Source organism: Homalodisca vitripennis, chromosome 6, assembly GCF_021130785.1.
Source record: "Homalodisca vitripennis isolate AUS2020 chromosome 6, UT_GWSS_2.1, whole genome shotgun sequence".
NCBI lineage: Eukaryota > Metazoa > Arthropoda > Insecta > Hemiptera > Cicadellidae > Homalodisca > Homalodisca vitripennis.
This window is the reverse complement of record NC_060212.1, coordinates 92787236-92900607: the sequence shown is the minus strand read 5'-3', so window position 1 is coordinate 92900607 and position 113372 is coordinate 92787236. Positions and strand designations below refer to the sequence as shown.

General features: G+C 33.8%; 1 protein-coding gene and 1 long non-coding RNA gene across 3 annotated transcripts; one reads left to right on the top strand and one right to left on the bottom strand.

Annotated features, from left to right (window-relative positions):
* The first annotated feature begins 4523 nt into the window (after positions 1-4523).
* LOC124365232 lies at positions 4524-11017 on the top strand. The gene is made up of 2 exons (XR_006922719.1): positions 4524-4566; positions 10807-11017. It is a non-coding gene; the product is annotated as an uncharacterized LOC124365232 (long non-coding RNA).
* A 9574-nt stretch (positions 11018-20591) lies between these two features.
* On the bottom strand, positions 20592-88513 carry LOC124364556 (EH domain-binding protein 1-like). Of its 2 annotated transcripts, XM_046820112.1 has the most exons (23): positions 88372-88513; positions 86330-86537; positions 86057-86238; positions 75090-75181; positions 73971-74078; positions 72353-72464; positions 70353-70416; positions 67469-67650; positions 63354-63529; positions 57194-57371; positions 51827-52031; positions 47000-47091; positions 46269-46326; positions 39262-39363; positions 37896-38012; positions 36133-36226; positions 34070-34140; positions 27996-28133; positions 27347-27467; positions 25269-25368; positions 24323-24396; positions 22186-22300; positions 20592-20777 (listed from the first exon to the last, which is right to left on the bottom strand). In XM_046820112.1, the coding sequence occupies exons 1-23, from the start codon at positions 88473-88475 to the stop codon at positions 20696-20698; spliced, it is 2775 nt and encodes a 924-aa protein (XP_046676068.1). In that variant the 5' UTR covers positions 88476-88513; the 3' UTR covers positions 20592-20695. The 2 variants fall into 2 exon arrangements, with proteins under 2 accessions (XP_046676068.1, XP_046676069.1); XM_046820113.1 differs by lacking the exon at positions 37896-38012.
* Positions 88514-113372: the final 24859 nt, after the last annotated feature.

Sequence of the window (113372 nt, the reverse complement as noted above, 5' to 3'; positions counted from 1 at the left end):
GGGAAAATAGTTTTTACGTATCATGAGGACTAGATGTTCTGGCCTGGTATGTCAGACTCGGAAACCCCTATAGTGACTAAAAATTAACCTGTTTTCTTACATGCACGTAGGTGCAAGAAAGGCTTGGATGGAACTGCATTATTTCAACCCAGTCCGTGTTGCGTCCTATGGCGTTCCTTCTTTCTTAATGGTATCTTTCTTCAATATTTTCTTGTAGAAGTCACCGCGCAGTAGTGGCAAACCTCCTAACTGACCATGTGTAATATTGACCTTTATAACTGATCCGCAGGTAAATGTGTTGTTTGTGAGAATATGTGCCATAGATAGGGAGTAAATTTATTATTAAATATTGACTGGGACAGACACATCATACCTACTGTCGCTGCTGTTAGTGATATTGAAATTCAAATATTCCACGATGATATGTGTAAAGCAATATATTTATTATAAGTGGAAAGAAACATGATGTAATCTAAAAATATTATGTTACCAAATGAAATTAAATTTTGAATGATATTACTTGTAGAAGTAACGTAGTATCTTGTATTTTTGTGTTATTGTTCATGTTTACATGTTAATGTAAATTTAATTTAATTGGATATTTTCAGTGGAATGATATTTCTGAACTTGAAAAAACTTCCAAAGCTGGAGGAATAGAAATTCACTAATAATCCCTGTGCAAGATAATCTCTCTGTCGAGAGACTGTATACTACAAGGTTGTCTGCAGGGATTGGAACTCTTAAGGTAATAATTGTATTTTTGTATTAGTTTTTGTATTTCCCAGAATAAGGTAAAATATAATTAAACATTGAATAATAAAGAGTAAAAGTAATTATTAGTATAAATTTGTATAAGATTTAACTATTATTGATTTATTACACTGTTTCTATTGAAACATAATTTATAGTGTTACTGTCTGAAGGGTTGTCTCTATTTTATGTATAAACCAAAGTCTTACCAGACTTGCTACTGGCTAACTCTTAAAGTATTTCTTCTGTAATAGACTTTTCTGTAAAAGGCTAAAGCATTAATGCAAATAAGATTAAAATATAAAAGATAAAATAAACTTCACTATTAAATTCTTGACAAGAGACGTGTTTCCGAAAAGCAAGTGGATCTTAAATAAATAAACAACAAATGGTTTTTGAGTTTGATAAACATTAAACTGTTGTTTAAGTATAACCTTGTATAGCATTATATTGTATAAACTTATACACATATGTATTTTATAAAACTTGTCAGCAAGGACGTAAACCAGCAATGGGGTTCAAAGAGTCCGGACCCCCAAAATTTATAATTTGTTCAATTACTTTTTTAGTAAACGATTGTTATTTTAATAATTCAGTATTACTGACATGTACTGCTGAAAGATCGTTCTCAACTAATAAACGGATCAAGAACTTTTTAAGAAACAAAATGGGGCCTTCCTCTCTGTCCACTACGGGAATATATCAGTTATCTGGACCCTTCTCAAAATGTTTTCCAGGCTATGTTCTTGTTTTTCAGATTATGAAGGTTTTATGTACTAACATAAAATGATAGCTGTAACAATCCTGTTATCCTTTTAATCTTCATATTGCATTAAATCAATAATCTTCATAAATCATCAAAGTGCTCAATACTTATTGTGCTTGAAGGTGCTGAACCGTAAAATTGTTACCAGAGAAGAAAGGAGGAGTGCAGAACTAGAGTATTTGAAGGAATGTGGCAGAGAATGGCTTGAAGTATCAAACGATGAAGCCCTCAAGACAAAGTTTTGTCGCTACGCATCCAAGATATCCCATTATTGTTAAAAGTAAGTCTGGTTTCTATTTCCTTTACATGTTAAAACATAATCTTTAAAAAATGTGTGCTCAATGTTCTAAAAAGCGAATTTGAAAAAATCATATGGAATGTTATTTTGATAAACAGCAATATAATATGCTAAATAATATTAGCCCTCGATCTAGTGCATGTTAAACCCTTTTAGGACCAGACCAAAATTTGACATGTGCAAAGAAAGTTTTTGCGTTTTTCTGGCCATGCTCCAAGAACTGTGCATATTAAAAATGTGCGATTTTTCAAGCGTTTTGAAGAGAAAAATCATATCTTCAGAACTAATTACTGTACAGATTTGTTTTTAGGCTTAAAATGTTTATAATTTAAATTGTTCATTGTGAAAAAAATAAATTTAAGTCATTATATAGCAAAAAACAATTTGATTTTTCTGTTTATTAAATAAAAATAAGAAAAAAATTAAAAAAATTGAGTTTGATCTTCAATAACTACCAAAAATAAGAATAAATTATCTGTAAATAGTATTTAATTAGTTCTACATATAATTCTCTATAACTGTACAAAATTTGAAAGCCCTGGAATAAAATATAAAAAGTTTGTAAATGAATTAAATTTTTCTGTAACACTAGTTACAACACACTTTTCAGCATTAGCCTAACCTACAAAACCTTATAGGCTACTAAGGATATTATTCGGTACTTTGGGATTATACCGACCACACCAGTATGAAGAACACAAAAATATACATTTATTATAGAAACAAACATGATAGAACGAAAAAACAACTCTTTAATTACAAAAATTACAAACTTACAACGATTATCAATTGTTAATGGGGTCAGATTCCATTATATGCCCCCAACGCTTATACTTTTTTCAATGAACTTAGAACGTTATAAAACGATGTAGTTGAGTAACAGAACTAACATTCCATCAATCAACAAGCATTTCCAGGTATTGTGATCGGTATTGTTGTCGCTGTTATCTTATCTTTCTCGAGAATCCCGATTGCGGCAGGCCGCGCGGCATCACATGATTATTTAAGTTTTTTGCACGGTACATAAAAACAAGTTTTGTGTGTTTTTTTCAATAAAGAGTTTAGTTTTTGTTTGGTAATGTTTGTTTTTGTTGAATTTTTGTGTTTGTAGAAATGTAGGGGTAAAACACGGAAGTAACAACAAAGCGACGCACCAGCTGAACGGGCGGCGAGACTCTGCAATCACGTTATCTACTAGACACCGCTCGACTTTGACCTCTGTCTGAGGATGGGGAGGGGTTTGCAATAAGACAATTCCTGTTTTATATTGACGAAATATTGTTATACGCTAATCTAGTAATCAGTAGAAGCAAAATGTCAAATAACGATTCATATCTGGGTGTGGTCGGTATAATCCCAAAGTACCCTCACAACATTACGACAACATGGCCGTAAAATATTTTTTTTCACCAAGCTGATGATTCCAAAGACGTTTAAAATTTGATATCATAGTAAGAAACATACAGGGAATAGAAAAATAGTATATTTATTCCATAAAGAATATTAAAATATCTCTTAAAAGTATGAAAAGTCCGCCGGTGATAAATCAGACGGCTGGTCCTTTTCGCATAGTACGCCGCCGGCGATAAATCAGACGGTTGGTCCTTAAAGGGTTAAAGGTTCAACTAGGTTACCCTCTTTTCTGCACATTAACAAGTTATATATATATTTTTTTTGAAATGGATATTATACAAGTCGATACGGAATTGTAATTTGAGAACATGTTATTTATTACAGCAAGTACAAACCGCTGTTTGCAGTTTACTTTTTTGAAAGCACTCTGTAGTTATAAAAATGGCGGGACACTTTGTTTGTTTCATTAAACTTTTTTATTTAATTAAACTAATGTACTCAATTTTTTTTAGTTTTTTTTTTGCCTACGTAAAATTCTAAAGGTTATGAATGAGTTTTAAATAGAAAAACGATAACCATTCAGAAATGTGCAATATTTAAACCTCAGATCTTACGTTATTAAAAATGTAAACTATTCTACCACTACAATATGTCCTTAATGCACATTTGAAGCAGACAAAAACAGCACCGATATCACAAGATCATTGTTTCTAAAAATACAGTTGGTGAGGTCATCATGAAGTTATCAACGTCCCCATCTTACTCCCTTACCCCCTCTCCCCTGCCCTGCCTGCCGACGTGTAGTAGAAGTTGATCAAGTTTGTTCATGTGACATTCCTTGCTCTCAAAACTTGCAGTTACAAAACAATCTTGTGTTTCCTGTTGTCAGATGATTGTCCTGATTAAATGAAATTCAACAAGTTGTCAGAGTCCATCGTTTTACTCTCAGTGAGATCAGTAAACTATACATATACATATTGTATATTAAATCACCAAATTATATTCCTAACATCTTACGTAGGAAATAATAATAAAAAAAAAATTTAATATTACTTTTAGTGAAAAGTTTCAGCTCAAGCTTTACAATAAAGGTGATGTGAATACAACACAATCACAGTTACTGAGTTAAAATGATTTAATGGTCAATTATATATTTTTTTTAATTCTGATTCTCAATCTGCGGTTACAGAATATGGAGCAGCAGAAGAATCTGAGTTAAAGAAGACAAACCAGTCCGTAGCCTCTTCACTGGTGCGGGTCACATTGCAAGGGCCAGACAAAAGCGGTCACCATGTCCATTGCCCAAAACCATGCAGATCAAGAATTTGTTTGCCTTTGGTGGCGAAAATGTTTAATTACTGGGGGTGCTGTTCCAACTCTCTGTCGGAAGAGTTCAAAGGTATGCTTTATACTAACCCTACTCAGTTAATTTTCAGTTTGTAACAAAACCATTTGGTTCTTTATCTAGTAATTTCTCTTTAGCTTTAATTTTATAGTTTGTTCTAACCGCAAGTGGGTTTTGTGTATACATTTGTAAACAATTTTGTAAAATTTTCAAAAAGTTTTTTTTAGCACAAATAAGTGTTTTCAAAAAAATTTATGCTGATTTTCCTTTTATATCCTAGTAAACTATATCTATTCCTTAACCTAATTACAAAATTTCAAAAGCCTACCTTATATAGAAGTCCAGTTGTGATTTTTTCACTAAATGTGACACGAGCACAGTTTTTTGTAAGTTGCATGGACGTTGTATGTAATGTTATACTATATTCACAAATCAATATTTGTCACTATGCTAAAATAAATCTTACAGAAACACAAAACAAAATAATCTTCCCTCAGTCTTTCACTGTTAAAAATCACAAAACTATAACTAAAGGAGAATATGTTCAATATTTACATTACACGGATGGAGTCTAACATTGGTGTTTGCCAAAACAAATGGCATGAATGCCATGAATCCTGTGTCATGTAATGCCACCTAACAGTGTATTTTCACTCACTGGTGACTGCTCTCTCTTTCTCTTATTCATTTTACTAAATTTTCAGTACAAATAAATAATAAAAATGCCCTAACAACAAAAGTAATGAGAGAAATACAAACGTAAACAACGCACAGCAACACGAACGTAACCTCACTCTCGACCAAACCAGAGGTTAATTTCAGTGGGAACGCAAGGGAACGGCGTTCCCTTACCTCCCAAGAGTGCCGGAACGCAAGGGAACGCTTTTAAAAACTACGAGTACAAGTTTTAGTTAAAAAAAATTGTAGGTGGGATCAATATTATGCTATGCTTTGTTTGCGAGTGACTCGTAAGCAGATAGTAAGCGCCCGTACAAGCAGTTGTGAGCTGTGCTGTGATGAGTTTTGCACGGAATCAGGCAGGAGGAAGATGACGGGCGAGTCATCCTAGTTCGCGCATGCGCGGCTGCGCCTCTCAATAACAAAGCAATACCCACCCCACCCCCTTCCTTTCCCCCTCAATTCCTTCACCGCGCCACCGCCCCAGTGATCACAAGTGTGTTTGACTAGTTGACTTGACCTTGGTGTGTTTCGCGTTTAAGTTACAAGTTGCATCGCATCCCATCACGCTTAAGTTCGTTTTTGAGGTGCAGGTCGTTGATTGTGTTCGTGTTTTATGCTTATTAGTGCTGGTGCAGCTAAATAGTTTCCTAATTGACTATGACTACCAGAAAAATTGTTGATTTCTTTAAACCTAACCCTAAGAAACAAAAAAGGTTATGCGAATAATGAGAACTGCAGTTCGGAAGCATTGACTACAACTTCAATTGTTGATCAAGATAAAAAAAGAAGACGCAATCGGGATCAATGAGGATAATTGCGATTACCATTCCCCTTCGACTTCCTCGTCGGTCAAAATAGTATCCAGGTTGGTGGGTTTGGGATCTGATGCAGACGAAGCTAAGGTAAGTAATGAAAATAATGATTTTGTTAATAGGGGTGAACAGCCAGTTTGTTGGTCTGAAGAACAAATTGTTGAATTTAAAGCTAAAAATCCATGGCTAATTGTGAACAGAGAACTAGGTTGCAACGTTTGCCGTAGTGTGAGTACTCTAGGTGCAGAGAAAACGAAGGGCCTAAAGATTAGCGAAGAGTGGGTTTTAGGAACTGTTAACTACCGCTTATGGAAACAATAAAAAAGACCAGCAATCCTCTCTTAGGAAAAAGATATTTTTACACCGTGGGTCTCGAGCTCATTCTTTAGCTGAAAAAATACTCATTGAAGCTAAGAAAGATACAATGAAAAAAGCTGTTGCTTCTATGCATAAAGAGCAGCAGATTGTAACTGAGCGCATTTTCCGCACGGCTTATAAGCAAGCTAAACTAAATAGGCCATTTTTTGAGTTTGAAACTGAAATTGATCTTCAAATAATGAATGGCTTAGATATGGGGCGAATCCTACATTCAAATGTTGCTTGCTCCAATATAATTCATCATATTTCTGATGAAATGAAATCAGACTTGATAAATGGCCTAATCAAGTCAGACTCTAAATTTTCCCTGCTTTTGGATGAAGCCACTTCAGTTTCAAACAAAAATGCTTTGGTGGTTTATATCAGAACTGTTCTAAAGGGAATGCAAAACCCTATGACAGTGTTCTTAACACTTTTTGAGCTAAATAGCACAACATCAGCTGGTATATTACAAGAACTTTTAAATCAGTTACAAGCATTAGGTCTAAGCTTTGAATTCATGAAAGACCATATGATTGCTCTAACTTGTGATGGTGCTTCAGTGCTACTAGGCAAGAAATCTGGCCTTGCTATACAGCTTACTGAAACGTTCCCCAACTTGTTCATTTGGCATTGTTTGAACCATCGTTTAGAGCTTGCCGTGCACGATTCCATAGAAGAAGTAGCTGGAATCAATCATTTTAAGATATTCATGGATAAAATTAGAAACATGTTTAGTTGTTCACCCGAAAAAAACAGCAGGGAGTTGGCAGAAGTTGCTAAAGGACTAGAGGAGCAAATGTTGAAAATCGGCCGTGTTTTAGATACTCGTTGGGTAGCCTCCAGCTTAATGGCGGTGAAAGCAGTTTGGACAGATTTTAAAGCTTTGTACAATCATTTCATTGAAGCATCTGAAGACAAACAAAGGGACTCGAAGCAACGTTCAACTTACAAAGGGCTTTGTAGTACATTATCTTCTACAACTTTTGTACACAAACCTGGCATTGATGTTCGATGCTCTAGAAGAGTTATCGGATTTGTCCTTACAGCTTCAAAAATCAAGCCTCAACCTTATCCAAGCCCACAGTGATGTAACACTGTTAATCAAAGTGTTTGAAAACCGAGTTGAAAACATGGGTAGACGTTCAGTGGAAGCTAAAATTGCTATTGACGATTTGATGTTTCAAGATGTTAAACTTTGTGTAAGATCCAAGATACCCAGTATTCCAGAAAAACAGTTCTATCGGAGCCTCGCTAACAACTTGACTCCAAGGTTGCTATCATCATCTTCGAATGCGGCTGAACACTACACCAAAATCATGAATGACATCAAAGTGATCCACCCCATGTATTGGCCAAAAGACTTATCCATCACCTACGGAGAATGTGAGATCCAGCGAATCTGCGATAGATTTAAGATTAGCAGCTCTCAGGATATAATTAGAGACTTCAGACACTTCAAGCAGGGACTGAAGCCTATGTTAAGTGGAGAGAGAAACCTACTATTCTAGAGCAAACCGCCGTCGTTTAAGAAACTGATTTCCATAAATAGTATTGCAGTGTCTAGTGCTGAATGTGAACGTGGGTTTTCTGCAATGAATCTAATTATGTCTCCTCTTAGATCTTCACTCTACATTAGCACTGTTTGCGATTTATTGCGGATCAGGCTCCTAGGACCTCCTGTGGCTAGATACAATCCCGAGCGACACGTCAAAACCTGGCTGGCGAAGGGACACCATTCTGCACTTGACACCAAGTCAAAACAACGAGGGCAGAAAAACTTACCATGAAGACAGCATTGCATTGTGGGAACTTTTTTCCTAAATCTGTTTTTTAAATATCTTTTAGAATTTCAGAACATTAAGTTTTCATTAAAATAACTAGCCTATGCCTAACTTATAGTTGTGTTCTGAACTCAAGTTTCTGAGTTCTTTTTTGTACTTACAGTAGTTAGTTTTGTGTATTGTTGTTTTGTTTCTTTTGTAGTTTTCACTTTAAAATATTAACAAAACAACTAAAACTAAGTTTACCAACAGTCTTGGCATTGCCTTACAATATTATACTACAAATCCGTACATATTTGTTATAATAACTAATAAGCAAATAAAATAATCAACCTTAACTTTTTAAAACTACACTAAATTTAAAAAAATGAAACTGTGTTACTCCACTCTGTGTGTCATTTATTTTGTGTGTAATTAAACGCTTCCTTTTCCTTTCCAAGAAGTTGGTTTATTTTTAATGTATTAATATTGTTTTGTACCCATAAGGTATGCAATTTTTTTTGTAAAATATGCAAAACTTGTAAAAAAGCTGTTATATTAACAAACGTCCATTTACATATTAATATGTATTATTATTACTACTGTAATGTGTATAAATAACACTGTGAATAAGGCTCAATTTGTTTTTATTTTACCATTCATTAAAAAATTAATATTGGCGAGCTTCATTGATTCAAACAAAATGGTCAATGACATCAAACCAAATATTTCTGGGAAATTTAAAGTAGGCAACAAGGTGTTAATGGAGTAGAGTAGAGTAGAGAGTAAACTCAATAATTTAAATTCATGTTTTTATTTTCTTACATCCTAATCAAGCACCTTAAAGAAAATAAACAGCATTAAAAATATCACTTGGTATTTTATAAAAATGAATGTATTATTATGTCTGGGTGGCCTAAAAACAAAGGTTTACAGTTATAATTTTCAAAAGTTTTCCTGGGTGAGGGCCCCCTCCTTCCTGGGGTGTATTCCATACCCACCAGTCTGAGCTTCCCCGCTTTAAGAGTTCCCACACCTAAAATTTTAGAAATTAAGCACTGGACCAAACAATCCAACAGCTGCGAAGCTCAAATACGACCAAACAAACAGTCCATAGAGGAATAAACTACTTTGTGGTTTCAAAGCAACTAATCGACTATCGGTTAGTCAAAATTTCACTGCAATCAGATGAACTATAAGAAAATTACAGGCGAAAAAAGTGACGTAACCTATATTACGGCCATTGGCGATTTTCAGTTGAGTAGCCGACAGCCGTAATATAGGTACGTTGGCGTGCAAAGGGTTAACTCTCTACCCTCTCTGAAAATGAGGGGAAAATATTTGTATCCTTCAAAAAGTCCAAAAAAGTATTTTAATATATATGGTGAAGATTGTACATCGATACCTTAATCCGTTTGGAATATATCCAGGCATGTCAGAACTTAATTTACTCCCTGTATATAACAGTTGAATACATTTTAAACACCATTGAGGAATTAATTAACCTAGCCTCTTTAGGACAGAATGTTTGAATTGATTGTGGCAAAAATGCATGCGTGTACTAAAATATTAATAAAATGAGTTTGGATACAGATAAATTAGTAAATTTTTCAGGACGTTTTAGTCTATTTGGTTGTTCAACAATAGTGTTTGTTGCTTCTCCAAATAATTTTTTATTTAGTTTTTTTAGTATATATTAAAAAAAAAATTTTAAGTAAGAAAAACAAAAAAATCAAAAGCAACGGTCAATATTCTATTACTTTTTTGTTTATCTGTTTTAATATTTTTTATTCAAAACAGCGCAATGTTTTTTACGTGTAAAACAAGTTTTTATTTGATTACTTAATTATGAAGCATACTAACAAAACAATCAAAATTCACTTACATTTTTCATGTTTTTTATGATAAGCTCCTAAATTGGTTGTCAGGGAGATGAGATAAAACTGTTACATTCTTTGTTATTATCAAAATGATAATTAAAATCAACTATTTACATTACATACAATAACGATTCATTTACTTTTTATAATTCACTTTTGTGTCAGTCTTTGAGTATCTTTGATATCTCAATATCACTGTCCAAGTATCTGTCTACTTCTGAAGTGCGCAAATTGTCTTGTTCCATGAGGTAGCGGAAGAACTAAAAACTCCTTCAAAAACTATAAACAGTAAAAACACTAAACATTGAGAACACAATACATAGAATGTAATTTTTACATGATTGAGTAAAACACACACACACAGAGCCACCATTATATTTTTGTATAACACTATAGATATCATTTTGATAAGATTATATAATAAAAAAATAATTATTTATAACTGAATTTGTCTTAAATTTAAAATTGTAATTAGTTAACTCACCACCTTTGGTTGTTTGATTCATATAACACAGTCACTATTAAAAATAGTAACAGTTCCGATTTAATCGTCATACTTTCCCCCCTAACATCCTGATCTATAGTAATTTATACTCTTAGCTAGAGTTAACTAAGTTTCCATGTATTAAAGCATGGCGGTTTTACATAATAACAGTCACAATATTTATAACTATAATTAGAAAAAATTATACTTCCCTATTTATTACCAATTACATAATGCACAAATTAGCAACCAAATGTGTTAATTTTCGAGTTAAAGCAACTAAAAATAACAAATTTATTTTTTATGGACTGTTTCAGAACGCCAAAATTATTGTAGAGATGACAAGCCCGCTGAAGACACTGGATTACTACTCTGTCGAGGACGGTGATGAGATTTCAGTACGGTGGTAATGCTACGTTTCTTTGTTACATTTAACGAGGTTTTTATAGTTTATTTTGTTGTATTTTTTAATAACAGTTTAATATTAATTTTCCCTGTAACATAAATAAAGTATTACCGCATGTAAAAGAGGTTTTATTTTCCTATACGGTCATTCTATGTCTAATTATCCAGATGAAGTATTATTTATTACTCACGATCTCAGACTAAGATGAAACTTAATTTCTCATTTGTATTTTTTTCATTCATATGAATGCATACCAAGTTTTATCTCTCATTCTTAACTGGTTTTTATTTTATAGCTACTTGTTAAGTGTGCAAAATAGTATTTTCATTTTTTATGGTGCTTCAAAATGAACTTATACTCTCACAATGGAAATGATTAAATGTGTTTCTATGGATATTACTTTGAACCATAACAATGAAGCAAATCACATAAAAAGTCATGTAACACAAGAGCTTGAAATGCCAAATGGACTAATTTAAACAGCTAAGGAGCTATAGCTTTCAGCTGGAAACTGTTAAAAAAAGAGACAAACTATTATAATGTTGTAGAAAAAAATATAATTTGCTAATTAGTAAAACCAATGAGCCTAACAGACTTGTATTCTTGAGATGTAATATGGGGGTATGCAACACAGCGTCCCTCTCGCATACCCCACACCAGTTTGTACTCATGGGACAAAAAATAGCAGAGCTCTGAAAATTTAAATGTTATTAAAAAAACATAAAATTTTAAAAAATCAAAAAGCTACATTCATATACAGTGTGTTCCAAATTTTATGCACACTGAAAGGATCTTGGAAAACTATAAGAGACACAGCAAAGATTAAATAGACCAAGTTGTGTGTAATAACAACCAACAAATTAATGTGGTCACATAGATTATTGGTTGCATCATTCACTCGCTGCGCTCAAAAAACTTTTTCTTCAAAATTTTCAAATTGTCAGAGCTCTCTTATTAGTAACTATATTAAAAACTTTTTTTACATTAATTCTTCTAGTTTTTAAATATTATAATGAAAAATTGTTCAAGGCAAGCAGGCAGAAGGTATTGAGTTTTTTTAATACGACCCATTTTTTAATTAATCAAAAGAAAGTAGATTTTTTTACTGATTTTAATAATACCATATGCGTTATAATTTTCTTGTGCTTTTCATCAAATAATTCATAAAACACGTTTTTGTACGATTGTATGAAGGGAATTTTTATTGTACTATTCGTATAGTTGGTAAACTTGACTGATATTTCACTGTACACAGTGTTGGAATCAGCTGTTTAGTAAAACATAGAAATTATCAGACAAGGTCAGTCCAAAAATGACTGTTACTGACATTTTCGTAATTGATTATCCAAATAGTATGTTAGTTTAGAATTGTATCATAATTTATAATTACAAACAACAATTTGGTAAAACTTTCAGTAAAAAAGCTCTTAAAATAAGTTTGGGAAATGTTTTCTAGTAAAAGCTAGCATTTGGCACTAAAACCACAAGAGCATTGCAGCTGTCCAGTAGTAAAGGCGCCAATGAGTTAATTAATATGTACATGATTGAGGAATCAGAAAATAATAACTGAAGTAATCCAGGAAAAATGTATTATTTCCATATATGAAAAATGAGGCAGACTTAACAGGTCAAGGTTTTGTGCTGAAACATAGGAAGAAAGGATAAGACAAGCTCTCAAGATGCTAATATTGATAGGCACAAAATAATGAGATACATTACAACCTAGTTAAATTGTATTTGTATAATTACCTAATTCCATATAAAATCTACAAAGGAAAAATAACAGATTTTAAATTTTTATAGAAATTTATTTGTACAAGTTATAGCAACAAATTACATAAAATTTGCTTTAAACACTAGAACTGCCTTTTCCTTCACGTTTCTTTGAAGATCTCGATGGAAAATGTGCAATGACATTTCTCTGTCTATAACTTATTATAACAATCATGTTTATATATTAAATGCCACTATACCTAATTGACTAACACACAATTATGTGATGGCAAGCTTTGTTGTGGCATTTGTTAAGATTTCATAGCATTTTTTTATAACTTAGAAAATAAATGTTAGACAAAAGGTATTATTTTTAATTAAAATATAAACTATCGATATATGAGAACAACCAACATATGACTCATTAAGATATACTATACAAACACTATTAAAAAATTGGGTTGGGGAAAATAGCTGAGGTCTTTTGTATAGACAACCTGACCATGCAGTAATCCTAGAAGGGTAATAGAAGATAGGATTAAAGTCGAAAAGTTTTTTTGTATAGTCCTATATATTTAAATAAGAGTTATAATTAACTAAAACAGTATATTTGATATTTTCCAACGTTCAGTGATACTGCAGAAAAAAGACGGTGGCAAATAAACGGGAATAGGCCTTTATTATTATTGGTTCATTCTGGATGAACTTCTCAAAACCTGACATGATGATTTTCTATTGGCTTCTGGTCAGTTCTCTGAGGTTGGTTGTTGGAGACCTATTATGACCAGTATTCTTTAGTTAAGTTTTAATAATTATTGTTTTGTGTTTTTATAAATTGCATGGTTTTATAGTCAGTGTGCATTGAATTGACATATACAACATGGTTGTTGTAATTCCTGACTTATACATGTCACAACACTGTTACGAGTTATTTATTTTAACCTAAATTGTAGTCGTGTCTTAGGTTTGTATTTATCTGAGGAAGAGGTCAAATTGCAGATCTAGTGATACTGAATTACTGTAATCACTGAATGATGGCAAATATACAGCAAATAAAATCCACAATCTCTCCATCGTCAAAACAAACTTTAAACAAAGAGTTCTAAATAAATAAATTTTATTCCAATTTGGATAGTTTTCAACATTATTAAATATTGCATTTGCAAATGTGTATAGTGTAGCCAGTAATATGTGATTTAATTGCCAATTTTATTTTAATTCAGTAACAACAGATTCTATCTCAAATGATCGTTCTGAGAACAGATCACGAGATTGCCACTAAATTAGTATAATCAGTTGATGCATAGGAATATTTCTCAGGCTTAATGCACACTCAATGCTTTATCCCTGATCCAATAAACAACATGAACTAAGCTCTCCAAATAATAAAAAGTTCAGCATTGTCTTTTTTTAAATAATGAATTTTGTAACCTGAGCCAGTCCATATTCTAAAGTCGTGTGACATTGATCTATGGACCTCAGTACACAATGTATTTTAGGTCCCCCTAACACATATTCTCCTTTAAATGGATATAAAAATCCATGGGATTTGCACTCCATAGCTCTTGCATTCTTCTCAAGAGAAAATAAGCCACCATATTAACCACAGTTTTGTCTGCAATGCTGCACTACAGAATTAAGTACTAAAAGAAAAATAGTTTATGCAGAATTTACATAAAAAATCTTTTTTTAATTTTAGAATGGTGCAATGTTATGACATGCTGCACCTATCTCTGCTCTAAATTCAAATTCAAAACAACTTTATTCTTATAATTTGTACAATTACATTTACAATTATACAAATTAAGAATGGGATCAGTCATATTTTATTTAAAATATTTATATATTTCCATAAATTCTTCAAATGAATATAAATCTTTATTGGTTAAAAATATTTTTAGGTGATTTTTGAACAATAAATTATATTCTACACTGAGTAAGTCTTTTGGAATTTTATTTATATATTTAATTCCTGCTGAGCTTTGTTTCTTATAATGAAATTCCAACGAGTGTTTATGTACTGCCAATTGGTTTCTATTTCCACCTACATTAGTATACAGTGCCGATACATATGCGTTACAATCACATATAAACTGCAAGGCCACCGAAAGATCCTGAAAATCTTCAAATATTGCAGTTTTCAAATCATCAATCTCTAATTGTCAGTATTAGCCATCAAAGAAGCAGCAGAACAAAGAAATAATCCATTTTTATCAGTTGATACATTTTTAACACAGAAATGTCGGAATTGGTGTATTGCTAAATTAAACACCTTGAAGTGTGCTGTAGAGTAGATTGGTGGAGACGGTAGAGCTAGTACAATAATGTTGCCGAACGGAGGAGTTGCCAAACAGGTGGTTAGATATAACAGTTATACTGAGTACAGAAATAAAAGAAAACCATGACAAGTTGTATTGAGATAACTTGCACGGTCCATCTTGTGGACCTTTCAATTGACGAGGAAAACGTTGTTGTCCTAAATTACGATCTGGACTTGAAAGTGTTATAATTCAACTGCTAAGGGTTTCAAATTCAGATACAATAACATGCATTCAGTCTCTTTTAGACATTAGTTTAGTTATAAAAAAAATTATTTTCAACCACTTTACAGATTTGTATATATTAAGGAGCTATAGAAAGTATTACATATAACTTCAGATGAGTATTGATGTAATGTATTACTTTTAGAGTTTTAAATTACTATAAGTTTAAAGATCACCTCGTAATGCACAGTTCTAGTGCTTAGAAATAAGCTCTTAATAAGTATACAATGACGAAACATTACACGTTGCATTTGTTCAAACACAATTCAGTTAGTAATCATAGTGTATAAGCATATTGGAACAATGAGTAAATGACTGGCATCTTTAATTGCCATACATAATTAGGAACCTGTATTTATATGGTTTTAATTGTAATTTTACATTAGCACATAGATAAAAACTTATGATTTACTAATTTGTTGTGTTTGGTAAAATATTACTTTATTACTTCAGAAATCTCCTGTTTTCATTTAATAATAACCTTTAAAGATTACACACTCGTCATGAGTTTTTCTTCTCTAGATACATTATTTCTTGTATAAATATGATTATACACAAGTATTTGAGCCACAACTTCAGCACAAGTGAAAATTCAAAGTATGAAAATGAGTACACCAAGTGCAATTATTCTCTAAATAAATAACCAAATGGAGAATATGGGCCATATTTGTATCACTTATATAATTAGTACTAGAAATAAATAAATAAAATATACATTTTGACTTATTATGTAATACTAAATCTTCAGTCAGAGGAAAAAACAAATTAAAAAAAAATTTTCAATGTTTTGGAATGAGTCCAAAGGTAGCTTACAACGATCTGAAACACAACAGTGACGTTGAAACCATTTAAATTTATAAGAATCACAGTAACAACCATCTCTGTTATTAGCGTTTGGCAAAAAAACAATGGTGATTGAGAGACTTAGACAATGTGTTTATTATGTACAATTCATGTACTTGTGCACAGTTTCTATCTAGCAACAAATGTCATAATGGAAATCAAATTTCAAATCATTTATGGGAAACAAAGAGGCTCTTGATAACAGTTTTAAAGAACAAACATAACACAGCTAAGATATATGCGGAATGCAAATAAATTACAAAATTATTTTTGAAATATTAACATGAACTGGGGCCGAAAATTAATACTTCATTCATAAAAGATAACCAATGTACAGATTCAAGTTAGGGGTGTGGATCAACTCGGGGTGACAAGCCGGAGAATCAACTGCTAACTAAGAAATACTATACAGTGTGAGGTGAGTACACTGGGAGGAAGTACAGCGCTGGTTAGTGTAAGTAGATGGCATCGGGGAGAATCTTGTTAGAAACAGATTTAAAAAAGGTAAAGTTTAACATTTTGTGCCAAAAATCTGTTTAGGTATATGTAACTAAAAATATTTTCATTCATAGAATTGATCAATAATAAGTACCACTCAAAATGTTCTTTACAAATATCTTATTTTTACAAATGTAAGACAATCTTTTGAAAACCGAAAAGTTATTTCACATAGATTTTGAAAGACTACTTTTCTTATACAATAAAAAATTACTTAAAATTTGCATTATATAGGTATGAATATTTTTGTTTAGTGACAAAATTAACAACCAAAACGTTGACTTGGAGGTTGAAATAACAGTTTATAATTGTGTCACAAAATAAAATGATCCTCTATTGCTACACTCTCACACAGACCAAGTGTGTGGACTGATCCTTAATTTAACACATGCAACTTATTACGACAAATCTTAAGGTCAACTGTAATATATAAGGTTTGCTTATAAAAATAATTAAAAAACCAGATGTTAACTCTGAGCAACTATACAGATTTGTGCTGCGCACTCTCCTCCGAGTCGACTGTACACAAGCGATATTACACTCTATATACACATATGGCTAAGAGTAACAAAAAATATTCCATATCTTAACTACAAAATTGAAGGCAATATTCTAACAATTAGACGCAAAACTATTAAAGCTTTATTTAAATAATTTACTCACTAACGTAAATTTAATCGCTAATTATCACTCAGAAGCACACAAAGTAATTGATCAGTACTTCTTACTTGTAAGGAACACGCAGGATATTTACACTAGTTGTGTCTAACCATCTATCGATGAGACCACAACAACTCCCATACAAACCACCATTACAAGTAGAGCATCTAAACATTCTATACATCAAGAATTTCATAAGTTTAAACAGTAATCTATTGCCTCAGTTGAAGTCTGCTGTTATCAAAAATTTGCAATGACACTGGTGCGAGATCATGATCTGATTTATTTTAAATGGTCAATTGCTTCAACATTTTTATCCCTTTATTCTAATGTTTTCTAAGAGAGTATGTATTTATTTCAGTAATACATATTTTTACCTGTATTGGTCAAAATTTTAATAATGAGCAATTGCGTTTAGATGACGTGTAATTATTTTTTATCTACAACACCTTATGAAGTTGCAGAACCATGTCAGATTCACGTTTCATAATTATATGTAATGTAAAAGAACTGTTAGACAGTAAAAACAACAGTTGTATGTGAAAACTTATCAGTTGTTCCAAACATACAATAGATGAAAACAAGAGCAATAATCAACCTAGCCATCCTTAACAAATAAAATTATTTGGTTAGTTTGTGCAGTCAAATAACTGGGAAAAGACAATTGAATGATATCCGGCAGAAATGTAATAAACTAAATTAAATAATATGATACAAACAGCAGTTCAATTCTATTCAAATCCGCTATTCAAATTTCAACATGTACAGAATATAAAAACATTAAGAATATATATATTTGGAAAATGTTTCAAGATAATATATGCACAAAATGTTTTTCAAAAATAATTTATGAAGACCAAAAGTACGCTAGGCCTTCATGAATCTCTTTTTTTTACAATAGTGCTTACTTAAATTGTCAACAAATAATCAATTAATAATGTAAAACAGATTGTTTAAAATTTATGAAAATTATATTGCAAACTTAAAAGGCTAATTAAAACATACATTTAAATTACGTTAATCAAAAAGTTTCTCTATTGCACACAGAAACTTTCTCAGCATCAATGATTTTAATTTACTTTTGAAAGTATTAAAATCTTGTATTGTGTTAATTTCATAAGGCAATTTATAGGTTGTTGTTCCATTACAATCAACTGTTCAACTGTCTTGAACTGTGGTTAACCTACAATGATGCCAACATTACAGTTCTTAAAAGCTTTATGTAATAGTTTTTTATGGTTCGTGTTTGGAACATTCTGCTTCAACTCGTGTCGTACCTCATTTCAATCCTGTTCGTTAAGGCAATCATAATGTGATGGTTGCGCAAACCTAAACCACTATTACACAATTAATTATGGTGTAGTTATAAGAGTTACAAGGATGTTAAACTGTATGTAAGTAATCCTTATGATTGTTGTGGTCTCATAGCTGCATGACAAAAAAAGTGCATTAATTATATTATATTACAAGAAGCTAATAACATAATGAATTAATTAAATTAAACAAAGGTACAATCATCCCAGTCATCCCCTTTCTATCGTCCAACACGACCAAACATTGCTTGATAATATTTGTGTACTTTAAATATACAATATAATGCTAGGATGGAAATGAAAATAACACTTCTTAAAATTGGAGACAACGTATAACATTTCAATTTTGTAACAACATGCATCAACAAATAATTTTTTGTGTACAAAAATCTCAGCATAATTAAACTATAAGTATGACACACAAATTGTTATCAATCAGGCAATTAATTAGAAAAACAGATTTTTACAAAAAAATTAATTTCTTAAAAGAAGCAACTTCATGAATACTTGTAACTAGCACTTACAACGTAGCACGTCTGTCTGCATGGTGAAGGAACTTTAAACAGCAAAAATTGGTCTCATTCAACAAATGTCTCTTTCCATGACTAGAAGACAAACAATTATAATGGCTAACTGTCATAGTGAGATAATTGTGTTAAACCATTGGCCTACTTCTGACTTAAACTTCCAGAGAGATATTTCACCAATTAAAATGTTCATGACGACGGCTTATTTTAGGACTTTTTAAATTGCCATCAAATTTTTATATTTTTCAAAACCGTAATCTTTTTTAACATTAAAACATCTAAGAATAATGAAAAATGTATGTAGATTTCGCAAATTAAAAAAAAAAGATTTCAATATGTTTTTACATGTACCCCAAAGAGTACCCAAAGAATTAATTTACCTTGAAACTTAAAGAATCGTGCGCCTGACAGGGTACACGATAGTGTAAGGTATTTATTTAAGTGCAGAATCAAATTTTACAAAACCCAAGACAGGCAAATAATAAAAACGCAATAAGTAAATGGATATTGCCTAACGGGCATACAACGCGCTTTCCAAAAGCCGGGTGCGTATCTGACTGCAATTGTAAACAATCGCGGGTTGAATTAATATTTTAATAATGCAATTCTTAATTATTTTAAAAATACATTTTTTTACTATTATTAAAGTAGGCCAGTGAGTTAACAAAATGTTTAAAAAAATAAAATGAACACATCTACACTATTTCACCAACAAAACGGGTATACTCTATTTTTAATATTATTTTGAACTTTAGCAAAATTGTCTCTACGACAACTGAAGATACAACGAAACACACAAAACAGTAGTTAAAAAAAATACAACTAGCAATATAGTTACTAAATCCATAATAAATTCCTTATCATTGCACTTAATTGGTACCATAATTTTATCACACAGAAGCAGTCATAGAGGACAAAACATTACTCACTGACTTTGTTTAAATATAAATTAAAATGTTAGTTTATTTTTTTAAATTAGTTTGAGTATTATGTTAAATGATGTATATTTTATATTATCTACTATTTATTATGGTATTAATTACAAGTAAACACTTTTTCTTTTAGAAGGAAAAGCTATATTATGATGTAGAACTATGATACGGTAAGCAAAGTAACTTTTTCACAACTTTTCTGTCCAATGGCAAGATGTAATCTTGGTACTTTCAACTTTTCTTGTTCTTGTTAGTTATATAACATCCTCAAACAGAAATATTATAATGTATGTATTTAATAAGCCATTGAGTTGAAAACTATTTTATTCATGGTTGGCTACAACCACTCTTCACAACTTAGTTTTGTACTACTTTTTTTCAAGTACCAAAATCATTATTTCTACACTTGTTGCCCTTATTGTGGTTAATAAATACTTACATAAGAACAATGCAAAACTGTTTGATTGATTTTCGACTAACTCAATAAACAAAACACTAAACTTATAAATGTTACCCTGTAAATCGTCAACTAATGAAACACACATAACAACAACGATAACAAAATTTACAAACTTTTGCTTCTTTTTCGCCTTAAAATAAATGTCATGTCGCGGGAAGTATAAAATTTTTGATGAGAACGGTTTGGATTAACAAAGGAGGTCCTAGATTATTGTTTTGATTATTACTAATATACTTCCAATGTGGAATACATACATCAAGACAGTAACTTTTGATTTGTTACAATTAATGGGACACAAGATGATAGCGTTCTCATTGTAGCACACAGTTGTGGTTGCGGTGTATCACCCCCACTCGGCTGAGGTCTCTCTCGATCTTGTCATCGTCCTCGATACTGTCAACAGATAGGAACTTATTTACATAGTGCAAGACAGCAGTCGAAATCACTCAGTAACATTGCCACGTCTAGGGTTAACCCTTTGGGTACCAGACCAACATTTTTATTTGTGTCTGAGAAATATTGGCAACTTTTTTACCCAGAGATTACTGAAAAATATAGGACTCTTTTTATGATGTTCAACACTATTTTTAATCTATGCCCATAACTCCCTTATTATTTGATAAAAATTAATTATTCCTTTTTTTAAATTGTATATTAACAATTCTATGTCATTAAACATAGATCTTCTTACAAAACCAATGTAATAATTAAGAGCAATAATAAAAAAAATGCACTTATAAAAAATAAACCTTACGTTGAGTGGGTAAAAAGATTCTTAACAAAAATTCCAGATTATGCAAAATTTTTTATTTCAATAAACACTACAGATAAAACTGTTGTCAATCATATGTTTTTATTGGGTTTATAATAAAAATACAATTTTTATGGCACTTTGAAAAAATTGTGTGTCTCATGTTTTATACATTTTTAAAGTTGATAATTTGTAATGTATTTACAATCACAAATTTCAATGAAAACCCATATTTTCACAGAAATATTGTATATTAGTAATAAATACAATTAATTTAATAGAAAAGTAAAGTTAGTTTTTTTCTAACTTTACAGGCACATGTGTATGTATAACACAACATTTGTATTTCTTGGGATTTCTTCATACCGAAAGGGTTTAAAAGAAAATTATAGCCTAATTTCTATAAAACAACAGAAACATTTCCATGGAAATGAATTTTTAATTGCTGTTTAATTGTTATAACACTAATAGAATAAATATTTTTACATTTTGAATTTTGATCTAATTCATTGATAGTTTTGGTTAAAGCACTCACTGGAAAATTCAACTAGAACAATGATTTAAATTCATTGTTGAATGTAATTTGAAACCATAAAAATGAGAAAAGTAAACATTTTACATTATGTTGATAAAATATACTGGAAATAGAAAGTAATAAAAAAAGGTAGGCCTACATTATAATACAACTAATACTGAACCCAATCTTTTTCACCATAAAATCTAGATTAACGTTATTAATACCTTTCCTATGTTCCCAAGCGTCAGTGCACTCAACATGTTAAGTACATTAGTGTAAAAGTGACAACTCATACCACCAAAAACACAATACATAGTTGACACCACAAATTATTAGATTATATTTTACTCTGCAGCTCTTTTTTTATCTGCATTAATCAATTTAGACCAGTATAGTTCAGTGATTTGTTATTTAATAGCTAACTCATTTTGATTATCCCTTGAATAAAGTAATACTTGAGTTACTTTGCCAAATAATAAAAAGTAAAATAACTCTTATATAAAACGATGTTTATAAAAATATCCGCAACTCACGCTTTTTCTTGGGAATCCAAATGATGCACAAGTTCGTCCCGCTTATTTACTATATTAACTAATTCAGCCAGTAGGAGATTCTCTCTGAGCTTTTGTTCTTCTGTCTTCTGCCAGTCTGGAACAATAATAATTTTTTCAAACGAGTTTCCTTTAGAAACATAATAAGAGAACACATAATTAGGAAATACCTGTAATCTGTCTCAGGACTTTGTCTAAATGTGACTGTAGTCTTTATATATTTCTTTTAACAATTGCAAACTCATTTCTCTTATCAGCACATATTTTAAAGTGATAAAAAAACTGATCCTTTCCAAACGTTCACACATATATAACAACCCAACTTGCTCACTACAAACATGCCTTTAATCCTTGAAAATCAATTTTCTCAGCATGAATTGACTTAATAGAATCTAACAATATCCCCATGGCCAAACTCCTTCAGACTTAAACAGTAAAATGTTTGTCTGTATGGACCTACGCCAACTTTTCAAGAAGCTCAGAAATCTTGGTATTGAGAGGAATCGATTAATTGGTTTAAAAGAAAGCTTGTCAGCTTGTTTTTCGATGTTTAAAAAATGACAATAAATACAAATGACCAAAATATACTCTAAATAGCCTTAAAATAAAATATGTAGTTGATTTTCCAACAAGGGTACTGTAACCAATTGTTCAAAATCAGCAATTGACAACTTTTTTTGTATAAAACATAGAACAATGTAACTTGTCAGTTAAAGGAATTATATCCTGCCTGTCAGCTCACAATGATCAACTATTGCAGTTAATAATATCACACTTTAAAGCAAAACCAAGCCAATTAAAAAAAAGAAATACGTACATTTTTTCATGAAAATATCCAATACTTCACAAAAACATTCAGAAAATGAGAGCTGGAAAGAGGTATATTTTGCCAACGTTAAAAATAAATATGATACGTTTAACAACTTATTTGCTTTTAATTTGAACAAGCATTCCCCAAAATTTTAATAACTGAAAATAAGAAAAACCACAACTGGTTGACTGAGGAAATTAAACTACAAAACAAGAAATGTATGATTTCTAAGAGTTATTTGCTTTTAATTTGAACAAGCATTCCCCAAAATTTTAATAACTGAAAATAAGAAAAACCACAACTGGTTGACTGAGGAAATTAAACTACAAAACAAGAAATCATACAACAAAAGAGTAAAGGAAAAACACCAAGCAAGATATAAATTTTAAAAAATGTTGTGAAAACCAAAAAGACAGAGTTAAGACAACAATTAAATCAAATTAAATTTGAATATTTTGATCGAAAAATAACTAAATCTTGTAACATACAAAAGGCTGTATGGAATATAACAAACTCCAAAGTAGGGGCCAAAAAGACAAAATTACTCATATATAACTTTGAATGAAGGGGTTATTAAATTTACAGATCCTAAAGTAATCTCTAATATGTTTAACAACTACTTTGTAAATATAGTTAAGGATTTAGAACCTCGAAGCACTTTATGTAATAGGCACTTTAATTTTAAAAATCATTCATTTGAGCACTGCCTGTTAAAACCATCTTTTTAACTGAAATGTGTAAATATAGAAAAGGTGGAAAAAGTAATCCATTATTTAAAAAATAAAAACTCTTGGATATGATGATATACTTATTACTGTGATTAAAAAAGGGATTAAAAAAAGCATTGGCAGAATTTCATTTCATTTGGTAAACTCATTGTTCACCACGGGTGTATTCCTTCACATCTGAAAATATCTAAAATTATACCAATCCCCAAAAATACAATGTGAAGAATGTTTCAAATTATAGACTTATAGCTTTACTTCCTTCCATATCATAAATGTATGAGAAAATTGTATGTTAACAACTAAAATCATACCTGGAACAGTTTAATTTATTAGATGATTCCAAATATGGGTGCCACTCATTGACAATCTTGTTGAAACATATTTTTAAATGTTATAAAAATTTAATCATTTGACGACATCATGAAGTTCAATTTTGAATGACTGCCACACTACAGTGGTGATTCGTGTTGTTCAAAAATAAACGACTACCAACTTCAGGGCCAAAGATATTATAAATAAAATTATTTAAAAATATTGTTTTATATAATAACTATGCATTAGTCGTACATTTACAACTCACCTTCCATTGCTAAAATACTTCTAAGTTCCCTATTGAGAAGTTCGAACCTTCTTTCTAAGTCATCTTCTTTCTCTCTGAAAATATACACAACTTTAGAAAGAAGTTAATGTTGTTGGACAGGCTCTCAAGATGAAGGTTAGCAATAGAACTGGGAAGTTTGAAATAATATGTCAATAAACGTAGCGATGCATTACATTATTTTTTCTATATTTAAAACTTTTTCCTATAACATGTAAAACCCTTTGATGCGGTTTTTTTCAGCGTGCATGGTGACCACTATTGCAGGGCTTTCATGAAAAAAGCTTGTATAAATACACAGAGGTTTAGTACAGCCTCAATATCTTACTAATTTTGGTAAAATATCCATGATCTTTCACTCAAATACTCATAATGAAACCCACAATAAATCTGGTATAATAATTTTGTTATTTTTGTATGTTAAAATAAAGTTATTCATTAATGTTAGACAGGAAAGAAACATCCTATCCTGAGCTGTAATTTGGATAACTTATCATAGCTTTCAGATAACATATTACACTATCAAACACTTTTCTAGAGAAAAAAAAAAACAATTTTACTAATGCAAATAATCCACAAATGTCAACACTTTGTTTACTCACACCACCATAACTGTTATCAGATGACTGAAACCTGTTAATATTCAACAAAATAAAACAAACTAAATAAAAAATTGTATGAACATAATATATTTCCTGTTTTGTCTACAACGTTCTCTTATACATATTTAGTTGGAAAAGTTCCAGAACTGGCCACAAGATGAAACCACATAATGAGGTTGTACGTCGGCACATTCCTATAACGTCAAATAATATCAAAGGGTTAAAAATAAATTCTCCAAAATATAATCAGAATCTAAATTCAAACCATTTTTAAGATCCTAGTAAATAATTAAAAGTCTAGTATGGTGTGACCGTCTCATACTTACAGTATATTTAACTGCATTTGTCTTCTGAGCAGGGCATTCTTTTTGTTGACTAGAGTAAACCATTTTGCCATCAGACTTTCTTCTCTGTCTTTGTCAGTACCTGGACAATACAACAAGATTATAGAACTATTAAACTCCCTCCTACATCAACTCCAACACTTCACATCATAAGTATCACGCAGGAAGACATAAAAGTAGCCCAAGCAAATAACATTTCTGAGGTGACAAAATCTGATTAAATAAACTTCTCACAAAAATCTAAATTCTCGAACTCAGCAACTGGCCAACAATAACAGTTCTTGTAACTTGCTGTGTAGATAATTTCAAATGTCCTAACACAGCACAATTGAACACAACCAGTGGGGCAAACTGAGTTGTTCTTTGTTTTAAAATTAAACACTAAATTTTGTTAACTTTAACGAGTGCTTAAATTTATGGTTAGGTTTTAACGCTTGAAGAAGAGGTCCAGATATCGGTGTTTAAGATATTTTTAAAACTTCTTCAAATCTGTTGATAAAATCTTCAACTGGCTGTGAGAAGTTGTTTCTTTGCTGTTCTATATTGAACATTAACCCTTTGCACGCCAAGTAAATACGTATATGTTTTGCCCTAGCGCCAAATTACTGAATATTTAATTTTTTGAAAACTGTAAAGCCATTTTTTAAAACGAAATATAGATATTTTTCTATTTTAAGGACCAGTAGGTATGAAATGAACGAAAACGTTATTTCGATAAAACTGTATAATTTTTACAAACGTATACAGGTACATGAAGTAGATATGATGTGTGATAAGTAAATAAATACACATTTTGGAAAACTGTTTTTCTGTTTTTTTTTACGAATAATCGTCCAAAATATGTAACCCCAAGAACGAAATCGTCAAAGTCCGGATCATCTGCGTTAGCCATAATTATGGCAATATATTCACAAGTTACGTCAAAATAATAAATAATAGTTATTACTATAGTAATAATTTTAATAGTTCACAAGCACGAAACGTAATATAAACTAATAAAACTGTAAAAACATAAACTGTCAGTGAGCAGGAACACTAGACATAGAACTTCACGAAATGGCGGCGCTTCACAATATGGCTGCGAGTATAATCGCTTTGGGCGTTTCGAGAAGTACGGGAAACAAACATGAATAGAAAGAAACAGCTGTTACTGATCGATACTCCTCAAACGTTCAGTTGGCACGTTAGTTAATGCACTAGGCAGCAAAAGTGACTTTCTCTGCCATCTAGCGGCAAATTCGACAACTATTAAACTATCTAATGTTGTAAAATGTAGTTCGCGATATAACTCGTTATGGGCGTTGTACGGACTTTTATGCATGCGAAATAACTCGCTTAGGGCATGCAAAGGGTTAAACATGTTGTATGTCTGAATTTAGGGTCACGTCATACATTTTATTTATGGTTATGTATCTAATTTTATTTGCCATAATAATGTGGAATATTTAAAATGTTGATAGTAAATAATTCATTATGACCGCCAGAAAAAAGAAAATTATTTGGTTTGGTAGTGAAATACAATTTGAAAAAGCAAAACATACATGGATGAAGTTAGAGGTAGTGACTGATATACTTCCCCTTTAGTTGAATAACTTCCCTGAACGTGGCTGCCAGAACCCAAAACCACTCTCCATTCAAAAGTTTGTATATCTACCTTATACAGCACAGTTTATAGAAATGATAAGTATACCAAAAAAGCCCAAACAAGTTGAAATTTTGGTATCTTATAAATATTTTGGCTATGCTCATTGTCCAATTCTGTTATTTATGTATCTAGAGAAAAACAAAATGTGTTCTGAAATGCTTAACCATTTCCTAAACTCATAAACAATCTTTTGTGTCTCGATTATTTTTTGAGATGTTGAAAAGGTGTATATAAAATCCCATTAGGATAAATTGATAATATATAATATGTTGCTGACACAAAATCTATCTACTTTTTCCAATTGAGCTGGAAAGACTATTTAAATCTAAACTTAATTCTGATGCTGAGTCAAACGAGAGTATCAACAGGTTTAAACTAATCAAGATCAGTGTTGTACCGTCTACGCAAACTTTACCTGTTTCCATCACTTTCCGAATTTCTTTTTCTAATATGGCAGCTTGTTTGTCAATTTGTTTCTGTTCTCGTTCTAACGCCTCTAGTTCATTTTGAATGTAGTTGATCACGTCTTTTCCAAGCTGAAATCATATATCGCAATATGATAATTTAACCCTAACAGTCCAATTTCACCTGCAAATTTAATTATTATTGTAGCAACTGGATTTACTTAAAACATTGGTTATGTCAAATATGAACAAAGGGTGATCTTTATCTAACTTGGTTACTGCCATAGTTATTCTGATCTACCATAATTATTCTATTCTAATTTGTGTTAAACTTAAAAAGATTTTTGTAAATGATATACCAGATTTAATGTTATACAGCAATTAAGTGAAATGTACAAATCAGCAGTATGCCAAGCACAAAAAGAGAAATAATCAATGATTTAATTACCAACATGGGTTGGTTTAATTGAGATAGTATGGGTTTATTGCCCAATGAATACATTTTCAATTTATGTATCCAATGCACTCTCTGGATAAGTTATTCAAATTTCATGATCAAAACTCACAGAAAAATACCAGAAAACTGGTTATACAAGATCCAGTTACTAATTTCAATGTGAAAGTTTTAACTGAATATATAACTAAACAACTTTAACTTACCCCTCGAGGCTGTCTCTCTGGTGATATTCTCTCCATTAACGAAGTGAAAGAGTGAAGAGGTGAATTTACAACGGGTTTTGTCACGTTTTCTTCCTTGTTGTTCAAGACCCAAGGGGGTGTGTTTTCTTCATTGTCACCCTAAAAATATGACACAATGAAGATTAAATTTTGTTAAAAAACGGTATTCTTTATAACACAGTGTATGTTAAAATATATGTTTTATAACCTCTTGTTAACTTACGAAGGTATTCCAGATTGAATAATTATTAAAAAACAAAACATGAGAATAATTTTAGCTGAACAAATTTTTTATTTAGCGCAGACACATACAAATATTTTGTGCTAAATCAGAGACGTGGCTGAGAAGTGATGATAATACGATTATCATAGTTTTTATTTCAAGTTATTTGGAGTTTACAGAGTTATGATACAAATTCATAAGCTAGCGTATCTTATTTATCCATATCCCCGGATTATCCAGATCAGTTTTACAGAATAGAGAGTGTCCATTTACTTGAAGAATATACTGTTTTTATTGAATTTCAGCGAAATTTATTTTTTTTTTAACCCCTTAACTGCTGCGCAATAAGGCAACCGAGCACCACCAGCGCTACTCTCATCTTAAAACTGTTTTAGACACGGGAGGTTATTGTTTATTTTTTCCTACCTACAGGCCTTAACTGCTCTCTGGTGGCTATTTTAAGTACTAGGATGAATGAAGCGCTGCTTTACAAATGTCTTAACCTAGTTTACAACTATGTTACTATGTCAAGAGCACATGTTTACATCAAAATATTAGCTCTTGTCTAACTGCAATTTATTAGCACTGTGTAAGTTTTGTTGTGTGATGATTTTTATGATTTGTTCATTTCAGCATGTGAGACGGCTAATAGTCACAATAACAAATGAAAAATAAGGCAATTTCTTGAAGAATGCAGTTCACAGTTAAACAACGAAAACATCTGGTTGTCAGAAGGTGGTGGATATTATAACAGGATTATACAGGGTGAATTTAAGTTAGTGTCGAAAAATTTTTTGCGTGATACTACTCAGTATTATAGACCAAAATATGAAAATAAAAAATCCCTATCCCATCTATCTTTTAACTACGACCAATTTCGCTATTTTGTTAAAAAATCATGTTTTGTTTCAATAAAACTCAATTTCCTCCGTTATTTTTAATGTTTTTTTAATTCTGAATCCATTTTTGAAATCTACACAAAATCTTACATGGGAATAATGGAGAAAAACTGTCTTGAAAATAAGTTTGATACAAACAAATTGCTAATAAATCAAATTCTTAAGTTTTCGGCAAAAACATTAAAAAGATATTAGACCCGAGGAATTAAATGAAATTAATTCTGAAGAGAGGCCAATACCACAAAAAACTTGCCCATTTTGTGGGCTTTAAAATGACATAATGCAGCGTTACTTTTATTTTCATCTTATACTGGTTATTAAAGAATCAGTATTGGAAAACAAGGTCTACTTAAAATATCACGGTGCCAAATAACCAGTCAATATCGTGTTTAATTCAATAATAAATCAAATATAGGATAAACACATAAAGAACAGTTACAAAAAAGAATAATCATAAAAAGTAAGTAATCTACAAATTGCTTTCAAATTGCCTGCTTCCGGATTGTCATATCTTATCAGTTTTTACTCCTGACTATCTTATCTCTCCAATCACAAGTATGAAGGAATACCCCATGTTTCAGGTTTTATTTTGTCTTTCAGCTGACTTTACCTCTATCCACTTAAAAATAGTTATTTGAGTTGTAGCTATCATGGATTCCACATCGAGAGAGTATGCAGAGATGCATTTTGTATATGGTTTTTGTGGCGGGAATGCTCTGGCTGCTCAGAGAGAATACCACGCTCGGTACCCAGATCGTAGAGTTCCTAGTGATAAAGTTTTTACGAGGCTACATCAGCGTTTGTTGGAGAGAGAGGAACAGTTCACAGGCAGCGTAATGAGGTAGGTCCTGTTCTTCGAGATGTTGGCTTAGATGAACGAGTTCTAGATTTAGTTCAAGAAAATCCTGAGGTCAGCAGCCGACAACTTGCCAGAGAAGTTGGTGTTTCTCAGAGTAAAGTGTTAGGAATCTTACACGAAAATAACTTCCACCCCTATCACTTTACAAAGGTTCAAGCGTTAGAACCAAATGACTTTGGTCCAAGAGTAGAGTTCTGTCGCTGGCTGCTCAATAGTGATATTGAACAATATCATTTTTTGAGAAACATTTTGTACACCGATGAGTCTACCTTCACTAGGGCTGGTGTTTTTAACACGCATAACATGCACCATTGGGCCGAACAAAATTCCAGGGCTTCAAGAGAAAGTTCCTTTCAAAGACGCTTTCATCTCAACGTATGGGCAGGAGTCATCGGAAACCAACTTGTGGGTCCCCACATTTTGCAAGGAACCTTAAATAGTGAAGTTTACTTGGACTTCTTACAGCATACCTTGCCCACACTTCTGGATGGACTTAATATGGACCACAATCAGAGGGACAACATAGTTTTCCAACAGGACGGTGCTCCTCCTCATTTCAGCAATGAAGTGCGTCAGTGGTTAACGGACAATTACCCGACATGGATAGGTCGCGCTGGAACTGTAGCTTAGCCGGCCAGATCTCCTGACCTATCTCCTATGGACTTCTTTGTTTGGGGGACTATGAAACAGGAAGTTTACTCGACTACTGTAAACTCTGAGGAAGACTTAAGAAACCGGATTGAGTTAGCTGCCCAAATAGAGCGTAACAAGTTATCTTTGAACGTGACGGTTAGGGCAATGAGGAAGCGTGCGAGAGCCTGCATTAGAAACGGAGGCAGGCAATTTGAAAGCAATTTGTAGATTACTTTCTTTTATGATTATTCTTTTTTGTAACTGTTCTTTATGTGTTTATCCTAGGTTTGATTTATTATTGAATCAAACACATTTTTTACTGGTTATTTGGCACCGTGATATTTTAAGTAGACCTTGTTTTCCAATACTGATTCTTTAATAACCAGTATAAGATGAATATAAAGTAACGTTGCATTATGTCATTTTAAAGCCCACAAAATGGGCAAGTTTTTTGTGGTATTGGCCTCTCTTCAGAATTAACTTCATTTAATTCCTCGGGTCTAATATCTTTTTAATGTTTTTGCCGAAAACTTAAGAATTTGATTTATTAGCAATTTGTTTGTATCAAACTTATTTTCAAGACAGTTTTTCTCCATTATTGCCATGTAAAATTTTGTGTAAATTTCAAAAATGGATTCAGAATTAAAAAAACATTAAAAATAATGGAGGAAATTGAGTTTTATTGCAACAAAAACATGATTTTTTAACAAAAATAGCGAAAATTGGTCGTAGTTAAAAGATAGATGAGATAGGGATTTTTTATTTTCATATTTTGGTCTATAATACTGAGTAGTATCACCTAAAAAATTTTTCGACACTAACTTAAATTCACCCTGTATAACCAGTTAATTTTTTATTAATATGTTGGCAAAGAAATAATTTTTTATTTTAAGTACAAGCAATTGTTGATAAGTGTACCAATATCCACCATCTATCTTTGAACCCGCGATTGTCCCAATCAGCCGCGGTAATGGCTCGGTGCTACTGTACATATCAATACGTCATGTAAATGTCACCAGGATTCGGCCTTGGAGGCGTTTAGACAATCTTACGGATGGTAACTTCGCACCGAGTCCATGAGCCAAATGTCTGAATCGGCTGTTCTTTTCTACTGAGCAGGACTACTATTACAATGACTCATCATCAGCAGGGTTTGACTAACCTGTTTAACAACGGTCAAAACTCAACTGTTTTCGACCGTATTAAACCACTATATTTTTACAGTATTAACAATGTTCTGGTAGCCCTAGCTGGCTTCAGACTGACGGCTGGATGACCTATGTAGAGACTGTACGAGCAACTTGTAGTGTTGAGAAAGTTAAGTTTAGTACTAGCTTAATCTACAGTGTGTCCGATAAGTCAATACCCAATTTTATGTCAAATTAATGAAAAATGACCCAAATTTGTTTTTGTGGTGTTGGGTGAAAGAAGAAGAGTTACAAAATCAGGTTAAACATTTTACAGAATCTCAAAAACAGAGTGCGGGAAGTGTTAACAAACATTCCAGCACAGATGCTGCAAACCTCAGTGGCAGATGTTCGACGGCGGCTGGAGAAATGCATTGCCAACACTGTAGTACATATTGAACTAAATTGATTAATTTATAGGGAATAAACCTTAAGAATTAAGCTTTCTTTTTTATGGCAGTCACAATTTCGCACCATAAAAAATAAAATATTTTATTTAATATCTAAGATGGGGATTGATTTATAAACACTCGGTAGAGACAGTTATTTATATACAACCTATATGTTCACAATTACCACAGACCACCTGTAGTATCGACGGTCTCACCGAACAAATCAATCATGTTAGGGAAAATCAAAAGGTTCACAGTTGTTCAAAGCATTTCTACATATATAGAAAAACTCTAGTGTATGAAATTAAGACTGAGAAACCTAGATATTGTAAATTTTGTGCTTGATGGGTAACCAAACTTAGGATGATGGACTCAAAACAAACAGAATGGACCAGCTTTAGAGCTGTTTCTTATTTGTTACTATGAAGAAGGTGACAAAATTCTTAATCACATAGTTATAAAAGATGGGTATTTTTTATCTCACTATCAAACGGAAAAGCCACTTAACAGAGTAGGCTCACATCTCGTTGCCACGATTGGTTACATGCATATGGGGAGAATTTTATTCAATAGGTATTGAACATCTTGTACCTAAATAAGATGAGTGCTTCTATGTAAATGTTACTATATTGAACAATTCTATGGGAGGGTTCACTTCTAACTGGTTCGTACCTTCAAGTTGAACCTACCTGGGTACAGCACAAACCAATGTGTCACTTCAATTTGGGCAACCCTATCGATAACCAGGAGTGGCACATCACTAACCATAAATGTCGAGATATTGGGTTGCAAGGTAGATCAATAGGTCTAGTCTTCTGTGGAGGATGAGTTGGAGTTGGTAGGGCCCTTAAGTGCTAAAAGCAGTTGATAGCCTAGACATAAGAGTGTGCTACCTCTGCCCACTGACTGGGGAAGGCTGTTACACAGTCAATGGTCATAGCTGCTCTCCTCTTCTTTGAGGCATATTTTTTTTGTTTTCTTAGGACAAGAAGCTTATAAATTGCAACTATCCCTATAAGAACCTTTGCGCTGCTTCCGGAGTAACAGGATATTCAGGATTGGTAAGGTTTGGGGTAGGGGCTGTCTCCTATCGAGATCCATGAGGAAGAATTTAAGGCACTAATCTCAAGTCATGTCACCTTGAAAAAAGGGGAGGCCAGTTCTGAACCAGCCTCTCCAGTCAAAGCAGGCAGGGGGTGGCACACCCTTGTTGAGATTAGCAACAACCTCTGATACTTAGGGAACGAACCCCACCAATTCCAACAGTCATCTCCCGCAGTAGACTAGACCTATCGATTTACCCTTGTACCTCAGAATTTGCAGTTAGTGATGTGCCGCTCCTGGACATCCATAAGGTACATCCATAAGGTTGGCCAGATTTAAGTGACACATCGGTTTTTGCTGTGCTTAGTGGTGGGTTCAACTGGAAGGTATAAACCAGCCAGAAGTGATTCCTGCTGGGAATGGCATGACTGATATATTATAGTCCCCTAAAATCCTTCCTCGTGGATCTATACAGGAGGCGGTCCCTTCCCCGAATCTTACCCATCCTGAATATCTTGTTACTCCAAAAGCAAACGCAAGGGTTCATTCAGGACTAAGTACAACGAGAACCCAGCGTTTCTCAGCTACTAAGAGAACAAAAAAAGTTAAAAAATAGTTTGATAGTAATTTTTTCAAAGATATATAATAAAAAAACTGTAATGTTACGAGTAAGTTTTTATTTATGAATAAAACAATTTACTTTCAGAACAATTTTCGTAAACTTTCGAAAACTTGCACAATGCACAATATTTATCACTGAGGGGTGATTTATGATCGCCAACGTTATGAGACAATTTCTATAGAATCTAGTCAACTTACTTTTGAAGGAGATTTTAAATGCAGTGGAGAACTGTGCTCACTGGATTTATCACTTGGTGTATTTTCTTTGCCTGCAACATTTTAATAAATCGATACAAATAAACAAAAGCAAAGTTACTTAACTTTAAAATGTGTGTTACTCATGCATAACAATTTTTTTTCCAGTTATGAGTAACGCCTTTTACTTTGACAAGAACTCAATTATTAATGATTTTAGTGTTTGATACAAAATCCATTATTCATTGCAACCTCTGGTAAATTGACACACATTCAGATTGTCTTGGGCTATTCAGGTGGTGTTAAATGCTGTCACTATTTGTGACAGTACTAGTACGCCAGAAGTGATTGCCAAGTCCTCAGTTGAAGTTTTATTATAAAACAGCTTTGCGTCATCATCATACATCAAATTTGTCTATGAATTACTGACATTAATAATGTAAGAATAGTAAATAATATAATCTATAGTTTTACAACCATTCTTTGTAGAGCCAAACTAGTAAAACTCATGTTGTTTTGTAAGTAGCAATTGTTTTAAAAATGTTTAATGTTAAAAAAATTTAACATTATATTACTTGCCACTTACTTTTTTAACTTAATTTAACAATTTCTGAAAATAAATAATGTAATGAAATGTGTTTAAATTATTTACAGAATCCATCTGGAAATTAATTAACTAACAATGTACCCCTAGTTAAAATACAACAAATAATAAATAAGAAACAATTATTAACTCACATGCAAAGATTATTTTGCTTTGCAAAAAATATAATTTACTATAACAATAGTTTTTGTCAATCAAATTACATACAAAAGCCTTTTGAAATGTTCATAGGAATTCATTAGCCTGCTAAAAAATAATTACTATTTTTCATACTACTAATTTCATAACTGAATTGTGAATCTTATTTATTAATAAACAATTACGTACTTTGTGTTAGTATAAGGACACTGCAAATATTTAAACTGCTATCACAGTGAAATGACCTTGTTTTGTACCCCATAAGAACAATATTAAAGTTTGAAAGTTTGAACTAAAATAATCCTGCTTACACATCCATACTCTACAACACTCTCAGCACCACGTGAAGTTTCATAGTAGGGATACATACACTCGATGTAGAGTAACATTAACACTTGGGACTGAAAGTGTTATATAGCAATATTTTACTAGCTAAAATACACAATGTTAAATACAGTACAAATATTGTTTGAATTGATATAGCTAATAGGTTTCTTAATATATTTTTACATAAACAATTATACAAGGTGATACCAGAAAGTTTCCGGACTGTACTCGCCAAACAGCCAAACAGAAGAACTGTTGGAAAAATTCTGCACCTCATTCATGATGACCGTCGTAAAACAAAAAACGACTTGTGTAGCAGTGTTGGTATTGGCAATAGAAGTTAAGAAATTTGAACCGAAAATCTAGGCATGCATCGGGTTACCGAAAAAATTATGCGTCGGCTTTTGACTGTTGAACAGTGACGTGTTGATGTGTGCAGTGAACTCAGACATCTAAAAGTGACCCCACATTCATATCCAGGATCATAGCTGGGAGTTGGTTTTATGGTTATGATTCAGTCATCAATGTGACTGCTATTTTGATGCAAGCTCATTGCTTGAATTTATCAACCATCACATAAATCGCTATGTAATGATAACACACAACAAATCACAACTTGAACACATAAACTAACCACTTACAACAAAACTAGGCACAAAACTATTGCTGCAGAGGCTACTGGTGCACTTGATTGTACAGTCGCTTAAAAGAAATAGCGAGTGCGAGTACAGTCTGGGAACTTTCTGACACCATCATAGACACAATTGTTTATGGGTACATAGTACTGACACTACCTATTAACAGAGAATAATGTTAAAACTAAATTAACACTATGAAGAAGATTAGTTATTAATTTTGAATTAAACAACCCTGTGGTACTACAGGAATGTAAATAAACATTCACATAATGTAGACAGTTAATCTGCCATACAATGACGACGAAATATCTTTTCTGTGCACTTATCAAAATGTCACTTTTGGGTGACTGACAACTCACTGGGAGAGAAAGGGGAGGTGACGACACCCAGCCTAGCCTCAGCTATCAGACGCCGCGCACGCTCCCGCAACTGCTGTTGGCGCTCCTCCTCCGCCTGTAACAATCGGCAACGTTACACTCGTACCTCTTGAGTAAATTAAAACAACACACAATGTTCACTATTTGTTGTTGTTGCTATTTATCGCATAGTAACACATATTATTCAACTGAATAAACATTCTTAGTAACTTCACCAACTACGTAAACTTCACATTTTTTCTATTATATGTTTAATTATCAAAACCAAATATTCTGTTTATCTATCTGATCATTTCAACTTTATGACTGATATCGGTGAACAAACTACAAGAAGGGGAGCCACATTCACCAATTCATCGATCAGAGATTTTAATACATCCTTTACTGTTCAGGCTTGTCGCCTTTGGAATGCTCTCCCCGATGATATAAGATATATTGTTTTTCTTTTGAATTATAAGTTATGAATTCATTTCAATATAGATTTTTACTCTAAGTTCATTTAATTTTGTATACATAAAGCTATGTTGTTATTTTATATTTAAAGTATAAGTTAATAATTTACTGCAATTGTATCAAACTCAAACTATTGTAAATTTACTATTATACGATATGAGGTTGAGTGGTAGGGCTTGATAGCCCTAACTCCACCTAGTTAATAAAGGCATTTTTCATGTAATTTCATTACTTAAAATTGGTTTATGCCCTAAATCTGTTTTAAATTGATGTTTTATTTTATTCTGACTATCAAACTCCTCCCCAAGGATTATCCTGCTTCAATTAATCTATTGATAATTCATTGATAAATCTGTTTACACGAATGGGCCTTGCTACCATTAACTTATATATATTTTTGTATTTAGTATTTTTTATGTGATAATTACTAGAGAAAACCTGTCTCCAGTTGTAGTCTACAGTTACAATCAATTTACAGCTTTATTGTAGTTAACCCTTTAGGTACAACAAGTCTGCGAAGTAGATAATGTAATTCTTTGTTCAAACTTCGTTAATGACGATGCAAGGTTTAAAACGATAATAGGGTTTTGGACATTTGCCTTTGTTATATATTACAACATGTATAAAACAATGGTTTGAGGATTGAATCTATCCTCTTTGTAAGATGAGGATATCATTAGTCAATGAAAAATAGAAAGAAAAAGGAGATGAAAAAAGTGGTAAAAAAACTGCTAGAAGTTTAGGAGAAAATAACATCATTAAGTATGTGTTTATTCTCCAGCCCTTTTTTTAATTAGAGAGTTAAATATTTTAGATGATTATCAAATTATCAAAATGTAGTGGCAATATCTGGTCGACATTCTGTTTGTATGAGAGTCCTTAGAAAATACTTTGCACGGAATATCCCAAAAATTGTCCAGAAAAATATTAGACAGCTAACTTGCACAAGGGACTCTGTACTATCAGTTCTTAGCAACATAAAAAATCAACTTAACTCTGTTCATGGTGCAACACGACAAGAACAGATGTAGAGACAAACGTACATAGCACTCGTAGTGGTGATATTAGCACATAATTTATCCTTGTAATAAGAGATAAACGTCTGTGGCACAAATACACAATATTTACAAAGGGCTGATGCAACAACCTTATTGTATCCTAGTATATCTACATGGAAACAAATTATGTAGTGTTTTTTTTTTACTATTATGAAAATGATTTGACCTCAATTAATCAACTAATTTCTCCGATGGTACACCTACAGTTACTGTTGTTCCGCAGACAGTACAGACCTGTACAGGTGAAGTAGGTTGTGAGTTCTTAGCCACGTCCCTTCTCGCCTGCTCCAACAGCTGTCTGGCGCGCTCCCTCAGCTCCTCATGACGGTTGCCTCCCCCTCCCCTCGGGCCCTGCACACGGCGTTAGTCAACACACCACACCACACCATCATGCCGTACTGCAGCTATGTTTAGTCAACACTTCTACTTCTACAACTCTACTGGCTGGAGTCCAGTCAGACCAGTGAAAGACGTTCTTCTTATTAATAATGTACACTTATTTCAGATTACCTTGCATTAATGGCATGATTAACCGTGATGATTCACTATTATATGCTGAAATTTCTGTAAAGCACTAGACTGTAGATAATTTTTTGTTTTATACGTCCTGTATCATATAAAAAAATGTAAGAAAACTGAGATTTGATCAAATCTATTAATTTAATTTAAAAACGCAAAACGGTAACAGAAGATATATAATTCAAAGAAAATAAAACCAACATGTTTGGACAATAATAACAACATTATTATTTTTGAACAACGTTATTATTTATTTTTGAGTCTTTACGCAAAATGTGACTTACAAAAGAGTCATAACTACAGCATATTACTGATGCAAGTAAGTTTAGCTTCATTTCACCTTTCACTTAGTGTATTGTCTAAAGTCTGACATTGTGCGTGCGTGCGTTGATGTTATATAATTAATCACCCAAATACAAAATGTCCAAAATTTCTAGGGAAGCAACTCGAGCCTACACACAGGCTTTTCTGCCCATGTAGGCTCATTTCCTAGGCCACTTTAAATTTATGTGTATAATATTTTTATGTAAACATTTAAATATTATAGTAATAAGATAATGGAAATAAATTTATAATAAATTAATGTCCAATTAGTTATATAATTTAATTTCATAAAATGAATAGTTACTAAATTTATAACTACTTATTGTGGATTCATTGTTACACTTTATTTAAATTTTTCTCAAGAAGTTTTATCTTATTTTAAGTACTGCATGTATGTAAATATTTTGAAAATGTACTATGATTAAATTAAATTCGAATTGGAGCTTAACTCTACATCCGCATTGCATTAAATCACCATAGCTACATTATGTATGTTTCTAAGTTAAATCAATCCTATATCGATCACCCATACTTGCGATTGGTTGTAAATAAATAAATTGACTCGAAACAAAAAATAAATTTTGACAATCTGTTCCTTTATGTATAGCCAAGAAACTGTATCCTTGAAAACGGTGATGGAATATATTGAAATATTTGTCATTCTTGGAGAGTTAATACTGTTGACACAGTAATTAGTAGGAAAAGCAATCCATTAATAAAAACAAACACAATTTGTGCTGCAAACAACTAAACTTACTTTAGGTCCCAGATCGTTGCTCAGAGAATGTGTGAGTGAGCGAGTCTCTGAGCCCTCTCTGCTGTTGTTGCGTGTTGCGTTGTTAGAGTTGATCACCCCCTCCTGTCAACATTATCAATTTAGTGTTTAATTTTTACCTATTATTCATTATTTTCTGTCCAAAAAATTAATTCTTCTTATCAACAAGTCTTGCTTGATAATATATTTTGTTATTTATATGTGTTTATATATAATTTTTTTATCTTATAACACACACAATTAAAAGCACTAGTTAGATTTGAGACCCGTCACAATATACTATAGTTTAATACAGTCGCGTAGTGAGGATTTTGGCGCCATGGAGCGACTCAGTCCCTAGCGCCCCTTCCCCAAACTTTTTTACCTATATGATCAATCAGTGAAGACAGTTCACCTCACTACCGTAAACAAAACGTTTCTTGCCCATCATTTCATCAGCAATGTAAGGCGTCTTTGACCAAACATCATTTTTTATAATAACTTACAGTCTACTATTCTTTATAAAGTTTTGTTTCCTTGTAGGAGACCTAGTTTACGTGTATAGCAATATGTATTTAAATCTCAATTCAATTCCATAGGGTTTGGAATGAAAGTACAAATTTCAATATATTTAATAAATATGTATTGAAAACCCTAGTTTAAATTTGAGTACATTATCTAAAACTTGAACATAGTAGTTAAGTAGTTACAAAACCAACTCGCATATTACTATCTTAACTAATCTTCTTTCGTGACTTCATGCTAGCAAACTGTGTTATTGTGTCGTCCAAGTTGATGTGCCTGGCTCTGCTGCGCTCTATAGATATGGTTGCTAAGGGCACTCAGACGTTCTTGGGACATGGTGCTGCGAAGAATAGTTCTTTATCAGTTTAAGTTTTGAAAATGATCTCTCTGCACTTGCAGTTGTAACAGGTAGTGTCAAAAAAAATCAAACAAACATTCACAACATCTGGAAAGCTGGAACCAATTTGATCATGCACTATTAAAGTATCTACAAGATTCCTTATACTTTTGAGTTTTTCCCAAGTGACTTAAAAAACAAGTTTTTAGCCTTACAAGCTGTGGACCTAAGTTAAGGGAGACGTCATCTTGGTAGTTTAATATCAAAAATTTTGCTTGATTTCTAAGATTTCTTCATCACTTGCTCCAACTAAAAAAGAAGCCTTCACAGACATTGTAAAACTACTAGTAATGTGAGTAACAGCCTCAAAACGCTCTGTCAGCTGTGTTGTGATTATGTCAAGGCTACGGTTGAACACCTCAACCCGGAAACGTTTCTCATTGTCTTTAATAGGGTCATCAACTTGCACTTCTTGTCACACATCCTTGTCTTCTTTTTTGTTCTTGGGTCAATGAAATGTGGTAAAACTTTCCATTGCAAACAAAGCTTGGTTGCATCTGCTTTAAAAACGGTTTTGCCCACTCATTCCTAAGTTTGTTAATTTTTGTTTTGAGATTTAAGAGCATTTTTGTTGCGTGTTCCAAGTCTTCTTCGTACTTTGAAGTTTTTTTAGAAATATGTCCATAGTTTCAAGCAACACACTTTCAATAACTATCAATATTACTGTAGGAAACTGCTCAAAATATTTCAAAAGTGATTTAGCTTGGTTTATACTTCTTCTTGATCTTTACCTTCTAACGTTAGGTAAGTCAGTACTTTCATTATGTCAAAATAACCACATCGAAGAGCGTCGACGGCTTGATTTCTTGAAGTCCACCTTGTTGGACACACTTCTTTAAGGTTTTTTGTAACATAGCCGACTTAGTCAACAGTGCCCATCTTGATATAGTTTTAAAAAATACATAAAGACTTTGAACATTATCAAAAAAGGTTCTGATTTCAGGAATGTTTGATACTGAATCGTTGATTACTAAGTTAAGGGTACACAACATGAGCACAACAGTGAATAAACTTAGCTGCAGGATTTTTTTGTTTTATATTCTTGCTTGAAGGCCTGAATATATATACCACTCATATTAGCGGGCTCCATCGTAGCCTTGCCCTCGAACTTTAGATATATCTGAATACTTTTCTATGATATTAAAAAACAACATTTGATAAGTATTCTGATTTCTGGCTTTCCACTTCCAAAAATCCCCCGAACGCTTCTTCTATGACTAGTTGTACTGGCCTGTCGCCTTCGTCAGTTTTTATCTTTATATATATAACGAAACACTGTACTCAGCTGGTCGGTTTTCGCTATATCTTGAGTTGTATCAAAGATAATAGACACATAGGGGCTTTTTTTCATTTCTTCTTCCTTGATTTCTTTTTTTATCTCTTTAGAAATCAGGTTGATCAGCTCATTTTGAATCTGAGGACTAAGGTAGTTAACACTAACGTTTTGGTAACTTAATTAAATCTGCAAGACCTGGTCATATCTTGCTAGCATATGTATTATCTCAAGGAAATTTCCTTTCGATTTAGTTGCATCTTCATCGTCATTACACAATCTGTGCTCTCTCAGTGGTAAGTCGTTTGTAGCTAACGTAATAATGACGTCACCCACTCGCCTTAAAACTTGTCTCCAGTAATCAGTGGCTTTTTTTAATCTCCTCCAGATTCTCACTATCCAAACTGTTAGGCCTAACTGCCAGCGATAGTTTATTTCACACGCAATTGCATGACTTTGCGAATCTTCTTCATGGTCTTTTATGTTTCGACCTAAATGTGCCCAATCAGACGTACCTTTCGAAAATCCCACATCAGTATAGGCCATATTGAAAAAGCCAGCATGGCTGACAATAGCAAACATTGAGGATGTTTGAATAGCATAACCAATTACGTTTTATACTCAATTGGTTTTCTTTATTCTTTTGAAAATACCATTTCTCGTCAAATCCCCTATTTTTTATTTCTCCCTTCTGATTCTTTTGGAAATGGCCCTTTTAGGCTGATGAGGGCCTAATTTTATTATTTGCCGTTTTTGTTCGGCTGTAAGAGTGTTTTCAAAATTACCCTTATCAGAAGAACTTATAACAGCTGTTACATTTTCTTTAAGGTTCAACTCGCAATCGGTACCTTCAGCTTTAACTAGGCCTACCTTAGAAAAAGGTTCCTGAAGAAGGGCGTGGTCTTCTGCATCTTCAGGTAAGCCTACAGGTGTTTGCTCCAAGTCCTCATCGCTTGTAGGTACTTTTGAGCTACAAGTGGGTTCTTGAGAAACTGCAACTACTGAATGTCCCTCGAAAAGTAGGTAGATAACTTCTTTACTTTCTTAAGTTCAAGATTTTCTGCGTGACTTTTCTCTAACCTTCGTTTTCCGATACTCAGCACCACTTAGTTTTTTTGACATTATATACCAAAGGGTAATAAATCAACACCACAACAAATCACATCACAACAAAATAGAAATAATATAATCAATACTTTGCACTAACGCTAAATCTGTAATCACAACGCAAAGGTAAAATTGAAGTAAGTCAATCACTCGTGGGTCTGTACGGACGCCTTTTGTCTCAGCCAAGGTCAATGACAGACTGACTGACACAAAGACACTGCGCGGCCGTGATGTGCGTGGAAGGGGCTGCTTCCCGCCATTTTATCGTCCGCCCGCCGCCCCCCTGTCGCCCCCCATGGAGCCCTGGATCGGGGGCTCCACTCGCTCCTCTGTCGCTACACCACTGGTTTAATATCTCAAAACTTCTCACACTGCAATATCAACTGTAACTACAACTTCTGCTATGTGCCTATTTTACAGACTGAAAGCAGTAATACGATTTACAGTTTCTAAATACAGTTTATCTACAAGTGACACTACAAGTTTATTAGTTACAAAGTAAATTTTGCTTGCTTCTAAAGTATTTCTGAACGCGTTATTTTATTTTTAACTGGTTTTAAAAGTAAAAGATTTCTTTAAAAACAGTCGTACTTAATTTCTATATTAAAAAATGCCAGAGCACCAATATAAATAAAATGTTTTGAAAATACATTATTTTCCACAAAACATTCTACAATTCTTGGAGTTACATTAGATGATACCTTGAAATGGGAAAATCACATAAATCAACTATCCTGAACTATCAACTATCCTATTAGAACATTTCACTCAGCGTGCTATGAAATTCGTTAAATTCAAGACTTAACTGGTTTAAGAACAGCAAAAACTGTTTACTTTGGTTATGAGACAACATTATTTCTTGGAGTAGTTCACCGCTTATAAAACATGATTTTGAATTTACTTAAAACAAACAGAACACTGAACTTTAAAATATATCCAATCATGTAGAACTAGTTTTTCTAGTATCTACATTTTGGCCGTAAGGAGTATATCAAACTCTCCAATGACAAATGAGCTACTACTGAGCTGACTACCTTAAATCCTTACTCTCAATAAACACCTGGGATACTACACTGTGGATACTGATACTGATTTTGCAATATTCCAAGAAGTAATGCACATTGCCCGAGACATCTCCTGTCCAATAATAAAAGTAATGAATAGAGTTGTCTGAGCACCTCATCAAGTACTTTGCTCAGATAGCAGAAATTACTCTGCAGAAGTCTCATCATTAGCAAAGAGTCAGGAAGGGCATGACTACTACAACTACAACTCTTCTCACACGACCATTCGAACTAAATCCCACAACTCAAAAAAGAGGTCAAATCTGCAATCTGAAGCCTAAAATATAAATCTAGCAGTGTGAATAAATACTCATCTAAAACCTTAAAACACTCTGCTGAAGAATTAATTCCATCCCTCACTACAATTATATATAAATAATTTTCAGGATAATTTTCCTCCTGAACTGAAAATGTCTAAAATACACCCCAAATATAAAAAGACCACCGTCAAAACCTGAAAACTACCCACCAATATCGTTGATCTCAACATTTTCCAAATTATTGATAAATAGTTTTAATAAGACAAATGGGTTTCAGAAACTGAGATCAACAACCAATGCTATCATCAGCATAGTCGAGATCATCATTGACAACATTGATGACAAAAAACACATGACAGCTTTATTCCTTGGACTATAGCAAGACTTTTGATTGTTTGGGGCACAGCTTGATCTTCAAAAAATTAGCATCCTTAGGACTTAGAGGTATTGCAAAAGATTGGTTTACGAGCTATCTGCAAGGACGATCTCAGGTTTTTGAGCTAAAATACACCACATACAGACTTTCAACCCACAATCAAATCAAATCCGCAACAAGTCACAAGAGGAGTCCCTCAGGGATCTGTGCTGGGCCCTGCACTATTTATAAGTTTATTAATGACTTTCCCTCTTTTATACAAAACCACAGCATTCACTGTATAATGTATGAAGATGACACAACCCTTCTGATAAAAAACGACTTAGCAAAAAAACTTTAATTTAACTTCTTGACATCACAGCCTTGTATTCTACCTTCACTTACAGTATAAATAATTACTTAACACTAAACCCTGAAAAAACAAAGCAAGTACACGTCAGTAAAAGAAAAGACCAAATATAAGTATCCATGATGTATCGGTGGCTAATAAGGTTAATTTCCTAGAGGTTACTCTAGACAGTAATATTTCATGGACAGAGCATGTAAACGACATCCTAAAATAGATCAGCTCTGGTATCTATGTTGTTACACAACTAAAATGGAGAAATAGATTGGAACTCGGGGAGCTGTGTAAACAGCTTATTATGCAATAGTTGAATCTCTCCTTGGCCTAGAACCTCTTCAAAGCTGTCAGCAAGCATTTCAGTCACTTAGCATACTCACTGTAACAGTCCTCTACATCCATGAAGCCATCTTACATGTCTATAGGTTCAGCCTATAAACAAATGGGTGTATCCACAACTACCACACTCGTCACACCTCCAGATACGTATTATCTCAACATTGGACTGCACTTTATGAAAAAAAAGCTTTCTTACCTTGACCAAAAACTCAAAAATTACCATACAACCTCAGGATCTTATTAGGAAATAGACTCAAGAGAGAACTTCGAGATTTTCTAGTGATAAGACCAATATACACTCTGGAGGAGTTCCTGACAATACCAAGAGTAGATAGTCAATTTAAATGTAGTTTGTTCATGTCACTACCAATGTACTAAATTTCCCTTAGCATGGAGGGAGATTCAATAATTACATACCATCAAAACATTAACTAAACAGTATCTGCTTGAAATGAAATTTACACATATACATGATTACAGTCCTGATTCACCAGAAATGGGTAACCTCTAATTTCAAACTACTAATTGTATCTATGTATCGGTTCGTTTGCAATGTAACTGTATGTACAAGTATGTTTAATTACTCTTATATAGTATATACTCTTATACTGTATTATATGTTTATATCCTCTGCTTCCTGTTTGAACCAAATAGTATTTAAGTTGGTATTTAAATTTTATTTAGTTTATAATATTTTTTTTCTTGACGAGCCTTATTAAATCATTGTAATTCTCTTTTGTGCTAATAAATAAATAAACAGCAATTTCCCAACAGCGACTCATTAAATCAAGACTGTTGGAGAAAGAAATCAAGAATAGCTTAATACAACATTGTTTCATTGAGATGACGTTTCATGGTCCAGACAGAAGTTATAAATAAAACGAATTGCTGGTAGTGTTGGAAATAAATTGATCTAAACAAGTAAATAACTGATTTCTCTATGAAAATTACAATTTTCTACACTGCCTGCAACATAAACTGTAACAAAGAGGTAAATGTTGTAACTCATTTACTCCTCAAACTGTATTTTATGGACAAACACACATATATGGGGTACATTATGGTGTTATCATTCTCAATTGTTGTTTAATTACTTTGCCTCTATTTTCATATAAAATATGCATTTTATTTTTCGTGCTCTAAGAGACAAACTTTGGACGTTGAAACGTTTTATCTGTATTCTTTCCCAAACACAAAAATTATGTTTTTTGGCTACAAACCGTTCTGTAATATCTCAACAATAAATGTTACAAATGAGCTATTCAATTATTAAATAATGGCCCTAATAAATTTCAATTTCAAAGACATAACTAATTTAAAACTCACGTTTATTTGTGAAGGTGGAGCTTTATTTCCTGGTTCGTTGTCAGCTTTTTGTTGGTTTCTGAAAATAAATTTTTTCTTGTTATTGAGCAAACACACAGAGGAAAAAACCTATATTCACTTAAGATTGTGTTTGCATTTAACCGTGGAGATGACAGTCATTTAATTTTAAGTAAAACAAGCCGTAACCATAAACATAGTCTAAAAATTGAAAGCCATGATACCGTCAAATGATTTGGTTGTTATAGTATTGGAAATTGTGTTTAGCGATGATGTTTTTGTGTTGAAGTGTTTAAGTGTTGGCAAAATTTTACGACAATACATTTACAAATACTAAATACTTTTTTTTAACCTGTGACACATGACTATAACACCAGAAGTGTCACCACAATTCTGATTCGTACCCAATGATTGATCAAATATTTTTTTACAACTTACCCTTATTGTAAAATCTACACTCTTAACAGTAATCTCCCGACAGCTTTACACAACCTGACTCAAATTCAACATTTAGGAGAAAAACATTGAACGGTTGGAATTGGTAGGCAGAGAGAATACAGAACTAATCTGATCAGATTACAGTATTATTAGTTATCAACTGTCTTCTTTTCTTTAGCTATTTCCACATGTTTCACACATATGCAGTGCTTCTATATTATCATTGTTGTCCATAAGACTTTACAACAGTGTAAATAAAAAAAAAAACCAAACTTTCACATTAAAACCTAACTTACATTTCTTCCTCCTCGTCTGATCCAAAAGGGTCCGTCAACTGTCTCCTGGTCATCAGTACAGGTCTGGATCCGGAGTTCACGGGAGACTTGCTCTGTACACAGATGACAAACATCTGTATTATTTGTTATTGTATTTGCAATCAAGTAATTTTCACCATCATTAACCCTATGCACTAGAAGGCAGTATTTATAATTTGTCCTGGGAGGTTGTTTGGCCAGCTCTACTGGCTGTCGCCACTTTGTCGGAAGCTACAAGAGCCCATTAACATTATACGTGGTAATGGTGCCAAATCAAAGTTTTTTAGACCTCTGCCAAAAGATAAAAGTAAAAACTAAAAACAAAATAGTCTCTGTGCACAGAAACACAGGGGAGAAATTTAATGACACAAGTAAAACTGACTATATTACATCAGAACATCAACTCCATGTCAAATAAAGTGAACAGACTAAACCACTTGTTAGACGAATTCCTCCCTAGTATTGTTGTGCTAAACAGAGCACGGACTAAAACATGATGCTCTTGAAAATACAAAAATTCCTAACTATGAACTGGTAGGAAGTTTCTCTAGGATGCATCATCAAAAAGGAGGTGTAGCCATATATAAACACTTAAATCTGGGGAAATAAAGTGGACAGGATTGATACAATTCCAGCACTAGAGATGATATGTGAGACCCAACTTATCAAAATCAAAGAAGGTCAAAAGAGCATCTATTTGTTAGGTGTTTATAGACCACCATCTGGGAACTTGGATGAGGCAATCGATCACTTAACAGAAATCTTGAACACAATTCCCCTTTCAAACAAAGCATTATAATTGGCGACATAAACGTGGACAACCTAGTTCAAGACAGTCCCTGTTTGAAACTTAATGACGCTCTTGCACAATATGGTGTTAGGAGATTATCACTGCCACCTACCAGAGTAACCAGCACTACATCAACATCAATTGACTGTGTCTGCTCCAACATCCCTTTACCAGAAGTCACAGTAGATGTCTTGACCACAGGGCTTTCGGATCACAACGCACAGCTGTGTTCAACGAATCTGAAGAAATCACCTGTTCCCACAACTTATTCAATTAGAAGACATCTTAATAAAAATAACCTTGACAGCCTGAGTGACTACTTAAAGGGACTTAACTGGGGATTAGTGCTTAATGCACCAGCTGTGGACACTGCTTTTAGAAATTTTAGCCAAAATACTTAACTCTGCAATGAACCTAACATGTCCTTATAAAAAAACCAAAGCAAAGCGTAATGCAAGAGCTTGTCACTTTAATGATCCAGAAGCTCAAAGACTGAAGACCGAGTTTTTAGAAGCCTTAAATAGAGAAGAAACACACAGGTTGCGTAGCTGCTAAAACCCAAACAGCAGAAAAGAAAAAAGCCTATGATATGAGACTGAAATATCTAAAAAGGCAAGCAATAGTAGACCGCATAAGCAACTCAGAAAACAGGTCAAAAGCAGTCTGGGACACAATTAATAATGAACGCCATAAGAAGAAACAGGACACTCCACTTGAATTGACAGTCAATGGCAACAAATTAAACAATCCATTCGAAATAGCTGAGCACCTAAATATTATTTTACAACTATAGCTGAGATAACACTAAAAGAAGCAGGTCAAACTTCAGATATCTCAAGGAAGCCTCAATGCACTCCACCAATGCACCTGAATTTGTTATTCATAGCACTACACAGGCAGAAGTTAAGAAAACCATCATGGCAATGAAATCAAAGCCATCAGCAGGCATAGATGATGTCTCATCTATCTTACTTAAGCACTGTGTTGATGAAATTACACTGCCTCTGACTGATATTATGAACAAGTCCTTAGCTCAGGGTATCTTTCCAGCTGACCTCAAGATTGCCAAAATAATCCCTATTAAAGAAACAACCACAAAGCACAGAAGCTGGCCACTTTAGACCAATATCTCTTGTATCAACCATCTCCAAGATATTTGAAAAAATCGTTTTAACAAGATTAATAACCCACCTCATGGACAATAATTTGCTCAGTAAACATCAGCACGGATTTTTATCCTCTAAATCTACAACCACAGCTATCATGACTTCTTTTGAGAATGTAATTGACCAAATTGAAACTGGAAAAAAAATAGTATCTGCTATTTTCTTGGATCTAAGTAAAGCTTTCGACACACTGGGACATAATTTACTTCTTACTAAGCTGGTGACTTTAGGAATCCAAGGCAATGCAATAAACTGGTTTAATAGTTATTTGAAGAACAGGACTCAACTAGTAGAGCTGAAATATACAGCTAATAACACAGTTTACCATGCTAGGTCAAAACCCCTCAATTATAACAAGAGGGGTCCCTCAAGGCTCAGTACTGGGTACTGGTCAGTATTGTATGTATTGGTAACAAATGACCTCCCAGATTACCTAAAGGAGCAAGCCCACACCACAATGTACGCTGATGACACAGCTCTTATACTTGCTGAAAAAGGCCCTAATGAGTTAGATTGTCAGGCCTTCATTGCTTTCAATATGGCAAAACAATATTGTCAAGAGAACGATCTTGCACTAAATGACAGCAAAACTAAACAAATCCTGTTTACAAGAGCTGCAAACTTAACCGAGGGGTTGCCAATGGTGGTGGAAGTTAGAGGACGAGACCAAATACCTAGGAGTGATCATTGACCAACATCTGTCCTGGACCCCTCATGTGGACATGGTGTGCAGGAAACTGAGTACTGCCCTGTATGTTGTAAAAAGAATAAGGTCTGTTGCAGATCTGTCAACGGCCAGGGTTGCTTATTTTGCCCTATTTGAGTCTGTTGTGAGGTATGGTTTGATAATATGGGGAGGGTCAAGTATAGGAAATATGACTAAAGTTCTAAAACTTCAAAAGAAAGCGGTAAGAATATTGGCAGGTCTAAATTCATCTTGACTCGTGCAGAAGTGCTTTCAAAGACCTTGGAATTCAGACAGTGGTGGCTCTTTACATACAACAAACCATTCTACATGTATTTAACACTGATTACAATAGACTGGGCGAAATTCATTCATATGGAACCCGCAATGTGACAGACTTCGTCTTACAACCTCATCGACTCACCATGACTACCAAGAAGCCATCTTATGCAGGTGCAAAATTTTATAATCTCCTACCAAGACCACCTCAAGAGTATAACAAGAGAGTCAGCGTTGAAGAGGAATCTCAGTGCATGGCTTGCTGACAGGACGTTTTACTCCATCGAGGAATTTTTAAACTGGACATGAAATTTTTTATCTTGATCCATGTTTTAAACTAGATAAAATTTTTACATACATATTGACACATATTCTGTACTCGATGTATATGAATAAAGTTCTCTTTGATTGATTGATTGAAGCACGGATTAATTTTTGCCGCAATGTTATCTCAGCTCGTACGGCCATCACCACTGGCCACTAAACATAGCAGTTATTTTATAATATTCTCTTTGTTTTATAATGAATGGTGAGTGCTGAAATCTATCGAGCAGCTGTTTTTTAAAGTAAATTTTAGGTAAAGCAGTAAACTTTAAATTGGCCTATAATTCTTTTCTAAACAATGACCGTGCAAATAAGACGAATGATGTAGTGGACCTATACACTGAATTAATTGAAGGGATAGAGACCTAGAAAGTTTTATTAAAAGACGTGTGCTAACTATTCTTGACTACAAGATATAGATGTATATTTTTTAAAGTTTTATTCCGTAGAATAATGTAAAGACTGAAAAAAATGTAAAATCGTTCATGTCTGAGTGTAACACAACTTTAAATGCCTACTTTATAATATTTTATTTACATATCTTTTTGTCTATATATATATATATATATATATAAGAATTAAATTTCTCAAATGTATGTTTTTCTTTGTATTAGAAAGATTCATTAAAAGTAAATTTTAAATTAGTTTTCATTTCTTCTTTAAACATTTTAAATAAACTATGCAAATAACGCAGAGGATATAGAAAAATAATTTCAATCTGGGGAGGCAAACAAAAAATATGGCTGCTAATAATGAAAGTAGTGCAGCTGTCTGTACTGGCCATACGAGTTGCGAGGACAAACTACGGCAATGCTAACACAAGCTGTCTGCAATCTTGGTATTGCCAGTGCTACTAGCCTTTCGAGCGCAAAGGGTTAATATTATTAAAGATAACCTCACTTAAAGGCCAAGACCCTCCTGGACTGCTTTGTAGACAATTCAGACCCGATGTACCATATTACTGACAAAAACTGATGTTACCAGTGGCTATTGTTTTTTTAGGCTGCAAATAATAGAGAGAATTTTTAACCTACCAATCGTTTAGTTTCCCTTCTGCCAAATTGTTTTGTTTCTCAAAGATTTTTGTCTTACACAAAATAAATGGCTAGGACTTCCAGTACTGTCTTAGCTGTTTCAAGAGTACCAAAATTATGTTTATTTCTTTTCTCCTTTTGGATTTCTTACTTACTATTTCTTACTTTTTCGGTCAACTTGAACACCACCAATTTACTTTGGTACTTTTATATGTTGTCTTTGAATATTAAAGACTCGTTAATTGAACTTGAACATATTTTACATATAGAACTTTAAATGCTCCCAATTTATAAAAAAAACTCTTTACTGCATTAATAAAAACTACCTTCCATCCTATACTTTTAATTTGTACTTTGTAGCTGTGAAAAATGTACTTTATTTATTTCATATATACATTTAAGTAGTATAGTTTTAAGGTTTAACAATGTACTCATTAAACTTTGAGTATGTCATGTAATAAATATAATTATCAATTATAATTAAAGTAGACTTAAGGTAAAGATTCGATCAAACAAGCTGTAATCACTTACTTTTTCTCTGTTTGTGTATTTTTCCTTAGTTGGAGAAAGCACTTTGCCCAATATACTCTTGGAACTAGCGAATATTACATCTTTGACAGATGATGGGGATTTCTCGCCGGAGTCGCTTATATCCGACACCAGGGGCAGTTTTAGCCGCAATGTGCTGCGAAGACTCTCCCGCTCTGTCTCTCCTTCTGATGAATCAATACTTCGGCTAGAAAACAAGAATACTTGTAATGGAAATATAGTTGAAGGTATTTGCTACAGTTTAAAGAAGTAACTTGTCATATTCAAATTAAGACGGTTATTCCATACATATTTCTAGAATAAATAATGTATACAGGGTGTTCACAAAAGGGTGTCACAAATTTCTACGGGTGATAGTATTCATCATTTCAAGCAAAAAATGTCATATAAACATAGGTTTAGAAATGTTTTGTTAAGCCGCTAGACTCCATTTTGTTTTTTCTTTTATAGCAAAAAATTATTATCTTTAAAACTAGTTAAGCTAAAGAAATCAAACTTGGCACATAGGTTTAAATAGATAAGAGAAACATTTTTTTTTAAATGTGCTATTTTCTTTAGTATTAACAAAATGGTATCTTTTGAAAATTTTAAAAATCAAATAACGAAAAAAACCAGTATAGTTATAAAAGTTTTACTAGATACCGACTATTTGAACATTTTCATTACAATTCCAACAGTACTTGTTTCAATGAATAAAGGTTGGGACACACATAACCGCACCGTGCCCGACACGTGAGTCGGGCCGATTTTCGGTGCGGGCTCGGCTCGGTTACCGTGAGGGCACACATGTCCGTATGCAGTCCGAGCGCAACAATCTCACTGTTTGTACTAGAACATGTTTCTTTTGAATTCTAAGTGACAGATACTTAAAAAATATTCGGAATATTAAGTATTGCTTGAGAAAATTGTTAATTTCATTGTTGTTATTTTTATTAATCGCTGTGGTGAATGAAACATTGTAATGCTACAGTAAAGCTTTGTACAATCAGCTAGTATGTAAAATTTGTAAATATCAATTATCTTGGTTATATTTTTTATCCCTATAATTCTTGTTCATTGTGTTTCATTGACAATGAATTTCGGTCAAATACACTATAAACCAGTATATTTAGTGTTTTTTGTATTAAAACCCAAAAGCTATAGTGTGATGCCAGAGAGTTTGCCATGTTGCAAGCCCTTTTTATAATAATTTGTAAAACATAGTAAATATTTGTAAAATATATACTGGAGAACTTACAAAAAACAGATTTTTACAAAATGTGTTTTCTTTTATAGCTCCGAGGACAAATAATTTATTGCCAGAATTAGTCAAAAATAGCAGAAACATAAATATATTTTCTAAAAAATTAGAGTATGGTTGATCGGTCAAAATGATATTGAGGTATTTGTTTAAGATAATACATTAGTGTATGGTTAGTCTTGACTGCTAAGTTATAATAATATTTAATTAGGACACGTTAGAGCATTATAAAATAATTATTTTATAATATATAATATTTAGTGGTACATGTGTAAAAGCCTAATATTTGAATTGTAAATCATGCATAAATCATTTTTGTTTAATACAGCACACTAGTTATACTAAATTTAAACTTTGAAACGTAAGAGTACATTATTTACTGCATAAGCTACAATAACTCATTTTTATCATTTCATTCTTGCTCGATTCCGCTATTTTTATTTTTTACCCTTTTTATATATAGTATCCCCAACACAGGCACAGCCTCTTATGGGGTACCTAAAAAAATTTCCCTTATTTTGTAAATCTATTGGCCTAATTATTAGTTTAAAAAAAGAAAGAAAAATCTAAAAGGATGTAACCTACTTTTTATATTTTATTGCTCTAAGTACATAAATTTGAAATAAAGTAAGTAGAAAACATTTTTTTATTTGTGATTTACTGCTATATGTAAATATGTTATGTCATAGTATTATTTATTATTAAGCACTGGCAATAATATTTATTTGTAATATTCAGTTTGTTATTAAGGGGAAATAAATGATTTATTATTATTATTTATTTTTAACTTGGTTTTTCTTGCTTGAAAATCTTATTGTAAATAAAATATTTTTTATTTTTACTTTATTGAAGTGAAAAGAATAAAAAATAAAAAATGTCCATGGAAACATTCTAAATATGACCCTTACAAAATACCGGAATAAATGTATCAAGTAACTTCAATAAATCAAAGAAAAATAGATTTTCGCGCAAATAATTACATGCTTGTTATTTTTTAATTAACAAAAAAATGTTTATAGATTTTTCATAATTCGAATTTAGTTGTTTTAAAATCACTTAAGGTACAACATGGTTTTCAAATTTGTTGTAATAAGAAATATGCACAATAAGAAAATATGACTAGTTTACTCTAAGGTAAGAAAATGTAATACTTTTAATAATAAATACGATTTTGTACGCGAACACAGGATGTAGAGTTAGTAGGCTATACTAAATATTTCACTAAAATAGAACGTGTAGACTACTTAAATAGTTTTAAAAAGAAGAACGCAACAGTAAACAACATATGATGCCGCTCGTAGACCGCACCGTGCCCGTCAAAATTCAAACTAAACATATCGGTGATGGTGCGGGGCACGGTGCGGCCACGACGGTCTAGTGTCGGTTGCGGACATGTGTGGGACTTGCAGGTTGAAAACTGCGCTGCAATTCTTTCACCGTATGACGGCCAGCATACGGCCGACTGACGTGTCGGGCGCGGTGCGGTTATGTGTGTCCCAACCTTAAGAAGTGAAAATAAGAAGAATGAAGTCAATGCATAAGAAGCATGACCACTTTAGAGGTACGCTTGCACAAGTCGGGAGCATTAAACATTTTGTAATTTGAAAGGCATCAGCTGTTTTACATAATTTATAAAAAAATTACTTATTTTTCAATTTTTATAACAATTTCAATGGTAGTTTTTCCAACGAAATCCGTCAACGCATAAGTGAGCATAACTGTGACATGTTTGGCAACATTTATTATGACATTCTTTGTTTGAAATGATGAACACTATCACCTACAGAAGTTTGTGACAGCCTTTTGTGAACATCCTGTATAATTATCTTTTGTAAAAATATGTTTATTTTGTTTGTTTCTTACTGATACTATTATTCACTATGCATTTTTAGAATTGATTACAATTCCTAATCTTATTTTTTAATTAACTGAATATTTTTAGTTTTGTTGCATTATTCCAATAAACATTTGTTATGTACTACTCCTACAATGTGAAGAAGAAGGCTTGAACTACGATGTCAAGTGTCATATAATTGGTTTTGCTAGTTATTTTATACTTAAATTTGTTAATAGTATCCTATCAATTTTATATTTTTATTATAAAAGCTTTAAGGACTCAATACCATGCACAGATTTTAGGTTTCATGAATAAATCCAATATCTTATATACATTATGTTGTAAACACTTTTTTATGTTGAGTAAATAGAATAAAATAGAAACATTTTTTATTTCCAAAAACATATACACATAGATATTAGATTTATTTACATTTGATAAATAGTAAATTACCCTTTTACTATACTTACTAAGTGGCGATAAAATAAAACAACTTAATTTTAAGTATAGTAGTTGGATAATTATTATTTAAATAATTTAAGTAAACTATTTATTACATATTAACATATATTCTAAAATGGAAATTAGCCTACATGGGCAAGCAGCCTGTGCGTAGGCTAGAGTCGTACTAAAAAGTGTATTTTATCTAGATGTCGAAAAAAGTGTTACTGTTACGAGTCGGTGTGTGTTTTAAGGCATAAGATGTAGAAATGTAGTTGTGTGATGAAGGAGATAAGAGATAATATTGTCGTATTAGACAAAACCATCGGTAGAATTAAGACCACATACACAAGACCGTGATATGACAAGTGCCGGGGAATGAGGAGGGGTCAAGGTCAGGTTGGTCCCCAGTCTGAGTGAATGAAAGTCTCAGATCCTTGGACTCCAATTTGTAACAACAGTTCTGTGACATGATATTTAAATTTTGCAATACTACCTGATTCAAATAAATTTAAATGCTGAAATTTGTTACATATGTTTCTAAATAGAATATGTGAAATATAGTAAGAATTGGTTTTTGAAAAGGATTTATCTAATCTAATTACTAATACCAACATGTTCTAAATATCTTGTTTGGTAATAGTGTATTACCAATACTGGTAATATTGTATTCCAATTTCTGGTAATATTGTATTAGCATTTTTGTAGATGTGAATTAGTAAATTTTTTATATATAACTGTCATAGTGAAAGTAGGGAGGATTCCTGAAAGAGAGACACAGTTGGATAACACACATTTTTCCACACACCGTCCCACGCAATGTTACCGAAGGAAAGAAGTGACTGAACGTAAGCATAATACGCTAATTTTATCTTGTTTCCGTCTAAAATTTCACTTAGTTTCCTAAATGCATAAATATACTTTTTAATTTTGTTAAGGACATAATCAACGTTCTTTGTTTGAAGGTTATTTTTGACGATGGAAGGATTGAGAAGGAAACAAGATTTTTCTGGACATTTGCCATCGTTCAGTGAAACAATAAATTTATTGTTAGTTTAGAGTAAATATGTTAGAGTAATATGTTAGTTTATTATTTTTTATTGTTTCACTGAACGATGGCAAATGTCCGGAAAAATCCTGTTTCCTTCATAATCAACGTGCTCAGACCATTTTAAGCGAGAGTCAAAAATAACTCCCAGGTATTTGTAGCGTTTTACGAGCTCTATTTCTTTGCACCCACATGTCGAATTCGAGTAACTATCGCACTGATGAATTATTAGATCTGTCAAATTATATTCTGTATTAGAATGCAGACAAATAGGCATAAATTTTGTTTTGGAAATATTCAATGAAAGAATATTTTGGTCAAACCATTTTTTAAACGTCTTTAAGTCACTCATTGCATTTAATTTAACATCTCGCCAGTTTTTACCTGAAATGAAAATCAAACTGTCATCGGCAAACAAATAAAGCTTCCCAAATAAATTAAGTCTGGAAATATTATTGATATAAATAAAAAATAAAACTGGTCCTAATGTACTGCCCTGGATTACCCCGTAATCAACAGTTTGTTCGTCACTATTATGTCCAGAGATTGAAACCACTTGACGCCTTTCTTTGAAATAACTACTAAACCAAGCCAAAGCAATGCCGCGGAAAGTATATGAGTTTGAGAATCACAGCACAGAAATAATTATTTTTGTTATAAAAACAGTATCATCTTCAAAAACACTATTACCCATATTGATATCAGATCATATTACTGTGATTGTATAATCGTTTGTGACCTGTACTATTCTAAACCAAACATAAATTAACAACAATAGACTACCTCCAACTGTTTGTAACAGATTTCTGCTCAGAGCCCTCTCTCTTGGACCGGAGATTCATGATCTCCTGACCGAACAGCTGAACCGTGACATCGGTGTCCGTGTCTGTACTGAACCGACCAATCATGTACGAGGACTCATCAGTTGTCTTGCCGATTTGCTGGACCTCCAGTTCATGTCCTGAAAAAAGAAAAATATAGATCTAGTTGAATAAACACTGGATGAATATGGCAAAACTTTCTTCCTTAACACATTGAATATGGAGCCCGAGTATAGGTCGGGCTAGCACGCACGCCGTTATACGCGTATACGCCCGACCTATACTCAGGCTTTAGTTGTTTAAGACTATTTCCTATGTTATATTGTTTATATTTATATGTCTTTTTATGACAAGTAACAGTTATGCAGCTGTAAAATTAGTATTTTCAACTATTGCACAACTGCTTAGTTATGTAACCGACTGACGACGCAGTGATGCGAGCATTGTTATTTATAAACAAAGTTTCACTGTTACTGAATAAAGTGATAAATGTTAGTTTAGTGATTATTTTGACTGGTTTCTTAGTGATACAAGTTTTATTTTTCTTGATCATTGTGTAGAATGAGTAAAGTCAAAGTCAAAGTCAAAGTCAATACTTTATTGCCATTGATCATTACAATGAAATAGGCACAGTCACATTTATACATTAAAAACAGGCTATTAAATAAGATACATAAATAAGACATTTCATGAATGAACAATTAGACAGATAAATAGGCTACTTATGCTTAAAAGATAAGGCAAACATCAGTTTGTAAAAAACTCCTCTACAGAATAAAATGGATTATTCTGTAACCAGGTGGTCAATTTGTGCTTAAAATTAGATAATGGAGTGTCATGAGCCGAAACGTGTAATTTGTTAAAAAATTTGACACAATTTACCTGATGTGAGGAGCCTGTTTTTGATAGGCGATGCTGCGGCAAGTCAAGCTTATGGCTGAATCTAGTCAAAATGGCAATGAAAATGCTGCCTAGTGAAAAATAAATGTAAGTTAGTTTTAGTGTAGATAAGGATATGGTAGATGTACAAATTGATCACTGTAAGAATTTTAGCTTGGATGAACAAAGGTCGGGCAGTGTTCAAGATACCTGGCTCCACACAGTGTTCTGACGACTTTCTTTTGTATGATGAGAATATCCGATACACCAGAAGAATGACCCCAAAGAATTAGACCATAAGATAAGTGTGATTGAAACAGTGCAAAATAGGAAGACCTCAGATGTTCTATTGATATTAAAGCTCTTAATTTCCATAGTAAATAACTGACTCTCGAGATTTTTATACCACACATTATTTACAATGCTGAGCCCAGGTCAATTTCGAATCAATAACAAAGCCTAACAACTTTACAGGATGAGGCTTTTCTTTAGATGTTAAACTCAGCAACAGATTTTGAGTTTTTTTCTGGATTGCAATGTAATTTGTTGGAGGTGAACCAGTTTAATGCTCCGGTTTTGAGCATTTTCAATCTCTGTTTGAAGAACGTCCAGATATCGGTTACTCGAGAAAAGAGACGTGTTCATCCGCATAGATAACTGAGTTTTACATTTAAGTTCACTGACAGGTCATTTAATTATTACAGTAAAAAAGAAAGGTCCTAATACAGACCCTGTGGGACTCCAATTGTTACCTCTTTCATTGAAGAATTACACCCCTTAATAGATACAAACTGCTTTCTATCCGATAGATAAGAGGTAATAATCTGACAAGCACTCTCAGAAATACCATAATATTTAAGTTTTTGAATGATTGAATCAAAGGGGACACAATCAAAAGCTTTGCTTAAATCTAAGAGAGATAGAGCCGTTGATTCCCTCCTCTCGAAGGCCACAAGGGTATGACTAACAACCTCCAACACCGCTGAAGTTGTGGACATGCCTGGCCGAAAACCAAATTGTGATTCAGACAGGAGATTGAAATATTCAAAATACAAAAAAAGCTGTTGGTGCATGATGATGGTTTCCAAAATTTTAGAGAAAATGGGGACAATAGAAACTGGACGATAACTTTGCGGCTTGTCCTTGTCACCTTTTTTGTAAATCGGAATACTTTTGACACTTTTAAAGAGAGTCAGGGAAAAAAACCCGCCTCCAGACATTTATTGAAGACATTAGCCAATGGCCTTTTGATTTCATGGATGGTTTTCTTGATTATATTGTTAGATAACCAGTAATAGTCCATACTTTTGGAATTTGAGAGTTTAGAAACCATTTTAACTAAATCATTTGGTTTAATTTCTTTACCACTGAAATGAGTTAGGAGGAACAGGAATATTACCCAATAAATCCATGAAAGGAGAATTATTCTGTGGCAGATTGTTGAGAGCTCAGTGACTGAATCAAGGAAAAAACTGGTTAGTAAGTTCAGGATCTAAGTAAATATCTTTGGAAGAAGCAGGAGATTTTTCCAAATTGATTATTTCCCAAGCAGCCTTACAACTGTTAGCTGATGTCTCTATATACTGCTCATAAGCTTGTCTTTTTGCGGTGGTCAGATTTGACCTGTAAGTTCTTTTAGAAGCTAAATACACGTTGTAGGCTACAGGTGTCTGCTCTGACCCCCTATCTCTAAGGCATTTATAAACATTAAAAAAAAATTTAACATAACATTTCTATCTTCTGCCAATTTATCATTATACCAGTTGATTTTCCTATTACTATTAATATTCTTCTTTTTACTTTTACTGATTAGTGGAGAGCTAAAGTGCCACAAGTCTACATATTTCTTAAAAAAATTATTAAAAAGTTGTTCTACCCCTAAGTTCAATAACATATTTTTCATCAATTCATTCCATTTTTCCTCCTTCAAAAACATAATAAATTTATTTATTTGTGCCGCATTTTGTTTTCTAAACTCAAATTTAATACTACCCATATTCTCTTTTGAATTCTTATTCTCCAATTGTCTTACATAAATATTAATCATGCTAGATTTATGATCGGCAAATTGATACTCCATATTGGCAATTTTTATACAAGTCCTCTGAGTAAATCGTTTAGACAAAATAACGATGCACATGATACATGATATGTCAGATTCTGAGCATGATTTGGAGGAGGATGATCATCTTTTTAATGAAAATAAAAGATCATCTGCGATTCAGTTTGAAAAAATCTTCGGTCAAATTTATGATTTTTGATCGTAGGGTGAATTTCTCAACGACAATGATCCTGATCCAGATTTTGAGGTTAGGCCTTATGATCAAGACGTGAATGGTGCTGAGTATGATTATGATAGGCCTTCCATTAGTACTAACATGAATACTTTCTTTCTTTTATGTTAATTTTATATAAAAAAAAAAACGGTTATACAACATTAGGGGGTGAAAAATAAAACGTTTATACAAAGTTACAATTTTTCAAATTTTATTTTTTTCTATAATTTTGTTTACTTTATAATTTTGTTCAAATAATTATTTTATCATAAAAAGGCACATTTTCTTAAACTGTGTGTTCTCCTCTTTAAGTTGATATATAATATGTTAGATTAAAACAGTTTTCAGAATTTAAAAAAATTTTAAATCACAAAAAACTGCCAGTATACTGAGTAAATTCGATGTTATAGGTTTAAGGTTCAATGTGTTAACACAGTATATTGTATATTTCTGTTTCTATGCTACCAGAGCTCTGGAAAGTTTAATGTGGGAAATTATTTTTGTTCAATGCAAAACGTATTGTGAAGCAGTGCAGGAACTAAAACAGGTGATACGTACAAGCGTTGAGGAAAAGCGATTTCCACACACAGCCAATATTACCAGACAGCTCTTAGATTTTTTTTGTATACGAGATGTTCTATCATTCCCCATACAACTAGACCTAACACCAAGTGACACCACCTCTGTCCAGCGATGAAGACCATGCAATACAGTGCTTCAGTTGGAATTCTTCAAAGATGGGGTCAACAAGATTTGTGTCAAACAATATGATTTAAATAGCGATTACTTTGATACATAGCCTAGGAATGTAGCTTTTAACCCTTCCCACGCCGTAGATAGATATATTATAATGGTAGACTTGACCAAAACGCCAAATACAGTTATATCCGATATTATAGATTGTCTCTTAAAAAGTTTTTTAGTTCACAAAAGGCCTTTGAAATGCCCAGTGCACGCTCCGTCCTTATCCACGGATGTATTTATTAACAACCTTCACTATGCGGCAGAGGGACGGGAGCACCCTTTGCTTAACTCCGACCACCTGCTTGCCAGTTCTGTCTCCTACAGAGCCATAACCAAACATATCCGTAGCGTGTATTACTGCTTTCTCGGTTGTCACGAGTGCACATAAACTACGTATCTCGTTATTATTCTTCATCGTGTGGTAGTGTTGTGATTAGTTTGAAATATTTATCCTGTCTTATAGAGCGACGAGGTGTATTTAATTTTAATAGCAGAATTATTTTAGAAAACAGTTTTGTAAATAGTTTATTTTTTATCAATATATACGCTAATTTTAAATAAGATGCCCTGTTTTATACTTTTTTGCTTTTACCTTTTATAATTTAGTTATAATAAAAATTTGCTTTCAACTTAAAGAAAAAGATTTTTTTTACTTTTCTTGGTGTTATAACAAAGTTAATGGACTTATTAATGGCGTGCGAAGTGTTAAACGTACATTATAGGTGTCTTTTCTTTCATGTTATTAATTTTTTATTTCAAAACCTACATACTTTCTGGACAGCCCTTGTATATTAGTATTTATGTACCTATTAATCATGTACCCCTCATCAATGCTAAATGGACCCATTAGCCCGTCGATACCTTTCTTGACTTCATGCATTTGTTTGCTTTTTTAAATTCAAGATACAGTCAGTACACATTCAATTTTATTCATCCAGGTAAGTAATTTTATTCAATCTGTAGCAGTGTTTAAGTAATAACCAGAATGCATTAAATAGTTAATATTCATTCACTGGCACTATCCAACGATTACGATCAGATAAGTCATTAATGATGTTGGTATACTAATTGATTTGTGCCTTGAAATGTTTTGGATATGAAACGTGTGGCAGTAAAATTTGTTCCAAAATTGTTGTATTAAACAAAAACAGCGGCAAATAGAAATTGCTCAGGACAATGATACAGAACTACTGAAATGTGTTATAACAGGTAATGAAACATGAGTTACAGATATGATGTAGAAACTAAGGCTCAATCATCTCTGTGGAGGCATTCTAGATCGCCTAGACCGAAAAAGGCTCAATAAGTGCAGTTGAATATGAAGATTATACTCACTGTGTTCTTCAATTTTAATGCCATAGTGTATCATGAATTCTTACCACAAGGTCAAATGGTTAATGGAAGTACTACCTGCAAGTTCAACACCATTTGGGTGAAGCAATCAGAAAAAACGCCTGGATCACACATTTCATTGCTTGTTCACGAAGTTTTGGCCAAAAACAGTACTGTAAAGATGTCCAGCCTCCATATCCTCCAGACATGACTTTGTGTGACTTTTTATTTCCAAAAATAAAGAGAACCCTAAAGGGCCGCTGTTTTACAAGCATAGATGACATTAAAATGGCATCACTGAAAAAGCCAAAGGCTACCCCAAAGATCAAATTTGAGAGGTGTTTTGAGGATTGGAAGAAGTGCTGACACAAGTGTATAATATCTAATAGGGGTATTTTGAAGGTGACAACATTAATGTACAAGAAACATTTTTTTTTAAATAATGAAAATATTTGTTATTTTTTCAACCTTGTATAACGATGGCAAATGTCCGAATTTGTATTATCCTTTCAGCACAATTTAGTTCATACTGTATACTATTAAAAGGTCTGCAACAAAATTATAATTATTAAAATAATATTAATTTGGTTAAGCGTTTACAAAATGGAATAGACATGAACAAGACTTCTGTATAATAATTAGTGACATGGCGAATCTTAGCAGATTTAGTTGTTAATCAATTCTCTAATTTTTTTTTGAAGATTCAGTGGATTATAATTATACACTCATGGACACCATTCATATGTACACTAAGAATAAGAAATGGATGTAGATGATTCGAATTTAAATTGGTTTTGATTTGATACGACTCTTTTGTGGTGGAATATCAAAAGCAAGATAGTTTTTACGAGATGGAATTTGTTCACTTGAATCTCAGTTCTCGTATTGTACCTGTGAAATGTGCTCGCAACTGATAGAGATACGTCATGACGGCTAGTTTGTCCGGGACAGTGAGCATGTCCATGTCCGCAGGTTCGATTACCCTCGGTATGCCCAGTGCCTCGCCGGCATCAAACGCTTTCTTGCAGTTCCCCTTCACATCGTGAGCGGTCAGCGAGTCAAACTCTCTATAAATATATAAAACACAAATTATTATACAGTTAAATAATTATTTATTCTGTTTTCTTAGATTACCAGTTACTACGAAAATGGTATGATGCCAAAATACGTTTTGCATGACTATTTATCATTTAATTTATTTCTTGTATTGACTGAAGTGACTGTTTGTGAAGTGGATAGATAAGTATTTAGCAGACGTAGCAGTAGTGTACTCTAGAGACTCAATGTCAATGGCATCACTCAATCCTCCAAGTGCTGACTACAGTCACCAGTAGTGCAACACGTTTTTAGGAGTTTTGCAAGCTTATGTTGAAAGTAAATAATGTGCACATAAAATTACAAGTGTATCATGTTATATAACTTTTCATTCATCAAAAGCTACAGAATAACGAAATAACATTACAATTAATTACCATTATGTTGAAAAGATATTAACTATTATTTTTTACAAAAAAATTATTTTGTTTACTTTTTTACATTTCGCACAGCATAGCATATTACCAAAGTCACTCAAATAAAAGTTCAAAATAAAGACAAATTTATTACACATAAAAAATACATACAACTTGTACATTTCATTTTAAAAAGACTGTTGTTTTGCCCACTGAACAAGCTTAAAAATCTGGCAAAGTCAAATAAATTACTTCAACAGGTGAGTTTTAAAAACACCAAAAAGAGTCTTTTTAGGTATTTTACATATTTTTGACCTTTAACAAATCTAAAAATCTTAAATAAAGCACAAAAGGAAAGTCAAAACTACTTTAGTTATCAACAACAACTACATAACTCCTGTAAGCAACGACAATTCCAGTTGACGTTATGCGTAGTTAAAATTATCTGTAGTCTAGTGACAGTATTTCGAAAGGTATGAAGATAGTATGAGGATGAATTAATATTGCCATTTTCTAGTTTATTACTATATTTTATTTTTGAGACTGGAAAAGCATTATTCTAATAAGACTTTCCACCAGAGTAACAACAATACATGCTGAAAGGTATTGTAAAATCTTATTAAAGCTTAAGCACAACCTTCAAAAGTGCCAGCAGAGGTTCTCTATTGGTGTTCTTATATAATTGCTAGGTTTCATGCTGCGGCTAAAATAAAGACACAACAGGACAACGGTCATTTGGAATTACTGAACCAGCCACCCACCACGCAGTCCTGGCAGCACATCAGATTCTTTTTAAACATAAAAGATTTCTAGGTAGATAACGATTTAAAAGTGATCACTTGTTGAAAGAAACTTTTAATATCTTTGTGAAATGTTTTGATGTTAATAACGATAATGTTGAAAATTAAAGCATGTTCATAAATGTAATTTCTAATGCAGTTTATATTTATAAATATATGTTAAAAATTTAAGATTACATTTCATTACTCTATTATAAAGTTATTTTTATTTTTTTTTAATTACACAAACAGTGTTATATAAACAAAAATATTTCAGTTTTACACTGTCACATTTGGAAAAAATACACTACTAAGACAGCATATATAGCAAAAATGTTAAGTCACTATTCAAACATATTATCCTGTGTTAACCCTTTCACCGTTGCGTTCCTGGATTCGCGGTGACAACCGTGTGCCGGGTTTAGTTACATACTAGGACCCTCCTGCACTGAGTATTTTTTCCATTTTTAGGAGTTTTTGGCGTAAAATGTTGTTAAATTTTGTTTTAAGTGAACAGTGCCATGGGCTCCGCAATACGAATTGTTTGTTGTCTACAGAAGTTAAATGGTTAAATTTAGTCGTTAACAGTTTAACAATTTCATTACATCATACAATTCTCCCGTTTTAAAAACATAAGATAAATTTTTAAAATAATTTGTTTCATAATTATGCACTTTAGTTCAAAGAGTTGGGCTGAGATACCAAAAATGGCTGTTTTTCGTATGTATAGGACAGAAGAAATTAAAATCTAAATTTTTTGGCAAGAGTATATATTGCTCCTTTTTCAGTAGAAAGATCTTGGTTCTCTTAAATACCTGTAAAATATTGTACCCCCAACTAAGTTACTGAACATAGCGTTAATAAGCTAACTGTCTTGGCTATAAATTCACAATACTTTTAACATGGAAGTTTTAACAGCATATTTATTATGTTTATTTAATAAACACAGAATGTTAATGTAATATGGTGACAAGTTTTTATTTGAATTTGTTGGTAGTTTGTCTGGTTATTATTGTCGAGACTATTTAGTGTACAATGTGTTCCTACATATATTTATGTGTTTCTGTACGTTTGGGTTGTTATTTATAATTCAGATCAAGTCAATTGCACTGTTGTACCTCACCAAACACTAATAAAGATCTTCAATTTTTAATCTCAACATAAAATCTGGAAAAATATCTTACAAAATTGATGAAAGCAGCAATACTATTGTCTAAAAGAGATAAAAAAATCTTCTTAACAAATAAACAGTATTAATTCTTTCTGAATTCTTGAAGTTTTGTACAGTTCAGACAGTAAACAACAGACAATTATGCTTTGAAAACAGACACTGATAACCACAAGCGGCTAGCATCGTTAAGATACCACGACAACTGTTATTTGCTGCACATGTAAACTTTCCTTCTTAACAAAAAAAAACAGTGTTAATGATTCAATATTTTTTCCAACTCCATATCTTTAAATTAGGTAGGTGTTTAAAATTTTGAAGTACATTAAGCAGAATAAAATAAATCAGACTGCCTATCAGACCTTCTGATATAAGTCTAGTTTATATTTGTAAAATCAATTTAATGCTTATTTTATATTTCATACTATTATAAAATAAATATACCTTTTAGAGTATTTAATTGATAATAGAGGTAAATCAAATTGCCCATCTTTATCACATCTCTTACCATTGTCTGGTCAGCATACAACCTATTTCACCATAGACCCGACACAAATCTCAGTTCATGTATAGCTCTCTCTTTTATAAACTAACTAAATTTTATTCTAGTTTTTAAAAATACTTACAACTGATCCTATTGTATGGTTTTAATTCATCCCATATCAATTGCAATGAATCAAACTGACCCAAATCTAGAACTCTAGAAATCTAAAAATCAAGACCAATCTATCTTGCATCAACATTAAGAACAAAATCAAGAAATGGTTAATCTCTTTTACTCATCATGATCTGGAGCCCATGTTTCAAATCTATCAATAGTTGCCTTTTTTTAGTTATAAAAACTACATAATTAATATATAGTGTTGTGTGTTTGTGAATGTGTGTCACTTCTTCCTTTCAAAATTTGTGTTTTATTTAGAAACTTGGTAACTACCGCCTTCGATCAAGGTACAAATATGTCCCTTAGAAGGTGTATTTGTTCTCTTTACTCATTCATGAGAGATGGTTTAAAATTCTATTTAATTAACATTCCAACACATTTTTCTTAAATAAAAATGGTTTTTTTGTTTGTTCATATTGTACTGTAAAAAGATAAATTAATATTACATATTATTATCAATATAATAATCTAGTAATATAACTTTAAGCAAGTAAATTTGTTGTTCATAGTTTGGTAGAGTATGTATATTTTGTTTTATACTTTATGTAATATTGTTTGGGTTATGATTTGTATACTTGAGTCATGTGATGAAAGATAATAAAGAAATTGTATTATATTAAATGAGTCGGGACAATGTGTAAAAAACCATTTTCTGCTAATTTTTTCATATGGCACTAATATTGCTACTTTTTTTATCAACTTTTTTTGTACGGATGATGTAAATTTTTAAATATCTTCAAAAACAGTGAATGAAATTCAAATGATCCCTTCATCCTGAAACTGCAACTCCAGGAATGATCCGTTCTTAAAATACTCAGATAGAGGATAACTCACCCTGGACTGAATCTCTATATTTTACAAATTAGGACGATTTATAAACTTTTTAAATTTATTTAACTACTGATAAATATAGTATAATTTAGGACTGAGACTGCAGCAACACTGACACGAGATCTGGACGAAAATGGTGAATGACGGCACAAAACGCCAGGCCGTTCCTCCAGGAGGTGGTGAGATTGGTGACTTTGACCCCAGGATAGTCCTTGGTCACGTCCTTGCACCACTCCAGCAGGTCCTGACCTGGCGTACTGTCCTGCAGTTTGGTAGGCTGGGGCTGGCTTTCCTCGGCCTACAACAAACAGTAGATCCTGACCGCATGTGAATGAGAACACCTCATTTTACAACCTTATTCAAAGATAACATTTATACTGGATTTCTAAAGACTTGTGGTTAAATCATTTAGCTTACCTTATAAATGTAGACAAGTTAAGTGAATTACGATGTAACTCTCTCTAACACTGATAAGTTTTATTAGTATTTTTGTAATGTACTTGAGATACAAGTCAAAATAGAATTTACAATCATTACAGATATTTGAAGAGAAACTCCTTCCATTCCCTTCATTAACAAACACTGAACATTAATCTTTCTCTGCATGACATTTTTTCTGCCTAAACCACTAAAATGAACGGTTTAAAAATACATATATACACATTTGGGAATAAATAAATAATAAGTAATAAATAATATATTTAAAAGTTCACTAATTGGCTAAGGAAACGGTTACTTTAGGTGAATCTGACTCATTGGCAGCAATTTATTACACAATTAATACAAAATGAACAATTTGTACTAAACTGTTATTTTACTTACACAACAAGTTAAGTAGTAAAATTTGTTTTACTCTGAGTACAACATAAATAATTCAGTCTTCCATGTTAACAGAACTTTAAAAACAAAAGAAACTGATGATTTAAAAAAAATTCAAAACTAAATTTTTATATCAAAATAACTGAGCAATCTACTGAAAAGTAAAATTTACATTTACTAGGATTGTATAAATATTTTTACATGAAAAGTAGCTTTGTTAGTTTTTGCAACAATGTGTGAAGAACACGCAGACAGAGTTAGTGATGTAAACAGCCTATGTAACTGAAAATTGTAATAATACAATCACAGTGAATATCAGTATGGTTCCTATCATTGCACCAGTTTAATTCCCCCAAAAATTGAAATTCAATCTTTTACGAACGGAGCCTGTTTAATTACACAAAGTGATGCTTTATGAATTAATCACTGTTTTGTCAATTATTTACCTAATGGTGTATAAATATATAAAATGTCCTACATTTTCTGTACATGTTCATTTTTAAAGTAAAAACAATTCAACAACATCAAATTTTGCAAAATCAAATCAACATGGCAAATTCAATTTTTTGTTATGTCTCGTTTCAACCAACTAAACATACATACAAGATGTGATCACAACAGGTCTATTTATTTGACAAAGATTGATAAAAACTTCACCCAAATATGAAAACGTTTTTGGTAAAACCACTTGTTTGTCTTTTGGCGGGTGACGGGGGGTATCTCAAAACAGATTTTTTTACTGAAAACAATACTCAAAAAATACTTTTTGCTGTGGAAAAATTTAAAATAAAGTAAAAGTGACTACTGGTGTTGACTCATCTTAATTATTGAGTCTAGATTTCTAAATTACACCAGAACAATGAATTGGTGTTGTATCTGTGATATAAGTTTCAATCTTTCTTTCTAACACCCAGAACCAAACTAAAATCTCTGACCTACAACAGAATTTTAAGTATAATGCTCATTACTCTATTAATTAATACATATGATTTACTTTATAATTGTGTACTTTACCATCTCACAGTCAGTGTTATAGGAAAAACCTTGGAAAAATAAATCTTGTTGTTTAAATTATGGGGGGGGGGGGGTTTAAAACCAGAATGAGTTTGACGAGACTACAATACAACTATTGCAAATAAAACGTAAATTGCTGGTGAAGCTTATTTTTAAAATACCACAGGAATCAGCAAACTACAATATGATGTGCAATATAAAACTACGTTGTTGGCACACAACGCAACCTAAAAAAAGTTTATATGATTTTTACTGAGATTATTCAAGTTTGAGAGGGGTAACTTGTATATGATAACCAGGTTTGTGTTTAGGTACATGCAAACACATTGGTTATTGATTAAGATAAATTAATAAAGTGATGCTACATACAAACAGTATCCAACTTTCACAGTACTGTATGCTTGTACATAATGAATACAATACAATGACCTTAGTTAACTTTTGAATATTTTTCAAGTCATTGACTCTGACTGACTTGTGGTCGGTTATCTCCTATGACTATATAATGAGTGAATCATCGTTACAACAAAATGATAACAAAGCTGTACTGATAACTTGGTCACTGTCCATAACAAAGGAACAGATAACAATACTGACTTGAACAATAAATGGAAAGAATATTTATTCCACTCCATAGCTCATTGCATCATTAAAAAATACGAGTCTCTTGATTTGTAATTGTATTACAACTCAAAAAATACTTCTATAAAATGATAACCACTTTTATAAATAAAGTAGAAATAATGTATTTCGTTCAATTTGGGAATAGTAATATATTAAGTAAGTATAAAGTAAGTAACAGTAAGATATAAAACTGATTTATATTTCTGCTCTTACAAATTCGGCATTAGTAAATTTTATGTGAAACTAAAGCAAAAATTTATATTTCTTTTAAAAGCAATTATATATATATGGCATTATAACAAAATCATCCTTTCCAGCATGGTTTATTTTTTGGACGAGGCATTTGGATTCGAAAGGAAAGTATTAGAATATTGGAAAATATTGTTTTACTATTAAAAAATGATTTTCCCAATTAATTGCTCGAAGAGTCTTCAAAGATTATTCTCATTAAATAAATGGTTATTTTTATAATCTTTTATTTTCAACAATTACTAGATAACCTTAAAATGTTCTTTTTCCTATGTGCACTATACATTCACTTACCTCTTTTAAATTGAGGGGTTGTAACATAAGTCGCACATTCTTCGGCTGCTGGTTGTCAATGAAACTGTACAGAGAATATTAAAACCATTTTATTAACAAATAAAGTATTGTTTTGTAAAAATAACTAAAACATTAATGTTGTATTGTGTAACTTACTATGATTGATTATTACCTCAATGTTATGTTGTAGAAGTATGAAGTAAATTTTTAATTAAAATACATCTGATAATATTTTATACTTAGCGGGCCCAATTCAAATGGTTTTTCTAAACTTTTTTGAAACAAAAATTATCCTACACGTATACACGCAAATTATTTAAAAGCTCTAATGCTTTAATATGATTTTAAAATATATAACCATAAGTTTTTAATTTTAAACACAGATGAGAACTAAAATATAGCTCATTTATGGTATAAATAGGAAAACTTTAAGATAAATTATTAAACGTGAACTCTGTTTTACAAATGGTTTAGCTTTGAAATACTTGGAAATAAAATTATGTACGATCCATAAAATACTAAAACTAAAATTAACGATTAGGTAAAATTGTGTAAACGCATTTATAATACTAATACAGTATACCTAAAAATACATAACATGCAGATATAAAAATTGGAACTACAATACAGAACCAAATTAAATACAGAAATTAGATATTAATACATAAAAATACATTTCTTACACATGGTAGTAAAGCCGTTGAAAGTTAACCCATGTGTTGTTATATATGGAACAAGTCGCAAGCCACCGTTTTGACTATTTTATAAAGTAAAAGATGTTTACTTAAGTAAGTATCGTTTTAACATTCCGCTGCTGCAGCGTTCTTGTCCGTACCCTGCGTTACAACAGTCTACATTCCTTCACCTGTTGCCATTATGGTAAAATTCAATCATGTTTTCAAATGTTTATGCCTATTTAAAATGCCTCTTGTCAATTGAGAATCTCGTCAACAGTAAAATATGCACTGTTGTTTTCTTAGCTCTATAGGTGTGAAAGCAATTCAAATTTACTGTTGCAATTGTGAAGTGTATGTACAAAACCTTATAAATGATGGAATAGCATGTGAATATGTAAGAGCCTTAAAAGATGGTCCAAAAGACGATGGTCACAGAAATGGAGTTGATAACCCTCAACGATCACTATCACTTTGGTGAGAAAGTAAATGATAAAGTGAAAATGAACAGAGATGTTTTATAATTTTTTCATTATCACATGAGTTTCCTCAAGTTTACAGAATTGTTCTCTATGAAACTTTTATCAAATGTTCAATACTATCGAAAAAAGTATTGTTTTGCTGCATTAAAACGCTTGTCCAATTCGGCAAAACAAACTAAAGACCTCTTCACAACATTTTGATGGAACAATTTTATAATCCATGTAACCCAAGTCTGACGGCACCCAGTAACTACCTTGTGTATTTACAAATGAATACCATTTTAGAGGCCAGCATTGCGATGACAACAATGTATCAACACTATTGTGTTGTCACTGTTAAATCAGATGGCAAACTTCTATACAATAGGTTGATTTTTGCATATAAGCCCTTAATATTAATGGCAATTGTGTAGAAAAGTAGATACAAGTGTGGGCTTCTTAAAAATGAAAATTGTTACAAAAAGATTGATTATTATTTTCTATCACAGAAGATACTTACTTGAAAACACAGCTTGTATATGACCTTTAAGTTACCACAACCGTCAGATTTGGTCACAAGTTATGGTATGTGTTTTGAAGGCGGATTTTGACTTGAGCCTTCAAATTGATTGATTTGACTAATTATTGAAAAAAAGTAAAAAATTCAGGATGGAAAAGAATAAAATACGTTTACCTCAAATAAATAGAAATGTTCAAACAATAACAACTTTCTTTTACAGCAACAATCAGCTCGTACTTTGCATCCAAATAAAAAATTGTTTTAATTGGAGTGAAGCCCACCAAATACAATCAATTTAGCAATCAGTGCGAAGCTCACTAATTACACAGTCAATCAACAACTCACCTGGTAGGGCAAGTGCTAGAGTCTTCAGGATGCAACACGTTCACATCACTGATCTGAGGAAAACCTTTCTCGTCTCCAGCTAAAGGAGTTAGTTCTTCTCTCAAACTTGCAACTAAATTAGAAATCAACCACCAGATTAATTCAAGTTATGTGCAAGTAGTATATCAATGTGAATGTACTTCTAATCAATCCACATTTGATTGCACAATATCTTTAGATTATTAATTTATATAACAGTGATGAATGCAAACAACTTGTTCAGAGGTTTCGATCAAGCCGACTGATACAGTACAAGGAGTTTATAGAATACTGAATTCTCTACAAGTTAGGGTAACCCTTCACTATAGTTGCAAAATGCAAAACTCAAGATTGACTTGCACTGCTTTACCATTCTTTTTTGACAAATTTTGCGCTCTAGCAGCAGTATTTTAAATGATTGCAGTTGTTTTGGTACAAGAAGATTACTTTTATACTTTTCCACTCTCTAATAATACTTTTATTGTTTTTATTTTAGTTAGTTCAGGGGAAAACATGGCTGTGCCAATTTGTAAACTTCGAAATAGTAAAATCGATTTTGAAATTTGTTACGACTGGAATAAATATGGTGGTATTTTTCTATTAATTCTGGAAAGACAATCAGAAGCTACTGGATCTGCAAACAGTGTGCAACAAAGTTCTGTAAACATCCATGCTTCTTGATGTATCAGCGAAATAGAGGAGTGGAGAAAAGAAAGACGTTTATAAAGAGTATATCAATAAAAAGTATATTTGTTTTATTGTTTAATTCAAAGTATTTACATTGTTAGGGTTGATTAATAAATCATACTAAAACAATATCAAAACCTGTGGGAGTTTCTGATACCAGGAGTAGTGTGTTCCGTGTTAATGTTACAAATTAATAGGCTCTAGTAGCACTGTAGGTGTCTAGAACTGATACGAGTACAAGAGGGTTAAATAACCATAATTGTACAATTTTGAGGTTTTATTCCTATTAATATTTTACGGACACAGCATAAAACAATCTTTTAATCATTTTATTGATATTACAACATTAAGTTGTACTACCATTGTTAATATGAAATAATAAATAAAATTAAGCACAATAAATACCAATTCCTGTATTTTGTTTGGTTATAACGAATAAATGCATAGCCATTGTGAGGTTAATTAGGCCTTTAAAAATAAAAAATACCAGCTTTTATAAGAAAAAAATCATGATTTATTATGTTTTAAATTTATTATAATAAAAGAGATGAAAATAAAAGGAAGAAACCACTTTAGGTTTACTAAGCTGATGATATTTTATTAATCTATTTTTAAATATTTGGCCTGAAATTTTACATTCTAGAGTTATTACTGTAGGTGAGTCATGAGAAGACCTTCTCTTTGCAATACCGGCAAATGCAAGGTGCTAATCACCTCTCTTCAGACTAACTGTAATCGTGTGCACTAATGTTGCAGACGTAATTACTGACATAAGTGCCTACTACAAAATAAGGTGATACCACTACAATACACAGCTGCACTGTGTACTGGTCTAGGGGTCATCTTGTGACTCGCCGGTAATGACCTCTGAGTATTGAAAGTCAGCACAAAGAATGTGAAGCAAGACACTTACCACTCATCGGAGTACTTGCGAACTCTGACCCGCTCAGGCTGTTTGTCAGCATATCCAACTGATTTGTCAGATCTGACACTTCGTGTAGGCTGTGCTTCAGAGAGCCCTCTATAGAAACAGACCAACAAACTTTATTGTCTAAGAGTGATTAAACATTTAATGAAAATTTTCCAGTAAAAGTAACACCAGATTATTTGAATCACAGGCACCATGAACCAGTAGGTGTTATGAATGTTGTCTTCAAAACGCTCTAAATGAATGTTTATAAAAGGAATGTGGAAAGGGGAAGACAATGTGTGTGTGTATGTGTGTGCGCGCATGCACGAACGTGTGAGTGTGCGTGCATGTTTGTATGGAATGTGTGTCTGTGCACACTTAAATCCGCCTTCTTAATTTGAATTTGTAATAATTAAATACAAAAGCAAATGATACTAACTTTAGAATTTTAATATAGAGAACTAGAGTATCAAACTAATTCCAAACTGATAATACTGTTTATACTCATTAACAACCCAACTTTTTTTTTATCATATTTTCTCGGAAACAATCTACTAATTAGCTTGTTTTTATCACTACAAGTACTGGAAATAATAATTAAAACAGTTTTTTCAATATTTAACCCTTTTAGGACCAAATGGTAGTAAACTACCGTTTGCATAACTGACAAAAAAGACCATGCAGCAGTGAACTGCCAATCCAATTTTTACTTCTTTACATTCAGCCTAAATTAAAAACTAAACTTTTTATATGAGAACAACACAAGATTTTAAACTCTTTAACTTCTCAAATGTTGGTATGGAAACTTGTTATTGTCGGCTGTGATGCTGAATGCAGTGCTGTGTGGGTTTTTTTTAATAAATGGGTTGTATTTCACTGATATGTCCAATATTTTCCATGAAAATTGGTAAACTTTGAAAACTTTTGATGCATACTCTCACACAGTAAAAATATTTCTAATTTTATTACTTTTTGAATCTTGGCTATAACTTCTCTGTATGACCTACAGCAACGGCTAACCGATAACGACTGGAGATTGAAATGAAAAATATCTTTATTGTATAACCAATTGGTGAGGTTTACTTCTTATTTTGGATCTTATTTAACAAAATAAATACTCACCATCATCTTCTTCGTCAAAATCATCGAGTGGAGCAATGTCGCTGTTGTTGTTGGTACTCATCAAACTGGCCATACTCTGCATATCTTCATCACTGGAAGACAATCACAAACACGACTGAGGGTTTGACTATCACTGTATCTATATTGAATATTTGTTCTTGTACCTGAATATTGACTTACTAATCTATTTATTATTAATTCTTTAATATTTAAAAAGATTGATAAAGAAGACATAACTAAAAAAATTAAACAGTATAGTATCAATCAAATGCCTCAAATGCCTTTATTACACCCTTTCAATGCATGATTGAACAAAAATTCTAGACTATGGAGGAGGGGTGGGGCTCCCTTAGTACCTTTACAATTTCAAACATAAGGGCTGCACATCCTGACCACTGCCCCCCTCCCTCTACATCCAAGATGGCATGACGAGATAATGCTTTCTCATGATGAATGTAACATAGGACCTCGACAAGAGGCGGACGCTATCCACAATCTGAATATACTGTCGCTCCAGAAACAACGTATAGGTTTTTTCAGGACTAAATGCAATAAGAGGTTTCCTCCGCTTATCGTCCAACGTGAATTAAAAATAAAATAGGATAGATATGAGCTTATAGAAATAAATATATATCTGTCCATTTGGCTTGTTACTAGCTGACACAAGATTCAGAAGGTTATCCTTGAACCGCTATGCTGACCTGACCAGACTGGCACAGCTCACCTGTATACCAACATTCAAACCTTACAATGACATCTATATTAACCCTTTGAGGTTGGCTGTCGATTATAGGTCGACCAGATATTGTCGCTGGATTTTTTTTTACTTTGGACTTCTATTTGTGTTAAATAAATACTACTTTGATCTTTATTTATGATGTAAGAGGCACTGAAAATGAAAAATAGAAAACCATTTCAGATGTCGTCTGCATTCGTGTTTTGTTTGGAAACATGGCCGACTCTACTAGAAGTTTTATCGATGATGATGAAATATAAAATAAACTAAGAATTTTGATAGCTTTTACAGTGATATTAGTATTCAAAATGAACAACAAATTATTGAGGAAAACAGGGATAGTGATGTTGAATCGAATCAGAATGACATTTTTCTGAAAACTTTGTGGTAACCGACTATCGACTGCGGTATTTCCGTGAAGCGCTCGCACATTGCATCTATATTAACCCTGTGAGGTTGGCTGTCGATTATAGGTCGACCAGATATTGTCACTGGTTTTTTTTTTTTACTTTTTTGTAACTAAAAGTAGGCCAAAACCTGGACCCGGGCCAAATATACCTAATTACGAGGGGTATTAGAAAAATAAGGTTCCCTATGCCACCAAGACAGAATGCGATATGTTGGGAGAAATCTGACAACACTGTCTTACTCATCCGCTGTCCCTCTCTCTATCTATACCACTCGCGCCTCGCTACATCCATCAGTGCCGGCCTAGCTGCCTTCAAAGATGGAGCTCCCTATCGTTACCGCCAGATGCAAAATTCATGCTGTAATACGTTTTTTAAATGCAAAACAGATTTCACCTATTGAAATTCATCGTCAGTTAATCGAAGTTTATAGGAAAAACTGAGACGCGCTTTCCAGAACCGCCGGAGAGGAAGATTGTCCAGTGGTGTGAGGCTTATCCATGACAATGCTCGACCTCATGTCTCATGTCAAACTCAAGAACTGCTGACAAATTTTGGCTGGACTATTGTGCCCCATCCCCTCTACAACTCAGGCCTAGCCCCAAGTGATTATCACTTATTCCCAAAATTAAAGGAACACTTGGGTGGCCAACGCTTCAGTACCGATGATGAAGTCAAGGAAGAGGTTACTCGATTCCTTAAAGGATTGGCGGCAGAATTCTACTACATGGGGATAGAAAAGTTGGAGCATCGTCTACAAGAGTGTTTTGACAGAAACAGTGATTAGGTGGAAAAATAGCTTAACTGTTTAGTTTTAAATTGATGTATAACACTAAGTAGAAATATAGAGCTGTCTATTTTAAAAAATCATGGGAACCTTATTTTTCTAATACCCCTCGTACAACGTAGGTTGGATCCCATGTGAGGAAAAATATCACACCAAAAAAAAAAAAACTTCAAATAACCTGTAAAGTGAGTAAAAACATATCCCTAATGGTATTCTGGTGCTATTTTACCTTTATCGACATACTTTTTGCATATGTTTATGTGTGTGAAATAAAAATTACTTTTTATTAATTTGAATTTTTTAATTTAAAAATTAATACCCATAAACAAAGTATTTTCAAAGAATATGTAGGCTCTTTTGGAATTCTTAACTTTATTTTGTAAAAACAGAAAATACAAAATATTACAGAAAAAAAGTATTTAAAACATTTGGTTTATATAATGTAAAAAAGCTGTAATAACAAAGCAGAAAATAAATATGACCTGGGAACAGTTGGTGCGATTTTTAATGAGACCACAAAGGGTTGATTGTCTTAATTTAATTTTTAATCTATAGATTTGCTTGTCATGTACGACTTTTTAAAAAAAGGACATCATAACTATATTGATTTTGAACATTTCATCATTGTTTTAATCTCTAAATGAAAAAGTCATAATCTCAATGCTAAATCTCTAATTTATCACTGATGTTCCGATTAGATTATTGGTGATTTATAAATTCATATTATGTACATATTTAACGTTACTTATTTTAAGCAAACCATAACATTTTAATTTAAATGAGTTCATATTAACAAAAGTTTCAATTCTTGCAATTAAAATTAATAAATCTATGAATAACGATGGTGAAAAAGTAAACGAAAGTACCCAGATAAACATTATTGCAATACCCAATTTATCTTTTATTGGCTGAGCACCTGCAAAGTCAATCACTCGGGGACTGGAAAAATTTCTCTTCTGTATATATGTCTACCTGCCTGTCTGCCCACACAATATTTGAGAACAAATTGACCTGGAATTGACTTGATACGTTACATTTTTTACATGGAGCTCAGTTTCTATATTCAACAACAACTTTGATGATGGTGCATATCCATCCATGTATTTGGTTGGGCGACAGTTTGTCTGATGGTTCATTTCTGGTTTTAATTAATTATATTGTCGAAGCCACAGAGTTGAACTTGCCTTGTTTCCCGATCGGGAAAATATATACATATCTAGTTATGGCCTAGAAACCAACATAAATAAAAAAACATCTACTTCCAGCCCTTGTAATCTACCTCTGGTGTAAGGGGAAGAGTGGAAAATCCTTACTAAGTTCATTTAAAAATAATTATTTATAATGGGTTTAACGTCAAATCTTGTTTTCTTATGTAATCTGAGAAAGACTGGATCATTGAAGCATGATAGTGTCCATTATTTTTTTCACTAAACCACTGTAAAAATGCCAAGAAAGCCAACCAGAATTTTATGTACAAGCATTTACAGCTTTGTTCATTAAGGTAGATTTTAAAAAAGTGTTTAAGTAGCATTTCCAATGTATTAAATTGTTTAAATTTGTCACTGGCACAATCTGCAATAAAAGTTAGATAGTGAAACCGCACATCGCCGCTCGCACACCCACAGCAGACCAACAGGGAAGCGCGTGCCCATGGTGGCGAACGGGGATGCCGGATCAAAACTAAACTAGGTAAAAAAAAAAAGAACACCGTGGTCAGTATACTCAGGTTCATTTTTACTAAGACAATAACATGGGCCTATCCAGTCAATATAAATATGTATATATATACTATAAAAAAAAAAATTAAAAAGTGACCACAGTAGTATACCTCAAACAATTCTTGTCAGGTGCACCTGCATACCAAAAATTAGAAACGCCATTAATTTGAAACAAGAAATGCCAATTCCACCCGGTATCCTTCGGCTAAGGGCGGGCTCCTAATGAAAGAAGAAATAACTAAATAATATCTAAAACTAACTTAAAATTAAATAACAAAAATATAAACTATATTAAAATGGCAACAATAACAATATCACAGGGTATCACAGATGTTGACTGGTAGGTATGTCCATCATGGTGGCCGTCCTTCAGCAGAGCGCAAAGGCGAAGGTTCTCTGCGACCACGCATGATGGAGAGATGACAGGAGAAAAACAATTCAACCCTTGGACCTCATCAGTGAGGGGCCGTAAACCTAGCCGCACATGTTAGAAGGAAACAGCTCAGCAAAATTCCAAAAACACTTAATTAAACAAAAATATTAAAACTGGAGCTACTTCTAACCAGTACACACGGCTCAGAGTCTCTCCTACCACTCTACGGAAAGGCCAAACGCCTTCAAAAGGTCAGTCGCCTCTGCAGCAATAAACCACACACACACACTATAAAAACACACATGAGCCGGGGAGATATAGGTATTGAACCGGCTCAGACTCCCCCCCCAAAAGGAGGAACTCCCCTCTGTTAAATTTCTTCAAAAGAAAAATCGAACGAAATGCCTCTCCCCCCCAACTGATTGAAGAATTATAAACCGGAAACCCTTAAGTTGCAGAAGGGGAAAAACCAAGAAATCCAGTTGGAGGCAAGAAAAACCTCCAAGTCCAAGAGTAGGTGGGTACAAAGAAGAACACAGGAACCTTGATCAGGAAGAAGGAGCAGAGGTGATCAGGCCTCTGGACCTAAAAACCCTCCCACACGACTAAAGAGAAATCACGGATGACTCCGGCAAGGCTTCAGATGGGATATGTGCGCCTTCCTGAATATCTTCCCGGGACTGAGGATCTCCAGTCATGTCACCGGAGTCAGAAACTTCAAGAACTTCAGATGCGGTGGGGACCAGTCCACCTGTAGCAAAGTTTAGCAGCTCTTTTATCCACAGCCGAAACTGAGCCTTGCAGTAAACTAGATCCCCCATCCCCACCTGGAGGGATTGGCAATACGACCTCGGTTGTACTTCCTCCTTACTAACTCCCTAGCCCGATGAGATTCCGCCTGGCTGCCTCCCAAGTGGCTTTCACATTTGGGAAGTACCAGGAGGTGGCAGAAGATCGCTAATTTTCCAAAGGTTCGCCAAAGGGTTGTTTGGCGGAAAGCCAAATAATAACTCGAAAGGTACCGCCTTGTGACTTTCATGCTGGGGCCGTATTAAAGGCAAATTGGATCCAAGGTAGTTGTTGATCCCAGGTGGTCTGATTTTCCGCATGAAAGGCAATTGAGGAGCAGATCGAAGATTGCGATTAAACCGTTCAGGCGTGAGAAGGCTGAGGATAGAAAGGGGAACGTAGTCACATGGCGGATTCCGTGCCCAAAGCACATTCTTTTAAAGATATTGGAGACAAACTGTGAAACCATATCGGAAACTAAGGTGGCGGGGATTCCTAAGTGTTGAAAGAAAGAATGGTTACGAAGTGCTTGCACCGTGAGCTGCGCGGTAGCACTCCGCAATTGGGAAAGCAAACCAAACAAACTTGGAGAAGGCATCCACACAAAACGTAGGACTTATTTCCGGACTTGCTACGCGGGAGGGGAGAGGCCAAACATAGTCAATGAAAACCTTCTCCAAAGGTTTTTCCGCCACCTCAGATGACAAAAGACCCAACTTGGTATTTTGAGCGGGTTTGCTTAGCGAGCCACAGTTCACAAGAACGTACTCGAGCTGCAATATCCCGGTCCATACCTAGAACTGATCCCTAATCTTCGCGATGGTATTATGAATCCTAGATGTCTTCGCGATGGTGGCAGAGATGAAAGATGCCCACAGGAGAAGAATGAAACCATCGGTACAAGAAAGCTTGGCAGCACTAACTTAGGTTTTCTCCGCTGCTTGTCACGGCAGCATAGAGCACCTCGGTACAGAAAATAAGGAGGGTGGGCACCCTCCGTTTTTAAGCTCATTGATGATAGCAGTCAGCTCGGGATCCTTAAGTTGGTGTGGAACAATGTCCGAAAATGCCAGAGGAAAGTCTAGGAGCACGCCACAAACATGGCGGCTCTGATAAATTCTGGTGGTCGTTGGGTAAGTGATACATGCGTGTCAGAGTGTCCGCTATGATATTTTGAGTGCCTCGCACGTGCTGCACTGTGAACTTAAGGGCAGAAATTTGGACTACCCAGCGACCAATCTTCCCGAGCTGACGGGGGTGGGCAAGGAGCCAAGAAAGTGCCTGGTTGTCGGTTTCCAACAAAAATTCTTTATGTTCTAGGTAACGCCTGAACTGAACATGTTAATCCCAAACACGACAGCCAAACATTCCAGCTCATAAACAGAACAACTTTCTTCTCACAAGGGGTTAACGTGCGTGAAGCATAAGCTATGGGCTGCCGGATACCATCTACTTCTTGCGATAAAACAGCAGCAACGGGCTAAGGAGGAAGCATCAGTTTGCCAAGACGAACTTACGACTTGAAATCAGGCATAGCCAAGACTGGAGGCTGCATCACTGCCTCTTTCAGCTGCTCAAAAGCAGTCTGTTGCGCTTCACCCCACTCAAACTTGGCACCCTTTTTCCTAAGAGAGTTCAGAGGGGGCCGCCACTTCAGCAACATTGGGGATGAAACGACGATATAAAAATTTATCATTCCCACAAAACGGGCAATCCCCTTGGCATCCTTAGGAGGAGGAAACTCCCTGATTGCCTGGGTTCTCTCTGGATTCAATACAAACACCTCGAGAAGAGACAAGATGACCCAGAAACGATATTTCAGGCTGAGCAAAACTCACCTTTTCAGGATTGACGGTAAGGCCAGACTCTCGCAGCCTAGTTAGAACTTCCTCTAGATGAGTCAAGTGCTCCTCATAACTCTCACTGTACACAAAGCAGGTCATCCAGATAGTTGAACACGAACTTAAATTTGACATCATGAAAGATAGAATCCAGGAGTCTGGTGAGTGTTTGGGCCCCCACAGCCAAGCCCATAGGCACTCGGGTGAACTGGTACAAATTCCAAGGCACACAAAAAGCAGTGAGAGGTCGAGACTCGTGTTTTAGTGGAATCTGATGGTATGCCTGGTTAAGATCAAAAATGGAGAAAATACTTGGCCTTACCAAACCAGTCGAAAGCAGAATGCAAATCGGGGAGAGGCACGGAGTCAATTTCTATCTGAGCATTGAGCTTTCGATAATCCAGGACCAATCTGGACTTCCCATTAGGTTTCGGCACTAGAAACGCTGGACTGGAAAAATTTGAGCAAGACGGCTCGATCACCCCACTCTTAAGTAAATCATCAATCATATTTCTCAGAAATCTCCATCTTGGGCGGAGCAAGCTTATATGGATGGGAACGTACAGGACGGGTGTCTGTAAGACGAATCTCGTATTCCAAGAGATTGGTCGTACCCAGTTTGTCAGTAAGGACTTCAGGAAAACTGGAACAAATCTGCCTTATGTCCTCAGCCTCTTTCGGCGTAAGATGTCCTAGTTGGTCAGGAGGAGTAAAGCTCTTATCTTCCATCTCTAAGGCAGCAGTCCCACGAGACTCGACATCAGAAAAGGGAACGAGCACCCGCCTGGCGAAAGCAAAGAAAACATGACTGGAGGCCAAATCCAAAATCATGCCAGTTTTTCCGATAAAATCTGCTCCCAAGATGAAAGGAAAAGTCAGGTCCTTAGCCACCAAAAAAGCTCCAATCCCAAGAGAAATAATTAATTTTGATGTGAATCTGGGCACTACAGATAATAGGTAAAGGTGTGCGTGAAGCAGTCCAGCAGATAAGTGAACTAGGCTCAACCTGCCGTATTAGCCCAGAGGATTTTAGATCTTCAAAAAACGACAAAGAAATCAGGCTGCGTGCTGACCCAGAATCAACCAGGGCCTTCTGCACCACATTCCCCACAAGCACATCCAGTTGTGGGCAGGTTGAGCGGGCAGCCCTTACTCCCCTGCGCAGCCAGAGCAGCAACCTCCCCTCTCGGCCAACGATGATAAACTGTCCCCAAGTCTATTTCTTTCTGTTTTCTTTCTGTTCTGTATTAAAACCAGCTACCCTTTTACCATCAAAATTAGGTACATATTTGCCCTCAAAATTACCTTTACGGCACGAGTCGGGCTTACTCGTCCGCAAGCTTACTAGTTTTTTTTTTATTAAGTGGACAAAACGGTCTAATATGTCCCACTTGCTTGCAGCCATAACAGGTAGGAGGCTGCCTACGGGAAGGAGCAGCTGCTGGCTCAGACTGCACCGGAGCATGGACCGGCCCCGGAGGCAAGTGAGGAAGATGCCTCGACATGGCCTCCCTTTGATCATCCGCATCCTGAACCCCTCTAGAGATGATGGAGAGGCGGTCCAAATCCGCAAAAGATGCGGGACGGCTACAAAAAATCAAACGGGAGCGTTCTTCAGGTTTAAATGCCCTCCAAAATAAGGCTCACCAACTCCGTTTCGCTCAAGCTCAAGCGCAACACCCGGGCTACATCCCGTATCTCCCGACAAAATGGCTCAACGTCTCGTCTGGTGCCTGAGGGACAGTAAACGCGTTCCACCCGCAAGCGCTCCCTTAACCCGAGCAGGTACAAAGAACTCCAAGATCTCAGCGTGGAACTGGTCAAAGGTGGCACCCTCTCTTAAGGCAGTCTAGAAGGCGATCAAAAAGGGGCCTTAAGGAAAACTGCGCTAAAAATCTGCATAAGCATGGCATCTGTCATACCAGGAAATTCTCTCAGCTTAAAAACTTCCAGAAGAAAATGGATAAGTAAATTAGTGTCAAGTCCATCAACTCTGGGGAAGTGTTGTACACACACTCCCCAAAGGATGAGGCAGTTTGCCAAAGCTAGAAAAGGAAGGCACAACTATAGATGAAGCCTCACCAGCCGCTTCAGGAGGGCCACTACCCATCGGAGACATAGTAACTCTGGGAGGCTCGAAAGAAAGAGCCGGTGGATGGTTAGCAAAAGTAATGGTAGTGGGAACCTCCGTTGGAGTGACAGCGGTAAATAGTACCCCCTTCTCCTTCACCGAGCGCACCTCACTCAAACCATCTAGGGCTTGTTTTAATTTATTACTGGCCGAAAAAGCCCAACTTTTAATATCAGAGTCTAAACTAGGAGCCGACATAAGTAAAACTATTCTGTCACGCCAATGTAAAAGCTGAGATGCCAATCTAGCCTTTGCTGACCCGGACATGGGAAGTGACTCAAAATTAATATCGTCTTCTAATTCCTCCATTCGGGTTTTACAAAACTCAAATTCTGTGTTAATTTGGAACTCTGCATTCCAGCTGCGGTCCAACGCTATACAAGCCCGTAATTGAGCTCTTAATGCCCTCACATCTCCCTCGGGCTTCTGTCCTCTCGCCAGGACCTCAAAAACCAACTCGGGTTGCGTAGATGTTCAGGCACCAGGGAAAAAAGCCATACCAAACAATTAAGACAAATAAATAAACAATAAACAACAAAAGCGTACGCAAAAAAATTACTTAGTAACCTAAGTGGACTCAACTCACAAAAAGGCTTACATGACGAGGTCCCAAGTGAAGAAACTCAATACCTGCCACCTAATAGAAGGATACCCTGCAAATATACACTAACCACAACCTACAAACACAGAAGCAATAAATATAACAAAACAACACATTGATAGGGGAGAAGTATGAGTACAGTTAGATAAATTTAGCGGTTTTTAAGCAATTTAGAGGTCCCTTGCTCCCTGCAAAGGGTAAGTCTGCAGGAAGCAAGACACTAAACCAATTCCACCCGGGTATCCTGTGCTAGGGCGAGCTCCTAATGAAAAAGTTGTGTACTCTAACCTCCCCCTACCTAACACTAACCTACACCAACAAACAAAAACCAGAACTGAGAGACAGCTGAGAGAGCAGCTAACCACGCTCTGCTACCATTGAAACCGCACATCGCCGCTCGCACACCCACAGCAGACCAACAGGGAAGCGCGTGCCCATGGTGGCGAACGGGATGCCGGATCAAAACTAAACTAGGTAAAAAAAAAAGAAACACCGTGGTCAGTATACTCAGGTTCATTTACTAAGGACAATAACATGAGCCTATCCAGTCAATATAAATATGTATATATATACTATAAAAAAAAAAATTTAAAAAGTGCCCACAGTAGTATACCTCAAACAATTCTTGTCAGGTGCACCTGCATAACCAAAAATTAGAAACGCCATAAATTTGAAACAAGAAATGCCAATTCCACCCGGTATCCTTCGGCTAAGGGCGGGCTCCTAATGAAATCCAAGAAATAAACTAAATAATATCTAAAACTAACTTAAAATTAAATAACAAAATATAAACTATATAAATGGCAACAATAACAATATCACAGGGTATCACAGATGTTGACTGGTAGGTATGTCCATCATGGTGGCCGTCCTTCAGCAGAGCGCAAAGGCGAAGGTTCTCTGCGACCACGCATGATGGAGAGATGACAGGAGAAAACAATTCATCCCTTGGACCTCATCAGTGAGGGGGCGTAAACCTAGCCGCACATGTTAGAAGGAAACAGCTCAGCAAAATTCCAAAACACTTAATTAAACAAAAATATTAAAAACTGGAGCTACTTCTAACCAGTACACACGGCTCAGAGTCTCTTACCACTCTACCGGAAAGGCCAAACGCCTTCAAAAGGTCAGTCGCCTCTGCAGCCAATAAACCACACACACACTATATAAAACACACATGAGCCGGGGAGGATATAGGTATTGAAACCGGCTCAATAGTAACTTATCTTTGCTGTCTGCCTTACACTACTGATTTAAAAATTTACAAGTAAAGAAATATTTCAACCGATTTTGCAAATTTCAGCTGAAAGTATCAACAGCTGTTTGGTATCCGTTAAATATAGATTTTATTTAATGAATACTATATTTTTTTTCCAAATTCAAAATATTTTGGGGAGCTTTTTCAATTTTTCTCCTGGAAAGAATTCTTCCTCGGATTTCTAAAAAAATTTCTTTAAAAGAATCCAAATTTGTCCAGCCGTTCTTAAGATTAGTGCTTTTAATAAGCCATTTAGCGATTCATATTTGTACTATATGGATTAAATTCACAATATTGAGTTAAATATATACTAAAATATTACTTACGTTGCTTTTCCCTCTCTCAAAAAGACACAAGACAATGTACATTCCAAAGTAGCCGAGTTTATTTTCTTGGTGGTCGGCTTGAGAATGAGGTTCAGCTGATGCTGTGTGGACTCCACACTGGCGTACTTCCGCATGTTGATGTTGGCGACGGCGAGCTGTCGTCTCTTACCAGTTGTAGCAACCTAGGCACACATCAATAATATGTTATGTCGATCTAAACTCTAACTGCATGAATAATCTTAATTACAGACAGATGAAAACAAGAAAACTTACGTCTTCAAGAACGAACGTCCAGTCTTTGTCCTCCAGTTCTTGTGTACGAGGATCTTTGAACAAGGTGACAGATATTTCTTTATTCTCTGGCACAGGCCACACGACCAATCCTCGCAAGGGATCTTTCATCGTTGGTTCCCAAGGCAAAGCCTCTGAATACACTCTCCTACTTCTCCTGGTCCATATGATACTCAAGCGGTTTGGTTTCCTAAAACACGGGAGATATTGTTAAACACGATGATCAAGCAATACGATTTAAGTAATGTACTTAACTAAGCATGTAATTGAATTTCTTAACCCTTTTAGGACCAACCGTGCGATTTATTGCTGATCGGAACTTACGCAAAAAAGACCAGCCGAGTGATCTATTGCCGCTGACTTTTATCATTTTTTTAAATATGTATTCATGATTTACAACTCATATCAATATTATTTTTATATTCTATGTGTATCCCTTTACTTGTGATTATAATTTGAAGGTAATTGGAAGAAGAGCAGGAATAAGTCCAGAACTCTCTGCTTAAATTGCAAATAAGGTGCAATCCTCTTTGTCTAATAAAACACATATGTAAATAGGCCTATTGCAAAGAAATCTGGCCATTTTGTAAATCGTGTACATATGTCAAGTTTTAAAAACTGAATAAAAGTGTGTTCATTTTATCTGAAAGTCAGTCTCATATTCATGCATGTATGTTTTTCAGTTTTCTTTTCTAAGTAGGCTGTAAGAATTTGTCTGTAATCATGATAAAAATATTGTTTTAGTTATCCAATTATAACATTTCCCATGAATAAAATATTTTTAAATTCAATGGTTTTCAAACTTATTCAAACTATTATGTACACATATAACATTTTTTATAAGCCTAAGTGTATAATTTTCAGTAGAATATGTTATAGATAAAAAATAATGCCCAAAACCAGAGCTTTGAATAAATAATGATAATATAGATATGATTATTTTCCCAAAAGCATACAAAATTGCACATTTTCCATTTACACAGTTTTTGGAACACGGATCAAAACAAAAAAACTTTTTTACACATAACATTTTGGCCTGGTACTAAAATTCTATTTAGATAAATTAATTTTTCTATCAGGATATATGCCTTCATAACATAGTAAGGGTACTATTTGAAAACTTCTACATAAATCCAAGACTGTTGTTGTAGTTTCTAAAAGGTGCGCTCTGCCTTATAGATTCCCTATACCAGACGCCATTATGATTTCTTGTTCCATTTGAGGAATGTATCCAAACTTTCACTTCATCTGTATTTTGATAGTACACAAGTACATTTTTCATTAATCTAATAGTTTATGAACAATTTGAATGGAAACTTTTAATTTAATATAGAATTGTCCTCCAAAACCAGTACTAGAACCTCCAATCAGAGTCTTTTAATTTAAACACACATTTATAGTTGACAAGTTTCTTGTGTGTACAGTTTTAAATGTTGAGAATATATTATAGTTGTTTTGAAAATAACAGTTTTGCTTTTTTTATAAAACCCCATTTATAAAAAATACCAGAAAATCATAAACTTATTTCATACAATGTTAGAGTCACAGTCACATTTATTAGTTTATAATAAAGATATGTATTTTATTGTGTCATTTGCATTTTCTCACTCTGGCACAATTATTATTAACTCAAATAGTATAAATACAAAAATAATTAGTATTATGTTTATTTCACCGAAAAAGAAATTTTTTACTATAATAATTTGTTTTTTTTACAATTTTGAACGCCTATTGATGTCAAATCCATCAATATGTAAATAAACAAATTTATTACCATAAGTCCACTATAGAAACATATCTAAAATCTCCAAAATGTTTTGCCTTAGGAGTTCTTGAAAAAAACCACAATCTTATACTGTCCAGCCTTGTTCATAATAAAATCTATTCACAATTATATAAAATATCAGAACATATTCAAAAACTAGATTCATAAACTAGGATTAATTAAGCAAAGCTGCAGGTACAGCTCATGTTAAACTGAAATTTAACTGGATATAATATGTAGCAACGCACAATTGACTTACCATTTTGATGTTGTTTCAACTGTAATTTGATGGTATGAAACTGTGAACTGAAATTTAGCTGCTCGTTTGTTCACCCTCTGTAGTCGTTTCCATACAGAGCCCATTGTCTTGGTGAGAACTTACCTACAACATAATTAATAGGGTCTATTATACCATCAACATAGAAAAGGTTTATTATTTTGTTATATGGATTCCTTTTTTGTATTAGACAATAGATTTTTGTTCTCAGTCAATACATAGTGTACATAGAGAATTGTCATAGATTTAATATAAAGCCATAAGGCCATCACTAAACATTTTTTAGATAACACAAAGTTAATCAGTTCTCAAGAAAGATTCAGTAAGAAGTTACTAAGAAGTTCATTATTATGGAACTAACCTCTAATGAGTGTTTTTATATTTGGCTTGTTGATTCGGTGCAGAAAGAGTATTACTCACATAATTCAAATTCAAATTCAAAACAATCTTTATTTACCATTTGCACATTACATTACAAGAATAAATATACTAATATAAATGGTGTCAATAGTATGAACTTAGATTTAAGAACTAAATACATAAGTTAATTTGCTAAAACAGTATGTATATAAACAAAAGTATAATTAATATTTAACCAATAATCTATAGTTTATTCCACACTGCTTTCAAAAAACTCATTAAATGAGTATAATGTTTTTGTCAACAAGATATTCTTTCAATTTTAATTTGAACAATTTGACATTAGGAATGCTTTTGATATTTTCGGGGATACTATTGTAAAACTTTACTCCAGCAACTAATGGGTTTTTTCTCTTAAATTCTAATTTTAATTTTTTGGGTACTGCCAACTGGTTTCGATTTCTAGTTAAGTAGCCATGTGGATGATCCCAATACAGGAAGTCTATCCCCAGCTTTCCTAACAGCCACCACAGTGTCTAATATGTACAAGCCATACACAGTAAGAATACCTAGAGTTTGAAAATGTTGCTTTGCCGATTCACGATCCTCCAGATTATAATCATTATACGAATGGCTTGTTTCTGAATGTGAAGAATACTTTGTAAATTTTGATCACTTGTTTGCACCATACAACACAATACCAAAAGATATATGGGAGTGTATATGGGCAAAATAAACCAATTTTAAAACATCCAACCTATAGAATTTTGATATGCTCCTTAAAGCATACAACCCAGAAGATAATTTATTTAGAACTGCATGTGTATGCTCATTCCAAGTTAAGTTTTTGTCTAAAACCATTCCTAAAAATTTAGTACTGTCTAATTGATTAAGTTTTACTTGTCCAATTTCGATCTTTGGACTGTATACACATTTATTTTGACTAGTACTGAATAAGACAAAATTTGTCTTTTTCAAGATTAAGTAACAAATTTTTGTTGGAGAAATAGTTTCTGACTGAGATCAAATCACTTTGTGCTTGATCTTCAATTACCTGCTAAGATTTGTTTGATATAATGAAATTAGAATCATCAGCATACAAGCACATTTTAGTTCCCGAATTTTTTACAGTCTGCGGTAAGCCGTTAAGGTAGCATAAGAACAAGATTGGCCCAAGAATAGATCCTTGAGGCACACCATGTAATATATTTTTTAACTTGGAATTAATACATATCAATTGATTAAATTTATTTTTAAATGATGTTTCGACATATTGTTTATATTGATAAAGGCAAACTTTTAATCTTGTTTAAATTAGTACATCGATCCTAGATTTTCACTCTAATTAGATTTAATAAAAAGATTTCTAACTAATACACAGGTTTATGTCATTGAAGTTTTCAATAAACTTCCATACCATTTAAAACGATATTAAATTTCACTAGGGTTTTTTATTTAGCATTTCAGAAGTTTGGTAAATATTCACTGAAGTGAATAAAAAGTAGTACTTGCTTCGTTACAATGATTTTGAAGCAATTTACTTCGTTTTAAGTGAATAAAAAAGAAAGCGCTACCAAAGGGTAGTACTTGCTTCATATTTCCGGACCCCGTAGTATTTGCTCCAGATTCATGTGAATAAAACCTAGCAACTACTAACTTGCTGTAGTAACTGCTTCGTTTTTGTGGAGTCTGGTGTAGGTCAGACTTCGTTTTAGTTCAGTCGGCATCATGGCGATGTTCATGCACGTTCGTGAACGTAAGTTATATCGTGAGCGTCGGCACGTCAGTGACAAAAACAACTTTTACGGTTTGAGGATGAAAGCATTAATTTTTTGACCGCTGAATTTCTGCCTGAAAAGTGATGAGACAAGAGGAGGGGCTTTGACACCAAGGGGGAAAATGGAAATTTTTTTATGCGCTGTGGCTGATTCCAGGATTTCAAATTGGAGTGGCTGAAGATGTCGGAGTCGATCGCTCAACGGTTTGTAAAACCTTTCACTATGTTATGGACTGTATTACTGACAGAGCAGATCATTGGATTAAATTTCCGATTCAGTGAGAAAAATAAAAATGATGCTCAACTTTTGTGGCAGACCCGTTTTAGGCTGCCTTCGGTTATTGGTGCACTTGACTGTACACAGATTGAAATTCTGAAACCTAGATTGTTTGGTGATGAATATGTGTGCCGGAAAGGATACCCGAGTATAAACGTGCAGGCAACTTGTGATGCGACCGAATAATTCACCAGCATCTGTGCAGAATGGCCGGGTAGTGTTTCACGACTCGAGAATTTGGGAGAAATAGCCAGGTAAGAGAGGTTTTATAGCCAGATATGATGGGGCTGCTTGTCTGTTGGGAGACTCGGGGTTATGGCATTTCACCTTGGCTTATTACTCCCTTCAAACCTCCCCGCAATCAAGACGAAATACAATTTAATCGGCTGCACGCTCAAGAAAGAGTTATTGTTGAAAGAGTTTTCGGTCAAGGTTAAAAAAAAAGGTTTCCTATAATAGCAAACTGTGTGAGGATTTCTCTGGAAAAAATTCCCAAACTCATTGTAAGCTGTGCAGTTCTACATAACATACGTAAACATTTGAATGATAACTTTAACTATCAGCTTGAAGAAAATCCTGCCCTTGAAGAAGAACAAGAAGAGTTAGCTGCGGGAAGAACAAATAGAAAATGCCGTAACAAAAACTTGAGGTGTTGAAAAGCGTCAAGAGATTATCCAAATTCTGTTTTAAATAATACTTGACATTTTTTTATGCTGCAAAATGTATATATTAATGTAATTGATGGTTGTTTTTAGTTGATTTTTAAGGCTTGTTTAGGCGTCTGTTATTATTTCATACTTAACTTTAATTTTATCGAGCATATTTGTGAAATCTGAAGTTAATATTTTGCATTATTGATGTACTCTTATGTTAAATGTATGTTGTTCAAATAGTATTATAAAAAAATAATAAAATATATATATATATATATATATATATATGTATGTATTCTTTGTTTAAAGTTTGTTATTGACGATGGATGATTTGAAGGAATAACAGGATTGCGGACATTTGCCATCTTTAAATGTTACAATAAATGATAACACTACGTTTCGAGGAATGGAAATCATCCTCTTTTTCTGGTGTAAAAAACTTAAAAACATTAAAATGTGGGCTGTATTTTTGTTCACGTTTTATTGTCAAGGATGGTGACATCAGGTTCTATTTACAGGTTAATTCTATGTTTAAAGTTAACTGTTGACGATGGTTGATCTGAAAGGAATAAAAGGAAATTCCGGACATTTGTCATCGTTAAGTGTTACAAATTAAACACGACGTTTCCAAAACTGGAATTTGTTCTCTTCTGCAGGTAAATTAACTAAATTATTCCAGTTTTCTAAATGTCTTGTTTAATCGACGATCGCAGGCACACACGATTTTAATAGTTTTTTTTGTTTTAATTATAATTTTTTTGTTTTTTAATTTTATTATTTTTTATTTATTTATTTTTTTTTATATGGGGGGATAGGATTTGGGAACTTACAACAAATTATTTATTAATCAAACAAAGAAAATAAGTCTTCCGTGTCAGTTGAAGCATCATTGACAGTCTTCTTCAAATTGTTTAGCAATATTCTTTCTTTTTTCTATCTGGATTTTTTTGGAGTTCCATTTTGTTGCAGCAACACTGCACGCTGTAATTGCGGAGTGGACATATCCCTTGTTTCGTCCGTTTCTAGCATTGACAGCCTTTTCGCTCCTTTTCTCACAGCTACCACAGGCTGCTTTGATGTAATCACTGAACAACTTGGCTAGTGTTCTACTTCATGTTATCAGCTCCTTCTGTTTAGATGAGGTTGTGTTTTTAGCAGATTCACCTTCACAAATTCCTACTGAAGCAGCTCCCGTCACCTTTTTAAAAACAGGATTTTCTTCTTGTGTAAGGAGCAGTAAGAACTCTTTCTCCCAGTCTTTAAGTTTAATTTGTTTGTTTCCAGTTGCTGTTCTATCAGTTTTTTTCTTTAATTTTGTGTTCATGTTGTTCAGCATTTTTTGAGAGTTGCGCCGGAGTAACTATTTTCCCGGTGGCTTTAGAATATTCTGAACATATGATATCCCAAGCTTTCTTCTTAGCACACATGACACTTGGCACTTTAGACTTTTCTACGACAACTGAATTTTCACTCAATAGTCGCACAAAAAGTGTTCTGTTAACAACGTCCCGCTCAACGTCAGAACAGTCACAGGCCTCATCACTTGACGACATAGTCAGCACCCAGAATGGTAAGTGACTGACAGACAGCAGACAAGTGAGTCATGCAACGACGAGCCCGGTACATGGATATCCCAGATAAACAGGACTCCGTAGGAACGATGAGTTTTGTTCACCAACATTGCGGTGAGGGGTTATCGATAAGAGAAGGAAAATAAAAGAGAAGTAAGTGCTATAGGGTAGTAAATACTACGGTTAGTAAATGCTTCACCAAATCCGGACGGCCCGAAGTACTTACTACCCAGTGGAAGTATATTATTATTCACATCGTTCTGAGAAAATGCTACTACTGCGAAGTATTTACTTCAAGTAAATACTACTTTTTATTCACTTCACCCATTAGTGTACAAAAAAGGGAAATATTTACAACTTTTATCAATGTTATAAAACTGTTGGCATTTAAGGAGCAATGAATTTTTTTTACAATAGTTTGATAGTGTACCAGTATATTATGAATGTATAGTGAAAATTGTATATATATATATTTTTTTTAATACAGCTGAAATAATTTAAAAGTTATTTTTCAAGAACCAAGTGCTTGTTATGATAAGATTTAATTATTGTAAATAGGTTTAGAGATACTGAAGCGGGAAAACATAGACTATTTAGTGCAGTTCAATGAACTGTGTTATGTTACATTTTGTGAAAGGACAGATTTCATGTTTTTCCTCTATCAAAGTGTGATAAGATGCACAGTTAATTGTTTTCATACAAAGCCCATTTTGCCTGCCTGTATCAGATACACACAAACCATATAGTTATTGGTCTCTACACCGATATATAATAGGCATACACATTATTTGATAAATATTTATTGATAAATTTAAGTATAATCACATAGTACTAACAAGAAAAATGTTATAAGAATTTAATCCCAATTTACACTTGAATCTTTACAAAGACAATAAAAGTATACAGATTTTGGCATATAGTACATATTTTTGAAACTTTATTTGCAAGACAATAAAGTGGCAAAAAATAGTTAGAATGGGTTAAATATTAAAAAATTGTTAAATTTCATTGAATTATATTGTTTATTACATTTTTATTTTTTATTTCGTGCCTGACTCATTTACGAACAGTATTTTTTATCCTAGTTTATAAGTAACTAAATACATTTACAACTATTAAGAACTTTACTTCAATGGAAAGGTGATATGTATTTAAAATTGCTAATAAATAGGGGTGTAATAATATTATTGAAAATGAAGAAAGAATAAAAAAAACTGCAAATATGTCACTTACTTAACAAAAGTTGAACAAATATATTAATAAATCATTGCAATATATACCAAAAGCTTTAAATCAGTAATCAAAATTCAAACCATATATATTATAAATTATAAGAGTCAATGGAAGGGGGCCCATTCCTGTCCTACTTCTTTTTCATTTCCGCCATCTTGTTTTTGTCTGCCGTGACGATTTCCATTTGCTAGTGGCCTCTGGTCAGTCGTAAGTGGTTGGTAGACGAATACAGACGTATAGTGACCTGTACTCTGTAGTTCAGTTTTAATGATTAGTGTTTTATATAGTTGTTATTAAGTGCTTGTTTTAGAGTTTGTGAAGCTGACACACAACATGACGGTTGTGATTCCTGGACATAGGCGTGCTACAACGCTTTGGTATGATTTGTTTATTTTAACCTAGTTTGTAGTTATGTATTAGGTTAGTTATTTACGTGAGGAAGAGATCAGATTGCAGATCTTGAAACAGTGTTTTTTTGTTTCAATGAACGATGGCAAATGTCCGGAAAAATCCTGTTTCCTTCAAAGTAAGAGTAAGATACATAAATGTATGCTTCAGTGTGATACAGAAATTAAAATATCCCACAAGAACACTAATGAATCATAAAATAATAAGATGATTAAATGCAATAATATGACAAGGTGGGATCATGACATCATGATGAAAATCACTTCTCTAGTCTTGTGAATAGCTTTTATATTTCTGATAAACTACTCGATTGTTATTTCAATTTCTCATATCATAGGTACTACTGGCCCTCTGGGTCAATTTTAAACCCCAAACTACAGTTATCTTCCATGACATCAGTACCACCACTGGTGTCTCTTAGGAATTATTATCAGTCTTAAATAGAAGAACTAGATCCTAGTCTGAAATATGTGAGCATCTCTTTTGATCGAACCTTTACAAAAAGGAAAAGTTTTTGACAAATGGGTGTAAGTATTGTACTTAAGATTTCTTGATATATTTTTCTGTGATTTTTAGTATTAATCTTCTTTATTAAAAGGTACATTAGTAAAAAATTACTGAATTATCCATCTATAACTTATCATCAGTCAGCACATCAAAAGGTTAATAATTTACAGTAAACCAACATCATATTAATATATTACTCATAATTATTTACTACTAATAAGTACTATTTATTTTTCATAATTATCGTTTATTACTTCTTACACTTTTAGGTTTATAGCATTTGGTGCACTACTTAAACATTATATATCGTTTACGAAACAATTCTATTTATGCTCATTCTTCATAACAAAATATTAGTTTAAATCAAAATTCTCCAAAACAAATAAATAATTTAGTTAATAAGCAAATAGTTAATTGTACCTAAGGCTTATATATGCATACGAAATTTTATTCACTACAAGGAAACAATTCTAGTAAGAACTTCTTTTTCAAATCATAAAATTTGCAAATTAAAATTTTCAATATTAAAACATTGATCATAAACACAGAATAACAACAAATTAAACTTTAGGCTTTAGGTCATAAGCATCTGTTAAAACTAAAATATAATGAAATAAAATATTTATCGTTAACTATGGGTTACTAAAAAAGTTATTTTAAACTGAATGAGAGATGGAATGAGAATGAGAATGAGAATATCTTTATTTACAATCTTTGAGATTATAAACAGTGTCATTAAATACATTAACATCAGGAAAAGGTTTTTTGAAGATACTCTTCCAGCGTGTAGAATGGCCGGTCTAGAAGCCATTGATGTAGTGCTATCTTGAGTTCCTTTCCTCTTTTGGACAGCAGGTGAGGTGGTAGGAGATTGTGGAGCTTCATTCCCATATATGATGGTTTTCGCTCATAAAGCCTCAGACGATGTACAGGAAGGCTGTAGAGGTGTACATTTCTGGTGTTGTAGTGGTGTACATCATTGGTCCTTGGAAGATTCTCCCCATCAGCGTACATTATTACTTCTTGAATATAAAGCGAAATAACAGTGAGAATCCTCAGAGACTTGAATGCCTCTCTACAGCTCTCCAGAGGTTGTAGTCCCGCCAGTGTTCTAATACATTTCTTTTGTATGATAAGTATCCGTTGGAGATTTGAAGCAGTAGTTCCATCCCAGGCAGCAAGACCATAGCGCAGGTGAGACTCAAAAAGGGAAAAGTAAGTTATTTTTGCTGTTTCAAGGCTACTGAGAGAAAGAATTTGCTTGATGACAAAGTGACCAGTGTTGAGTTTTTTACTAAGATTGTCGACGTGATTAATCCAATTTAGTTCGGTATCCACTGTTACTCCAAGGAATTTTAAATGATCTTCAATACTGACATCTGGAATGGTTGGGACTTCTGATGCTCTCCTTCCAAAAGCGATCTGGTTAGTCTTTGATGGATTTTACTACAAGGTCATTTCCATAGCAATATTGGATGGCCATGTTGAGAGCTGTATAAGATGAGACCGCAAGGCCATCTGCTGAACGTTGGGTCAGAAATAAGGTAGTGTCGTCCGCATACATTAGAGGTGTGCAGTAGTTTCCTAGGTGTTGGGGTAGATCATTGGTAAAGAGAATGAAAATCACTGGTCCTAATACGGAACCTTGTGGCACACCCTCTCAGCACTGGAAGGACTTTTGATCTGACTGCCTTTGTGATACCATTTGATGAGTGGTAGAGCTCTACTAGTTGGGTACGACCCTTTAAGTAGCTCTCAAACCAATTATTTGCTGTCCCTTTGATTCCAAGCAATTCCAATTTCTTCAGAATGATGTTGTGGCTGAGGCAATCAAACGCCTTACTTAAATCAAGAAACAAAGCTGTGGTCAATTTTTCCCTCTTCAATGCTGTCTGTCACTGATTCAATTAGTTTGATCAATGCCGTTGTAGTTGACTTCCCTTTTGTAAATCCATGTTGGTTTTCATTTAAGAGATTGTGCTGAGCGCAATGGTCCAGGAGTCTTTGAAGAACAATTCTTTCACATAATTTTGAAAATGTTGAAATCAGTGAAATTGGTCTGTAGTTGTTTGCATCATGTTTGCACCCACTTTTAAATTTAGGGAATACTTTCGAAATTTTTAATTTTGAGGGGAATTGACCCTCTTTAAAAGATTTGTTGAATATGGCAACCAATGGGGGGGCTAGTTCGTCAGCACAAAATTTTAATACTTTGGAAGAAATTTCATCAATACCGGCAGAATTTTTTGAATTTGAGGTTTTTAATTGTATCTTTAACCTCTTCGATGCTCGTTTTGGTCATTGTTTCCATTAATGCTGTTTCATGTGGTTCCACAGATTCCAATTCCTTCTTCTCATCCGCTGGGATTTTTTGTAGTGTTGTTTCTGCCATATTAACAAAAAATAAATTCAGATGATTGGCAACTTCTTGAGGGTTATGTGAAAGTTGTCCATTTATTTTCAGTTTTATGTCATCTGTAGAGCTCCTGTTTTGGTTACGGGCATTATTAACTATTTTCCACATGGCTTTGGGCTTGTCGTCAGCTCTTTCTATGAAGTTGGCGGAGAGGCCTCTTGTCTCAGTTGTTTTTTAAAGCGTTGGTCATAGGATTTCTTTGCATTTGCTGCGTCTTGTTTGATGTCGAGTTCCCCTGTTGTTTCAAACTGATGTTGTAGTCTTAGAAAGTTTTCTTTAAGCCTGCTGGCTTCTTCATCTGCAAAGAATTTAGGTTTTAATTTCTTTCTAGGTTTCTTTAATTGTTCTGGGGCAGGCAGCATCCAGGGCCATTGTCACTGTCCTTATGAAGCTGTTGTAGGCTTCTTCAACGGTGTCAAATTGTTCAATGTCATGCCAGTTTTCATGTTGAAGTAGACATTTTAGTTCAAGGAGGTTTTTCTGTCTTGAAGGTTTCGATATGTACTACTGAAATTCTCAATTACGTGCTCTGTTTTAATAGTACAGACTTGAGCAGTGGTGTCTGATAGACCAAAATCATACACGGTTGCAGTTAGTTCTTCACTTCTTAAGTTAGTACATATCCAGTCAATTGATGAAATGGTGTTGGGAGGTTACTCTGGTAGGTGGTAGCTCCAGCCTCTGAATGCTTGTGAGAAGCCAACATCTCCTGTAATTTACCTGATCTTCTGTCAGGTTTTAAAATGTCTACATTTATATCTCCCATGATTAGAAGGTTTGAACTTTCCAGTTTACTGATTTCAATAGTTTTTGGAAAGAATATTAAGTGATTCGTCTAAGTTGGATGATGGTGATCTGTAGGTACCCATTATGTATAAGCAGTGCCGCATTTCCCTATAGGCCCACTAGGCCCCAGGCCTAGGGCGCAAAATTTTAGGGGGCGCATAAATTTTTAAAGTACACAAAAGAAAAAAAGTTGCGGCGGCGGGTGGTGTTGGCGCTCGGCGGGGCGGGTGGCCAAGGTCAACTAGGTCCGGGGTGCGACGTTGACTCATTCATTGGTTCATTGCATTTTTATTTATTCAAAACACTCCTATATATATATATATATATAATATTGTAATTATCTTTCATCAAAATTACGTAATTAAGAAATTTACTGGATTTCTACGTCAGTGTAATCAGAGTCCTCTGGGGGGGGGGGGGGGGGGCGCTCTTTGGTCTGTAGGCCTAGGGGCGCCGAATTTGTAAATGCGGCCCTGTGTATAAGCAGGTGGTATTGAGCATAACCTTTACCAAAGCCATTTCACATACAAGTTCTTCACAGTACTGACTGATTGGTACATTCATTGCATTCTCATGTCGGTTACTGTTATATAATTTACTCCATGTAAACATAACTAGATCACATGTTAATTTAAAGAAGATATTAAGTAATTGTTATACATTCTGATTGAGTTTATACATTGAATATTTAAGGTTATCTAGTTGAATTTTGTTGATTAAAGCCTTAGTTTGTAAAAAGGTTTTCTTAGTTTCATTACAATTTAATCAACATTTTTGCTATACTAACTTCAATACTCTGTAATGGAAAAACTACTGAAACCTGAGAAATTTGCATGCAGCCCTGAAACAACAAATGCTTCTAAACAATGGAAACATTGGTTTCAAACGTTCAATACATTCATAGAAAATGCTGAAGTTAAAAGAAGATAAGAAACTTGGAGTACTAGTGAACTTTCTAACCTATGAAAACTATGAATTTATCAGTGAGTGTAAAGATTACAACAATGGCTATACAAACTTTAGAAACATTATTCATACCTAAGAAAAATGTACTTTTTGCTAGACACTTGCTTGCTAATCATAAACAACAAGAAGGAGAATCAATAAATCACTATTTGCAAACGCTTAAATCTCTAGTAAGGAGTGTGATTTCGTAAATGTCGATGCTAAAACCTATAGTGATGAGTCCTATAAGAGATTGCCTTTATTAGTGGTTTAAAATTCTTCTCGAATCAGACAACGTATTCTGGAACATAACGTTTTAACCTTGGAAAAAGTTGAAGAAATAGCTCGTTCCTTAGAGTCAGCTCAGAAAACATGCGGACGCTTATTCCATGACTTCAGGTGTACCTCAATCATATTGTCACTACGTTGATACGAGTAGTAATTTAAAGATTCCTTCAGACAAACTAAAAACTCAGGAAGACAATTCTACTGGCTGCTGCTGTATCAGCACACAGACTCCGACAGAAATGTTATTTTTGTGGAAGAGCAAGACATATTTCAAGAGATGACTGCCCTGCAAAAGAATGCTATTTGTAAAGGTTGCTCGAAAACTGGTCATTTTCTCAGAGTTTGTTTATCTAAGAATCTTAAAAATGGTAAGATAAATTCAGCCTCTTTAACAACATGTCCCATAATAACTTCAGCAGTAACACCCAAAGTATTATCTAAAGCAATTGTATCCGGAAATGTAAACGGAATTTCTGCTAAGTTTTTAGTTGATACTGGAAGTTCTGATAGTTTTATTGATAGTAGTTTTGTAAAGGCTAACAACCTTAAAACATTTCCAGAAGTCAAACAGGTGTCAGATGGCATCTACGTCACTCGTTTCACCAATTAAAGGGTAATGTTAGGTAGATCTGGTATGTACAAGACAATGCTTACAAACAAATCAAAATGCTTGTAATTGAAAGGTTATGTACTGATGTACTGATAGGACATGATATCATGAAACTACATACAAATGTTACTGTAGACTTTGGGGGACCAAGATCAATCTTTCTCTGTTTGTAACGTTGCCTGTGCTAATGTGGAACCACCATCATTATTTCAGCACATGACTAAAGATTGTCGACCTGTTGTGACTAAGACAAGGCGGTTTTTTTGGGGAAGATGAAAAATTTATACAATGTGAAATACAGTCTCTTCTGAAAGATGGTGTTATCGAGGAAAGTGTTTTCTCCATGGCGAGCTTCAAGTGCTCATTACCAAAAATGAAAACCACAAGAAACGACTTGTAATAGATTATTCTCAGACAGTAAATAAATTTACATTATTGGATGCTTATCCTTTGCCCCGATATCGAATCACTTGTGTTAAAAATTGCTAAATTTGATACTTTCCAGTTCATTGGATTTGTCTAGTGCTTATCATCAGATACCAATTCCAGAGCATGAAAAACAACTTACCGCTTTTGAAGCTAATGGGCAATTGTATCAGTTCAAACGCATTCCTTTTGGAGTAACCAACGGCGTGTCCGCTTTCCAAAGGACTATAAATAAGATTATTTCAGAAGAAGGACTCGAAGGTACTTTCGCATATATTGGATGATGTTACAATAGGAGGAATGGGTAAACAAGATCATGATAAAAATTTTAGAAAAGTTTATGGCTGTGGCTAAGAAATACAATCTAACATTGAACCTGAAGAAATGTAAATTTGCTCAAGGTACTATATCTATCCTTGGTGATCAAATCAAAAATAGAACTATACGTCCCGACCCAGAGAGATTACAACCACTTTTGGACATGCCTCTGCCTCATGATGCTGCTTCTCTTAAACGAACACTTGGATTGTTATCATACTACTCCAAATGGATACCAAGGTTTTCTGACAAAATTAGAAGTTTGGTAAGCTGTAAGAATTTTCCTATTGAACCAACCTCCATTTGCCGCTAGTGATTTTTCAAAACATTAAGACAGGATATAGAAAGATCATTTCTTGTGACTGTTGAACCGGAAAATCAATTGATAGTCGAAACTGATGCTTCAGGAGTTGCAATAGCTGCTTACACTAAGCCAAAATGGACGTCCTGTTGCCTTCTTTTCTAGGGGCTTTTGTCTGGAAGTGAAAAACAACACTCAACAGTAGAAAGAGAAGCACAGGCCATCGTAGAATCTATTAAGAAATGGAGACATTTTTTGTAAGGGAGACAATTTATTCTCTTAACTGATCAAAAAGCTTTGTCATTTATTTTTGACCAAAAACATTCTAGCAGAATTAAAAACGACAAAATCATGCGCTGGCGACTAGAGCTTTCTCCTTTCTCGTACGACATTCAATATCGACCTGGTAAGGAAAACGTTTCTGCAGACGCACTCTCTCGGATCTGTAATGCATCTACGACTGACAACAAACTTTTTGAAATGCACCAGGCTCTTTGTCATCCAGGAATAACGCGTTTCTATCACTGGGTACGCAGCAAGAATTTGCCATATTCTTTGAATGAGATCAAATCAATGACTTTATCTTGTCCTATTTGTTCAGAGGTCAAACCTAGATTCCACAAACAAACCAACACATTGATAAAGGCCACTTCACCTTTTGGAAAGACTCAATATTGATTTTAAAGGACCACTACCATCGTCAAGTAGAAATCGATATATGTTAAATATTATTGACGAGTACTCTCGCTTCCCCTTTTCTTACCCCTGCAAAGAGATGACTTCGAGTACTGTGATAGAATGTTTGGAAAACCTTGTTCTCTGTTTATGGGATACCAAATTACATCCATTCTGATAGAGGCAAATCATTTTTGTCTGATGAAAATAAGGGCATATCTTCATCAAAAGGGGATTGCTACAAGTTTAACCAGTCCATACACTCCTGCAGGAAATGGACAAATTGAGAGGTATAATGGAATTATATGGAAGACCGTTACACTGTCACTAAAATCCAAAGGACTGGACCAACGATACTGGGAGTCTGTACTTCCAGAGTCTCTACATTCGATACGCTCTTTACTATGCACAGCAACAAACTGCACTCCACACGAGAGAATGTTCATACATCCACGCCGATCAACTAAAGGTACTTCACTACCAGCATGGTTACTGCAACCTGGTCCAGTACTAACTAGGCGAAATGTAAGAAGCAGCAAATACGAACCACTAGTTGATGAAGTTGAATTAGTAGAAGCAAATCCACAATACGCTCTAATTCGTTACCCCAATGGAAGAGAATCTACTGTTTCACTAAAACACTTAGCTCCCCGAGGTGATAAAAGTCTAATGGTGACAGACTTATCCAATTGGTCGGAAGTACAGGAGGTGGAGGATGAACATGAAGATGCATCACAAGGAAATAAGAAAGATTTTTCAAAAGACACTGAAGTTGAATCTGAACAGTTTCAATCAAGAAAATAAAATAGTTTCTCCTCGAAGAGGATCAAGAATAAGAAGGATCCCTGAACGTTTCAATGACTACCTCTTAAATTCAGTGGGGGAGAATGTTATATAATTTACTCCATGTAAACATAACTAGATCACATGTTAATTTAAAGAAGATATTAAGTAATTGTTATACATTCTGATTGAGTTTTATACATTGAATATTTAAGGTTTATCTAGTTGAATTTTGTTGATTAAAGCCTTAGTTTGTAAAAAGGTTTTCTTAGTTTCTGGGGGGGGGGTGGGGGGGGGGGGGGGTGGGGGGGGGGGGGGGTGGGGGGGGGGGGGGGTGGGGGGGGGGGGGGGTGGGGGGGGGGGGGGGTGGGGGGGGAAAACAATTTTAAACACATAATTACATGCTGGAAAGCAAAGTAAACCAAATATAATCCGCCCACAATACAAAATCTCTCTGTAAAAATCTGGTAAAGGAATCTGTGTCATTCCTTTGACCTGAATCAATTCCAAGTATATACGAAGATCACGCACGATGCTTGCCCGCTGCGCAGCGCTTCGCGCTGCTTTGCTCTTTTGGAAAAAAAATTAACTCGAGTAGTTCCAAATTTGAAGCCCAGATCACGTCAGTGCCCCTGATCAACTAATAGGTAATTCTCGCGGTTGCCTGCTCCCTATAACTGCTTTCCAGCAAGCAATTCTAGTCATTTCCTTTTCTAATTGACTATTGGAACATTATATTGTAATATGAGTTGCCTGCTCCCTATAACTGCTTTCCGGCAAGAAATTCTAGTCATTTCCTTTTCTAATTGACTATTGGAAACATTATATTGTAATATGAGAAAAAATCGAGGTTGACCCATATATTGCTTAGAATTACCCTCATTTGTGATCAGGCCCTGTAAAATTGGAACTTTTAATGACAGATGCTACCTTAAAGGAAGTTTTTTATTTGTCGCAGAGGCTGGATGGAGGCACTTGTGTCAGGCCGATATGAACTTTTATTCTCAGAAGATCTAAATTCTTTGTTTAAAGTTTGTTACTGACGAACAATCCAGGCGTTGTCACTGCAGAGAATGCAAGTCCCGAGCACAAGTCATGTAATGAGAAAACACAACCACACATCAACCGGCACGTATGAAAGTGAGAGGGTAGGGTATGATAAGCGGACCCGGTTTTTTATATTGAAGAATATAGTCATCGATACCTAATATTCGCATCACAAATCCTAAACTATCAATTGATATAAAAGTACATATAGTCCTCAATAACAATAACAGTGATCAGACAAATTATTATAACCAAAATTAGGAAAACTGAAGACGACCATATTTACTCCTCTTACAGTTACAGTTGTTTCTTTGGTAAATCTAAAGAACTATTTTTTTCGGTGAAATTACGTTAACCTGTGTTAGTATGCAAAAAATTACGGCGATTAGAGCGGTAGTCGCTGATCTTAATATTTACTGTTTCTTTCCCACAAATTTCACATAATGGGGTTTTCAGTACGAGTCCAACATGTTGAAGCCACGAAAAAGTAACGTTGTGTAATTTTCTAAAATTGACTGCCATTTTTAATAATCAGAATTACTTATGTAAAATTGAAATATTATCCTACGTGTATTATTTTAGAGTGTTTATAGCTGTTGATATAGATTATTTCAGTTAATAGTTCAAAATAATTAATCAGTATCGATTGATTATATCGATGGTTATGATTAAGTAATATTGTTTGCCAATTTCGATTTAAAAAACCGGGTCCGCTTATCGTACCCTACCCAAGTGGGATACTGAGTACCCAAACTTGTACATTAAAATTTTTCTAATCAATTGATTCGGTAATCATGAATATTCGAGTGTTGGCCACTTATCATACTGCAGCCTTGTTTTGCTCAGAGGGACGATAGTAATAGCTTAATAATGCAAAACTCGTCTTTCGCCACATTATTTTCACATTTACCATAATTTTGGTTCGCTGAGTTTATTGCTCTGATGGCCACTTATTAAACTGGAGCCTAATTTAATAATCCATTCATCTTTAAAATGAATAACTTTTCATTCTCCTTGTGAAAGTCAAGTGAAATTAATTAAGTTGTGGATTTGAGGTTACTTTCTAAGATAAATTTTAATGTTGATTTTCATTTTTCTCCAAATTTATTTCATGGATTGGTTATCAAGTTCATCTAGGATTTGACATATTAGATAGGGTATAGAGTATATTCAAGCTAAATGAGATAATCCCGTTACAAGGCAGAGATAAGTTAACCTATATACGAGAACCATCCATCCTTAAGGTTAGATTCAAAGTTGTGTAAATAAATAAGTTTTGTATAAATACGAAATAAGTTACTAAAACACAATCAATGCTCAAAATTACTTACATTAGTGCCTTCAAAAAGGTGCCTACCAAAATAGTTGATCAAAGATATATTCAACTGTTGTTGTTATGTATAAAATAACCTCATACGAGTCATACGCTCAAAATTTAAAATACATGCCATAACATTCAAAGAGCTATAAACACAAACCTTGTAATCTGTCACTAAACTGGCTTGTGGTGGGCGGTGGGTGTCGAACTGGGAATATCTTAAGGGGAGCAGGTCGATGAAAATTAAAAAAAAATTAGAAAAAATTTTTTATTGCATTTTTTTAATAGTTTTAAAGTGTGTATTTTAAAAATATGTAAGTATTAAATGCTCAAATAAATTTATAAATTACCAAAAAAAAATTCACAAACAAAAAGATGTTCACTAGTTTTTTGCAGCAGTTCGTAAGATGTTGGCTGACACAATCATATATATCATGTGTGTTAGTTATAAGTAATGTTATGGCTTTGCTCTGTTGGTCAACCTGGGTACTGACAACTGGGAATGACAGAAATGAATATTGCTTTATTTGTTTTGATATGCTTAGAGGTTATGTTATATGTGTTTGTGTCAAATAATTGTGTTTTACTAAAAGTGTTGCGCTTTATTCATAGTTAGTGGTAGATTAGGAGTGTGTATTTTTTCTTGAAGTGTTTTACAACTTCTTATAACCATGCCAAGAGCAAAGGTTAGTTACAAAAACTAAATCTAAACGTGAGTTTAGAGGAAACAAGTACCGTAAGTTGGACTCTAAATTTAGGCCTACCCAAACAGATTCTGCTAGCCCTAGCCTTAGGCCTACTACTAATGCAAACATTAGCTCTGCTTCTAAAAAACTGTCCTTTGATAAATATGACAATTATTGAAGGAACTGGAATGGGTAGTGTTATTTTGGATCTTAGTTTATTTAGTGAGCAATTAAAAAAATTTGTAAAATGTAAATTCTGCGATAGCGAAGACTGCATAGAACTTTGTACTACGGATAAGAAAAAAATTTGGATTGGCTGCTGTGAATATTGAACTGAAATGTTGTGTTTGTTTGGAATCAACTAATTTTTTACAACTCTAAAAAAAAATTAGAATGGAAAAATATGAGGTAAAACTTGAAATTTATTTACGGCATGAGAACGATCGGAAAAGGTATCAGTGCAGGTAACATTCTGTGTTCATTATTAGACTTACCTTTACCACCTCAAAAAATAGGACCTTGTAGTAACATAATATATCAGGCTGGTTGAAAAATTGTGCTAGTGAAAGTATGAAGCAGGCAATTGAGGAAGCTGTGTCTGTAAATGAGTGTGAAGAAACGTCAAAAAGAGATTTGACGGTTTGTTTAGATGGGTCTTGGCAAAGGAGGGGGACACAAGTCACTGAATGGGGTTGTCAGCGTAACATCATTAGATACTGGCAAGGTGGTTGGATGTTTCCATAATGTCCAAATACTGTCAAATCTGCACTGTACATGAAAATAAAAAAAAAATAGTACCTGATCATATATGTTCCAAAAACTACGAAGGGTCAAGTGGCGGCATGGAAGTTGCGGGTGCCCTAGATGTTTTCCGAAAGTCCAGAGATCGAAATGTACGGTAATGTACGATACTTAGGAGATGGTGACAGCAATGGTTTTAAAAAGGTGGTTGACGATAAGCCATATGGAGATGAAGTAGAAGTAAGAAAACTGGAATGCGTCAATCATGTCAAGAAGAGAATGAGGAGCAGACTAAGGGAATTGAAGAAACGGTTGGGAAAAACAAAACTAAAAGATAATAGAGCAATAGGGGGCAAGAATAGGCTATAACAAATAATGACATAGACAAGCTGCAAGAATATTATGGCCTAGCTATAAAAAGAGGTTGGATCAGATCTTCAACAAATGGTTTAAAAATGTGTGGGCAACTTATTTCCACAAAATATCGAATGATGACACTCCCGCAAACATGGCCTATGTCCAAAGGGGGCCGGAGTCGTGGTGCGGTTATAATAAAGCCGAAGCCCTACATCAGACTTTCAGCCATAAGTCACACAATTTGCCATATGAAGTGATGGTACAGATCAAACAAATTTATAGAGATTTAGCCAATCCGGATCTTCTAAAAAAATGCCTTGACCAAAAGACTCAAAACCAGAACGAAAGTTTCAACAATGCCGTCTGGTCTAAGGTGCCTAAAAATGTTTTTGTAAAGCTAAACACTCTAAAACTTGGCATATATGATGCAGTTTTAAACTTTTAATAATGGATTCACCAGCAAATTGGATGTGTATAACAAGCTAGGAATCAAACTGAGCGAGAAGTCTGTTGCCGCATTGCGAAAATTTTTGATACAATACGATTGTAAAAAGGCAGAAAAATCTGCTTTAGAGGACATGACCAAGGAGGCTAGAGTTGCTCGGAGGAAAAGAAAACTTGCATTAGAAGAGGAAAATGAAGACCCAGATGACCTGAGTACGGAGCTGGGATGTTTTAGCAGCAAAAGGTTAGTTTAGCAGTCATTTTTGCCTTTACCGGACATTTCCCGGAAACTTGGTTTTTTTCATATAAAGGTACATGTATCTCAAAAACTATAAATGTTAGAGAATAGAATTTGGTATGCATATAGAACAGTGCAATTCCAAATGGTGTTGCATCTTTTATCATTCTATCTAAAAAAACAAATGAGAAAAAAAAAATTTTTTGGTATAAAAACATAATTTTTTTACACACAATATTTAAAAATTCCTAAAAAAAAAATTTTTTTAAAGATTTTTTACTAAAGTTGCAAGAGATGTTTATAAAGGAGTACTCTTTGCCCTACAAAAAATTTGAAGGTTGTAACTTACTTAGTTTTGACAATACATGTACCTAAAGTTTGTAAATTTAACATGCGCGGGATAGGAACGACCCGCTCCCCTTAAACTACTGGTTACTCTGATGCATATAGTACAACATTCCCCATATTGAAAGCAGATGTTTTGCTACTAAAGAACGATGTTGATGTCGAGTCGATACATAGAATAAGATTGAATCCTATATTATCGTTCCATTTAGTTAAAGAAGATTGTGTAAAAAGACTACATGGAACCGTCATTACCTGTAAAAGACCATATTTATAAATGAATTGAGAGATGGATCTCTTCATATATTATTTTTTTAATCAACCCAGTTACCTGTTACAGACTTGGCAAAAAAGAAAACACCTGAAAAAGACAATACAAAATTAACTGACTTATAAAAAACAAAAATATTGTATTGAGATTGAATAAGTTTCAATAAATATTTTTTTGTAAATTTAGTAAGAATTTCGACAAGTTTTTCAATAAGAAGCTTGATTATATTCCAATAACAAATGAAAATTGTATAACCTTTGGTAAAATCAACACACATATTAGGGGCCTCCTAAAGTAAGTTTGTCAGTTTGCGTTAATACTTTTTAACAAATTATCATTTATTTGAAGGATATTGGCATTACAAACATTGTGTTTAAGCAATAAGATGATGTCACTTGTAAGTCATGGACAGCATTAAATGACATATTAAGAGTTTATTACATCAATGTACTTACTTAAAAAAGTGTTTAGAGAATAATTATTTGTACATTATCCTTGTTCTTAATGAGGTTTACATAAAACTTGATGTTACCTACAAAGCCTTGAAAATCAAGGGTATGGTAAAAAAAGGTAGTTGTACTAAAGTAGCAGAAACTGTTCAACTGTTATGATTTTCTAAGTATGTCGACTATAAAGATGCTGTTGGACATTTCCCACAAACACACATATGTGGTGAAGATTTTATCAACTACCAATGGATTTATTTCAGCTACTGTCATTGATTGGATTCCCGGAAAATGTTTCAACTACTTTGCGCTGGGCGAATGAAACAGTAAATACAAAACCCCTTTAGCGAAACTAAGTTGTAAATCTAGTTCAATCCTCGTTTTAAAAGTGCTTAACATGAGCAATATAAAGAGGCAAAATGTTGCCTTTGTTAAATGTTTTTAATGAAAAATTGCAGCTGCTCTACAGATTGTTACAGAAGAAATTACTGAAACTTATGAATTTATAAAAAGAAATATTAACATGGTGTAACATATTAAATACAAAAAGTGCAATATTGGGAATGAACGTAGATTTCTTTTCAGAGGGTCAATTAGGTACGTGTGAAAATGGCCCTCTGTAGTATTTAAAAAAAAACTAAAATCTGAAATAATGAGTATCTACATGGTGTCTAAAATTAATGTTTATCATAGTAGTACACAAAGAAACTTTTCTCAAACAGAAGTTTTAAAGAAAATTATTGTACATACATTAGAAATGCTTCAAGCATGTTGCAATTGATATTTAACTACATGTGTTCAGTATGAAATATACCATTTGGTTTTAGTAAAAAAGTGTGTGTGTTGAAACATACTGCGATACAGCTACTAAAATAATAGTAAAGATATACTACATAATTAAAAAAAGAGAATGCTCCATTCGCGACCATCGTACGCTCTCTCGTTCCAAACGCGCAACGATGCATCGGATCCTGTCTTCCCGCGGAGATGCATCGGGTGTGTATCGCCCATGGTCCATTAACGCCACGCCGGCCCACAGGTGTAAAAACCCTAATTTAATTTATTAACTCGTGTATTAAACATTTTAGTAAGCGAGAAAATTTTAGTGTTTTTGTTAGGAACATTTGCCTATTGTCCTAATCTAGGTGTACATAACACATTTATGATTTCCTCTAACTCAGGTTAACATTGTGAAACCACAGTTGGGGTGATATTTGCCATGTACTTTATTTGTTCCAGTCTAATTTTGGTATTGTAAATGGTGATTCTTTGAATCAACAAGAGTCTCAACTCTCACTCTTCTGTCTACAGTCTCCACCTCAAGGACCCACTTGGCCAAATCCAAAGTAAACCATTCCACGTCAGCTAGCAGGGGTATACCCTGTGTACGAGATCACTTCATTAGTCCCTATTTCTAAGTATGTGATCCGATAATCAAATCAAACAATTTTAAAAGTACATTTCTTACAGATGATGAAAACCACATTCAAGTTCTGGCAGAGTGACTACTCTTGTAGTCAGCTTGTATTTGTAAGGTTTTATATTCTCAGTTGCTGCATGCTTTAGTCTGTTTTGACCATTTCATTTTCAAAAGTTGTACATGTCTGATGTCATTGGCCAGTGGAGGGATCAGGGATGAGTAGGCATGAATGAACTTTAAGAATGTTTTGGTTAAGTGACTGAAAATGAAAACTTTTATTCATTCAAGAGGTCTACAGTTAATGATATTGAATTTTAAACTAATTTTAAAGAAATTTTTAACTAGTTCTAGGGAAATTTATATTTAGTTATAAGAAACTATTTATAACAAATATGACAAATGATGTAGCCTTTTTCATGCCAATTCTGTGACAGTGACACTGTCAGTGGCGGTTTTTCCATTTGAGCACATGAGCACGTGAGCCCCCTAGGGTAAAAATATAATTAAAATACTTTCTTATTGAATCCACAACATAAATAACATTCAGTTAATACGGAGTAAACGAATTATTAACAACAATGACGCGTTAAACGCGAAGCGAATCGAGCAGAGACGCGCGGACAGTGCAGGTGCGGTGAGCTGCCTGGCATCTAAGCGGGGATAGGCGAGGGGCATGCGGGGGGAAGCGGTGGAAGGAGGGTCTCATATAACAGCGTGGGTGCACGAGCCAGTAGTGCGACAGCTAGTCGCAGCTGATGTATACATAACTTCGTTTCGTTGCGTCTCCGCTGTGTGAATGTCGTAATGACCGCTGTTTGTGAATATTGTGTCTCTTTTGTGTTGTGTTTTGTTACAGAGATTTGTATGTGAGTGTTTTGTAATATTTTATTATTCATTTGATTATTATGGCAGTGACAGTAACTGAACTTAAAGAACTTAGGTTTTCTAACTTATCTCTCGAAAGAAAGGTTGAAATTAAAGTAAGTGGAAAACCGACCCCCCAACTTAACATTGTTCACATAACCAAAAGTAAGAATAGAGACTTTAAGAGGGAATTCAATCAAAACGTATATACCAGAACCCCGTGGATTTGCGGATGTGAACAAAGCAATAGATTTTATTGCCTCCCCTGTTTACTTTTTTCGAAGCAAACTGGTGAATCTAACTGGGTAAAATATGGGGTTGCTGATCTTTCCCATTTGCAATCAAAAATCAGAAAACATGAATGTTCTCAGTCACACTTAAACTCAGTTTTGGAATTTAATATTTTGGGCAAGTTAGACATTCGACAGCAGCTAGACTGTGCTTACAGGGAAAATATTAAAAAGCACAACAAACAGGTTACTAAAAATCGTTATGTGCTTTCCAAACTAATTGATTGTATTAATTTTTATGGGGCGTTTGAGTTAGCACTCAGAGGCCATCGTGAGCAAGATGATTCTTCAAATCCTGGCGTTTTTAGGGGACTAGTAAATTTCTCAGCAGAATTTTATGCTTCATTGAAAGAACATCTGGACAATGCAACAGTGTTTAAAGGTACATCTAAAAGTATCCAAAACGAATTGCTTGATTGCATGCTTGCCGTTTGCCAGGACAACATAAAACAAGAGATAAAAACTACTAGGTTTTTATCGTTGATCGCTGATGAAACTACTGACATTTCATCAACATTTCAATTAGTCATAGTTTTCCGCTATGTCTTGCCTGATGGCCAACCTGTAGAACGATTTTGGCAGTTTGTTCAACCCACTGGTCACGATGCTGACTCAATAGCTAGATGTATTAAAAGTGCAATACAAAGTGTTGTAGACGATCCAAGCAAACTTATATCACAAAGCTATGATGGCGCTAGTGTAATGAGTGGACATCATGCAGGGGTACAGACTCTTGTTAAGCAAATGTATCCCCACGCATTTTATGTTCATTGCTATGCATACCAACTGAATTTGGTAGTTGGACAGGCTACAAGCCAAAACCAACAAGTGAGAATTTTTTTTCAAATTTGAGTGATTTGACCAACTTCTTTAGCAATTCTCCACAAAGAGTTGCAGTTTTAGACACAATAGTTGGCAGAAGAATCCCTCGTGCTTCCGCAACTAGATGGAACTTCAAGAGCCGTACGGTCAACACTGTGTATGAATACAGAGAAGATTTAATTGCTTGCATGGAGGAAATAGAGGCCTCATCACATCAAGCAATCACTATCACCAAAGCAGGGGCAATCAGACGTATGTTAGAAGATCCCAACTTTATATTTTGGCTCGCAGTGTTCCATAAAATCATGCCCCATGTTGACATTTTGTATAATCAACTACAGCTTACATACACCGATGCTGTGCGAACAAAGAAAAATGTCGAAACATTTATTGAATGCATCGAAAAAGAAAGGCAAAACATGGATAGTGTCAAAATTGATGTTGATCAACTACCTATGCCTGTGAAAAGAGCCCGACGTGATGAAAATATTCATGTGACGAGGACAATTGCCGCAAAAGAGGTGTGTGATGTTATTTCCAATCAAATAAAAGAGAGATACTCTTTTTTGACACACCATTCAGCGGTTTCTCTGTTTGATTCAAAAAAGTTCATGCACTATGAAAAAACGTTTCCCATTCAACTTTTGGAAGAAACAGTGCAGGTGTATTCATTTTTAGACAAAGAACGATTGAAAACAGAACTTTCAGTGATCTACAAACGAAAAGATTTTCAAGTCATGAACGGGACTGTGCCGTTGTTACAGTTCGTTATTGAGAATGGCTTACAGACTTCATTTTCAGAAACTCACAAACTTTTGACCATTGTTTCTACCATCCCTATGACTACTGCGGAGGCGGAACGGTGCTTTTCGACCTTAAAACGCATCAAGACATTTTTGAGAAGTACCATGGGGCAAGAAAGACTAACAGCATTGGCTATGTTGTCTGTGGAAAAGGGTATGATCAGGAGTATACCTAACTTTAATGAGCGTGTAATCGATGTTTTTGCTAGGCAAAAAGAAAGAAGGATGGACTTCAACTTTAAAAACTGTACATGAACTAATCATCTTACAAAGAGTGTTTTTGGAGAAAAACTGTGTATAAAATGCTGAACTATGATTTCATGAAACATTTAGTTAATTTTCAATTAGCCTATTTAACCTATTTTCAAAGTTACTTATAACCTTACATTTTTCTTTGTATCAATAAAAGTAAGATTGTATTTACATTCTCTTTCTTTTATTTGCATTTTCATAAACATTTTGTTAGCCAAATAAACCAATAAATCAGTTATATTTGCTAACTACTTTCTGGGCTATAAGCAATTATTAAAATGCAAGTAGTCAAATATCGTTGCAAA

Bases quoted from the DNA above. Each gene is read 5' to 3' on its own strand.
- LOC124364556 (XM_046820112.1), bottom strand. From the start codon at position 88,475: ATGGGCTCTGTATGGAAACGACTACAGAGGGTGAACAAACGAGCAGCT. The intron at 72,465-73,970 runs GTAAGTGTCTTG...TTTCTAATTTAG, and splicing joins CGCAAGTACTCCGATGAGTG to TTGCAAGTTTGAGAGAAGAA. The intron at 28,134-34,069 runs GTAAGTTGACTA...TCATATTTTTAG, and splicing joins ATTTAAAATCTCCTTCAAAA to GGTGACAATGAAGAAAACAC.